Source organism: Netta rufina, assembly GCF_964035555.1.
Source record: "Netta rufina genome assembly, chromosome: 27".
Taxonomy (NCBI): Eukaryota; Metazoa; Chordata; class Aves; order Anseriformes; family Anatidae; genus Netta; species Netta rufina.
Genome location: NC_140151.1, coordinates 4,672,986 through 4,809,992, shown reverse-complemented (window position 1 = coordinate 4,809,992; position 137,007 = coordinate 4,672,986). Strand labels below are relative to the sequence as shown.

The following is a 137,007-nucleotide window of genomic DNA, read 5'->3' as shown; positions in this document are numbered from 1 at the left end:
GGAGCATCCTGCACCCCCAGCCTTTTGTCCCATGGAATTAGGATGGAGAGCTGGTGGCTCACCCCCTTCAGAAGGCTGCTTTTCCAGGGCTGTTCCCAGCTAGATGTTAGGGGAAGGTGCTGGAAAAAGGGCGTTTCTCCACCTTAGCTAACGAGATCATCACCCATTCAGCAGAGAAGGGGCTCTGGAGCTAAAGGAGCATCGCTGAAAGAGGAGAGAGGGAGCTGGCCGTGGTTGCCATGGCTCCTGGGCTCCACATGATGATAACGAGCAGGGATCGAGCAGGCAGCGTGCCTCTGCAGATGCCATGCAGATCACCAGCTGGAGACCTGCTGTTCGTGGCCAGTTTCCCAGATCCCTTTTTTCATCCCTTTCCCCTAAACCAGCTCCGTCTTGCCCTGCGAAGGCAACTGAGAGCCTCTCTGCTGGTTTTCTTCCCTTGTGTTTTAATGAGCAGGATCTGGAGGGGGATGCTTGGACTCACCCCAATAAAGGAAATGGGAAGGATAAGTTATTAGGACAGGTGACCAAAGGGCACGCATATGCGTTCATAAATTAAAGGTGCTGCCAGAAGGAAAGGCACGCTCGGGGAATGAAGTCATATCGAAAACAAGACAGGAATGAATGGTTGCAAAACCCGGAAAACATTTCTCTTGCTTCTTAATCTTGAAGTAAACTCAGCTTTGTGACCCCCTTTGCACACCCTTGCATTGGGACGACTCTATTTGCCTGCCCTCCTCCGCAGTGCAATCGCTGCGGTGTTTAATGTTCTGCATTTTCCATTATTGCTAATCTCCTGAAATGAGAGGCAGGAGCCCCGGCTGCCTCTGTGCCAGAGCTGGCCGTGGCAGCGGAGCCTCTCCCTGCCCTTTCCCTGTGCTGAACGCAGTGAAAAGCCCTGCAGGGAGGATGGACAGTAACGTGTGACAGTTTTCTGCTCTGCAAAACCCTTTTTTCCCTTCCTGAGCTCCAGAGACATCAGCAGTCCCCCAGGAGAAGCCCTGGAAGGTGACTTAGGTGGGACCTTAACGCCTCAAAACTAAAGGGCTGCTGCAGACTTGGCAGAGGTCTTTGTGCCTTGCAAATCCACAAAGCTCAGAGTTCCTCTGGGAGGAATGACACTGGGAAGATGTGAGATGAGAATATTAACACCCCAGGGTTACCAAATAAAAAAAAAAATTGATTTTTAATAACTCTAACCATCTCTTCAGTTTTCATTAGTCTCCTCTTTGGCTTTATAGTGCTGGGCATGAAGAATATGAGGATTTGAAGAATTAACTGAGTTAATGAGGGCTGATTATTAATGTTCAGAGCTCAATAAAAAAGGGAGAGAGAGAAATAAAACACAAAAAAAATGAGCTGAAAATAAGGGTAATCTTTCATTCCCCCCAAATGAGAAACATTGAATTATTGCTATACTTAAAGCTGAAGCACCCAAGGAATGGAAATAAATACCTCCTATTAGCTATCGAAGGACCTGTGAAATTTGCTGCAAACAAATGGCCAAGTCGGGGGAAGAAGATGATCATCAGGAAAGGGAGCTGAAGACCGAGGAGGTTGCCCAAAGTGGCTTCTGCTGGGCCAGGACAAAAAGCCCAAGTGGGGAGGTCCCAAAATCACCAGGAGCCCAGCATCCTGCCCTGCCTGAGGTTTGTAGGGGATCCTGGGCTTGGGAGAGCCTGGGCCATCATCAGAAACTGTCAGGGGCTCAGTTCCTCTGAAGGTTTTAGCATTTGGTGCTGTAAAAGACCCGTTTGGCACCTGTGTGTGTGTGCCCATTAAGTCCTCATCTCTAACGAGAACGGTGCAGGCAGGACCATCAATTCCCCTGTGTGTTTAGGTTGCAAAATCTTCCGGGTAGGCATTGTTTGTGGGAATATGAACTCATTCCAGGCCTAACATCGCACCCGAGCACAGAGATTAGTGATGGTAACCCCTTCCTTGCCTTCGTCCCTGGGTCCTAACCATCTCCACCCTTCCGAGAAAGCAAAGCCCTCAATTATCTGCATAGAAGGAAAGAAATACAGAATTGACTGTCATTGCTCCTTCTCCATGGGTGGGATCGTCCAGCATTGTCAGGGCTAATGGTAATTGATGTTTCCTTTCACACCTGCTCTCTTTCCTGCTTTATTAAGCCTCTGCAAACACTGCTGTCCCTGGGGGAACAGTGGGAGTGGAGGAGGAAGCCTGTGGAAGAGAACAATTCCGGTTGTTCAGCACGGCGCTTTGCTAAATTGCATTCGGCCTCTTTTGCAGAGTAATAAAGTGTTGTCTGAAAGGCGGCATGGAGTTTTAATTTTCTCATTGTCAGTGGATGCTGTAATCACGTAATTAACAAAGTGCGGGAGATAGTCATTTAAGGCGAGCCGAGAAAGCCGGCGCATGAAGCAGATGCTTGGGAACAACTTCTATTTGTGCTCTTCCAGCACTGGAGACCTTTTTATGACTTAAAAGATGGAGGAATCACGTTTGGATGGCAGGAGGAGTTAGGAGGAGGAGCGTGCTGTGTTCTGCTGTTTGCTTGGCTCTGCGGATGCTGAGCGTGGACCAAGCCTTGGTGCTGGGACAAGCTCCTGGGTCTGGGATCAGAGAGGATCAGCCCCCGGTGTGCCCAGCAGATCCCATACAGCATCCTCCTCTTACCTCTCCTCTTTCTGTTCCTGTGCAGGTATTTCAGGGTGAGGAAATGTCATCTATCTGCAGGGAAAACTTTCTTCCCCGGTGGGGATTGACCAAAAAAAGAGACAGTTTTGTGAAAGAAGAGAAAGCATATTTTTAATGTGGAAATGCCTCCCTAAGCCCGGGAACCCAGTAAACAATTACAGCCATGGAAGGACTGCGGAGATTTAGTAATGCAAGAGTGCTGACAAAGGCCGAGCTTGCCCCATTTATCTCTCAGCCCCTCTCAGCATATTTAGCGGGAGCTAAGAAGCACCTTGCAGAATCGGAACAGGTGGATTTAAATGATGGCCTCTTCTCTTCTGGTTTTTTAATTTCACATCCCGTGGATACTCCCCTCCCTCCTCAGAAATGCGGAGTCCTCTTCATCTCCAGAGATATATTACCTGCCTGTCCCCACCTCCACGCTGCTGAACTTGAGGTTTTGTACTTAATGGGCATGATGGCTTTGCTAACTTTAATTAGGAAGAGCTACAACCCAACAGGTTGCAGGCAGGGAGTGCAGACACTGGGAGGAGCTGGGGCCTGGGGAGCTGGTTTGTGGACCAAAGCGAGCTCAAGGCAACATTGCAGGTCGGTGTTCTTCCTCCAGATGTTTGCTGCTGTGAAGCTCCTTTGACTATCAGGCCCCTTTTAAACATACTTGTTTGCTTTATACCTCATTAACCGAGAAAGAAATTGCCCAGCAGAGGCCATAATTTTCTGCTCCTGACCTCTGGATGCTCTGTACTTCTGTGGCTTTGAAGAAACCCTCAAGGTTTGTAGTAGTATTTATGGTATGACAGCATTTACAGCCCCCAGCTGAGAATAAGACCTACAGTACCAGGTCGTATCCATCCATTGTGAGCAACTGTGAGGCACGAGATTTGGGGCTTAAAAGAGGAGGGAGCAAACAGGCTGCGGGGCTGCACAGGAGGGCAGAGGAGATGTGTGACCCCCTGCTGCGGGCACCCTGGTGCCTGGCCACAGGAGAAGTGAATGGAGCAGTGCTTGAAATCAGCCCCTTATCCAGGCTTTGATGTTTACTGGGATTTAATGGGAACAGCATTTGGATTATGTAAAGGTTTGAGACAGATCGTCAGTGGGACTGCCCCTACAGTCGGTGAAGGGAAGCAGTTGCAATTCTGCATAAATCATCCCTAGCAGGCAATGCTGATGCTCGATGTTACGCCCCTGAATCGTATGTGATGTGTGTCCCCCACCGAGCTGGTAGTTTGGCTGTGCCTCTCAGTGCCTCATTTAGTGTTTCTGGTGCAGGGCCAGGAACTAAAGACCTCCAGCATCTTGTTTTTACCCCTAAGATCACATCTGTGCAAAAGTGATGCCAGATTTACTTCCTAGCACAAATGCACAAGCTCACTGGAGCGAATCCCAGTTCGCATGGGTGTAAATGAAAGGAATGTTATTTCTGTGTGCTGCACATTGTCCTTGTTAAGATTTTTTCCAGGACTGTCCCTGTCCACAGTTGCCATTCCAGATGGGGGAAGAGGAAACCTCACTGGCAGCTACAGCACTAGCAGCAGCGCAGAGCTTGTTTCATCTGCAAGTCACTGCTCGCACAGCCCGCAGCCACCCACAACAGTAATTATTCACAGCTCTTTACATTCCTTTTGTACTTCTCCACTGCAATTTTAAATCACTCCATCAGTTGTGACAGTTTATGAGGGCTGATGTGGCTCATCCTCTGGAACAGACAAGTGTGGATTGGAGTGATTTTTCCATAAATTCCATTTTATTTTTCACCCTGACCCTCAAGCCATTATATATCAACTGCTTTCTCTCTTTCTCTCTTTCTTTCTCTTTCTCTCTTTCTTTCTTTCTTTCTCTCTCTCTCTCTCTCTCTTTCTTTCTTTCTTTCTCTTTCTCTCTCTCTCTTTCTCCCTTTCTCTGTCTTTCTGTCTTTCTTAACCTTGAGGAACTTTTGTCAGCAGGGCTGGAGCCCAAGTTATTTTCTCATATCACCCAGTGTGTTCACAGCTCCACTACTCCCCCACAAATGACAGGCTCCATATTGTGCCAGGGAAAGGTAAATTGTTAAGTGCACAGACTTCTGTTAACACAATAGCTGACAGAGCGCAGTCTCTTTGAGCTGCCAGGCATCCATATGATTTTTAAACAGCTGTCACTTAGGTGCCTTGGAAGGATGAACAGCACTCTGAAAGCGCTTAAGATGCAGGGTAAGATATTTGCTTATGTAGCTCCTGTAAAATGATGAGCCCTATTAATTAATCACTCCCCTCCCTAGGTAGATGTCAGAATCAGACAAAAGCCAGTCAGTAGAAACAGGAGCATGAGTGTTGTGCAAGAGAGGAGCTGGCGGCAGCAGCAAGGAACAGGAGGAGGTGAAGGAGCAGTGCTGGGGATGGAGGCAGCACCCATGGACTAAGCTCTGCCAGAGCTGACCGAGCTCCTACAGTTAACCTGTGACAACCTCCTTAGCTTACCCACGGCAATGCAGAACAAGAAAAGCCCTACTGAAAGTTAACAGGCTATGCCAGTGTAAAAATAACCGAGGCTCAGAATTTTAAAATTTGTTGAGGTGTTGAGGAATTAATGGCAACTGGATACCTGAAATCCCTTAAAAACAGCAGATCTCACTGAAAGCCAGTGGAGTCAGTGGATTGCAACAGAAATTCATCTCGGATGGAAGCGTAGGACAGGATCAGGGAACAGTTGGCTGTGTCTCTGTTGATTTCTTGTGCTGTTACCCTACAGGTGGTCCTGCTCTCACTGCACGTCTGCATAAGCAAATGCAGGACAGGGTTCCTCTTCAGACAAAGGGTTATGTTCAGATGTAAAACTCAAGTAATAAATCGTTTCCAGATGCACAGCTAGGTCAAGGGAAGGAGTCAGCAATCCCTGGGCAGTTTTATGATCTAATTTAATTTCTCAAGTGTGTCAGTCTGTGGTTCGTATAGTCCCTGACATATGTGCTTGGCCAAAACCTAGAAATAGGAGTATGTGGGTGGCAGAATAACTCTAGCTGATACAGGAATATAGACTTTATCAGCAGAATGAAATCATTGGCCTCTTATTGGTTTGAATTACTTAACCTGTCCTCTCCTACTGAGTCGGATCTCAGGCTGATATATATCAGGTGAGGATCTTCCTCATGGCAGCATGATCAGCAGAGAAGGGACTCCTGACAAATGTGCATTAATTATCTAGGAGGAAGTGTTTGCAGCTACACGCACAGTTGAATTTTGCCTTCAGGTGTGTCTGCTTGGTCTCCATTTAAAATGGGAGCTGCATCAGCAGAGCTGAAGGCAGAATTTGTGCTAGTGTGGTTTGGAGCAGCAAACCAGATCAAGGTGTAAATATGGCCAGGGCCTTCTCTTATCAAATTCATTTACAAAAATGTCTAAGCTGAGCCTGCATTTTGTTCAATATCCTCCCTATATTTAGGTGCATAGAGAAGTATTTCCAGCTTTGCGTTGAGGGTTTCTGTCCTCTTTTATCCTAGAAAACATGTTGTATGAGGCCACACGAGTGCCTGAGGAGGGGAATTATGCTGTACGATGGCTGGTGAGGTCACATAACACCACAAAAGCTGTCATTTTTCTGCAATTGATTTCCTAAAGATAACTTGTGGTCTGTGTGCAGTGAAAGCTAATTTAAAATAGAAAGATGAGTCTTTCCAACACACCTTGATTGGCAATTGTGATAAATTCCTATAATTACTATTGACTCTACAGAGGGTTTTCATTTGTTAAAGATGTTGCTGAAATGACAGCCCAGAAATGGAATAAAACAAGCGAAGGAGAAAGTTGCAGAAAATGCCTGTCTTTGCAGAGTTCCCTGAGTAAATCTACAGCGAGCCACCAGTCTTCCTTCTCTCTCCCACCAGCATCTCACTTGTCATAGTCAGATAATGCACAGTGAGGTTTTTTTGTTGTTTTCTAGCCAGGTAGTTTCTAACATGGCCGTTTATTATTCAGTCCTTGTACGAGAACATGGAGCAATGTACACTTAAATCACATGAGTTTTAGTCACAGGAATGAAATATTTACAAATGTGAACTATTTCGCAAGTTCCTATGGTCTCTATCAAGCATTGAGAAATTATGAGTGTCACCCAGAAATATTTTAATCTTAAAAAAAAAAAAAGCCAGAGGTTTAGCAATGCTATAATACATCATCTTCTGATTTTTGATTTTTCTAGTTGCTCTTGCTTCATGTTTTCAAGCTTTTGTCGTTCCCTCTCTCCCTTTTTAAGAAAAATCGAAATTAAGATGTTATGGTCCTGGCTCTGATGCATTGACTTCAGCGAGACTTGGAAGAAACCCAGGAGGGAGAGATCTCCAGAGCTGTTTTTCTCCCATTAAGGGACCAAAATATGAGGCCAGGTCACTCAAAGAGCTCACGCTGGATACCAAGTTCTTTTAACAAGCAGACCACACGTCTGTTAACTTGATTATTCCCTTCCCTGCTCTTTGGAGGCACCCTCAGAGCCTGTGCTGCTTTTTAACCCCTTGCTGGTTAAGCTACACAGGCCTGGAGCTGCAAAGAATGCCACTAAGCACGAGCAAACCAACGGGGCTGGATAATTTCCCTCTGAAAAGAAAACTATGTGTTTACGTCTGCTATTTGTTTCCGAAAGAACAACAGTTTGTAAGTGACTGACAGAGGCCATATCTTCTGTGTGAAATGCTCAAAAGCAAGCGGGGATTGTATTGGCCACACACAAAACAGCACCTCTGCGTTATAAATTTCCCTTCCCTAAATTGGGCCAATTGTGTGGGTGTGGAAAACTCAGCCAGAAGCCGTGTTTCTTGGAGTCGAGAAGGGAGTGAACACAAAGCAACAGAAAGGGAAAAGAACAGCAGGTGAAATGAGCGCCTTGTAGGAGTCCTCCTCTCATTACCGCAACAATGATTTGGCTTGTGCACTTCTGCTGTTGGGCCTTTCCCCTCCTTGGAGACAGAACACTTAATGATAAAATACCCCCTTTGTTAAAGCAGAAGTAATATTTAACAGCTGCAAAGCAACCCGTTCGCACTGGAGTGAGCTTCCTCAGCCGCGAAGGAAGGGGGAAAATGTCAAGGGCACAGCAGGTGCCGTGGGTGCCTCCCAGCCTGCGCCTGATTGCGGCTGAGGGGAGGTTTATCGATCGCTCGTGCCCAGGTCCGTGGGCAGACTGCACATCCAGCTCTACACACGTGCTCATGGCTCTGTGGCATGTACAAATCATGGTACATGGCACGTGCAAGTCATGGGACATGGTACGTACAAGTCATGGCCAGGAGCACACGGGCTCCCGAGAGGTAGGGCCTAAGCTCTCCCCTCACTGAGCAGTCCTGGAGCTGGGCAGGTGTGTCCCCATGGCCCAGTGTACATAAGTGGTACATATACTAATACAGACACTCATTATTACCCACTTTAATATGCCATTACATGAATTCACAAGTGGCTGCAGTCACCCCAGGAGCACACGGCCCTGCTCACAGCCACAGAAGGCTCCGAGCTTTGCTTCCCACCCTGAAGAAGTGGTCAGTGGTTAAAACTGTGCCAGCTGCAGCCTGTCCTGCCTCCTGATGCCTCTGTGGAGAGGACATTCATGGGTGAATCTCTATCCCCAGAGTGAACAGCGAGGTCCCAGCTCAGCCCCGTGTGGGAGTTGCAGGCCTTGGGATGTGCGCCCTGCAGGGGGGCAGAGCGAGCAGCATAGAGCACAGATTGATGAGCCAGCAGAGGAAGGAAAATTCAAGCACTTCCTACAGAAATATGACAAACACAGAAAAAAAAAAATCAAGCAGAAAAGCCACTGTACTTCTGCGTTCTGTAAGAGTCTTGTGGGCAGAGAAAGTGAACTTCTGGCACTGACTGTCATTTCCAAATCGACTCTGGTGGGCCTCTGCTGGAGCGCTCAGCACAGGGATTTCACAGACTGAGGCTTTTTGGAGGCTGGGTTACTGTTCCCAGTCAGTGTCTGCATTCAACGCTAAAACCTCTGTGCTGAAGAGGAGAGGAAAACTTCCTTTACCTCCCCAGATCTGTGCTTGCAGACCCAACTGTCTCCTTCAGATTCTCGCTGGTTTTGGTGGTTCCAGGTACCTGCACCATTGAGACCAGCCCCTTTCCACTTCTTTCTTAACCAGCTCCCAGCCAGCACAGCCCCACGAGTCCCAGCAGAGTTACTGTGCTGTCTGCTGGTGTAGGGAACGGCAGAATTTGGGCTGTCTGGTTGCTGATGATGCTTCCCTATCGTTCCCAGTTCCTAAGTAATTACAATAGCTCTGCATTGCTGTCAGACATAATATTGGCCCTGTTTTCCTCCTCCTCTGGGATTCCAGGAGCATATCCACGGGTTCCAGATCCATTCTGCATTCTGGCCAAAGCCTGGCGAGCGCAGTGTGTGTATCACACCGGTTACCGCTACAGCATGAGTAATTTGGGGAGGAGGGAGGTGAGGGAGCAGAAAAAGAAAGCTTCTCCAAATCCTTCAGCTCTTCACTTGGACACCGTGAATGAGATATTTAAATACGTTGCCGTGGAAACAATCAAAGAAGGGGGTCTTTGTGTGTGTGTGTGTTTTAGTAATCCCAAAGGGGGTGTTTAATTGGAATCAACCACAGCTTTTTAACTGTGTTTTAAATTGGAGAGAAATAAAAAGAAGAAGCTGCCAGAAAAGGAACATTAAATAAAGGGGGGGAAAAAAGCCCACATGAAACAAGATGGGGGGAGAAAGGGAAATCAAAAGAATAAATTTACTGTAACTGGCAAAGGATTCATTAGGGTTACAACAAAGCTCAGTTCAATTTCCCTCCTATTGACATTAACGAGTTTGATGTAGGTCTAGCCTGAAAGGCAGCAAGAACATCTTTCTCTCTCTCCCCCTCTGCCTGGTCCCAGGGGACCGAGCAGCTGTCTGAAAATTGCTCCACACAAGGGAATAAGGTTTCTTTTCTTCCCTCCTCGCATTTTTCTTCGTCCAACCGCACCCGCTCGGAGCGGCGCCCTAGGAGCCTGCCTCACCACTTGCGCTCGTTGCAGCATCTCCTCCCTCCTGGACTCTGACATGGACGTGCCATTTTACTGCTGATGGATCCGAGAGGTTATTTATTGCTATCCCCCGGCTTGAATGCATTGGGCTATTACCATGGTTATTTTTGGTTCCAGCAACAGCCCCTCTGGGCTTGTAATTAACTATTATTATTGTTAGTACTGGGGTTACTATTTCATCTAAAGGACGTTGTTCGTACAAGAGAAACCTCACTGTGAGTAAGCTTATGCTCAAAATTTGGGAGATTTTAGCACATTGAAAAGGCTGATCCTGAACTAAGGGCAGTGGCAGAGGAAGCCTAACAGTTTCAAGAGAAAATGTGATAGGGTATGAATGAGATCTTATCTCAGAGAGCTGAACTTCATGGTCCAGAAGGTCTTTTCCAATCTCTGGCTCCTATGTTTTATGCTTTTTGTATTAAAATGAGGTGTCAGAGGGTCAGAATTACAATGCACTGTGTATTCACTCATTCAGACACAGAATAGGAGCCGGTTCCTGACCCTTGTGTAAAAAGACAAGATTACATTTGGGATGAATTCTGTGTGGCTGGAGGTGCCGGTACTTGCACACCGAGGAAGGGGCACTGATTCCAGGTGCCAGGATCAGGCTCTTCTGCCCTGCTTCAGGGAGCCAGCACAAAATTAGCCTAGGAGACAGTCACCAGGAGAAGTCCAGAGGCACAGCATGAGGAAGGGACTTATTCAAGGTCCAGTTTTACTGTTATTTTTAGATTGAGCATATTTTACCACCCTCTAGAGAGGAAATGGGAGACTGCTGCTTGGTCCTGCTGTATTTTGGAAGGACTTGGAACTGACGTGACAGAAGTTACACGTTTTTGTCATTATTAATAATCACCTACTGTGCTCATCAGCGCAGTTGTTGGAAACTGGGAATGCCCAGGGAGGTGAGGAAATCAGCCCAGGACCAAACTCAGCCTCAGCCTTGTGTAACCTCGCTGTTACTCCGAGAGGTCTGTGTGAAGAGGCCGTGGCTGAGATGGAGCACCTGGTGCTTGGTGCCATCCCAAAAAAAGCCATCCACTTGGAGACCCTGGCACACTGTCAGGAGCAGCTTTACCTTACAGACTAGAAATCAGGGCGTGCTGAGCTGCCATCAGCTGAAATAATTCTGTTTTGGCAATATTCTCCCTTCCAGCTTGGCCATTCCTTGGCTAGAGCTTCCAATTTTCAACCACGGCAGTCCCAAGTCCTAGCTTAGGTGCAGAAACCTCTGCTTGCTTCTTCATTTTCACCATAAACCAAACTCCTTCTGCCAGCTTTCGCTCTCGCTCCCCGACTCTTTGCAACTGGCACCTTCCTTGAAGAAGAATAGCAAGAATGAGAATGTATAGCCGTAATAGATTTTCCCCACTGGAGTGTACGCTAAATTTAAGGCTTTGCTCTGGACACTGAATGGTTGGTCATTAACACACTTCGAATCAGCAGCATAAAACAATCCTCATAAGTGCTCCCGTGAAAAATGGTGGCAGAGATCAGAAGTGATCAGAATGCAGACGGGAGCTGCAGCTCTGGGCGTAAAAATGATTAATGAAAAATCCCCAGCATCCTTTCTTCTCTTTGCAAGGGAGGAAGCGAGCGAGCTTGACAAGAACAACGGCTCCTCGTGTGAGGAGGATAATAGCAGGAATGATATGTCTCCAGGAGATTCCCAAGGCCTTGCGCGCACGTAATAAATTGCCCTTGTCACTTTTGGGAAACTTATGAAGAAAGATCGCCAAAGCCAGCGGAGGCAATGAGGGAAAAGAACAAAAGACTCAACCCCAAAGAGCCCAGCCTTGCCTAGGAGGCGCACCGGCTCCGCTCACCCCTTGCCTCCGTTTGCTCAGCAAAGTGTTTCTGAAGTGAACAGAAGGAGTTGGGTCCCCGGGCTCATAAAGTATCTGTCAGCGTGTGACAGCAGTAAAGCCAAGGCAGGGGCTGCGGGATGCAAAGCTGTGCATCTCAAACCCTGTTGGAGAGAGCAGGGGAGCTGCTGGCAAGCCCCCGGTGCTGCCGGGTGGGCGCTTGCAGCCAGGGACCCAGGAGACTGCCCGGGATGTCCTGGTAGGTGAGGGCTCTGGCTTCACAGAGCTTCCTTTCTTCCCAATTTCTGTCATATTCCTTACATGAACGGTGTAAATCACTTATTCTCTTCATGCCTCAGTTCTCCTGAGTTCATATGAGTTTGCATAAACCCGCCGGTGAGGCACGGAGGGATTCAGAGGCGGGGGTCACTCCGGGAAAGCTGCTTTAATTTCCTGCTCTGCCTCCAGCTTCCATGTGCCGTCGTAAATCACTGAAAGCAAGAAACATGAAGATAGATGGACTTTGCAATGCTCGACTGGTGCTGCCCAAAGCACACGGGGACTATCTAAGAGAGTGCAATCAACATATCTCCAGGCTGCTATTTGGGCATATGCAGGAAAGGCAATTTAGCAGAGCAGGGGTCCTTTAGGCAGTGGCTCAGAAGTGAGATAGTTTCCCTTTGTGAGTCATTCTGGTAAGACTTAGGACCCTGCAAGTGATCTTTGTGGATTTTTCCCTTAGTGGCTCAGTGTCACGATCTCTGTATTTTAATAACGGGGATGGCAGCACTTGCTGTTAGCCCTCTTTCCCCTGGGCATTCATTTGAACACCTGCTGCAGGTGGCTCGTCCTCCCTTGCTCCAGCACCACCGGCCTCAGCTGTGAGGATATTGCCGTCAGTGCCTGCCAGGTGCATGGAGAAGATAAAGGCAGGTCCTGCATTAATGGCTGCTTTTGGGATTTCTGCTGTAGCTTCAGGACTGGCTGTGAACGGAGGGCTGGATGGCAGCAGGTAAAAGCACCCCTTGGCAGAGCAGCATGGCCGCGGTCAAGCAGATGCCCCCAATTCTGCTTTGTTGTCCCACTGAGAAAAATGAAGGGGAGTGTTTTTTGCTCAAGCACCGGGTCTGTGTGGGGAGATAACAGCCTGCTGAGGCCAGGTTAGCGCTGTTGTGAGTGAAAAGCTTGTTGTGGAGGTGGAGGAAGAGCTTTGTTGCACCTGGGCAGCATAAACCAGGCAGGAGGCACTGCACAGTGCTGACTGCCCTCGCCAGGATGGCTTCACCTGGCCACGCTTGTTTACCTGCTGTCATATCCCATTCATCCCAGCACTTTATGGGGGGCAGGCTCTGCCCTCTGCTCCCAGCCTCAGCCAAGTTCTTTCAAGGTATTTGCCTTCCTGTGAGCATGCAGGAATAATAGCGGCCGGGAGCAGGGTCATTTATTTGGCCTTTCATGCTTCAGCGTGATGGATGAGGATGCTGATAAATAGCTGCCTCCACGAGAAGGACTATTTTTGGTCCTTAGTTCTCATATGTGGCCGTGTAAATTGTCTTCCTGCTCACCTGCCTCATGAACAACTGTTAAAGATCTCTGAATGCCAAGCCCAGGGTTAAAGCTGTGCCTTAGGATGGGAGCTGGGGGTTTTCTGCTCCCTTACTGTAAATAAAAGTGAATTTCTTCCCTGCTTGCAGTCAGCTCCTTCCCGTGGGGCAGGGACTCCAGGGGAGCACCACGAATGCCCTTGGGGGAGTTTCAGGGCTTCATATTCTGGCTGCAGCAAATCCTCGGGGATTTCACAGCCCGTTAAGTGCCTGATCCCTTGGCACCTCCCAGCTCCCGAGGCACCCTGTTCCTGAGGGACCCAGAGCTGCTGGAAGCACCAGGCCCGGGGATCACAGCCACGTATCCCCAGGAGAAGGGCAGAGGGGAAAAATAAACAGGGAAAAATCAGTTAGAGAAAAAATTGGAAAAGGAAAGCTCTGGCATAGGAGCGGTGTGCAGGAGGCTTAGTTTCAGGGCTGATTTTCCTTCAGCTCCCTGCATGACTTTGCAGCAGTCAGTGTGCAGAAATATGTGCTTTAATTTTCTCTCCTGTTTCTAAGCATATTTTCCATTATTTTCTGTCTTGTCTAAGCCAGACAGAACTCAGGATAGATTTAGATACCTGCATTCTGTGACTGTACGTTTCCTAGTGCCATGGGACACTGATTTCATTTGGATTTCTAATTTGTTTCACAATACTGTGGAATAATTAGAATTATTAAAGCTAAAATGTTCTTTGCTGCCTGTTTCCACTAGGCGAAGCAGCTCAGACTGTCACGTCTTTGGGGAGGGGAGAGGAGGAGGTTTGTTTTTTTTTTTTTATTGCCTCACAATCTTTTGTCCTTCACGACCTTTACTTCTTTTGCTAAAATTAACATTTCTGCTAAAAACAGAGGTGGGAAATTGGTCCCTCTTCCCACTGCACCAAACATTCCTGCCGAGGAAATGTTACTCCTTTCATAGCCGTGCTACGTGGCATATCGGTTGAGGTGATCTGCCCTTTCTCAGGCTAAATCATCGTCTCTAATGTTTTTCTTCTTTCATTATTACTCTCCTCTCCTTGAAACACGAGTACCTTCTGTGTTGACTGGAGCATTACTGTCTCTGCTGGTAGCAGATGGAAAGCCAAGCTGGAGGTACAAGTCGTGTTACCATAAGAGCCAGCAGCAAAATGTAATGGTTTCTAATGTAACCCTTCAAGTCATTGACAGAGCAGTTTCTCATTTTTTGTTAAGAAAAAAAAAAAAAACAACAACAACCCTGAGGCAGAACTAAGTGTGCTGGTAAAATCCTGCCTTCAGATGTTGGGAGTTTTACAACTGGCATTGATGGATCTGGGAATTTTTAGCCCTTTTATTGGAGTAAATCAATCACACGAGAGCTTTCCTGGGGATAGGTAGGAAAGGATTTCCATACTACAAAATCAAGCAGCAACATTTTCAAAAGGAAGACTACTTCTGATAGTCTAATTAGAAACATCAGTTTGGGGTCTAATCGGCTGAAGCAAATCAGGCCCAAGTCATCTTGAGCACATGCAAGGAAAATCAGTTTGTGTTTATTGGGGAGACCCATTGTGCCTGTGTTTGCTGCAAGAAAACAATTAAGAAATGACAAAACATTTTTTTTGCTGTTTATTAATTTTAAATGTTTGGTTTGGGTTGACCCAGTGTGTTTTTTTCCTTTCCGCTGATGTTTTCCATTTGACAATGAGCTGAATTTCCTGGGTGGGTGTGAAGCTCTCATGGGCAGCAGTGGCATCCCGCATGGTAACCTGTGTAAGGTTTCTACAGATTTTTGGGAGCACACCTGCTGGGGCTGTTCTCCCCCAGCTCAGATCTTCCATCCCTCGCTTCCCCATCCTGTACCACCAGCTGCTCTTAGAGCAAACCCAAACTCAGGAGGCAAGAGAGGAGCTGATTCGAAGTCCTTTCATTTGCAAATTCAGTGCCGTGTCATTGGTACATCTTTCGGAGCCCTGTAGCCAGCGTGGGATTTGGGAAGCTCTCTGTATTAGCTCGTCCCACACCCTGAGCCTCCTCATTCTCTATTCAGAGCTGCGGCGAGCCTTTGTGCTCCCAACGCCCAGCAGCTGCCGTTGCATCTCCGTTCATCGACAAAGAGAAACCTTATCTTCTGATGGACACATACAGCACGAGCTGTGTGACATTTAAATCTCCCTTTGTCGCCAGCTCGGATATTTGTGCTGTTAAAAGAAGACCGTACAGCTGGGTGATTTCATTACTGCAAATGTTATTACAGTGAAAGCCTGCTTGAGACGTAATGTCACTGAAGGGAAAATATGATCTAGCAGCGAGTGTGGCCTGCTAAAGGGTGCTGGGATTCATCACAGGCTGAAAGAAACCTCTCCAACATCAGACCTGTTAATGGAACAGCTTTTTTCTTCATCAAATCAAACCAGCCACTTCCTCAAAGCCCTAAGGCTAGGAATTAAAAAGAAGATTGAAAGGAATTAGGCACCCAACTCTCGCTGGCTTTCTATTTGAGCTCCTAAGCTCTTCTCCCTGCTTTAGAAATCGTGGCTGGGCTGTTGGGGCGCTTAGTGCCACAGACACAGTGAATAGAAACTCATTGTGTTAAGAGTAGCTGCAGACCTCAAAAAGACACCGCTGCTGCATGTCGTGCTCACAGCGATTAGTTCTTGCTCCAAGAACACGAAGGAGAGAAATAATCACGGATGGGTCCTGGCCTCTCTGAAGTCAGCATGAATTTACCAGGGACCTGCCCCCAGCTCCCACCCCGATGCAGATATAATTCCTTTTTTTTCCTCCAGAGCAGATTTCCCAAAGGTTTTTGGATTTGCAAGAGCAAGAGTGGAGCTCCTGGAGGCAGAGGTGGTGCAGTGAGGGCTGCAGCTCTGGGAGCGCACAGCTCGAGGCACACGGTGCAGAGGTGATGCTGGTTACAGAGCGTGGCCGTCCCAGCACACTGGGCTCTGCTCCCAGCCCAGCGCCTTCGAGGTGCAGGTTTCCAGTGCTGATTGGCTCTATTTTGAAGATCTCTTTGCTATGCAAGATAGATGTGACCTTCATCTTGAAAGATTAGCCTTTAGAAAGCGCGAGTAGCTCAGGCTCTTTGCTAATGGGGATCGTGGCTGGCTCAGCCCTGGGTAGTTCTCTCCCTTCTGACATCTTTCCGAGCATTTAAACACAATGAGGAGCAGGTCAACAGCAAACCTCCCACCAGCTTTAAGAAGGTTTGGACTGTGCCCCAGCCTGCTCTCCTAACAAGATGTGACAAGCTGAAGTGAGCAGTTAGACAGAAAGCATCACGATTTCACAGCAGACTTTGCCAGCAACTTGCTGGGCTTTTCGGCTGTTTTTTTTTTTTTTCTTAGTGATTTTTTTTCCTCTATACACTATAGCAACTCAGATCCATCCCAGGCTGCTTCTGACATTAACAAGACAGGGGATGACAGGCAGGATGCGTCCACGAGCAATTTAAAGTCTCCCCGCTAAGTAATCATAAACACTGCAAGTTTGCAACAAAGCCAGCAGCTGTCTCTCTCCCTCTGGACAAGCGCTGCTTCCTCGCAAATTGAGGCTCTGCAGGTTTTACAGCTGTCGGACAATGAGTCTGGTGCTGTTATTTCCTCTTCCTTTATTTTTTTTTTTCCTTCTTCCTTTTTCTTTCTTTTAATGGAAAATATCTCAGCGTTGCCAGAACTCAAGTGGCCCCCTCCAGCAGTGAATCGATAGAGCCGAGTGATGAGGCTTTAACTCCTGGCTGGCGCTGCCGCAATGGGCACCGAGGAGTTGTGTTACCTGCACATCCTCCCTTGCAAGGGTTTATTGCCTTCGATCACATTTCTTGCAGGGAAGCAGGCGTCTGTTCTGGGGCTGGGAGAGGATTTTACAGTGCTCGAATGCCGTCCAAAAGGTGCTGAGACTGGAGAGGCTTGGGAGAGCCCCAGGAAGGCTGTAACCTCGAGCTTTGCAGTTTGCTTCCAGATTGCTGGAGCCCCAAAAGAAACCTTTATCCCTGCCCTAAACGCAGGCAAGAAGAGAGTGAAGATTACTTTATTGCTTTGATCAAGAGTTGGTGCTACCTTGGATTGACTGGCCACATGACCTTAGAAGCCCTCTGTGGATAAATTTTCAATGATTTTTTTTTGAGGCAGCCTGCAGCAGTCCCCATGGATGCAATGCTGCATCCATGCAGCTAGGGAAGAGCGTGGTGGATTTACCTTCAGTGCCAGGAGAATCATGCTTGTCCAAATCCTATCCAGTATGCTGCTGTAATGCAGCTCTGCCATCCTGCACGACCCCTTTCAACAACGCCACCTTCCCACCCTGACCACTAATGTAAAGAGGCTTAATTTTCTGTGGTTACTCTGCAGCTCTCTCTGCCCTCCGTGCTCCCTCCGTCTGCCACCCTCCTCTGCGGCGGGCCTATCAAATGGCACACGTTGGATGAAATACATATTCTTTCTGTTTGTTATTGAGTGTAATAAACTCTGGCGCCTCTGCCTTCCAGGTGGCTTTTGGACTTGCAGCATTTAGTGCGTGAAGTGATTGATCTCTGATCTTTAAAATAGAGCTGTGAAGACCGCGGCGAATTTGCATGCGTGTGGAGTGTAAAGCCAGGAAATAGCAGCTCTGAAACTCTCTAACCCCTGCCCTTTATTTCCTTGGGCTGAGTTTTCCATGTTTGACAGTGCGCGCGGTGGTGATTTATGTATAACCAGAGCAGCCTCCAGTGGTTGGAGCTGTGAACTTTTCCGAGCTGCCCTTTATTGCAGCTCGCTTGCGGGTTTTGCAGAGCCCCAACCCCGATTCCTCCCTGCTCCGAGCTCTGGCTCTGTGAAAAGGGACAGCTGGGAGCAGCGGGTGCCCTGCTTATTCTGCTGGGAGCCGATTCCCCTCCTAATGGAGCTGAAAGCAGCTGCTCTGTCCTCGCTGCTGCACGCAGCAGTTTCTGACACTAGATGAGACGTGGGGATGTGGTGGCTGCCTGTGCCAGCATCCTGCCCCTGCTGGAACAGCAGCACCCCGCTGCAAGCAAGTCTGCCAGCTAGGGGATGTAGGAAATCCATGCTGATGCTGTCCAACCCTAGAGCAGCCTGTGGTGGTGCCCGTGGCTGGGGAGAGCTGGCCTTTACCTCTCCTGGGTGCCCACAGCTGTGCTTTAGCTGCCCAGCACCAATGGCCCTGCTCAGGGGGCTCAGCATCATGAGGTGATGAAGCCCAGAGGAAAGTGGGGTTGCAGGATTTTTTTGGGGCTGGTTCTGCATCTGGGTACATCCCTGGGGAGCAGCTTTGAGAGTCACCGCTGGTAGGAGAGAAGGTTTCAACCCCCCAGCAGTGTTTGTGCCCCCTCCGAGCCTGCAGACCCGTTGCAGTGCTTTGGGTCACCTCCTGCCTTCGAGGAGAGATGCTTCAGAAGGGAGAAGGGACACGCCAAGCCGATAAAGGCTATCAGGGAGCAAGGAGTGAGTCAGCCTCTGCTACAACACCGATGTTTATGGAAAACAAGGAGAGGAGGCGAGTCAGGGAGGTCAGCTGCGTGTCTGAGAAACTTCCCTTATAAAAAGCCAGATTGCTGACACTTCTTGCTGCAGCTGCCCAGGCATTCCGAAGCGTCTGAGACTTCATTATCTAAGAAGCAGTCACTGGCTTTGCTGGGGACTTCTGGCTGCTTTACAAAGCAATTCCAGTATTATTATTGGAGTAAAAACATACCAACTACTAATCCTCTGTTTAAACGGCCAGTAAGTTCCCTGCGGGCAACTCTCTGCCAAAACGTTTATCCAGCTAATTTTATTCCATGTTGTTTTCTTCTTACTCAGATTTAACCTTTTGTGACGAGGGTTGTAGGCACTTCTGTGTAGAAGCATGTTTTTCAGACTACTGGGACCGTAATTCCTTGGTGTGTGACTGAGGGATGTGGAGGCATCCATACCCAGTGTACGGGACAGGGCAGGTTGCTGGTGATGCTGGGTTCGTGCCCAGAGCTTCTGAGGTTGCATCTGAGACCATTACAGATTCAGCCGAAAACAAGACAGAAAATGTTCCCGTTTAATTGAACAGGAGGGAGGCAGGGAACGCCACAAACCTTGGGATGTGTTGTTTGGCCTGGAACAGCGTGTTTCGACTCTTCCTCACATTGTTTTTCCCACCACACTCCTACTTTCTGATTTGAGTCAAACTTTTAAATCGAACGCCAGCACTTCTAAGGGGATGGAGAATATTCTGCCTGGAAAATGCTTAAGTGAAATATTGCAGCGCTTCTGAAATGGATGGTGTCATTTAGAGAATGTCAAAACAAAAAGCTTCAATTTTTTGAACTTTTTATTTTTTCTAGGGGGGAAAAAAAGGTATTCCCTGACTTTGACGTGAATTTGTAAATAGATACCACATATCTCCACACACACACACACACACACACACACACACACACACAGGCTTATTTTCTTAGCAAATGAAGAAAATGTCACCAAGCCCTGGCTCTGCCAAACCGACCCTAAGCGAGGGGGTTGGACGGGGTCAGTTATAAAAAAGAAATGAGAGAGCATCCTCTGGAGACAGCCACAGAGCTCCGATGTAGGTAACCATGTCATCGGCACCACTTTGTCGGCTTTTTCTCCTTCTCTGCATGCCTGTGGCTTTTGGTTTGTGGGAGGAGGAGTGAAAGCAAAGCTGGCAGCAGCGTTTCGGTGTGTTGTTGCTGCTGCTGCTGTTTTCGTCCGCATAGTGATGGGCACCTCCGTGTGTGCCTGTGCATGCCTGCATGCGGTCTCCGACTCCGTGCCCGTCTCCCTCGTTCCTCCCGTAGCCACCCATGCACGGCGTGCTATAAACAAACCTGCCTCTGGACATGCCATGGCTTAAAATAGATGTTCATACATCAGCCGTTCTCCAGCGGCGGCGGCAGCAGCAGGAAGACATGGCCGACTGGATCTGCCTGCCACCCTCGCTCTGAGCAGGGGAAGCCTCAGCCCTCGCTAAGGTAGAGTACGGGGGGGGGCGTCTCCTTCCTCCCTGTGTCTGTCTGTCTGTCTCTGTGAGCCTGTGCTCGCTCGGCGATGCCTCTTGCTCTGCGCCCAGGCAGCCTCTGGCTGCTTCCCCCCCTCCCTCCGAGCCCTGCACGGCTGCCAGAGGGGCTCGGGGACAGCCAGGAGCCTGCTTGGGAGAGCTGGGAGCGAGTCCCCCCCCCCGGGCTTGGCACCCACAGGGGGGATGCAAGTGGGGTTTGGGAGGGATTTGGGTGCCGGGAGTGCTGGGGGGGCTGTTTGGAGGACATGGATGGGGGCAATTTCTCTTCCCTGCAGCACCTTGTGGGGCTGGCATGATGGTGTGCTGGGGGGGGGATGCTGGAGGCCAGCTCTGGGCCTGAGGTTTTGTGAGCTACATCCCTCCATAGGTACAGGCTGCTGTTTTACCAGCCAGCTGTAGCAATCCGAGGGGCTGTCTGGCTCTTTACAGCCTCGTGCTGGGGACGTGGTGGTTTTTCAGACCCCTCTGCTGCCTGTTCCCTAACGCTGCCCGGGGCTGGTGGCGCGCGGCTGTGCTGCAGCCAAGGTCACCCAAGGTTTAAGGGCCCGGCACGCGGCCGTGCCAAATGCCATTTCCAGGTGGGTTTTGGCAAGTTGGGATGCCCAGCGAGAAGGAGTCCAAAATTCATCAGGGCAGAGGGGGTGGCCCGTGCTCTGTGCTAGGGGCGAGCAGCATGGGCAGCACCCCAGGGTGCCAGGCAGGGTCTGAGCTGCTCCCCTTGCAGAACAGGGAGCGGGGAGGGAGACTGGAGACGCTGCACGTCTCCCCCTGAGCTGCCTCATGCCCTTGCAATGTTTTCCTCCTCCATGCCTTGCCAAGAAATGGCCGGAGGCTGCTTCCTTCTGCACTGTTGGCTGCTGGCCGGCGCCTTGGGCGAGATGTCCGAGCAGGCAGGCTGAGGGCAGCCAGCCCGGCCCAAGGGTGCCAGCGCTGGGTGGCTGAGGTGGGATGCATTTTGGACACCTCCCAGCCCCTCCAGGGCAGGAAGGGAAATGATCTGCTCGATCTGCTCATGTAGGGGGGCTCTGCGAGCTGGTGAGGCAGCAGCCAGCGAGCAAAACCAGGGGGCTCTGCCTGGCCGCGGGGACTGTCACTGCTCCGAGGCTGGCCAGGGAGGTTTCCTGACAAATATCGGCATCATCTAAAGGGCTGAAGGCAGAGCCGTGTCCCAGAGGATGGGCTCTGTTAAATGAGCTTTCACATCCCCTGAAATTAACTCTTACCCACCCCAAACCTGTCCTGGGTGTTCAAATGCAGCAGCAGGACGGCTGTGCTCGGAGGGGTTAACGCTGCCTCTCCCTCCCCGCAGGCTTTTGTGCCTGGTCCGCAGGAGTCTGGGCCCCAGCCAGACTCCGCGTGGTGCCATATGGAATCCTCCACCTGTTTGGGGCTTTTCCTCCCCGATCCTGGTGGCTTGCCCAGAGCTGGCCGCCTTCCGCTGCTTCTGATCACAGGTTGGCAGCGTCAGTTCTCGAGCTGGCATTGTCCCGCTGGCAGGCAAAACCCCCGAGCCAGCTCAGGAGGAAGGTGGTCCTGTACAGAGCATCTCCTGCCAATGTGGCCTCAACCCAACTCGTGGGGCTGGAGCAAAACCTCAGCCCGTGGAGACTCAGCAATCTGGCTGCTTCTCCAGCTTCCCTGGCACCGCAAGCTGCTCCCCAGCAGCATCCCTTCTTGGAAGGGAGCGCAGGTGAGCGTGTCTCACAGTGGGAGCCGCTGGGAAGCTGGCTCGACACAGCCCTCTTGCCAGGAAGGTCAGGCTTTTGGCTGCTTCGGGCCAGCATTTCTACAAAAGGGCTGGAGCGAGAGGTCCCCGGCTCTTCTAACAGCATCTCCTCCGCTTCTGTGCCAGGACCGTGGGTGGCAGCAGCAGCAGAAGAGACCTCCAGGCCCCCCGCCGGCCTTCACGACCCCACAGGTATGCCTTGTGGGTCTCGGCAGCTCCCATGGCTTTCCTGTCCAGGTTCTCCAGGAACGGCACCAGGTCGCCGAGCCGGGGCTCGCGGGAGGAGCGCAGCAACCACCCCATCCTCAGCGTCTTCGAGCTGGAAAGGCTGCTGTACACGGGGAAGACAGCCTGCAACCACGCCGACGAGGTCTGGCCAGGCCTCTACCTGGGCGATCAGTATGTATTGGAGGGGGACAAGAACGGGGGGCTGAGGGGTATTTGAAACGCAGAGGGCCGGGAGAGGAAAGCTGGAAGTGTGAGGGAGAGGAGGACACGATGGGTTGGAGGAGGAAGGACGTGAGCATAGCTGTGCTGAGAGAGCTGCTGTGGGAGGAGGTGGTGTGCCCATGGAGTTCATGAGATCAACTTAAAATTCTGGCACCTGAGCCCGGCATCTTTCCTTTGCCTCTGATGAAAATGGACAGCCCTTACACCGTCCTTGGGATTATTTTTTTTAGCGTTTGACGTTTCTAAACTCGCACACCTCTGCTCTGTTCCTCCCTGCAGAGATATAGCAGCCAACCGCCGCGAGCTGGCCCACCTGCGCATCACCCACATCCTCAACGCCTCGCACAGCAAGTGGAGGGGGGGCGCCGAGTACTACGAGGGCACGGGCATCCGCTACCTGGGCATCGAGGCCCACGACTCGCCTTCCTTCGACATGAGCCCCTACTTCTACCCTGCCGCTGACTTCATCCACCAGGCGCTGAATGAAGGTCAGTGGTAAAGATTGGCGGGGCGAACTGGGGAGGGGAGAAGCTCCTTTTGGTGGGTGGAAAGCTGGATCAACATCCTATTGCTAAGCATCGTAGAAAATGGGGGTATTTTTAGACTGGTGTGGTGTCTTCTGTTCTGGATTGCCTGCTCCAAAGAGGAGATGGGCAAAATTAGAGCACTAGCCCCATAGATCACAGCCTCAGCCTGTGTCCAGTTCCTATTCAGGCTGTTTTGGGATATCCTGATGCACTGACACCCTTTCCCAAGAGGAGGACCTCAGTGCATCACGTCCCTATTAAATTTGGGGCCCTGGAGGCTGCACACCTGCAGTGCCAGGCTGCACCATGACAAACGGTTGGGTCCTCTTTTATTTATTTATTTTTTAATTGGGATGTTTGGTCTGCTGTGACACAGCCCCTGTGTTTTGCCCCCTCCCCAGGAAGGATCCTTGTGCACTGTGCTGTCGGGGTGAGCAGGTCGGCCACCTTGGTCCTCGCCTACCTCATGATCCGCCACCACATGCCCCTTGTAGAAGCCATAAAGACGGTGAAGGACCACCGCGGTATCATCCCCAACCGGGGCTTCTTGCGCCAGCTGGTCGCCCTGGACAATGCCCTGAGGCTGAAGAGGAGTTCGTGAAGGAGGATGAGAAGGGATGTGCGGTGCTCCCCTTTCCCCCGTGCCCGCTGAGTGATAGGGGTAGGCCTTTCCTCCCAGTGCAGATGCTTGGCAGCTAAATAGGGTCCCGTGCAACTGGCCCCCCCCCTCTCAGCTGAGGGGGTCCCCAGACATGCGAGCTATTCCTAGTGGTAAAGTCTAGGCCCTCAACCTGCAATCTCAGCACTTCGGTAGGCCTGATGTATCGCCTCCTTCCCAGCCTGCTCGCTCAGAGATGCCTCTGGAGGGACTCAGCCCCACGTTTCAGGTTTTTCCCTACCCCGTTTGGCTCCAGGAAGCCTTCAAGGGTTGGCTCTCCCACGTGGCAGACGCATTTGCCAAGCCGGTCCCGTCCCTCCCTCCCGGGAGACTGAAGCTGTGTGTGTTCCTCGTCTCGTTTCCCATTTGTTTTCGGTCTGTGTAGCAATGTGAAGTCGGTCTGGTGTGTGGGCTCTGGCAAACAGGCCTTTTGTCATCGTGTTTGGATGTCCTCCACGCCTAGTGTTAACCTGTGAAAATAAAGACAGCGCTAAGGAAGAAGTCTGGCCGTCCCTCGAGTGCTTTAGGACAGACTTTTTATTTGGGCCAGGATCTGGGTTGGTGGAAGAGCCTTGCCCTGGGTGGCACCCTATGGCACCCACCCTATGGCCCCCTTGGGGTCTCCTGCAGGCTCCCCGGCATGGCTGGGGGTGCTGACGGTGTCCAAAACCTCCTGCACGAGGCTGAGAGACGCTGGGAGCTTCAGCAAGGCTCCCAAAAGGGCTGGTGAACAGGACCACAGGCTGCTTTGGGGTGGAAGAGCCCTTCAAGATCATCTCATCCCAACCCCCTGCCTGAGCCCAGCTCGCCCAAAGCCCACCCAGCCTGACCTTGGGCACTGCCCGGCATGGGGGGCACCCCCAGCTCTTTGGGACACCCTGTGGAGCACCTCACTGCCCTCAGAGTGAAAAATTTCTTCCGTAAATCCAACCCAAATCCCTGCTATTTTAGTTCAAAGCCTTTACCCGGGTCCCAACCCTGCGCCCCAAAACAGAGACCCCCCCCCAGCTTCCCTGGAGCTTTCCCTTTTGGGGGCCACACACCCCCAGGGGAAGCTGTTTGGGACCAAGGGGGGTTCTATAGGGCCGGGGGGGCTCTATGGGACCAGGGGGAGCTCTATAGGGCCGGGGGGGCTCTATAGGGCTGGGCTCCCCACGCCTTGGGGGCCCCACGCTGCGTGCGAGCCCCAACCCGGTGCTACATCCAGCTGCCTCCCCATGCCCTGGGGGGGTCCCGGAGCCCTTCACCGGTCCCCCCTTTAACTCGGGGGCGGCCCCGGGACTTGGGGGCCCGGCTTGGGGCGGAGTTTGCGGCCCGGCCCCGTTCCCCGGCTCCCGGCCCGGCCCCGCTCCCGGCCATGGCCCCGAGCCGCGCACGGCGGAGCCGGCCCGGCCCCGCGGAGCCGCTCCCGGATGCCCCCGTTCCAGTGGTGCCACGGTGAGAAAAGGTTTTTTTTGGGGGGACAGGAGGGGGTTTTGGGGATCCTGGGGGGGCTGCGAGGGTTTTAGGGGCGCCAGGAGGGGGTTGGGATAGGGTAGGAGGAGTTTGGGGGGGTACAAGGGGGCTGGAGGGGAAGGAGGGGGTTTGGGGTCAGGAGGGGTTTGGGGGGATTAAAGGGGGAGGCAGGAGGAGTTTGGGGGGTACAAGGGGTTTGGAGGGGGAAGGAGGGGTTTGGGGGTCAGGAGGGGTTTTGGGGAGGCTTGGAGGGAGTTTAGGGGCACCAGGAGCAGTCTGGGGGGGCACAAGGGGTTTGGAGGGGGCAGGAGGGGGTTGTGGGGTCAGGAGGGGTTTGAGGGGTCAGGGGGCTGCTGCTCCTTCTGGGAGTTTTGGGGGAAGCAATGCTGGGGAGCAGGCAGCCCCCCACATCCACCCCAATAAGTTTTGCCCCCCAGGCAAGGGGTGCCGTGCTCTTTGGGGTCACCCCCGTGGTGTCACCCCCCCGGGGGCAGGGGGAAGCGCTGCTGAGGACCCTGGCAAGAACGGGGGGCGGTGGTTTAAGTCCGAATCTCAGTAAAGAAATGAAGTTTTCGCCGTTCACAGACACGTCCCAAAGGTCTGAGCAGCAGGCAGGCGCTGTGCTGGCTTGGAGTTGCAGCTCCTCTTTCACATCACGGCTCCTCCTGTTGCTCAGCCGTAGTTTGGGGCATTTTGCAGGTAATTTGGTCCGGCGGGGACTTGGCTACCCCCGCTGCGAGCTGCCTGGCACAGGGGAGCCTTTTGGAGGAAGCCCGTTCCCGCATCACAGCAGACGTGACCTGGAAGCTGCATTCAATTTTGTGATGCGAAGCCCACGGCTTTTGTGTGGGAGGGGAAAGAATGGGTTTTATTTCATGACCTGCTGAGTTTTCCATTCCTGGTGTTGAAGAAGAATTGGGGTGAGGGAGAAGCTCGGCTCAGCAAAAACCCAAAAACCCTGTGCCCGTGCAGAGCTCGTGTCTGTCCCGGTTTAAAATAATGCCTGGAGCTGGGGGGTCGCAGTGGTTGAAGGTGTGCTGTTCGACCCCAAATGCTGCGGGGCCCCCTGACTTCAGCCTGGCACTTTGCAGGGCACAGACCTGGATGTGGGGGGCATTTTTTGGACCGTGCATCCATTTTTTGGTCGTTTGGTGGCAGAAATTATCCCCGGGGCTCTCAGAGGCATGTTGCAGCATCAGGGCTGGAATCGGATGGGGACACAGTTAGGTGTCTGCTTTTCCTCTGTAGTTTTTCTCCAGGCCAGTGAGAAGGATGGCTGGGACCTTGAGAAGCGTCGCTGCTCCTGGCTGCGTGTCCCGGAGGAATTAATCCTGGCCGGGGGAGCAGGACGGGGTCACCCTCGTGCTGCGTGCGTTGTTATTTGGGCCAGCTCAGCACCAAAATCCACCAGGCAGCCTGAACCTGCTGGGGTTGGAGGTGGCGCAACCCCAGTGCCCCGACAGGTCGGGCTGCACCTTTCCTGCTTACACAGGGGAGTTTTGGGGGTTGGCATGAGAAAACGCTCTGCTGGCAGGGCACGCCGCCTTCCCGAGCAGCCCTCGGGTAGCGAGAAGGGTGAGAAAGACACCGTGTGTCTGCAGCCCTTCTGCAGATGTCCTCTTTTCTCCTTTTTTCACCTAAATAATTGTTGGAGCAGCTTTCAAGGCTCCTGGCTTCAGGTGCAAAACCGTCCCCGGGTGGACTGAGGCTGGTGACGGGGTTGTTTCGGTTTGGGTTTGGTGCCCCTCAGGCCCTCATTGTATTAAAACCAGCTGCCTTCTGTGCCTCCCGAGCTAAAAATATTGAAAGCCTTTGTCAGGAGAAGGGGGTTGTGCTAATTAAAACCACAGCCGAGCCAGCGCCCAGCCTGCTGCTGGGGGAAGCTGGAAGGGGCCGGCCAGGGTAGGGGAGGCCCCGGATTTGGGGAGGGGGTCGCATCTCCCCCCTGGGACCCGCTGCTCGAGGGCTTCCCCCAGCAGCAGCTTCGCCTCCCAGCCCGTGGCTCTGCCTGGAGCTCGTGGGGGCTGGAAAGCTTCTTTAGCAGGAATGAGCCCGGCTGAGCTGGCGAGCCTAAAATTAGCCTTGCCAGCTGTGCTGCGGCTGGCGGGGACGTGTTGGACCGGCTCCTCTTCGGTACAGGGCCGGGACTTGGGGCTTCTCCTCTTCCACCTCGCCTTTTCCCTCTTCTGCTGCCCCTCGGGTGCCCGTGCAAGTGATTTTTAATGTCCCATCGACAGCTGCTGCCAGCCCGTGTCCCCCCACCACACACCAGCATTACCTCATTGACTTGTTTGTTTTTTTTGTTTTGTTTTGTTTTGTTTTTTTCTCATTCTATTTTCCGAGCATTTCTCAATCATTTCCAGTAGGGAAATGGAAAAAAAAAAAAAAAGAAAAAAAGAGAAAAAAACAGCTTTCTTATTGTCCTTCCCTGCACCTGGTGGTCTCGAGAGCAGGAGGCAGGGAGAGCAGGACCCGGCAAACAAAACCTCCCTTTCCCTGCTGTGTGGGTGAGGAGGCAGAGGTGGCGTGGCCAGCAAAAAAAACCCGTTTCCTACAGCCCAGACGCCTCTCTCCAGCCACGCAGGGTTTGGCCAGCACACCACGTGTAAACTCTGAGTAAATTCAGCGTGCACGAGGACACAGACACCCGGCAGAAGCCCAGCTGGGAGCACCACGAGGCCAGGGGCATCGGTGTGCGTCCTGCTGCTCCCCAGGGACCTCGCTGCTCGTGCAGAGCTTTCTAACGCCGTGCCCTGCATGTCTCTGCTGTCCTGGTGGAAAGCAGTTTTCCTCCTCTCCTGAGAAGCAGGCGGAGGATTTTAGCGGGCTGTAATTAAACCCAGAAGTGTTTCTGGAGGAGCTTTTTGATGAGCTGGCCCGGCACCCTCTGTTCCTGCGCTGCGCATCGCGGGCAGATGCTCCGCAGAGCACAGCCGGGGCCTCCGCTCTGCTTTGAAGTCCCGTGTGAGCCCGATCTGCTGGGAAATCAAAGCCCTTGTGGGGTCAGCACCGTTTCGAGACAAGCAGCAGCACTCACCCGCTGCCAGACCCTGATTTTGCATCAGCCAGCAGTGGGTTTGGTGTTCCCTCGCTGGGTGGGCACCCTGCTGCCCTCCCCGTGCTGCCACCACCCCGTGCGGTGCCCTCCTGCCCCGTTTGGTCTCTGTGCCATCCAGCACAGCCCCGGGGCTGCTCCTGGCTCCCTCCAAGCACTGACAGGCACCAGCTGCTCCGGCTTTCCGAGCTCCATCCCTCCCTAAATCCCCTCCTGGCTCCCCTGGGGCCTCCTTTCCTTCCAGACATCGGGACTCTGCCTCACGTTTGTGCTGCTGGAGAAGGGTTTTTGGGACCGTGGAAGCACAGAAGTGGCTGCAGCCACTTCAGGGGCTCTTTTCCTCTTCCATTCTAACCGCTGACTTCTCTTTCCTCCCCCAAGGGTGCTCCTGCAGTCTGGGCCTGATTTATACCCCTAAACCCTGCACGATGCCCCCCATCACGTTCCAGGACCTGCCGCTCAACATCTACATGGTCATTTTCGGCACCGGCATCTTCGTCTTCGTGCTCAGCCTCATTTTCTGCTGCTACTTCATCAGGTGAGCCGGGCACCCCCCTCGGGGCCATCCCAGCCCCGTAGCTGCCCCCGCCTTGCCCTTCCCCGTGCCCCATTGTTCTGCCCCACACCCCAGGAGCCTTTTGCCACGGGGATCTGACCCCGGAGTGGGGCCAGGCACGCCTGCAGCCCCCGTGGTCCCCGCGGTGGAGCAGGGCAGGAAGCGCAGGAAGGGGCTCCTGTTTTCCAGGGGACGTTTCGGAGGGCTGCATTGTGTCGGGCAGGGGGAGGAGCGGCGCTGCACGGCAGAGGATGTCTTTACATTGCCCTCCCTGCTCAGCCAGGGCTATTTTTAAACTCGGAGGCAGCAGCTGGCCTTTCTGCGGGCCTCCAGCCCTTCTCTGCAGGATGCCCCAGCTCTCTGCTGCCAGCCCCAGCATCTCTCAGCCGCTCCGGGGGGCTGCAGAAGGACGTTTCGGGGCTTGGTGTGGAGGAGAAGCGAAGGCAGTGAGGTCCCCTGCCCCCTGTGCCTTGCTGGGGCTCTCTCCGAGGCAGTTTTCCCCGGCACCCTCGCCTCGGCCAAGGTTGCGGTGGGGCTGGGAGCTGCCGGCGGGCGAGTGCTGGAAATCGAGCGCTTCCTGCGCCACCAACGACTTCCTAAGGCAAACAATCGGGGCCGCCGGCTCTTATCGCACCCTGCTGCCGATTCCTGACGGCTCCCCAGTGCTACGGGACCGGGTCCTGCCCCAGCACGGCTCAGCCCTAAATCCCATCCCCAGGCCGGGTAGGGCCATGCTGCCCTGGTGCCTCCTGAAATTTCGGGGTTGTGCTGCTCCCAGGTGGCTCTTGAGGGTGTTGTAAAGCTCACGGTGCCTTTTTCTCCCCCCTTCTCCAGCAAACTGCGGCACCAGGCTCAGAGCGAGAGGTTCGGGTACAAGGAGGTAAAGTCACGGCTGTTTCCTACACGCACACATCGATTTGGGGCCAAGCGGGAGGTGGGGATGCAGCAGGGACTGATGCTTCTTGTCCCCAGCTGACCTGAAATATTCAAAGGCAGCATGATGGGACACTGCTGCTGTGCCTGAGCTCGACCTGCCCTTTCCTGGCTCATTTTGGATCCCATTGGCAAAATCCCGATGGGATCCAGGCCTGGACACGCGGTCGCTGCCCGTCCAGCCTGGATTTTTGCCAGCTCAGTGCTTGTTTGCAGTGAATCCCACTGCCCAGCTCGGTCCCGGCTGCTCCTGCTCCTGATCCTGTCTCCTTTTCTCCCGCAGGTGGTTTTGAAAGGCGATGCCCGGAGGCTGAACGTGCATGGGGTGAGCGCAGAAACCCCTCTGGGGCTGACAGGGATGGTGCTTTGGGTCCCCATTGCTCCGCGAGGCAGGACAGGGACATGCCAGCACCGCATGAAACTGGTTGGAAATTGGGGAGGGAAACTCCCTGCCAGAAATTCCTGGGATGCAGCCCCACCACCCAGGGCTTTCCCTGGCCACAGCGTCATAGCAGGAGCATAGCAGGCTGTGCATGGGCATTTTATAGGGTCCTGTGCGTTCACACCACCCCTAACCCCCATCTTATCTCCTGCAGCAGACCTGTGCTGTCTGCCTGGAGGATTTCAAGGCGAAGGAGGAGCTGGGGGTGCTGCCGTGCCAGCACGCCTTCCACCGAAAGTGAGTACAGTGCAGCGGGGAGCGGGGATTTCCTCCCCACAGGGGTTTTTCAGCCTCACATTCCCCCCCCACACCCTGCAGGTGCCTGGTGAAGTGGCTGGAGGTGCGCTGCGTGTGCCCCATGTGCAACAAGCCCATGGCGGGGCCGGCACAGCCCCGCGCCGGCATCGGGACGCTGCTGGACGAGCTGGTGTGAGCGGCCCTGTGTCCCTGGGGGGGACGAACGCTTCGTCTCGGAGGATTCGGGATTTCGGAGCTGGGGTTTTTAACTCGTGGGGGCGCTGCGTTGGTTTTGGGGGTGATTTTTAATGCCACCCCTGGATGCGCTCTGCCAGGACCGCATGGGCTTGCTGACGGAAGGCAGAGCCCACGGCACGGGCAGGGCTGCACCCCCCCTGCTCCCCGTGTGGGGTTGTTTCTGTAGCTGCCCCCTCCGGACTCTGAGGCTCCCCGTTTTGGGGAGAGATTGCGCAGTTTTGTGTAACACCACGATTAAAAGGACAGTTTCTCAGCCGGCTGTGGGCACTCGGGGGGGTTCCGGGTCATTTTGGGGCGGCCGAGAGAAATCCATCCGCAGCTCACGATCCGTGACAACCCCAAAAACTACTGATTTTGAACAAGTACGCCGTGAAATGACGGCGTCGGTGACGATAGCGACCCCCCGGCGCTCAGAAGGGACTGTGCTACGTCGTAACGCAGGGCGCACACGTCACGCAGCCGCGTGCCGCTCCCATTCATCATGCGCTATGAACCGGAAGGATCGGGCCCTCTTCTGCAGCGCCCCACCCCAAGTCCGCGCCACTGATCCCGAGATCAGGGCGAGCTGCGGCATCCCAAATTTTCCACCCTTTTTTAATTCATTCCAGTGTTCATCACAGCTTTGCGCTCGCTGCTTCTCGTTTTGAGCCTTTTTGGGGCCAAAAACACCCCCGTTTTTGCCTTATTACCCATGCTAATTTATTCACGCAGCGCCACGCCCACTCGCCCCGCCTTTACGACAGTTGTGGTTTTGCGACGGCGGCGAGCTCGGCGGCGGCGGCGCGCTTTACGGCGGCGGGTTGTGTGTGAGGGGAGCGCTGAGGAGCGTCGCGGCTTCTCCCTCCCGGGGGCGCCTTAATGATTTAGGGGAACCTTAAAGGGTTTTGGGGGGGGGTCTTAAAGGATTTGGGGAGCGCTTAAAAGACTCGAGGAGCCAGGGAAGGGGTCATGGAACTCGCCGGCTTCGTGCAGCCCCCTCAGGTACCCGGGGAGCGGCCGCCCCCAGCCCCGCCGCCGGCCGAGCGGGCGCTGCCTCAGCCCCGGCCGCTCACCCCCGAGGGTCCCGGGGCGCTCAGCGAGCTGGGGGCGCTCCTGGAGGCCGCGGGCAGCCGCCGGCTCTTCGGGGACGTGAGCCCCGGCACGCTGGGCGAGCTGGTGGTCTCGCTGAGCCGCTTCGCGGCGCCTCCCGAGCAGCAGCAGGAGGCTGCGGAGCTGCCCGCCAAGGACAGCGCCTACGAGGCCGTCGCTGAGCGAGCGGTGGAGGTGGGCGCCGTGCTCCTGCGCCTCCTCGCCAAGCTGGAGGCTGCCAGGACTGAAGAGACTCCGGGTGAGCCCGTGGTGGGTCCGATCCTGCGCCGTGTGGCAGCGCCCATCTATATCTTCGCTGTGACACACGTCGTGGACCAGCCCTGGACAAACGCGAGGTCTCGGGCGGTAGCCAGGGAGCTGCTGGAGTCGCTGGTTCGGGCTGCAGACTGCGAGTCGGTGGCGGAATTCCTGCGGGGGAAGAAGGAGGACGAGGAGGGGAGATTCGCGGCCGTGATGGGGCTGCTGAAGCAGGAGCTGACCAAGTGAGTAAGGAGGGGAGGGCTGCAGCGGAGAGGGTGGCGTGTTTGGCTGGTCTCCACGGAGGAAATACTGGGAGAATCGGGGAATTGTGCTGGTGCAGCTGTGAGTGCACGTGGTACGAGCACTAGGTGATAAACATGGGACCAAGAACTTTGCAAACACTCCCATAATGGGGTGGGAGGAAGGGAAATCCTGTACAGAGAGGGACAAATTACAAGAAATGAGAGCTCTGCAGTTCCAGCATTCACTGAGTTTGTGCTCCTAGAGACACGTGGAAGCGTAACCCTGCCACGAAGCACATCTTCTCCTGGACGCTGCCTCACGTCACACGGCCCTGGCTCAGCCACTACCTGGAGAGCGTCCTCCCCCCGTCGCTGCTCATCTCGGACGATTACCGTGAGGAGAACAAGATCCTGGGCGTGCGCTGCCTGCATCACCTTGTCCTCAATGTGGTAAGGGGCTGGGGAGCCACATCCCTCTGTGGGCGTTGTTTGAAGGAAGGGGGTTGGGTGCCTGTAGGATTTCCGAACTTTTCTTCATGGCTCTTGTATTAACCTTGGGATTTTGCCCCCTGCTCAATAGCGTGAGGCACAGGAATGATGTTTCTCTCCCTCTTGTTGCAGCCAGGTGCTGATCTGTGCCAGTACAACAGGGCTCAGGTCGTGTACCACGCCCTCTACAACCACCTCTACTCACGAGAGGCCCCTCTCCTCCAGGTAGGGCGGCAGAACTGAATTTTTAGCAGCCTCACAGTGCTGTGGATCAATCCTACATGGGACAGGGAGCTGAGGGCACGAGGAGGAGCACTCACGGGCGCTCCAGGCCTAGCTTCAGGCTGTTAACAGCCGATCCTTGCAGCCAGGAGTAACTCAGAGGATTTTAGGAACAACTCAAAGGAGGTGGCAGCCCTGCTGGACAGGGCTGGCCTTGGTGGCCGCAGGCAGTAGCAGGCTGCCAAGTGAACTGGGGGGGCTGTGAGGGGGCTTTTGGGGGATCACCCAGGCGTCCTGTCCCCCCCCAGGCAGTGCTGCTGTGCCTGCTGGACTTGCTGCCCGTCCTGGAGCGAGCTCAGCACCGGCAGCAGCAGCAGCCCAGAGCTCCCAGCCGCTCCGACGAGGTGCTGCAGCTGCTGCTGACCCACATGGAGGCCGAGCATCGCCTGGCGCTGCGGCGCCTGTATGCCAGGAGCCTGCCTGCCTTCGTGCAGAGGTGAGAGCGGCCCCCAAAACCCGCAGGGATGTGCTTTAGCCCTGGGGTGTGTCCCCTCCCTCAGTTTGTGCTTCGTGGCGGCAGGCTGGGCGTCCTGGTGGTGCGGCACCTGAAGAGGCTGCAGCGAGTCATCGTGGGCTACCTGGAAGTCTGCGACGGCCCCGAGGAGGAAGCCAGGCTGGGAATCCTGCAGACGCTGAGGTGCACCATAGAGCACGCCTGGCCCAGGTGCTGCTCTGGGGGTGAAAGATCCTTTAGGAAGCTTATCCTAAATGTTACGTCCCTTCCAGAGCCAAAGTTAGTGTTGTTTGAGGGAAAGGCCCCAAAACCTTGAGGGGAAGCTCTCAGGGAACAATCGTTAGCATTGCTGCTTTCCTGGGAAAACCTAGCCCAAAAGTTAATCTGGGCCCTCGTGCTTCTAGAGCAGGAAAAAGTCAGGTGAAAATAACTTTGGCTAAGAGCTGAATCTACATTCTGTGCACAGCAGAGCTGCATAATAAGCCCTGTGCTGCTAATTAGGGCCCTGTGCTGGCAGTTCTTGTTACTCTACCTCTGTTTCCCTCCCAGCCCAACTGCAGTTTAGCTTCACACATCACTGGCTGGTACTGCTGAGCAGGGCTGTGCTTTACCTGGCTCAAAAAGAGCATTTACAAAAAGCTGCACGTGCTTGATTCCCTTCTCAGGATGCCGTGCAGGCTCCCCGAGCTCCTCCAGGCCCTACTGAGGATGATGTGGGATGTCCACACCGACCAAGGCCCGACGCCGGAGCCGGTGAAAGCTGCCCTGCTCCAGGGGGCCACTGAGTGCCTCATCCTGCTGGATCGCTGCTCTGCGGGACAGGTGAAGGTGAGCTGGGGACCTCCTGCTTCATTTCTGCTCTCTGCCCCCTTAAAGGAAGCAGCAGGACACTACATGCAGGAGCCTGCTTCAGTAAAACAAGATTTGCAAATATTTCCACCCACCCCGGGGTTAGTATCTGACCTAACTGATGGGTGACTTTATGTACAACCAGAGATAAGGTGCTTGGTATCATTCCCTTCCAACAGACCGCTGGGCAGGGCTGGTAATGCCGTTAGTCTCCGTGTGCCAGGACTCTGGAAAATGCTGCTTTCTGTTCCAGATCCTGCTGGAGGGCGTCTACAGCAGCTGCGAGGAGAGCTGCGTGCGGGACTGCCTCAGGAAAGTGCGAGAGAACACGTGAGGAGGCACGGCTGATCCGCTGCTCGCCGGCTTTGTACAGTAAAATATTTATTTTTAAGTTGCCTTTCACATCTCTGCCCCGTTAGCCTCATACCTGCCCCGAACGAGGTTTGGTTGTGCCTCTCTGAGCTGCCTGCGGGTCGCTGCAGCGGCGTTCTGAGGCCAGGTTCTTTCCTGGAGCACGCTGAGCTGAGCCTCGCGTGGTTTTGGGGAGCCTTCTTCCTAAAAACTGCACTTTGTGCAGAGCTGTCCAAAGTTATTGCAACTGCCTGGGGTCAGGACAGAAACCCGGACATCCTGAAACCCTCCTTTCCTTTAAAAAAAAGAAAGTTTTTGCTCTAAAATATTGGAGAAGTAACTTCTGATGGTGCTCAGAGGGGCGAAGCTGGAGCAGATCCAGAGGACAGATGTGGTCATTCAGAAAAAAACACAAGTCCAGGAGGGAGTCAGGAGGCTTTACTCTTGGCGGCTGGCTCTGTTTCCTTTTCATACTCGATTTCCAGGTGGGGACGTTTTCTTCTGGTTGGCCCTTTCAGGGGAGTTTTCCCCTTGGATTTGGAGTGTGCTTTCTTCTCTGTTTCTTCCTCGTCTTCCTGCTCCTCTTCGCTGCTCGTCTCCAACTTATCCATGTCCTGAGAAAGGAAGAGGTGTGTGTGTAGTACCAAAACCACCACTTTCTGCAGCATTATCCAATCCCACTTCCTAATTCCTGATCCCAGCCAGAGAGCCAGGGGTGCAGCAGAGCAGCCTGACTCTGCCTTGTGCTCCTCAAACCCACTTCCACCAGCTCTGATCCATCACCAGGGACACCAGGCTGGTGGAGGTCACTTCCAAACAGCTCACGCCTGGTGTTTTATTTACCTCAAAGTCACTGATGTCGCTGTCATCTGCTTCCACGAACTCTCTTTCATCTGTTTCCTGTAAGAAACAAAGCCGGGAGCTCATCACAGCCCTCACCAGCAGGGAAAGATCGAGCGTGGTGCTGTGGGGGGAGCGTTACCCTTACCTCCTTGTCTTCGTCTTCTTCCTCTTCCTTTTCCACGTCAGACTCGCTCTCGCTTCCTTCGTCTTGCTGCTGCAGAGCTTTGTCGAAGGCATGGATGGGGAAGTTGTAAATGTCCCCGTACTGAAAAGGAAAATGTTTTGTGAGGTGCTGAGGGGAAACAGCCAGCGGTGCTGGGGTCGTCTGAGGCCTGCATCAAGCCAGGCTCAACTGGAGGTTCCCCCCTTCCTAATTCTAAAGCATGAGCTTCATAGAAAAGCCAATTTTCTATCCAAAAAAACAAATTCACATTTCAGGGGCTCTGCCTTTTGGGGAACAAGTTCTCCAGGCTGCTCCAAACCCACTCGGCAGTCACCCCCTGCCCTCCCTTCGTACCAACCCGCGCCCCCTCCCCGCAGGAGCAGCGGGACAGAGGGCAGTGGGAGCACTTTTCCTCTGATGGGGGTGATCCTTACCGTGTCCTGCTTCAGCCTCTCCAGCAATTCCTTCTCGATGGCGTTGTCCAGCTGAGCGGCGATCAGGGCTTTCTCCTGCCAGAGCAAAGAGGCCTCGTGTCAGCGCGCTCAGAGACGCGAGAACAGAAGCACCAAGAGGAGATCGCAGGGAACAGCCACGTTACCTCTCTTCTTTTCTCTCGCCTTTCAATCTTCCTGCTTAAGGGAACGATTTTCCTCCTGCGGGGAACAAGAACAATTAGGGAATCCTTCAGCCTCCTCTGTAGCAGGTGAGAAAATGCTCGCTCAGGGCAAAAACCAGCGGCTGCATCCTCAGAAATGGGGCTGTTCTAGTTCAGATGCACCTATAAAGTCACCTCACATCACAATTACATCGCTTTTAACTGGGTTTCTTTACAAGCCTGCCAAAACCTGCACCCTGCAGGAAAACAGCGAGTGCCTGGAGGGGCACTAGAGCCAGGGAAGGGCTCTGCAGGCAGCAAACCAGCACGGCAGCTCGCTCGTAGCAGCGCTTACTGTCGCTTCAGCGTCAGCTTGCGGATGCGGATGAGGTACTGCGTTATCTTGGTGAAGCGCTGCTTGCATTTGTGCCGGATGAAGCGGGGCCAGTAGATGAGATTCTCGTCTATCTCCTCCAGGGCTTTCTCGTAGTTCTTGCTCAGCAGAACCTGGGGAGGGGGGGGAAAAAAAGGATTAGGGTTGAAATCCGGAGCAGCAACACCCCAGGAACACCTCTGTGCTTGGGAGGAGGTCAGAGCAGCCGCGGGCAGCAGCCTGCTCGCAGCTCACCCGCTCCCACAGTCGGCTGGGAAAAGGTGCCCGCTCGATTGTCTTCATGTAGAGGTAACAGCGTCCTGGAGGGAAGAGGAGAGGAGCAAGGTGACCCCACAGAGGCACCGAACCCCCATTTACATGGGGGGGGACAGAGCCGGGCGCTCACCTTTCTCCTCCCTGACGGTGGCGTACTGGCTGTTGGCCAGCGGGCAGGAGGAGCGGTTGCAGAGCCCGGTCAGGTTGTACTCATTGCGGCAGAAGCCCTGCGTCTTCGTCCTGAAAGTGACGAGGGAAACACAGCTCGCAGGGAGCGCGCTGCCAGCTGGGGGCATCCAAATTCCCAAATTTGCCCTCCCCCCCCCCTCCCAGAGCACATCAGCCCCAGAGGCCACATCCCATAGACTCACCTGATCTTGTAGGAGCAGAACTGCTTGTTCCCCAGCGTGTCCCAGACAACCTGCGGGGACAAAACCCCAATCAGGGACCCCCTCCCAGCACCCTGCGCCCCCCGACCCCATTACCAACCCTATTACCGGCCCCCCCCCAAATCCCTCTGCCCCCCAGCCAGGCTGTAACACAGCACCCCCAACCTAATGGGGCAGGGAGAGGACACCCAGGGCCACCCCCTGGCTGCCCCCAAACTCCCCTTCTCCCCCCAGCCCCAGCCCCATTCCCATTATTCCTGGTCCCCCCCCCCCAAAATCTGCCCCCAGCTGCCCCCACGTGTCTGGAATGGGGCAGGGATGGGGGGGCGCTGTCCCGGCGGACGCAGCCGACCCAACGGCGGGGCGGGCGCTGATTGGCTGCGACGCGGCTGCCTGGAGGCGGTGGACGGAACCGAAGCAACCGGCGGACGGGACCGAAGCAAGCGGCGGACTCACATCGTCCGAGTGCATGCTGCCGGCTCGTCGGCCGCGCGGCCATTACCGGAAGGGGCGGGGCCAGCAGCGTCTCGCGAGAGCGGCGGGGCGGTTGCCATGGCAACGAGGGGGGTGTCATGGCGGCGGGTTGCCATGGCGACGGGGCCGGGGCGATACAAAATGGCGGCTGGTGCTGCTGAGGGGGAGCGCTTTCCTTTGGGTCTTGGCGAGGCAGGGAAGCAGGTGGAAGATAAAAATAGCCACGTTGATTTAGGGCAGGCTTAGCCTTAGTCATTTCCAGTCAGCCTAAGAAATACAACTTCATCCCGTACGTGCAGGGCGAGGGTTTCATGCTCTGTACGTGAGGTTCTCTGATGATAGCCTTATGACCTTTGGTAATGAGTCATGAGGTACCAAATGATGATTAATTTTAGTTATTATTATCCTGTTTCCTCCTGGCAAAAGCATTGTGCTGCTGGGGCTCTAGAGCAGAGATAACTGTTGTTTTTTGGCAAGTGGAGTCACCTTCCATAAACACCTGCTCCTTCAACGCAGAAATGAGTTCATAAACTGCCAGCTGTGGAGCTGGAGAAGTTACAAGTTTTGAGATTTCACTGACAAAAATAAATAAATAAATAAATAAAAATCATGTGAATTCCTTTGACAGGTTTATAATTATTTGGTGACTTTTATAACCTAACTCTCCCTCTTTACATCACTTCCGTATTAAAGATAATTTATTACACTTCATTAGTATTGTAAACAGTGCAGCTGCTCTCTTTCTAAACTCAGGGCCAGGAAATTGAAAAATGGCAATTAAATCAACCTACTCTACTGCTTATTGTGATGGCTTGGGGTCACAAACAGCCTGTTACTCCATCTCCACTAAAAGCTGAGATTTAAAAGTGCTCTGTTAGTCACTCGTGCAAGTGAGCTAAGTAGCTTCGTTAATTCTTTGTCTGATTTTAAAACTGCTTTCGACCTTATTTCTACCTGAATTTCTTAAAGGGTTCTTAAAGTTCATGAATGGTAGAAGGGACGCACAAGAAGCCATAAACAGCACATAAATGGGAAAACACATAGAGCTATACTGAGACAACAATGAGCTTCTTTAGCTGTCTTCAGACGAGCACGGAGCACATAAACAGTACAAAGATATCTTTATTGGCAGACTGGCAGTGACACAGGTGAAAGAAATGTTGCTAATTATTTCATTTCAGTTTTCTCTGGTGCTTTTCTTTCAAGAGCAGTAAGGACTTTAAAGACATTAGCAAATGCCACTGGACTCATCTGGGAGAGGTGTTGGTCTTATCCCTTACTACGTGGGCAGACTGTGCCCAGGACAGTGTTGTTTTACAGGACAGGATGATGCAGTTCTTTTCATCCTCCTAAACTTCTTTACAGATGAGATGTGATTTGGGTGACTTGCCTGGAAATCACACAGCAAAGGAGCAGCACAGCTAAACAGACAGAGCCTCCAAATCCTGGGTCCCCAGTCCCTGATGGCCTGGAGAACAACACAGCCCACATTCATCCTGTGCCACAAGTCAGGGAGTCGGGGTTATTCTTGGGTGCAATCACATCCACGGCTCTGTAAACTTAAGCTTCAAACAGGACACGCATCCTTGCTGCTGCTATTCCTCATTTTCTGCCTCCACGTCACTGTCATCTGTGAGAGGGAAGTCTCGCAGGGGCTTCTGAGTGGTATAGCTTTTGGTTTGCATGGGGCATTCCTGGTTTAGGATGGCCTGGATGAAGGGGAGAAGTCATGCTTCAGTGAGAATGGTGATTAATAATAAATGGGAGCATTACCACTTTTAAAAAAAGCCAAAGCAGCCAACTTTTGCCCAGGGAACACAATCTGTGAGTTAGAAGGACCATAGCTCCAAACGTTTCTGATTTTGTTGTCTGATTGTTCTGTCCCTTCGCTGAGGGCACAGTAGAGCCCAAAAGGGAAGACACAGTCCCTGCCAAATTCATTCTGATCTGCCACGAGCCTCTGGATTATCCAGCCTCTATGCTTTAAGGGAATAAACCAAACTTAAACTCACGATCTTCTCCTCCCTAGCAGGAGGGCTGCGCAAGTACCAGCAGAGAGGGGCATAGGCAATGTTGAGAACTCCGATGACGACCATCAGCGAGGGAAACCCCACAGCTCTCACAATCGCACCGCCTGTGGATGGACCTGGATGTTTAAAAAGTTAAAAAAAAAAAAAAAAAAGCTCAGATGACAGAAAAAGAGCAAAATTTGCCTCTCTGGTTTGGAGGGGATCTGTTACTGTGGCAGACTCAGTTGCTGCCAGCGAACAGGGGGTGGAGAGAGGGTGGTAAACGGGGTGAAGGTGCACGAATTGGGCCATACCAATCGCAAAGCCCATGCAGAAGGCGACGTCGGCTATGGCATAGACATTGCCGTAGACCGAGGTGTGGCGAAGGTCCACGAGGTAGCCCATGAGAGGCATCATGGAGGAATCCACCATTCCTGCCCAAAGCAAGGACAGCCTCGGCAGTCATCACCTCCTCCAGGCTGCCTTTGAAACCCGAACACTGGCAGCTTACCTATGGCAAAGCCCAGCCCGCCGTTGGGGCCGATCAGCCCGTAAATGCTTTTGGCCAGAGGCACCTTGGAGAAGAAAGAGAGAAGGCGTGAATGGGGCCAGAAGGGCTCTGAGGGGAGGGAAACGCACCCAGGGGTGCATGCTCTGAACGTCTGGTTGCAGATTTGGGGCTTTGCTGTCCCCTCCCTGCGGAGGGGATCGTCTATACTCTCATCCACACACCCCTGCTGATTATTCCACAGAATATTCCCAGAATTGTCTCTACTCACACACAGGAGACTGATTCCCACCACGGCCATGCCGATCAGGGAGCACAGCCACCTGCAAGGAGGCCACAGTTAGCACAAGGTGATGCTCTCGGTGTCGCAGCACCATGAACAGAGTCGGTGCCAACACAGGGCCAGGTCGAAATCTCCACCTTCCACTTACCGGCCCATTTTGTTAGCCAGGACCCCAAAGAGGTTGGTGCCGATGAGGTAGGATATGCTGGCAGGAAGGAACGCCATCCCTGGGAGAGAGAAGGAATAAAAAAGAGCATGTAATCCTCCAGGAAATACGGGGAATTGGCGACAATTTGCAAAACCGTTCCCTTTGCTGACTGCCTCTCTCATTTGGGGAACCAGCAGCGAAATCGGAACTGTTCAGCCCCACTGCTTTCAACCTCCTCTCCTGTCAGATCTTCTTCCTCTTCCACCTCTCTCTCCCTGCTTTTGGCTCACCAAATACAGCGGAATAAAACTGCTTTAAGCGTAAAGCTCAGCGCTCGTCATGTAGCCAAATGTAAATATTTGAACGGCGTGCTGATTTACCCGTTGTTTATTTTTAATATACTCTCCCGCCGAGTGGAAATAAAACCAACCAGCTGTATTTCACTAAGACAACTTCCTTATGGAAACACCCAGATTTAGGTTTAATTTTCTGTCCCCTCTGTAACAGGACACAGTGAAACCTCTCACCCCAAAGATTCCCCTCGAGCTCAGCTCAGCCCTGGGATGCAGCTCTGCCCTCGCCCACCCTTGCCCCCTCACTTGCTCAGGCGAAGCATCCCGAGCTCTTATTGGGATGGATGCTCCTGCCTGAGCGGAGAATAACTCGATTAGGGGCTTTCTCAGCCCTGCTGCTCCCAGGCTGCAATTCAATTTGGGATCTAAGTGTAGCCTGGGGCATCCCCCAGGTCGTTCCCCAGCCAGTTGGGTTTTATAACAATCAGTTTTTATTTTTGCAGCAAAGACAGACAATGCTATCTCCAGATCACATTTTCGAGGCAGCTGGTAATTCGCATGTACCATCCTGCCCTCTGTGGGACTCTCAAAATGGCCTTGTTTTACTCAGAGCTGCCTCTGCAAAACCCATCTGGCTGCCATGACTCCAGCCCAGCACGCCACGATTCTCTGCCCTGCAGAACAGAGGATTCAACAGGCTTCATGTGCACGAAACTGCCTTTCTTCTGCTGTTATTGCTGTTGTGGGGAGCCCGATTCTATACAATTTTTTCAATAATAGGGAAAAACACATTGTGTAGCTACCACTAAGGACACTTCCAGCTGAAATTGGAGCAGCCTACCGAGCTGCCATTTCGGGGAGCACATGGTTTGCATCATCCAGATGGGCAGGGTGGGTTCCAGCATGGCCACCCCCATGTTGGAGAAGCAGAGGGCTCCTGGTGGGGAGAAAAAGGAGAAAAGCTCTGCTTCGGGCTGCTCCTGCTGCTGAATGGGGCAGGCAGGAGCCGATGGGGAGATTTGGGTGTGGAGAGACCTTACCTGCAGCCACCAGGATGTAGGGATCCCGCAGCAGGGTGAGCACCGGCGTGCCCTGGGTGCTCTGGTGGAGATGGAGGGGTCACGGGTGCCGTGGGCAGGGGGGACACGAGCTGCCCTCCCACCTATGTTGCTCACAGCGCCTTTCCCCTCTCCTCTTAGGAGTGAGGAAAGCGTACTCACCTCGGGGGAGATCTTGGAGGGCTGCAGGATGCAAAGCTGCAAAGCTGGGAAGAAAATGCTGCTGTTAGGCTACTTTTGGGGGTGGCAGCACTTCAGGCCACGTCTCCCACTGGCTTTTCAGCAGCAGAGCCCCCAGGGATGAGGGAGCTGTGCCCGTAGGACCCCATGAGGGGAGCTGGGTGGCAGCGCTGCCCCTGTGGGAGCACAGCAGAGCTCCCGTCGGCTGAAATAGGAGCTGGAGCCAGCCAGCGTGCTCCAAGTGGTTTATCCGGGCACAAAACAGATCTGGAAATGCTCGCTGTCGGGCTCGGAGCTGCTCACCATCGAGCCACAAATGGAGCATGGCAGAAATTAGACGTGGAAAAGAATAGGATGAAAGAAAAAAAATAAAAAAAATAAAAGGTTTCAAGTGTGGGGAACCGATATTTCATTTTCCTAAGGCTCTTACACGCTTCATTAAAGATGTCTTACATTACATCTAGGCAGAGATGGTAACTGTGACTGTAATTTAATTAGCGTAATGCTTTCCACTAAAAATGCACATTTCTGCTATCTCTAACTTTGCTGTTGCACTCTGAACACCGTCGTGGCCTGGATTTATAGTACCTCTCTCTGAGAAAACACAGATCCCCGTTCACACCGGCAAAGTCTGATCCCTGTGTGGCACGGTGGAGAGGCTGCAGGCAGCACCACGTGTGCCTTGCACAGAGAGCACTCTGCTCGCAGAGCTTTACTGAGCGTGCTATTCAAGCCATTAAAGCAATCAAAGGGTTTATTAAGTAATGAGGGACTAATTCTTCCTGTACTGCTATGTCATGCATCTGGCGGTAGGAAACATATGATTTAGCAATAACAGAATAACCCGTGCTGATGCTAGCACCCATGCTGCATTCATCTGCCTCTGCCTTCACACAAGCCCTGTGAGATCCTTCCCAAGACAGCAGTGTTTGTGTCTGCCACGGGCTTTGTTTTTTTGGTTGGATTGAACCACCCGGCTTCTCACCTCCATCCAGCAGGGCTAAGAAGGCCAGGACCAGGAAGGGAGAGGCTTTCCCCATGAATTCGTACATCACGCTTCCGAAGGGGGCCCCGACTGCAAGGGAAAGGCTTCGTCACACAGCAGCAGGGGCCAGGCATGGCCGTGGGGCTGAAGGATGCTCAGCCCACCGAAAGCAGCGTGTGATGGAGATGCTGCGGGCGCAAAACCCCTCGGGAGCAAAATATCCTTACTCAGCACACCCAAGGCCAAGCCTCCGAGAGCGATGCCCATGGCGTTGCCCCTCTCGAAGTCGTCCGTGTAGATGCTGGCCAGCATGCCCAAGCCTGGGGGCAGAGGGAACCCAAGATGCTCACTGAGCTAACGCAGACCCTGTGGCATAGGGCAGGAGCCGAGGCTGGGTGTAGCAGCATGCAGGGAGTTCAAACATTCACCTGCCACGGATGAGAACGAGGAGCCGACGCCTTGGAGAGCTCGGGCAATGAACAGCAAGGTGTAGGTGCCAGAGAAGGCAAACACTGCGGAGGAAGGAGAAGCAGAGTGTCAGGCAGAGCTGCAGATCTAAAACCCTGCCAAGGGTGACAGCAGCCTCTGTTTGCCCCCAGCCTGGGTGCTGCTGGGTGCAGGGCACTGCTCGTCCATTCCTGCCTCCAGTTTCTGAGGCAGCTGCTCTGCTGTCTCTTGTTTCTCATGCCTGGGCACACAGCAGGGGAATTTTCTCTCGTTCTGCTTTTATTTCAGATCGGTGGCTGGGGAAAAGGCCCAGCATCCTGCTTTGTGTGAAGGGCAGACCGCAGGGCAATACTCACTGACTGTGGAGAGGAACATGATGATGAAGCCGATGAACATGGGGATGTGGTATCCTATCCTGGAACGGGAGAAAAGAGGCAGGATCTCACCGGGGGTTGCTCATTTCCCGGCGGAGACCTGGCCTTGCTGCCCAGCCTTACCACGCACATCTCTGAGGGGCTGTAAGCACCTCCTGAACGCGTGGATGGGGAAATATGCCACCCTAAAGGGCTGTGCTGAGGGGGTCTTGGACGTACCTGTTGGTCAGGAGGCCCACAAAGGGGTTGACCATGAGCTGGACGAGAGCCTTGGAGGCAAAGAGCAGCCCCACGCGGACGTTTTCGTTGGCGAGGAACTCCTCGCCCTCCAGGCAGCCCCTCGGTGGTGGTGAGGGGCTCGTGGGGGGCGGCAGCGTGTGCCCGCTCGTGGTCCCGTTCAGCGGCTCTGCGGTGCTGCTGGAGCCCGAGACGGTCACGGTGCTGTTGTCAAAATAGGAGAACACGGAGGAGAAAGGAGAAGCCTCCACGGCTGGAGGAGCCGACTCAGGCTGGCGAGGGGCAGCAGAGCTGTTAGCACCTTTGTACTCTGTTGTGTAAAGGAAGGTGGGGATGATCGGTACTGGGAAAAAAAAAAAAGGGGGGGGGGGGTTGTTAGTGATTTTAGTTGGTTTTGTGGCAGCTGAACTGGATGCTGGCTCAACGATGATGCCCTGGCAGCCCCCTCACCCATCCCTCCCTGTGGCTGTCCCCTTCCAGCACAACTGCAGCCATCCCTGCATGCAGGATCCCCCCCGAGGTGGCCCGCAGCCCTACCCACGACCGTCAGCAGCATGTTGTCCAGCAGCAGGGCCACGAACACCACCGCCAGCGCCAGCCTCCGTGATGCCCTGCCCTCCACCAGCCAGCGCCGGGGCGCGGGGACGGCACCCGGGGGCATCGCTGGGGGGCTCGGTCCTCTGGCTCCCTCCCGGTGCTCAGGGCTGGGGGCGTCCTGACACCTTTGTAGGAGATGCAGGAGGTTAGCACCTCCCGAGGGTTCAAGGCTTCTCCCTCCTGCCTAAGATCGCTCAGCATCTGTGCCCTGTGAGCACCGGTTTTGCTATGAAAAACCGTATTTTCATCAATCTCACATTTAAAGTCATCACGGCCAAGAGATGCAGCGCTCTCTAGCCCCTTTCCACTCTCCGGAGACATCTCGTCTCTGCTTCAAGGCATCACTTAAGTCGTCTTTCAAAGACTCAAAGCACAAATCAGGCCAGTAGCTTATCTGTGGTAATCTCTACATCTTTCCTTCCCTGTTTGTTCTTTGGAGATTAAATTAGGTCTCAAAGAAAATTCATTTACCTTGCGTGTCTTTTCATTTGACCTAATTGAAATGTCATGGCAAGATTCAGGACTTGAAAGCCTAACATATGTGATTAAGATCAGGGCTTCAGAGGGGCTGAGAGAAGATCACTCGCTCGGTCACACTGAAAACATCAGAGAGAAATTTGTGCTAAGCCACCCAACCAATTAGCCCTTTACGTTTTTATAGCTGGTAGCAACTTGAGCGACTAAGCGGCAAAATGAACAGAGCTGAGCCTCAGCTATCATTCTTGCCAGTACTCCTGTGGTTTCCTGAAATCCCAGGCAATGGTATTTATCAATTTTCAATAAAAAAACAAAACAGAGAAAAATCTCCAGACCCTCCATCATATGATCTGAGTGCCACACGAGTCACTAAGCTGGTAAGAGCAAAGACAAAATAATAGAATGAATGCAGGAGAATAGAAATATATATGTATAAAACAACAGGGACAGAGGAGGAGTAAGGAAAGTAGGGAAAATAAAGACAAGCAGAGTAAAGAAGCCCCCAAATCGCAAGGCACAGTCCTGTTGCATGGAGCAGGGCGAAATAACCCCTTACCCCTGGGTGCATCCCGGAGCGAGGAGCTGGTGGCAGCGGGCAGCGGTGTGCTCTGGAGCTGCTGCTCCTGGAGGATTTATCACTGCCTTTTATCAGAAGAGGATATGAGTGTCCCTCTTCCATGGAGATGTAATTAGGAGCTCAAACAAGTTTCCTTCAGCCCTGCAGCTCCCCCTGCGTCAGAGCAGGACCGGAGGGACAGGGGGAGAGGCGGCAGCGTTTATCTCAGAAGCATTTAGCCAGGCTCTCCGTGATGCTCATCTCCCTGCCAGCCTGTTTCTGAGCACACCGAGCCTACTGCCTGGGGACCCTCTGTTCTGTGGGGCAAGCCTGATCTGCCCCTGTGGAATAACAGCGTGTGGATTCATGGCTGGGAGGAAAGAATAACGTCATTAAATGGCCCTGGGAAATGCAATCTTAAAACAGGTCACAGTCTAGGTCTTGGACTACCCTCCAGTGACTGCTGGCCATTTTCTCACTGCCCAAAGCTGCTCGTCCCTGGTGCATCTGTCCTCTCCCCAGCTTTGGCTCCGTATAGCACATCCTGGAATAAACACAGGCAGGTGTTAACAGCGAGACCTGCTGCGCCCTGGGGATTTTGGGTTAACTCATCCATCACTTGGGGAGCCCGATGTGAAGAAAGACGGGGGTTGTATCCCCTCTCCCCCAGCAGGCATGTGGTGAAGGAGCTGCACCAGCGATTGGGTCTGGAGGGACTCCCTGTGAGGGTAGGAGATGCTTCTGCAGGATACCCAGCTGGAAATGCAGCAGCTGTGGGTTTTGAGGAGGCTTTGCAGTGAGCTCTGCTTTGCTTTACAACCTACAAAGGGAGGGGAAAGAGCCGTGTGTCGAACAATCCCCGCAGCTGCTTGTACAAGAGCTTCTCCCGTGGGAGGTGGTACAAGCAGCTCCCTCCAAGGGATCGCTTCTCAGCTTGTTTTTCCCCTTTTTGTGCTGAATGTTTTTTAACATCAGAAGGAGAATAAACTGAGAGAAAGCTCTTCCTCTGAAGGAATATAGAAATATCTGGTTCCTTGGCCCCCAGGCTCTGGCTGGTCCACAGGGCACTGGCAAGCTGCCTTTACCCAGTCCACAATGCAAATCATCACTTCAGGATTTCCAAAACTAAAAGTGTAACAATAAGCGTTCATAGTGGAGAGAAGAATTTTTAAGGCCAAAATCCACTGATCCAGGCCATGATCCCTGTGCAGCTGTGGTCCAAGCAGTTGTGGTCCCTTTGCATCCGATATTCTGCTGTTGCCTGCATCCAGAAGGATGCTGGCAGTGGTGAGCTTCAAGTACAGCCTTCCCCTGCACTTTTACCCTGCCTGCTTCATCTCCAGGGACAGGAGCCAGCTATTTCTCAGACTAACAAGGCTGGTTTCCCGTAAGCAAAGCCGGATGGAAAATTATATCCGCGCATGATTGAGGTACTGCAAATATTATTTAAAATGTGATCTCTTTTCTTCCATCATTTCTATCTTCTTAAACTTTTGACATAAAGCTCCTTCATTTCTTTTTTAAACCCAAACTGATACCATCATTCATTCAGGATACAGAGATTTACTGCAGTAAAAGAAAATAAATCCCAAACATATTCACCTTCTCTCTGTTGACATGTAAATCTGCCACTGAAGCTATTTGTCTGGCTTCTGCATGGCCCAAAACTATTGCCAATAACATGAGAATAGTGCATCCCACCAAGGAATTCCCTGGCTGTGCATTACAGCAGAAGCTGAAGCCTTTAAATACATTTTGTGAGCTGAGAATTGAACGTCTAGGCCTGGAAATTACTTTCAAAGTATCTGCAGAGTAGACAGCGGATGAGCAGTGCACCACTACCATCTACTGAGGGAGCTCAGAATTGCTCAGCTCTACTTGGGCTTTGTGCAGAAAATACTTCAGACTCTCCTTCAGGCGAAGAGGGACTTGTGGAGACATTATTGTTGTTATCTCATTCTCCTGTGGGCCCCAAGGTCAGGCACCATCTCGTTTGGCTGAAGGAGACTGCAATGTCATGTCACTTGCTCTGCAGAGCTGGTGGGAAAGCTTGCTCAGATGTGCTTTGGAAGCATTTCCACATGCCCGTCAGCTTTTTCCAGGCAGTTCTCTTTGAGTATTTCTGTTATTTTAACAATGATAATTGTTTTCCATGATTTTTTTCTTTCAAAAACTGTACGGAAACAAAATGAGTGTGGCCTGAGGTAGTCAGGGCCGGCTCAAACTACGGCCACTAACTTTTTTATTAAAGCAAAGGTCTGGGAGAAAGGCTTTTTCCCCTAATTCTTCTTTCTCTACTTCTTTTTCTCTAATTCTCATTTTCCTTCTTTCTCTATTTCTTCTTTCTCTAGTACTTCTTTCTTTCATTCTTCTTCTTTTTCTTTTTTCTTTTTCTTTATTCTTTCCCTAATTTTTATTTTCCTTTTCTTTTTTCCCTTTATTTCATTTTCCTCTTCCCTTTTTCCTTTCCCTTTTTTCCTTTCCCTTTCCCATTTTCTTTTTTCCTCTTCCTTTTCCTCTCCCTTTACCCTTTTTCCCTTCCTTTTCCTTTTCCTTTTCCTTTTCCTTTTCCTTTTCCTTTTCCTTTTCCTTTTCCTTTTCCTTTTTTCCTTTTCCTCTTTTTATTTCATTTTCCCCTTTATTTCCTTTTCCTTTTTCCTCTTGTTTTTTACTTCCTTTTATTTTTCCTTCTTCCTTTATTTCCTTTTCCTTTTATTTTTCCTTTTTCCTTTTTTCCTTTTCCTATTTTTTATTTCCTTTTATTTTTCTCTTTATTTCCTTTGTCCTTTTTCCTTTTTCCTTTATTTCCTTTTCCTCTATTTTATTTCCTTTTATTTCTTCCTTTATTTCCCTTTCCTCTTTTTCCTCTTTTTATTTCCTTTTATTTCCCCTTTTTCCCTCATTTCCTTTCCTTTTCCCCTTCCCCCCCCCCCCCCCCCGCAGCACCCTGGCCAGCTCCCTCCCCCTCGCGGCCGGCCCCTCCCCTCCCCTATATGTGCGCATGCGCAGCAGCCGAGCCCGGGCGGCGCAGGGCGCACAAGATGGCGGCGGTGCGGGCGGCGGCGGCGGGCCGGGGGCTGCCCAACGGCGCCGGGCTCGGCGGGGCCCGCGAGCAGGCGGCGGTCCTGGTGCGGGACTTCGTGAGCCAGCCTCGCCTCAGTGAGTGCCGCACGGCCTCTTAAAGGGAGCCGGGGAGCTGGGGGGAGAAGGAAGGAGGGGAGCCGCGGGGTTTGGGAGCGTCGCGGGGTGCTGCGGGAGGCGGCTGGGTGCGGGGCCAGCCGAGCCCTGAGGCGCTGCGAGCGCTCCCTAGGCCGTGCTGTTTGTTTCCTGAACGCTTCTATCTGGTATAAAATCCAAATCTATCCGTAAAAGGCCTCCCACCACAGCCCAGCTGCTCTGCTTGTGCCTGTAGTGAAGGTTTCAGGGCTGGAGCCGCTACGGCTTCCTGCACAATTCGCGTTTTGTCTGGCTTTTGCCCCAAACTGCCTCTGCTTTCGTCTGCATGTGGGAAATGCGGTGTTTCGGTTCCTTTTGGGTTGTCATGGTGCGGCTCAATCTGCCTGGGGATGGGGATTAAAGTCAGCGGTGAGCTGCACTGGTGGGATTGGGGCTGTTTGTGCCAGGGATGTTTTCTGGTGGTCAGAGCAAGGGAAATGAGGAAGAAACGCTCACAAGACTGTCATGGGATGAGGTGTGTTGCTCAAGAGGATGTTCCCCACTTCTTGCTGTGCTGCCAGCCCTCGCAGGCCGTGCAGAGGCCTCTCCTCAGGCCGAGGCCTGTGTCATTCTCCTTGCCCAGGTGACAGCAGCGGCCCATTGTGCTTTGGATTAAAGCCAATTTTATAACACGAAAATCCTGCCAAACAACGTGAGACAAGTGCTAAAACTGAGACAGGAGGAATTCCAGCGTTAGGCCTCCTTGTGTGCCCCGTCACCCACTGACCTTATCAGATGCAGCTTTGATTGTTGCAGTTAAGAGATTACATTGCAACAGTTCAAATGCTTTGTTTAGGTGTAAACAGTGCTCTGTTGATGGTCAATACAGCACCAGGTGTGTGTGCCAGGCCTGGGCAGAGCTGCAGGGTGCCTAAGGTAGGCAATTCCCTGCAGCTTGGCCTCGCTGGGATTTGGGACCTTTTTTGTGGCACCTGTTTCCCCTGCCTTGTAGCGGTGCTGCTGTCTGTGTGCTGTGAATGGCTCCACTTGCTCATTTTTTCCCCCAGGGACAAGTGATTAACGCTGGCTCTGGGTCACTGCTCCCTTGTGACCCTGATAACGCTCTGACTCGGCGTTACTTCTGCCTGGATCAAGTGATGGTGGGGTGCTCGCGTGTCCTTGGAGCAGGGCAGGGTTTTTCACTGTTTCCACAGCTTTTTGGTAGTGCTGATATCAGAGTAATGAATTCTAACTTCTGGGCACTCTGGTGCCTTGGAAAGCTGCATTTAGTGCTTACACCTGAGCTGCTGATGTTTAAGGCATGAGCCTAGTGGGGCACCAGTGAGCCGTGGCCTTGTATCTGGTGTCAATCCTTAAGTCAACACAGAATAGCTCAAGAAGTGTTTTATTTTAAAGAACTGTTTCGTTTTAAAATGGCAGCTTTACATTGTAGTGGTGTTTCTGGTGGTAGGGTGAACTTCACCAGCATTCTGGTTATCCCCAGATACAATACTTGCATCGATGAATTTGTGACAGACGAGAAAATGGCAGAATTGTGTATCTTAAATTACCTCCACTGCTTTGTGAGTACTGGCAAAATGCTGGCAATGAAGCTCAGCACCAAATCCTTCTTGTGGAGCTCGTAATAAACAGAGAAGCAATGCAGAGCTGGGCCCAAAATCTGCAAAACTGTGGCTGGTGATAAGAACGAGACTTTGAGAACTTGATGTGGGATATTCCAATGTTTTGAGGAAGTACCTGACTTGTGGCTCTTTCTTCCAGCTTATAAAACAGTTTCGGGTGTGAATGGTCCCCTGGTTATCTTGGATCAAGTTAAGGTAAAGACAAAGACTCTTAATGAAGTTGTTGAGGGATATTTTCCAGGATAAGCTGTGAGAGTTTAAATGCAGACTGTTGTGAAATCTGTGGGTCGTCTGAGCAATTTAAACGCTAGATATGCTTTTGACTGCTGAAATAAAAGAAAATAAGCCCATTGGTATTAAAGCCAAAGAGTTGTCCCAGTGCCAGCAGAAAGGGATGAGTAGCTGAAGCTGTTGAGAAGGAAAGGAAACGTTCCAGTTCTACCAAACTCTCCCAATGTTGTCAAACTTAAATGAAGAAACATATATAATCACTCTGTTCTTGATCTTTTAGTTATTATAATAGTGCCATTTCAAAGGGAACCACAAACAGATTTAATGGATCTTTCTTGCTCATTTTCAGTTTCCTAGATATGCAGAGATTGTCCACTTGACTCTTCCTGATGGCACAAGAAGAAGCGGACAGGTTCTGGAAGTCAGTGGCTCCAAAGCTGTTGTTCAGGTAAGACTGGCGACTGTATTGTCTCTGGATGCAACAGAGAAATATTTTATTAATCAGTATGCGTTTGAACTTTGTCAGATGTCTTGCAATGCATTTTTTTGTACTGTAAGTAAAAAATAAATAAAAATCCACTTACTCCAAGTACAAATGGTATGAATAATTTTAAAAGATTGAAAATTTGAGTGGAGAATGACTTTTTTTTATTTGCACTCCCTCAACACCCTGATTCCCTTGCAGCTAGATTAAGGGAATCATACTATGTTTGTACAGTGTTAGGTTCAGGATCAGCTCCTCTGATATGCAGATGCAGGTCTGTCTTCTAGGCAGCTGTTTCTTGTTAATAACAATTCTTCTTATCTGAAGAACTTTACCCTGTTGGCAAAGGAAAATACTTGAGATCAAAAGAATGGCACTGGGTTTGTTGGTTGCTGCTGATACACCTCATGAATTTTGTTTAAAGTAGGTTTTTATGTCATGTTTTGTACGAGTGAACTGCTTCTGAAATCCTCTGCTAGCAGGGGACTGCCTGGCTTTCCTTCCCTCCGGCTGATCAAATTCTCAAGCTGTGAAGCAGCATTCCAGTGCATTATTTTGTAAAGCACAATACTACTTTTTCTTGTGCTTTCTTTTTTCCCTGGTATTTTGACAGGTATTTGAGGGAACTTCAGGTATTGATGCGAAGAAAACATCTTGTGAATTTACTGGGGATATTCTTCGAACCCCTGTCTCTGAAGATATGCTTGGTAAGTACTTGAGTCTTGCTTTGAAGAGTGAACAAACTTACTACCCACTAACTTATTTTTGCAGTAACTTACACTTCTATTTTTATTGCTGTTTCTTGCAGGCAGAGTATTTAATGGATCAGGAAAACCTATAGACAGAGGCCCTATTGTTTTGGCTGAAGATTTCCTTGACATTATGGGTATGTTAGTCCATTTCTGGTATTTATTTGCATCTGTTGTTCCTGTTTTCTGAGTGTTAAAATAGATTTGTTTTTGAACGTAGGTTCTAAATGTTAGAAGGAGTTTAATCTTTATTTTTCTGTGTGGCATCAAACTCAAATCAAATTCATATAAGTACAGGTGGTTAGGGTAGAAGAAGTGCTTGAAACCTGTTCAGAGAAGTGTATGTAGACTCTTAACTATATAGCCTTAGAGATAAAAAGGTAATAACCTGACAGACTTTTCTTGAAAGCACTCTTACCATTCGCATGAATGTAGAATACCAGAGTCTTGAGATCAGCAAAAGGCTCAGATTTGACCAGGTGCATCTTAAAATTTATGGGCCTAAAGGTGGGGTTTCTAGCTTCTGACATGAGCCTTGGATCAATGATAGTTTGATCAAACTTCAAACATGTATATGGAATAATGTGTGTTCTCTAAACACATAACAGGTCAGCCAATTAATCCCCAGTGTCGAATCTATCCAGAAGAAATGATCCAGACTGGCATTTCTGCTATAGATGGTATGAACAGTATTGCCAGGGGGCAGAAAATCCCAATATTCTCAGCTGCTGGCTTGCCCCACAACGAGGTGGGTATTCAGTGCTGTTCTTAAAAGTGCTAAAGCAAATTGCATTTCACTGGGGTTAACAAGTAAGCAGGTTAAATTCTGAATCAAATATGCAGAGGGACTAATAAGCTTTCTCCTTTAGATTGCAGCTCAGATATGTCGCCAAGCTGGCTTGGTGAAGAAATCCAAAGATGTGATGGACTACAGTGAAGAAAACTTTGCCATCGTGTTTGCTGCTATGGGTGTAAGTCAATATTGTTGGAGGGAAGTGATGTTCAAGTAATGAGACAGTGCTGCGAGTAGCTGGACATTACTTTTTTCTGAAAGTTCTCTGGGTAGGTCATGTGTGTAACTAAATAGTAAATTGGCTGAATGTTAAAGTACTACCATCTATTTGGGATTTTCAGCCAAAGTGATTCTGTGGTCAGAGTAAAATATTAAACTTTGTCCCTTGGGTGGAATTCTGTAGAAATAACTCATTCAGTTGGGATTGCAGGGGAGTCTGTGGTGTGAAGAGCTTTGCTTATGGATTAGTAATAATGTGTTTAGACCTGAAGGATGCTAAAATCTGGTCTGGAACTGATGCTTTAATATTACAATTCAGGTGAACATGGAAACTGCTCGGTTCTTCAAATCGGACTTTGAGGAAAATGGGTCCATGGACAACGTGTGCCTGTTCTTGAATTTGGCCAATGATCCAACGTAAGTTACCTGTGTTGGCTGGGAAAAGGCTGAGAAGAGCAAATAAACTGGAAGCCAAAGCATCACTGTTGCCCTGCCAGGTGTCACTTCAGTTGACATTTTGCAGCTCAGTGGAATTGGCAATGCTGGTGCTCCAGTCAGTGCATGTAGCAGAATTTTCAGAGGATTTTAATGCATATAACTTCAAACTGTTACTTTGCTGCCTTAAAGTACCTGTCATAAATAGGCCGTGCTGTTCTGTTTCAGCATTGAACGCATTATCACACCTCGTCTAGCTCTAACAACAGCAGAGTTCTTGGCATATCAGTGTGAGAAGCATGTGCTGGTCATTCTGACAGATATGAGCTCCTATGCTGAAGCCCTGCGAGAGGTACGCATTTATTAACTTGTATGCTGGGTGTTGGCACAAAGGGTTCATAGTATAAAGTGAATATAAATCTGTGCTCAAGCTGTTACAATTAGTATTCCTTACAATGTTCTTAAATTAGCCAGTGAGGCTTTTAGTTACTCATTTATTGCCTAGAATTATATTCAGCAGTCAAAAAGCTATTGCCTTTTTCCCAGCTAAACTTATTTGACTAGCGGCATTCAGCAGCTTAATACTTTCTGATTTGCCTTGGCATCTTGTCTCGTCATACACAGTTGGGGTGACATATTTCCCTTTATAGGGCCTTATGTGGCTGTATTTCAGTATCAGCCGTGGGAATAGGTCCTTTAAGTGACTGCTATGGATTAATTAGGGGAGATGGCAGGTCTGTGCGAGTGAGCTGGCTTCCTCAAATGCTTCTCTTGACTCTCAGGTTTCAGCAGCTAGAGAGGAGGTCCCTGGCCGTCGTGGCTTCCCAGGTTACATGTACACTGACTTGGCTACCATCTACGAGCGTGCTGGGCGTGTGGAAGGCAGAAATGGTTCCATCACTCAGATTCCTATTCTTACCATGCCCAATGACGGTGAGTAATTTTCAAATGATTTTCATAACTAGCACTTTAAAGGACTCCTTTAGAGCAGACTGCCCTATTGCTGATGCACAACGAGGTAGGTCCTGTGGCCTTTAGGTTTTCATTTGGGTAGGGCACTTGTTGGCTGTCTCCTCTGTGTGGTTAAGAGAAATACTTTGCCCATTTAAGACTTCAGGACTGTTCTCCAGCTCTGTCAGGAGTACTTGCAGCTCTTGCATAAGAGCACTTAGTGATTTATGGGGGTACTAACTGATGGCATTTTACTTTAGAAGTTATTTAAGTGTTTGAAAAAGCTGGCACATCACTGGTAGAATAAATATAAAAGGTCTGAAAACTGACAAACCGTTTTTTCCCCAAAGATATTACTCATCCTATCCCTGACTTGACTGGATACATCACTGAAGGACAAATCTACGTGGACAGGCAGCTGCACAACAGGCAGGTGTGTACCACAGTGGTTGGAACCTGTTTAAGATCATTTCTATGCTTTTTTTGAAGTACTATTACTGATTTTTTGGGGGATGTCTTTTTCTTTTTTCAGATTTACCCACCTATTAATGTCTTGCCCTCCTTGTCTCGACTGATGAAATCAGCTATTGGAGAGGGCATGACAAGGAAGGATCACGCAGATGTATCCAACCAACTGGTATGTAAAAACCCCTTCAGAGATGCAGAGGCATATTTCAAATGCACCTCTCTCACTACTCAGCCAAACACTTGGGGCCCAGAATGCTCCTGAGGCTGCTTTAAAGCATGGAGTGATTAGTGGGACCCTTGTTTTGGGTTTGGAACAGAAATGTTTGCATGGGTGCTGTGGAGCCTTGTGAGTCACCTTCACGAGATTCTCTGCAGCACGAAATGCGTGTGCTGTAGGGTATGCAGTAACTGCTGAGGATGTTTGGTGTTGTATAAATTGTTCTTTTCTGTATTAAATATAGGCAGATTCAGTCTTAGTGTGTTGGTCACTGTGTGATATGATAACGATGCAGTGTTGGTAGGAGACTGAGCTAACTGAAGGACCCCAAATGTCATCCTTCCAAATGAGCACCTCTTTTGCTGTTAAACTAAGGATGTAATTTAGTTACCAAAGTAAAAGCACTAATGTTTCTTTCGTTTTCAGTACGCCTGCTATGCTATTGGGAAGGATGTACAGGCTATGAAGGCTGTAGTTGGCGAGGAAGCTCTTACCTCAGATGATCTTCTTTATCTGGAGTTTCTGCAGAAGTTTGAGAAGAACTTCATTGCTCAGGGTAAGAATCTGTTTCAAGAACATCGTGGTCTGCATTAACACCTAGAAGGTCTTGGTTGCAGACCTCCCTGTTAGCGAGATACTTTCCTGCCACGTGTTTCAGTCTGTGTTTAATTTCTGTAGGTCCTTACGAAAATCGCACTGTTTACGAGACCTTGGACATTGGATGGCAGCTTTTGCGAATCTTCCCCAAGGAGATGTTGAAGAGAATTCCTCAGACAACACTGGCTGAATTCTATCCTCGAGATTCAACTGCAAAACACTAGCCACAGCTTCATCTCTAGCTCCTTGCTCTGTGAAATGCTGTTTGTTTTCTTTTTTCATGTGTTGGTGTTTACTTGTTGCCCTTATAATTAAAACCAAGAGTAGGTGACATTTGTGCCAGTGTTCCAACGTACACTGATACCAGTTTTTAAAATATCCCTTCTTCCAAAGCCTGGGTCTTCAGGAAAACCTTTAGGCCAGCTCTTACAAATGTGCAATAGCTATCACGAAGCATTTATTTTTTTTTGAACTGGACCTTTTCTAGACATTTCAAGGGAATGTCTTGAAGATTACCAGAAACTGCAGATCTTTGCTTTCAAACCAGGAGCACGTGGTTTAGAAAGCATCAAAGAGCAAATGCAACTTCCTTTGTCCAAAGCATCTGCTCTATCTGATCATGTGCAGTTGCCTTGCTGCTGATCGAGCAGATGGTACTCTGCTGTCCTGCTGTTGTGCCTGAAGACCAGGGTAGTATGTGGAAAGTGTGGTGCACAACAGTATGCCTCTCTGAAACATGCAAGTCGCTGTTTTTTAGCTGTGGCTTAAGATTTGTAGAGGTATGCACGAACTGAGGACACTAGTGGGCACACCAGGCGCTTTTCTACTAATAAAGGGTCTTTTTCAGAGGTCACAGGCCAGTGGGTTGCTACCTGAAGGCAGCATGCTAAGGCTCAGTTGCCGAATTAAAGGTTTTAAATCGATGTTTGCAGAGCAAATTTCCTAGTTAATTTTTTTTTTTTTTGAATTCTGGAAATGCCAGAGATGTGGAAGAGCAGCTAAAAGCATTCTGAAATCAGTAGTGTCCCCCAGCGGGCAGGTCTGTAGGTAATTCAAGGCTTCATGCTGCTATTGAAGGCTATTATGTGATGTGAAAGCTCTTACACCTGACGCAGTTGTACTGGGGGGAGGTCAGCTTTTAAAACGTTCATACCAAACAGTGCAGCAGGAGAAAGCAACCTGCCATACGAATGGATATTTTGAATTCTGCTATAAAGCATGCTCTAGGTGGCACTGGGTCCTGAGTCGTGTTTGAAACTGTTGTGGTTTGCACTCCAGGCACAGATTTGGCTAGTCAGGAGAGCTCAGCATTCCCAAACACAGCAAGCTTGGCTAGCCACTTCAGTGTGATATTTTTATTTTATTTTAAACTGGTTCAGATGAGGCTCAGAGCCCAGTGCTGGCAGGCTTTCGTGCTTTTTTCCAGGCATAATGTAGTCTAAGCGCTGGTCTAGCTAACCAAAGCATGTTACACCTCTCTAAATGCCTTCAGTGCTTGTCTGGGAAGGTGCTAACATGACTTGAATGATAGTGTGCTAATTCCAGCTTTCCCTGATGTTTCCTATGTGCAGTTCTTCCTATGATTTGTTCAGTGTTCTCTGTAACTTGGACGCATTAGCAACTTTATTCCAGTGCATTCCACTCTAAAGCTGTGTCGAGTCTATTTTTCTTGAGGTAGGGATGGGAGGTTGGAAGTGTTGGCATGAGAATACTTTAATGTAGAGAATATCTAAATAAATTAAATATGAAAGGTGTTGAACAAACCAGAAGTTCTTGTGGTTCTGTGGTTAAAAACAACTTGGGGTCTTTCTGCAGTGGCTAAGGTGTCCTTTGTTGCCTGTTTATACAAATGAAAATATTTAATCTGCTGAAACCCAACATTTTTCAGGTCTGTCTGTCTGCAGTGAGGGCTGCTTGAGCCGCATGCCGCGTTATTACTGGAGCTGGTGGCTTCTGGTGAGCAGGATTTGGCCTCCAGCTCCAGGACTGAACGCTTTGCGCTGGCTGAGTGGGTGGCTGCTGCAATCACAGCGTGATCCCAGAGTTTCCGCATGAATCTCAATTGGCAGTTTGTGCTGCAGGAGGCTAGGAAACCTTAAAAGAAACCTTAAAAGGCTTCTTGGAAGTGGCCTTAGGGAGTATGTTGACTTTACTAGGGGTGAGGGGGAGCTGTGGCCTGGGTTGTATTCTGGTGTTGGACACAGCTACGTAAATCCCTGGTGCCAGTCCCTTTACATGAATTAACTGCCCAAGGTGTTTCCCTGCTGGAGGCTGGTGAAGGTGAGAGGTGTAAGAGCAGCATGAAACGGGGAGATGTGGGATTCTTCCTGATGTAACCCAGAGAGCTGGGGCTAACCCACGCATCCCTTCCTTTGCTGAACACACACACATCAAAAACACTGCATCTGCTTGCCTGAGAGATGAGGCAGGAGTGCCTCTCTGCTGATGTTGCCATTCATCTTTCAAGAATTGTGCCCCGACTTCCTGAGCAGCTCTGACACCGGCTCTGTAAACAAGAGTTTGTTCTGAGTGATAAAAGCCTGAGGCTGTCTTGGGTCTTCTCTTATTAACTCTTCTGCTATGCTACAGCTCAAGCTGTTGCTTAGGTGGCAGTACAAGAAGTCCTTGGGGGTAGATGAAGACATTACCTCTTTTTTTAAAAATTCATTTAAACGTCCAGGCTGGTTCTGGCAGTAGCTTTTTCACCGAGAGCGATGCTACGTTACAAATCCCGTGGCCTTGGCATTAATAATGGCCTTGTGATCATCCCGCAGCTTGAAAGATGGTGGTTGTTTAAAGTCATAGAGGAAGAGGAAGGAGGACGTAGTATCCTACAAACATGTGATGGCTTCAAAACAAAATAAATCAGGGCACAGTTGATGTTTTCTACCCACTCACCAGCTCAGCTTGTGGCTCTCTCTTAAGGGAGACCTGTGGTTAAGCATGTGCCTGCCTTCATTAGCAGGGGGCAGCACGCTGAGTGCTTAGCCCAGGTTTTCAGAACAGGAGGAAGAGGAGAAATTCCAAAGTCCAGCGGATTCCTGAAATCCTTCTGGGTGGCGTGTGCTGGGGACAAAGGTTGTGCGGGCATTCCTGCGGGTGGGTGAGCGCAGCAGGCAGCTGCCTCTCACAAGATACCTGCAAATATGCGTGGCCCTCGCAAACACTCGGAGCGAAATGAAAAGCATTTTGCCTTTATCTTAATATCCCCTGCGAGGTCTGCAGCGTGCGGGAGCGCTCTGCTCACCAGGAGAGGCTGCGGTGGAGCGCGGCAGCCACGCAGCGGCACTGCCTGCCCTGCCTGGGAGAGGGGACGGAGCCAGCTGCTGCCTGCAGCTCCTGCACCAGGGCAGGGCTGCTTCGGGTCCTGCATCACCTGGAAATGGGGCTAAAGGGGGCTTTTTTTTTTTAAAAAAAAAAAATATTTTGTGGTGCAGAAATTACAAGACCTGCTGGAAGCAGCGCTGCACACAGGGATGCTTCTTGGCCACTGACTGTAAATGCAGTTTCTGAGCAGGGCTGCTTCTGTTTTGTTTCACGTGGCTTTGTAAGGTCAAGGATTGCGCTTTCAGCCCCAAAACCAGCCTGCTGGGGCTCTCCAGCTCCTACCTGGGGGACCTAATTCAGCTTTGCTTGTTGTTCTCTGTGCCAGGAGGGCTGAGCACACCTGGGCCTGCTCCCTGCTGGCTCCAGAGGCACAAAACTGGGCAGAGAGCTCCGTTTTCCTCCCAGCTCCAGCTGCTGGAGGAGATGGGGCTGCCAGCACAGGCACGGCATTGCTGCGACCTCACCAGTGGGTCCCCCAGCTCACCACAGCCTGTCCTGCAGGTAGCGAACATCCTAAGCCTGGCACGAGGCCCTACGAGAGGGGAAGGACGAAAATAGCTCCAGCTAGCATCAGCCAGAGGCCCCGGGAGCAGGCTGGGGCTTGCAGCTCAGCTATTTTAGCACGGCGCTGGGAACGTGGCCCTTCCCACAGCTCAAAGGGAAGGGAAGGGAAAGCAAAGGGGCTTTTTGGGGTGTCCCTCTCTGAGCCACCAGCGGGCTGATGGCTCACAGTGGGCAAAGCCTCTCTGGGCACCCTGATCCTGAGATAAATGGGGGCGAGGGGCTGCAGTTGGTGGCACCAGCCGCAGAAATGTGCATAGAAATGGGTGAGCCTGGATGAGTTTCCCTCGTCCCCAAAGCGATGCCTTCCACCAGCTCTCCTCCTGCTCGCCCCACCAGGGAGCAAAGGAGACCCGGGCACGTGGTAATGGTCCAGGATCAACAAATCCCTGGGGGGTGAGAGCTTTAGAAACCCCGCAGAGGGAACAAGGGTTTGGACTGTCTGCAGGTGAGGGACGCCCTGCCATGGGGCCACGTCCCCGGGTGCTGAGCAAACAGCAATATTTCACCGCACGCTGACAGCAGGTACCGTGCTAAATGGGACGTGCAGATCTCACAGCTGCCGCCTTGGTGCATTTACACAGCGTTTCCCCCCCCCCCCCCCCCCCCTTTTATTTTTTTTTGCTTTTTGTTTTCTGAGTAATGACTAACGAGGACTGCCTGCGGGTCTTATCCCCCCCCCTTCGCCGCCCGATTTCAGCCGCTTGGGTCCCTCGGAGCAGCACGCGACAGCTGGCGTCTGCTTGGGGAAGGGAGGCGAGCAAATATGGGCCCCGTTCCCCCCCACCCTGCCCCTTGGGTTTTCAGCCCGCCTGGCAGATGCAAGGCAGGGGCTGGTGGGGAGAGCTCGCTGCGGGTTATTTGCACATCAAAAGCAGCTTTGCCTCCCACCCTCCGTCGCCCTGCGTGCGCAAGGTGGCTCGCTTTAATTGCTCTTTCAAAGGCAGCTCTGGTCCTGGCCCTGCTGAGATTTTTGGGACCGACTCAGCCCCCCCCCCCCCTTCCACTCCTCCCTATGGCCAGAAACTGGTGTTGTGGCACCGGGGTGTTAAGAGAAGATGCAAATCAGCTTTCCTCTGTCTCCGAGCTGTTTTGCATCCGCTGATTAGTTCAACAGCTAATTCAGCCTCCTTCTGTTGAGGGTTGGGCTGGGGCAGCTGGGGCAGCCCTAACGTGGAGCAGGGAACCCCAGTGCCTGTGGGGTGATGCAGGAGTTATTGGGGCTTTTCTCTGTGCCCCCATCTCCCGAGCCAGCTGCACCCCGTGTGCTCGGTGCTCAACACCCCGGTGCTGCCCTGCTCACGTCCAGAACGGGATGGGAAATGGCTTTACCCATCTCACCGGGGCTTTGTGCTCCTTCCTGCACTCCTCCTGGGCGTCCTGGGTATTTGAGATCTCGGCTCCCTCCAGCTCTTTCCCATTCCCCTCTCCCTGCCCTGGCTGCTGGGCTGTCACGGCAGCGGGGCCACAGCACCACATTGAGACAAAGGTGGCCCCGTTAAGTCCCTGTTGTGTCCTCCGTGGGCTGGGGACGTTCCCTGGGATAATTTAGGATGAGCTGGGACAGCAGCGGGCCCGGGGGCTCCTCCCTGCCGCTGCCCTAAACCCAAACACGGGGATAAGCCCGGCTGAGCCGGCGGCACCCGGAGGTGTTTTGCAACAGAAGGTGCCACTCAGGGAAGATTGGGCTCGCACGCACGGCTTTCTCGCTGCTTTCTCCTCGGCAGTTTTCAAAGGCTCTAAAAATAAACCTGCCTCATGCCCCAGGCAGCGCCAGCGATGCCAAGGTTTCCCTGGAAAGCGGGGCTGGGGCTGGTAACAGCCGTGGTTTTGGGGCACGGAGCAGCCTGGTGAGTTGGGATGAGTGGTTTTGTCTGCAGCTGGAGTGCTCCCCTTGTTTTGTGTTCCCAGTTTTGGGTAAAAACAGTGTTAAAAAGTCAAAACATGCGCTGGCTTTTGCTAAGGTGTTTTCCCTGTATCTCTGGAATTGTTTTCTCTGGCTCCATCGCTAGGAAGGGACAAAAATCGACCCGTCTGCAGGGCTGGGAAGACGAGGGGGGATTATCTCCTCCTTTCCAGCACCCCCACACTCGCTCGCTGCTTTGCCTTGCATGGGTTATCCCAGCTGCAAAGCAGAGATAACGCCGCTTGTCCATGCAGGAAAGCACTGGCAGGGCTGGAAACGAGCAGGGCCAGGTGGAAAGATGCCCCAAAGGGGATCGTGGTGCCTGCCGTGATAGATGGTGCATTGATTGGGGGGGTGATGTGTCCTGGAGAGGGGCACGGAGAAATTCGGGTGCTCACTGGTGGCAGAAGCACTCTGACTGCTGCCAAAGCAGGCACTTGGAGAGCCCGAGGTAAGTTTTAAAAAAATTTATTTATAAATAAAACCATAAAATTACCAGTAGTTTACATCAGTCACCAGAAATAACATCCAAAAAAAAAAAAAAAAAAGGAAAACAACAAAAAAAAAAACTGCAGAAAAAAATAATTATCTGTACAGGCTGCGGCCGCCGTGGGGCAGGGCAGCCGCTACTCACACCGGGGAGCGACACATCTGCGATGCATACGGTCACACACAGCGTTGTGCAAAGGCAGCACGCGACGCCTCCGGGCGATCACATCGTACAGCGCTGGCTGCTGAGGACACGGGGATGGGGGCACGGGGACGGGGACGGGCAGGAACGGGGCTGGGTGGACGGGCAGGGCTCTCTGCGCCCGCCTGCGCGTGTTTGGCACGGGAAAAGCTCGTGGGAGAGGGGCTCTGGCTCGGCTGGGGGGTGTGCTGGGGGGGGACAGAGCCGCTTGGGGCAAGGATATGGCTTGGGTGATGCAGAAAATCCCAGCTGGAGAGGAGCCGGGTGTGGAGCCGGTGCTTTAGGCACTGGGAGCCATCCCTCGTCCCCTGCTCTTTTGGCTCTCCAAAACTGGGCACTGGGTGGCCGTCCCAATGTGGTGGCCATCCCGACGTTGTGGCCATCCCTGCCCTGCATCTCGAGGGCCAGATTTGGAGTCTGGGGTTTGCTCTTCTCCAGCGGGCCGTGGCTTGGGCTCAGCAGGGATGTGCCGGGGCGGTACAGAAGGCACGGACTGGTTTCTGTGTGTTGTGTGTGCCGGCTGGCTGGAGCGGGGCAAGGGGCACTGAGCTGTGTTGTGGGCACGCCGGAGGGTCCCTGAGCTCCGCAGCAGGGACTGGGGGGCTTTGGGTGAGGATATGGGGACGAGGGACGTGCGGGTGCACGGTGGTTGTGGGTGGGAGGTGATGCCGATGTGGGTGGTGGGTGTAAGGGGCTTGGTGCTGGGTGCTGGCTCAGCCTGGGGCAGGAGTGACTGCTGTGGCGGGAGAATAGGGGGGAAAAAAATCTGCATTTTTGGTTGCTGCAACTCTAAAAAGATACAGAGAAGGCAGGAAGCATTTCACTCCGGGTTTTCTTTAAAAATAGAAAGCCCTGCTGATTTCTGGCTACTTCCACCTTCTGCTCCCTGAAGCTGGAAGGCGATTTGCTTCCCGAGAGGCACCTCTGGGAACCGGGCACCTCCAGGCAGGTGCCTCGGGCGAGCTGATGGCCGTGAGTCCCTCCGGGAGCTGCTGCTTCCCCCTGTGCACAGGGCTTGCTGAGGGTTGCTCCCGTCCATGGGTGCAAATCAGTGTGTGCGTGCGTGTGTGTGTGTGTGCAGGGTCCTTCCCGAGGCACTGCAGGAGCTGGAGGACAGGAGGAAGGGGTCAGGGCTTCCAGCCTCAGCTGGGGCACACGGGCTGGCTCCGTGGCTCCTGGTGTGCCCAACCTCAGCTGGTGAAAGATCAGTAACTCGAGAGCAGCTCCTTGCTTTCCCCATGCTGCGGTGGCGATGTGCTGGGGGCTTTTCCTCTCGAAGCTGGTGATGTCCCCAGAGCCGTGCCACCACGGGGGTCCTGCTTCATTTTGTTACCCGAGCTTTTGCTGCCCTGCCCGCCCCCGTCACCAGCTTCTCGGTCCTACTGAGGGGCAGGGGGGATGAGGGGGGCTGCTGGCACGTCACCATTGGCACGAGTGGCTTCTTCACCTCTGCAACACGACAGGCAGCGGCGGGCACGCCGCGGGGCGACGCGGGGAGGGAGAGGAGCTGGCCAGGCCGCCAGCTCCGCTAATAAATACATGGCTCATCTCGACTGTACAAGGAGGAGAAGGGGTCAGATCTCGGTGGCGATGATGTCCTCGTAGGGGACGTCGGCGCCGGGTATGTCCAGCTCGATGGGCTCCTTGCCGTCTTCCCCCGCGGCGAGCTGCTGGAGCATCTTCTCCAGGTTCTGGTTCCTCTTGTACATGTGCAGGTAGCTCTGCTGCAGCTGCTTCTGGTAGTGAATCACCTTCTCCTTCTCCTCCTTCCACGTCTGCCGCTCGTGCTGGAAGCCGGAGGTCATCTGCTCGTTGTTGTCCCGCTCGGCCTTCAGCTCGGCCCGCAGCCTCTCCACCTCTCCCTGCAGGGCCTGAGCATCGTCCGCCATGGCCGGGCAGGGCCTGGCCCCATCCCGGGCCTCACTCAGCTGCTCCTTGAGGACGGCCAGCTCCGTCCGCAGGTCCACGATCTCCTGCTCCAGCAGGTTCACCTTCTCCCTCAGCAGCTCGGACTCGTTCTTCTTGCGCTGGAGCTCGTTCTCGCACACCTCCAGCTCCATGGCTTTGGTGCGCAGGGAGCCCTCCAGGTCCTGGGTCTTCATCTCCAGCCCGTCCATCTTGGCCCTCACCTCCTTCAGCTGAGCCTTCAGGCTGAGGATCTCGGAGGTCTTGGTGTTGAGCTCGGTCTGGGACTCCTTCAGCTGCTGTTTCAGCAGGGAGATCTCCCCCGACTTCTGGCACACCTGAGGGCAGGGAGGCAGCACCCAGGTTAGGGTGCTCAGGGAGCACCCACGGTGGTGTTGAACCCCATGGGATGGGGCACCCATGGGTGCAGGGCAGCAAAATCCCACTGAGCTCCACCCTCTGCCCCATTAGGGTTGGGACTGATGATCCCAGGGATGGCTTTTGGGTGTCAGCATTAGCTACTCTTGGTGGGACCCCGTGGCAGGGCTTACGGGGAGGGATTGGGATCACATCCTATAACTTTGGGTGTCTTTGACACCCAATTGGCACCCAATCAGTAAGAAAATCAAGCTTTGGCGTGGGGTGGGAGGTTTTACTGCTTTTTAATAAATGACCACAGCAAGGTCTGTGGGACGGCAGCCCCTTGCTGCTCCCTTGGGGCAGGCAGCCTGGAAGTCCCTGTGCTGGAGGTTGGAAGCACTAAGTTATTTTAATGACTGAGTTTTTTATTATTATTATTTAATGTAGTAGTTTTTTCTTCGTACGATGTGAAGTGCTGAGGGGTTAAAGGGGCAGCGAGCCACAGCTTAGAGCCACCAGGTGACAGACTGGGGCTCTCCTTGGCTTAAATATCCACCTCGTGGGTATGGAAGGGGCATGGGCTGTTTGCACACCCCCCCTGCACTGCTCAGCCCCCCATGCTGCTAAAGGTGTGGGTATAAAACGGGGAAAAGCTGCTGGTTTGCTGCTGGTGCTGGAGCCATCTCCTCCCCCGTGCACCCTTTGCTTTTGGCCCCATCCCGGTGCCGCTTACCTCCCATTGAGTCTCCTCCAGCGCCGGGGCGAAGCTGGTCTTCTCCTTCTCGTAGGACCTCAGCTTGGTCTCCAGCAGATTTTGCTCCTTCATCAGGTTCTCCAGCTCCTCCCGGAGCTGCTTCTTCTCCTGCTGCAGCTGGAAGACCTGGAGGTGGAGGACCTGCTGCGTCCGCTGGGTTTTCTGCGAGGTTTGCTTGAGCTTGCTGTTGCACTTCTGCTTGAGGCCCTCCAGCTCCTCCTTGCAACGCCGCTGCTTCTCCTCGTAGGCCTGGCAGGAGCTGATTTCCTTCTCCTCGAAGCTCAGCTGCAGCTCCTGCAGCTCTCCCTCCCTCTCCAGCAGCTTCTGCTCCAGCTCCTGGATAGTGGACTCGTCCGTGGAGATGGGCGAGCGGATGCAAGTGGTCTTCTCGGCGGCGTGGTGATTGGGGGCTTTGCCGGGGTTGAGGATCTTGTTGCCCCCGTCAGAGAAGGACATGGCCTTGAGGCTCATCATGTTGCTGTCCTGGATGACGGCGCACTGCATGATGTTGTGCGCCGAGCCCCCGAAGCGGCTGATGGGCCCCAGGGGGGCGACGAGGGGGTCGAGCTGGTAGCTGCTGCTGGTGCTGTGCGTCGGCAGGCTGGACATGGAGTTCCTGCCTGAGTCGGACAGCCCCCCCGAGCATGGCATCGGCTTCAGCTCCTGCTCCTTGCCTTTGTCCGGGGGGTGAAGCTGCTGGGGAAGGTGCCCCCCGTTCTCTGGGGAGGAGTGGAGGATGGCGCCGGAGCGGGGCAGCACCGGCTTGAAGGCAGTGGGTCGTGCAGTGGGCTTCTCCGCGCCCTGTGGGAAGAGCAGAGCCCATCAGCACAAACCCACACCACGTCAGCACCTTTCCTTCATCCCTTCTGCCTCCCCCAAAAGCACAGAGACCCCTCCAGCTGCAGCCTTGTGATAAAACCCATCAGAGACCGGCCCCATGCACTTCCCCACCACATAACTGCTGCCACCACGGGGCAGGGACCCCCATATCTGGGACGATTTCTCCCCTACTGACCACGTCCAGCTGACCGGGGAAGGGCATCAGCTTCTGAGGCGTGGGCGTCCCGAAATCCACGCCGCTGGTGCCGGCTTGGCCGCCCAGCTCCCCGCCGGCGAGCGAGGTGTAGTCCGGGCGGTGGGAGCCGTGCGCCTTCTGGCTGACCTTGATGTAAAAGAAGTCCTCATTCTTGCTGCTTTTGGAGCCGGATTTGTGGCTGGAGTCCTGCGAGAAGCCGAAGCGCAGCAGCCCGTCCGAGTACCTGTTGAGCTTCTTCAGGTGGGACGACTTGCGGAGCTTGTACTGGGAGGCTCGGCAGTGCTTGCTGTGGAAGCTGTGGCCGGAGATGAGGCTACTGACGCTGCCCATGCTGCTCCCAGGAAGGGGGCACACGGTGTGGGGATCGGGGCCCGGCGGGGCAGCGCGCTTGGGGGGCGTCCGGGCAGCGGGCAGAGCCGGCCGCTGCTGCAATCATAGCAAAGATCTTGCTGCAGCCCGGAGCTGAGGTCCTGCAGGGGTAAAAAGAGGGGTGAGCAAGGCAGGGGAGGGGGGACGGGTGGGATTCTGCACCCCCGGGACTATCCTGCACCCACGGGCTGAGCACACCAGGAGCCTCATGGGGCTGCACGGCAAGCTCTGAAAGTAAGGAGAGGGATTCGTAGTGATCTGTGGTGCCTGTCAAGGGCTGGTTTCAACACTGGCTTGTGCCCTGCTGGATGGATGTGGTCTCCCGACAGCCACGCTCAGCGCAGTCACAGCTGCTCCTGCAGCAGCCTCTGGCTCCCGGATTTCTCTCCAATTTCCAGTGCTCCTCTTAACCTGCCTGAAAAGGGATGCTGTGAGGCTTAATTACGCTTAATGCCGGTGCAGCACTTAAGACGACGAGAGGAGAGGCGTTGTGTGTGTGTGCGCTGAGCGCTGTGATTACGGTTCGGAGGTATGCAGGGCTCTGCATTAATTCTCTTTGTTAGCAGGGGGGGGAGAGAGAAAAAAATCCCAGCTCCTGGTGGCCTGTGCAGTGCTCGGCTCCCGGTGTCAGGAAGATAATGGAGATGCACCTTCCAGCTGGGTAATTAAAGGGTGAGGTGGGGAGAAGGGGGCTGAGCTGCTGGTAGGCAGAAATTAGAGCACAATCAAAGTGAGCTAAATCCAGGTTGCATAGGAAGCCGGGAGAGAAAAGGGGAATTGTTTGGTGGCTGAGTCACTTGGGGAGCGTGAACAATCGGAAACCTCCCCGCTGCCTGCTCACTGCTCCATGCTGCCGGGCTCTGCACCGGGGTGCTCAGCACCCAAAGGATGGATGGGGTCAATGCTTGGGTTGGGTGCTGCCTGCTTGCACCCTACAGCCCTGGGGAGCTGCTCCCACGTTTCCTCCTCTCTTGACTTTCTGTCGGGATCCTCTGCTGGCTCCTCTGCACCCTGAGCAGGACAACTGCAGCCCGTGCTCATCCCTCACCTTTATTTGTTTCCCTTACCTCCGTGCCCTGAGGACCCAGATTGATTAAGTGTCAGACAAAAGCCCCAGAAAGACAGAATATCCACTTTAATCCCTAAATCCATTTTCGAGAGATTAAGAGAAGCAAGCAAGGAGCGGGGCCTGAGCTGCTGCTATGTTAAAAGTGATCGATGACTTCGGATTCATTCATTTCTACAGGGTAAGAGGCATCATGTGCGCGGAGGGGGAGGAAGCGCTGCAGGGAACAGGATAATTGGCACAGAAGGCTGCTCCGCCGGCGTGTTCCCGACACCGTGCCTGTGTGTATCTGCCTGCCGAAGAAAAAAGGCAGTGTCACAGCACAAAAGCTGCCAGCTCTCGCTGTGGCATCTCGGAGACAGCGTTCAACATGTGTGAGCCGGCGAGGGGAAGGCAGCGGTCTGTTCACGCAAGCCGATGGCTGAGGTTTTGGGGAGCTTTGGTGCCCTACGGTGCAGGTCCGCAGCTCCTGAGCACCCCGTGGGTGTCCCTCGGGCTGCTGCCTCCTTGATTTTTTTTTATTATTATTAATTTTATTTTATTTTGAGTGCCTGCAGAAGATGGGAGAAACACCGGGGAGAGAGAGCTGGGACTTTCCAGTCTCTTGGCAGGAGGCGTTTCAATCAATCCCAGCCCTCCTACGCATGCCTGGGAGGGCCGGGCACATCTTTTTCTTCTCCTTCCCTCTTTCGATTTAAAAATGAGCACTTTGAAAGCCGTGGAGGAGTTGGCATTCAACCGTACAGCTTTAGCAGAAAGCAAAAGGTGCTGGAGGCAGCGGGGCTGGGAGCTCAGCAGCACACCGGGCGAGCAGAGGGCACGGGTTGGGGCTCCCAAAGGGGCCTGGATTTGTCCCCTGCCCTGCTCAGCCTCCGTGTGTGCTCGTGGCTTCCCCTGCGTCAGATCTAGTGACCTTGTGACGCTACAGGGAGCCAGATTGGTTTGCTGAACCGACCAAAAACTACTCATTATATACATATAGGCATATATATATATATGCATGTGTGTGTGCATATGCATAGAGAGAGATATCAAGGGGTTTTGCATGCTTGGCAGCAGCCCCAGGGTTCAGCTGGGTTAGGCATACTGCAAAGCGTAAAATGGGGGTGGAAAAACAAAAATAGGAGTGATGCAAGCGCCCCGGCTGCAGTGGGTGCCCTGCCTTGTGCGCCCCTGTGGGTGCAGCCCAGCACCACGCAGCCCCCTGGGCACAGGCTGCTGACAAAAGCAGCTCCAGGCTGTCTGGGCAGGGGGAATCGGGGCTGGCCCCACGCTTGCTTTTGCAGCAAGAGGGGAAAAAGTGAGCGGCGTCCCACATTCCTTCCCAAATCCGATCATGCCTGGCCCGCAATCACGCGCAGAACAACTCTCCCGTCGCTGCCCTTGCTGCAGGAATTTAATCTTATCTCCTCGCGGCACAGCTCCCTTGAAGCCTTTCCCTTTTCCTCGCAAAGTTTTCCCAGGCAGTTCCCTTCTCTCTGCTCTCCCCAGCCAGGTCACCGCAGTGGGAGCCTTCGTTCCTTTCCGGGCTTTGCAGCAAAACTCCCTCCCTGCTGATCCTGTTCTTCTCCCCCCGGTATGTGAGAGCTTCCTTCTCCCCTGCACCCTCTCGCCTACTCCTTTTCCCTCTTGCATTATTATTCATCGTTTCTGTGCAGATGCACCCACACATTTGGGTGTTTGTTGGGAGATGCACAGATAACACAGAGGCAGCAGCAGCTGCCAAGAGCTGGATCCAGGAGCAGTCTCCTTCCTCTTTCCCTCGATCGCTGCCAGGTGATGTGCCCTTGTTTTGCTCAAGGATTTGGGGCTTTGAGACGCTAAGAACGTGGCCCCGGGGGAAAAATGTGGGCATTTCCACGGTGGAAAGCCATGCACGTGCTACCTGGAACATCTGACTAAACGATTTTATGAAGAGGCGGCTTAATCCAAAACTTGGAGAGCAGCAGGCCCACTGAGCAGGGTTTGGGATCTGGAATCAAAACTGGGATTTGCTGGATTAACCGGGACCCCACGTCCTCGCTGCTGGTGAACACCAGGCTGTGCGAGCATCCCCGTGCCCCTGCTCGGCCTCTCCTGCTCAGCCCTTGCTCCTCGTGCCCTCCTCCAGCCCTGCTCGGTTCAGTCTCCGAAGAAATGGCATCGACGAGGTTTGGAGAGCCCCATCGGAGGCACCGACCTTGCCCCAACCCCGTAATCTTCGCCCTAATGGCGCTAATGGGAATGAATTCAAACGCCGCCCAGGCAGCCGCCGTCCTCGAGGTGCTCAATTGTGGCTCGGTGCGGGCGCAGGGCCCCATTACAAGGCTTTCATTCACTCCCTTTCATTGTCCCCACGCTCATTCACTGACATTCATTGGGATCATTTTGATCGGAGGCAGCGGGTGAATTGAATCGGGGGCTCACAAAGCGCGCGCCATGTGTTCTGCCCTGATTTGCCATTAGCGGAGGGGGGACACTCCAGATGAAGAATAACCAGCCTCAATTACATGTTACATCCACTCTAATAGCCCGGGAGTCCATCACACTTAATGTTATTTCAATGAACACTGAGAGAATTCACACCCCCTGGCTGGGGCTTGTTAGAGGAGCCGGCAGTGGGTTTGGCAGAGGTTGGGGTGGGCTCGCTGCCAGTGCGGCAGTCGGAGGCTGGGCCGTGCCTGCCACTGTCCCCTGGCAGCTGGGCTCTTACCGGGATCCCGTTTGGGCCCTGGAGGTGAAGGTTCAATTGCTCAACGGGGAGAAAAGCAACAAAAGGGGATCTGTACCCGTTTGGAAACCCAGCAGCAGCAGTGCCAAGCGGTGCCTCCTCGCACCCAGCCCCTGCGGGAGAATGGCTCGGCTGTCCCTTATCCCACACCCCTAACTCCTGCCAGCCTTGCTGGGAAAGCCGAAATATCATTGCTAAACTCCACATCAGCTTTGGAAAGAGCTCGAAGGAGCTTCATGCACCCGTGTCCCATCCGGGCAAGGCATCTGGAGAGGGAGAGCCCGGCCCTGAGCTGGACAAGTGGCCTTTGTGGGTGAGCAGGGCAAAGCGGCGCTGTGAGGTTGTAGGCACCTGGCTTAAGCTACGTTTGGGGAAACCAGTGCTAGAATGAGAGGAATTTCTCAAATCGACAGTGAATCATATTGGCAGAGCGAGCTTTGGAGGATATTGACTCAACGCCCGCTGTGCAGAGAGCTTCCTCTCACGCTGCGCGGGGAAACCGCCGCGTTTCCCTCAGCGGGAGCAGGGAGGCTCCTGGCCCTGCCCGGGAACGGTTGCACAAGCTGCAGAAATTCGGGGCGAGTCAGCAAAGCCCCGCGACTTCAGGTGTCTGCGTCCCTGCAGAGCCTCGTGCTGGTTGAGGTTGAACCCAGAGCCCTCCAGCTCAGGGCTGCGCTGCCTTTTTGCACAGGAATATGGCAGGGAACCAGTTCCAACCTTCTCCTGCCTCCGTGTGAAGGAAAAGCACCTGTGGCCCCCGAGCTTCCCCGAGCTCCTGGCGGCTCCATCCCGCTCCTGCCAGCAGCCTCGCACCGATTCGGCACCCGTCAGTGATTCAGCAGCGCCCACGCAAGTCAGAGCAGTCGTGCTCCCGGTACAAAGGGAACACTTGTACGAGACGCGGTTAAATATTCCCGGGCTGGGGAGAAAGAGCTTTGCAGCTTACTTCAGAGCATCTGGCTTTTGCCATTAACGAGCGACTAATACTGCAATTAAAGCCCTGCTAATTGGGAACTCGGGCAAGCTCGGGGGGTTGTCTCCTGCAGGTTTTGCACACCTGGGCACGGCCACCTCCTGCAGCACCGGGATCAGCACCTCGACAGGACCCGCTCCGCACCGAGGCTCCTGGCAGCACCCTTCTGCTATCGGGGCAACTTTTTGGGAAGGGTTTTAGCATCCCTGGGAGCTCGCAGTCCCAAAAAGACCGTGCAGGCGATCGCATCCCTCACTGCCCATCCCCATGAGGCTGGCAGGTGGGAAGCGGCCGCTCCGTGCCTTCGGGGGGGGGGGCCCTCGCCTCCCCGCCACGGTGCTGCTTATTTTGGGAACCGTCTGGGGCTGGCAGCTGGTGCCGGGGTGGGTGACAGCTGAGCCCGGCTTTCACTTGGGATCCGCGAGGCCCCTTCTCGTGCGTCTATTTCCGACCCTGTAAAACACAATCTGCCAGGGTGTGAGGATTTGGAAGGGGGCGGGGGGGGGGGCAGCCAAAAAGGATGGTTGCGAGGGGCTGGTGTGCCCGAGGCAGCTTCAGCGGCTCCGTGCGTCCTGCAGGTGCCTCCGAGCGGGGCTGGGGAGCTGCAGGCACCGTCCCCAAAGCCTGCGGGGTGCCCACGTTCATCGAGGGGCTGCAGCCCCCGGCGTCCTACACGTCTCCCACGCGCTTTCATCGGGGTCTAGTTGATGCAAAGGGTCCAGCCAGAAATAGCAAGAACTTCACGTAACTCGAGACGTGCCCTAGATACTTCTCCTCCCAGCTTTCTGCTTCCACGGGCTTGGCACGTCCCTTCCCCTGTCCCCTAATTATGGGCAGGGCAGGAACGAGGGATGGAGAGCCTGTTCCCCCCAGGTGACACCAAGCTGCTAATGCCACAGGTTTCTTCCACGAGCCAGTCCCTCCCCGGCTGCCACAAAACACCCCAAGTGGGGCTCTTTCTGCCGCAGCCCCCCCGGAGCACACGGAGGAGAAGCATCCTCTCCGTGCACAGGGGAAAATTTAGAAGTGGAGCTGCGGGGCTGCCATGGAGACGGGGCTCCGCTGGCAATCTTCTCGCCTCTTATTGCCTCCCCCCCGCTCCCAGGCGGTTGAGAAGCAGCCAGGAGCACGGCCCTCCTTGCTCCTGCCCTCGAGGTAAGACCTCGACCGAGATCTGCCACCCAGCTGAACCTCTCCAGGCCAGGTTCATGCCTGGATTCACAGCTCCCGAGCCCCAGAAGGGAGCCAGGCAATATTTCGGCGCTGTCCTTCCCTGTCTGAGACACCAGTTGTGCCGTGATGTGCCTAAATGCCGGGTATTTTTGTACCCTGCGCGATGTTCCGCCAAGAGGGAGCTGAGAAAAGGCAACTTCTGCCTGCTGATGAAAAACCAGGCTCGGTCCCTGCCGTGGAGAGCATCTGCTGCGCTGCCGCTGCCTCCTCATCCTCCCTCACCTCCTTCTCTTGCTCTCCAGAGTGTTAAAAGTCCTCAGCCCTTCAGCGCAGCAGCCACAGAAGGGGAAAAAAAAAAGAAAACAAAAAACAAAAAGGCAAATTCAGTTCTCGCTTCCTATTTCCCTCCTCCTCTTTTTTTTTTCAGCCTTGGCCCATGGTGAACACCACCCCTTTAATGCCTGGCTGCCAAACGGAGCGAGTGTCTCCGAAGAGAAACGTGCATCAAAGCTGCGAGGAATATCCAATTAACCTTTAAACGAGATCGTCCGTAACTGGCTTATGGAGATGCCGTGTAATTCTTTAAAAAAATAAACACGGGCGCTTGGATTTTGGGGCAGTTTGTCTGTTGGTGTGGTTCTGGTTTTGCTGCTGTTAGCACTGGAGTCTCGCTAAAAGGCAATGAAATAACGACATGCTCCTTCCAACTTCTGAGCTCCAACCTCTGACATCCTTTCCTTTGCTTGTGCAATATGGCCAGTGGCCACGTTTATCCCTTCTGCATGCAGGAAAACTCAATAAATGCCTTAAAAAACACCGGTGGAGGAGAGGAACTCCACTTGTCCAGGGCGAGAGGTTTGTCAGAGGGGGATAAATAATTTCGGAGCCCCTTTGGCCAGGAGGGGAGCAGGCACACGCTGTGCTACCCTCTGCTGGAAGGAGCTGGCTTGCTCGGAGGCCTGAGGAGGTGAACAAGATCCCTGTCCAGCCCACGAGAACTCGGTGTGTGAGGAAGAGGAAGGTCTGGAAGGTCTGGACCATGGCACCGCTGCTGCCCTGAGGCTCCAGCTGCACAGCGGGGCAGGGACGGGGCTCTCTGACAGCTCTGTTGTAATCCCAGCCCTGTTTGTGCCACGGGGTGCCCCCTGCCCTGGATTTTGCTCTCCAAAACCAGGCAGTGGCCACGCGTGTGCACACATCCAGCACTCCCCAGCACCAGCCCACTGAGCCTTCATACCCAAGGGGGGCTTCTCTGAACATCAACGTGCACAAAAACCCACCGCCAGCAAACAACCCGTGCAGGAAAGCCTCGGTGACCCACGTGCCAAATCTTTGTGCATTCCCTGCTATTTTTAACTAATCCCCAATGGCAACCATCCACGCAGGTCCTGCCCACTCCTGCCGCACCGCCGCTCCCCGTGCCCTGCTCCGTGCGCCCTGCTGCAGCTGCAGCCAGCCCACCACGCACCCAGGGCAGCCCCGTGAGCAGGCAACGGGAGGGAAATCAGGCGAGGGGGGGGGCTCGGCCACCTCCAGGAAAAATATTTATAAGCGCAGGAGGTTGGGAAGCGGCGGTAGCAGCAGCTTGGAGCGGTGCTACTATCATTTCACACTTGGCCACGCAGCTCCTCGCACCGTGGGGTGTCTGGGGGTGACCGAGCGTCCCGCCGAGCGTGCCTGGAGCTGGGATCTTGCTGCTGCAGGCGGGGACGGGTTTCTGAATGGTCTCGAGGGAGGCTCGATATCATCAGAGGGAGGCACGGGACAGGAGAGCAGCAGCAGCTGGCTGGGGCAGCATCCCTGCACCTGTGTGGGCTGGGTTCCCCCTTTTTTTCCTTCCTCGTGTGCCCGATGTGCTGCCCCCTGCACCCTCAGCACGGGATGCCTGCCCTGGGGGTCCCCAAACCCGCAGGGCTTTGCTCGAAACCCTTGAAACCTCCTTTCCCTGCCCGAGTCTCGCATTCGTTTGCCTCCCACCGCTCCGCAGCGCTGCCTGCCAGGGAGGAGTGACTAAGGGGTGGGTGGCAGGGAACGACTCGGGACCAATTTAGCAGCCTGCGGGGCCAGGAGGAGGGGGTCACTGGGGAGCAGGAGGGGCACGGGCACAGCTGGGGGCACGGCAGGGGCTGCCAACCCCCCCCAAGCACGCGATTTGCCCCCGAGTGTGCTTTTGCAGCTGCCATTAATTGCCCCCACTCTGACGATTTCGCGCTTACAAGCCGTTGTCCCACTGATTAACGGCCCTGGTGATTAATTGCAAGGGGGATACCACAAAACGGGTACCGGGGGGGGCTCCGCAGACCCTCGGAGGTGCCCGACCCTCGTGTAGGTGTGAGCCGGGCAGGCCGGTGTGGGAGGCTGGGTCCAGGCGGGGAGCAGCTGGGCAGGCTCTCCCCTGGCAATTATTTCAAAGGGAGGTTAATCAGCGTCTGCAGCGATGCTATCGGGAGGGCTGATAGCGGAGACTCGCGAGGACTCTTTTTTTTCCTGCTTGCACTGCACTCGCCGCAGCCTTCGGAGAGGAAAACAAGCTCTCCGGGCTCTCTGGAGGAATGTGGTCGGGTGCGGGAGCTGCTCGGGGAGATGGGCTGGGTGCTGCTCCCGTCGCTGTGAGCACCCTGAGCCACGCATGCGAGGGGTGCAGAGGCCTCAGCTCACTCGTGAGCACTGCAAGAAGATCTCCTGGCACCGGGGTGCTCCCACAGACTCTTGTGAAGAGGTTTCTTGGGGCACGGCACAGCTGGAAGGGGCTGACACCAGCACCGGGGGTGTTAGCAGAAGGGGGTGATGAAAAAACAACTGCAAAGACCCAGGGGAAAAGGGGCTCGTAGCAGTGACGCAGCTGGGACTGGGGTGTGTGGGCACGGCCGTGCTTGATGGGGCCGGGTGGGAGCTTCTGGGGGCTCCTCCACCAGCCTGGGCCAAGCTGCGTGTGTTGGACCCCGCTGGGAAGCTGCTCCCATGGCCAAAAACTCCTGAACCATGAGGAAAAGCGAGGTGTTCCCTGCAGTTTCCCTTTGGAGACGGCCAGGTGCAAACTCCCCAGCCAGAGGAGTGAAGAGGGGAGCCCTGCCGTGCCATGCTGTGCTGCGCCGTGCCGTGCCAAGCTGTGCCAGGGCAGGAGACAGCCGCAGCCGTGCGGAGCAGTGAGCAGTGACAGCCCGGAGCTGAGCCCTGCCACAGCCCCAGCCCCACTGGAGCACTGCTTTCACAGGCTGAGGTTAATCCTCGGCTTTCCAGGACTCAAAGGCTGCGTGTCCTGCGGGCAGCCCTGACCTCCCCCCGTGTTTCCGTGCACCCTGCACACACACACGCACCGAGCAAGGCGCTGACACAAGCACCAGCCTGGCCACGCATCCGTGCGCCCAAGGAACGGCTGAAACACAGCCAGAGGAGCAATTCCCAGCTACACACTCACATGCAGCCACGCCAGCACCCCGAAACCCTCGGGGCTTGCACCCAGAGGTGCCCCCCACCCCCAGACCCCAGCCTTGCCAACCCTCTCCCACCCACCCGCTTGCTGCCCGTCCTGCCCCACGCACCCGGGCACCACCGGTGGATAATTCCTGACACGGGCACGCAGTCCCCTTTCTCGGAGAAGGCTGGGTGCCAGCAGCACCCCAAAAACCCCTCGCTCCTTTCTTTCCCTCCCCGGGGACTTGGGGCTCTGTGCAAGCAGCAGCAGCCCCAAGCCGGGCGCTGAAGGCGCGGAATTTCCCCGCCGCCTCCAGAAGAAGTTTCCCAGACTTGGCGGGGAGCGAAGGGGCAGAGCCGAGCCCCTGCGGGCCCCGCTCCCCACGGGGCCGCGCAACCGGGGCCGCGCTCGCTTTGGGATGCTCCGGGGGCACCTCCGAGCCTGGGGGCTCCCGTCCTCACCCCCCCAAACCATGGGCAGCACCCCCCGCTCCGCGTACCCGAGCTCCGAGCGGTGCCACCGGCGGCTCCAGGCGGTGCCCAGCGCTGTGCTGAGCACCCCGGCACCGGCTGCGCCCCGGGTACCCCCTCCCGGTGCGCGGCACCCCCTCGGCGAGGCTCTGCGCTCCGTTCCTCGCCCCCGGCCGCCTCGGAGCAGCGCGGGAGGCCACCCCCGGAGCTGTCCCCTTCCTCCCCTGTCCCCCCTTTTCCCCCTCCCCAAGCCGCGGGGTTCGCCCACCTCGGGTGCCCGCTGGGTGCCGGGCGCTGCGCTGCGCTCCGCGGGGCTCCCGGTGCGCTCCCGGCCGCAGCATCCCCGGCGCGGCGGCGGCAGCGGCGGCGGCGGCAGAGGAGGAGCCTGGAGCCGGGAGCCCCGCGCATCGGCCCGCCCCGGAGCAGCCCCCGGCCTTTGTGTCCCGGCCGTGCCCCCCCCCAGCCCCGCCCGCAGCTCCCTTTTCCCTCCCCGGCTGCCGCAAGCAGCGCCCCGCAGCGCGGTGCTGGCAAGGGGGGGCGCGGAGGCAGCCCCCCAGCACCACCGGGTGCCGGCTGTGGTTTGGGGAAGGGGATTTGCTGAGCCCCCCCGGGTCTGGTTCTGGCCGTAGATGGGGCTGAAAGAGAGCAAGGGGTGCTGCGGGGGACGCTTGGCACCATGGAAATGGAGCCTCAGGTACCCCAAATTGGGGCAGCCACTGGGCTGGGCCACGGCTTGTCCACACAGCAGAAATAAAGCCGCGTTCCCCGAGCCTCTGACCACGGGGAGCTGATCTGCAGGGCTGTGGTGAGAGATATCCAAAGGGCAGTGGGGAAACTGAGGCACGGTGCCTGCAGAGCTGGGCCTGCTGTGGAGCCAGCCGAGCTGCCAGCAGTGGGGCAGCCTCACCGTGCTCAGGCTGATGGTGAAGTGGCTTTGGCTCTGCAAACAACCCCCCCCACACACCCCGAGTGCATGGTTTTATCAGCTGGAAAGGCAAATAAACGCAGGGCGCAGGGGAGCTGAGCTTCTGCAGCCTGTGCACGGGCCCGGCAGGAGTTTGTGCACAGCCAGTAGCAAAAATGTCCCAAATGCAGCGGGCTGAGGTCTGCAGACTGCCTGTGGGACTGCAGAATGATGGGGCAAACGTGGTGGGGTGTGCTTTTGCCAGCACCAGGAGGAAGCTGAGGGGGAACCAAAAGCAGTGCTCCCATGTCCCGCTGCTCCCAGCTTGGCTGGAGGCGCAGTTACGTTCCCACATCCCTCCCCTGCCCGTACGTCTGCCCCTGGGGTGATCCGCTCGCCTCCTCCTTCCTCGCCTGGTCGTTAATCTCTTCCTACACGGGGGCAGATTTCCTGCCCGTGCCGAGCAGGCCTGTTTGCCATCGCCGGCTGACGCAGCGCTCAGGAATTCGCAGGGTGGCTGGCAGCACATCGGGACTTGTCCCGCGTGCGGTGCCGCGCGGCCACGTCCCCGCCAGGTATGTGGCCGGGGAGGCTGCTCCGGCTCCGGCACACACCTGCACCCGGCGAGGGGGTAAGGCGGGGGCTCCCCAGCCCTGTTCCAGCTCCTGCACCTCCCAGCATCAACCTGGGGAAGGGTTTGGGGGATTTGGCAGCTGCAGAGCGAGCCGGCACATCGCTGCTGCTTTGGGAACAGGGACCGAACTGGTCTCAAACTGGTTTTGCGCACGGTGGCTCCCATCTGCAGGTCCCCAGAGGATTGGGTTTGTGTCTCTCCATGGCTGCCTTTGGCACAAACTCGAGGAGAGCAGCACAGGCTGGGCACCGGCTCACACGCAGGAGGCCAAGCGGCGCCGTGTGAACGCGCGGGGCTGCAAACCGGAGCGGCCAGGTCCATGCCCTGCCCCACACCACACCGAGCACAAAGAGCTGCGCCGGGGTGGAGCAGGGCAGAAGCGAGGTTTCGGCTCTGCTCCGACCGCAGCGCTTTGATTTATGGAGCTGGCGCTCGGCGGACGAGATCCACCTCCCCCCCTCTCTCCGTCTTTTTTTAATATTGTTTCCTGGCAGCTTAGTTAGCTTCTCTGCTGATTTGAGCAACGCTCCCACAATCCTGCGGGTGCCTCGTTGCCTTGAAAGCAGTCAGCTGGAATTTGCTATTTTAGGACCTAAAAAATTGAAGAGAGGAAGAAGAAGGAGGAGAAGGAAGGGAAGGAGGAGGAGAAAGAAAAGGAGAAAGAAAAGGAGGAGGAAGAAAAGGAGAAGGAGAAAGAGGAAAAGGAGAAAGAGAAGGAGAAGAAGAAAAGTATTCCAGTGAGTGTAGAGGAATGGTTTAACAGGATTTCACTCAAGGGGAAAAGGCATACAGAAAATTATGATTCATTTTCATTCAAATGGAGCTTCGTGTTTCTATAGTAAGTCATAACAAAACACGGCAGCAAAGCCAAGAAGTTATTTATACCAGATGGGCCAGCGGTTGTATCTGCAGCTTTTCAGGAACTGTCCCGACGCGGGCAGATTTTGCAGGGATGCAGCTCAGGACCTCAAGCACCCTCCTGGCTTTGGGGACAGGATGGTGACGAGTGCCCCAGCCCCGCCGTGTCCCCGTGCTGTCCCCTCCGGCGTGGCCGCCCCAGGGGCCCTGCAGCTCCTCCTCGGCTGAAACTCATCCTCCCCGGCTCATGCATCCCATGCAAGCCAGCACTCGCCCCGGTTGCCGTGTCCTCGCCCCCTCAAACGAGTCTGACTCGTGGTGTTACCTCGCTCCCCAGCCACCTGGAAGCTTTCCCAGGCCAGGGTAGCCCCAGAGAAGAACAGCAAAGGGCACTGCGGCTCGTGGAAGAGCTCTGGGTGCACGCCCAGCCCATCCACAGGGTGCTGAGCCCTGGTGAAAGGCCTCCTGCGTAGGCACCCTGGCCCAGCCCTAAGTGGATTTGCATGGGTAGGTTGGATAAATTGAATAAGAGTACCATTTTCCTTGTGTTTCAAGTGAAACTATAAGCAGAAACGACAAAAGTGGGATATTTTCCCCTTTTCTTTGCCAACAAATTATTTACAAACGCGCTGAAATTGGATATAGCTTAAACTAAGTTCATACCAATTGAGGGGAATTACGGGAGAATCAGACCAGTGCTAAAAGCAAGGAGTGGGTGTATCTAATGGCTTCTCTCCCTACGGGCCTAGGAAGCAACACTGGAAGTGAGGCAAGCCTGGGAAAAGGAAACGAACTCGTGGGATGCTCCGGAGGCTTGGAGGGCTCCAGTGGCACCGGGGGGACGGGGTGAGGATGCTGCCCATAAACCACCTTTGTTCACTGAACAGACAGCACCTTAATTTTGTCAATTTTAAGTAGCAATGCAGGCACCAGCTGGGAAACCGGGCTGGGCAGTGCTGGAGGTGCAGGGAAGGGGCAGTCCCGGTGCCAGCAGCCGGGCAGGGGACCAGGTTCTGCCCGCGCACGCCCTGCTCTGCTTCCCCAAACCACACGGCCGGGTGTTTCCCATCCAAGGCAGGAGAAAGAGGCAGCAGGTAAAGCCAGCTGCCCTTCAGCTCTCAAGGGGAAAAAAATCGATGTTTTTGCAAGTGGTGGTGCTGGAAATCTGCCCTGACTGTCATCAGGGGGCTGCTGGAAGTCTGAGCCTTGCTCTAGGGACTCGGGGCTTCATGGGCTTGCCCTTGTGCTTGGGAACATCCACCCTTGTTACTGCCCCAAATTGAGGCCGTAGCAAGAGGTGAGCTGAAAATATGGCCCTGCAGGCATCACAGGGCCACCTGGGCAGCGTGCAGGGGAGCTCCGTGCGTGGCCATGCCCGGGATTTGGAGCTGAAAGAGCAGCAAAAAGTGAGTGCTTGGTGCTTGATCACTTCTGCTGGGCAGGCGGATTACAAATGCCAATTAACCTGTGGACCTGCTCGGCATAATTATGGTGGAACTGCAGGGACATGTGCATGCAGGAGAGGAGAGCAGCCTGCTTCAGCGTCCTGGGGTGAATAAATAAACACCACGGCAGCGAGGTGCAAGGTAGCAAGAGGAGCTTCTGTTTGCAGCCAGGGAGGATCCCGGCCGATGCTCGTGGTGGCTGCTTCTGTGTCAAGGGGGCTGTGCTGCCAGATTTGCCAGCTGGCTGTGTCAGGGGAGATGAAAAAAGCCTTTTGCAGCCCGTGCTGTGGGCATTTCTTGTGTGGGTTGGGGTTGGGGTGAGATCCCACTGATCTGACCCCTCCAGCCCTTCCTGGCAGGGCTTGGTGGCAAACCCAAGGGACACTTACCTTACTAAATATTTGCTCTCTGCTCTGCTTTTACCTAAAATTTACCCTAATTTTAGGTAAAACACAGCCAGTCAAAGCTGGAATGAACAGGGAACTCCACGTGGCTTTCCCAAACTAGCAGCAATGTGGGGAGTTCAAGTGCATAAGCCAGGCGCTGCTCTTGGCTCGGTTTTGGGGATCCCCAAGGATCAGCCAGAACCCCCCCCCCTCGTCTCCAGCTAGGAGTTTGGACCCCACCAGCCCGCTCTCACAGCACTGTGCTGGAGGGTTTCAGTCCCAGCCAGTTTGGCAGCAAATAAAAGACAAAAGGTCATGAGAAAAGCACATCGCACCCGAGCTTCTGAAGGCAGGCTGAAATTTCCTCTTCCACTTCTGGGATTCATCTGCTCCTTTCCCATTAAAATTAATGACAAGAGCACGTCCATTTCTCAACTCCGTGGTAGCTCTTCAGCCTCTTCCTTTGCTGGATGCTAAAATAGAGACAAGCCCAGACTATGTCCCCAGAGCCTCAAAGCAAAGTTTGCTTTTGCAGCTAAACAAAGCAGCTTCCTCCCTGCCCAGCGGAGTTGCAAAACAGCGATAAGTTTCTGAGCGGTTCTGGGTATTGATCTGTGATGCTAATCTGCGTGTCTGTTAGCTGGACACCCCAGTCACACCACAAAGGCTTGCTTTTCCAGCCCAGATCATTGCATGCAACCAGGAATTCTCCTCAAGCATCACCCTGGCGTCATTTTGCTGCAGGAGCTCCGATAGCAAACAAAGTTTCTAGTCCTCAGGGTCAGAGAGAAAAGCTGGAAAATGTGACTCCTTGGGGCATTCGAGACAAGAGGTAAATGCACACAGACCCTCAGATATATTATCTTTCACAGCACCCAGTTCTTCAAACCATGCTAATAATTTGTGGAAGGAGCTGACCGATGGCACCTGGGGGGCACTGGTGGGGAATCCCAGGCTGCAGCCATGAGTTGGAGCCAGGTATTTTATTTGGGGTCAGAAACAGAAATCTGCTGCAAACCTGAAGCCCCCCATACCCCTGTGCTGCCCCAAACCTACAGCTCAGGTGGGGTTTGCAGGGGTTGGAGAGGAGCAGAGGTTTTCCCACCAGCAGCCTCCCCCTCCTGCTCCTCCCCTCCTGGGTGCTGCGCGCAGGGTTGTGCAATGCTTATCTCCTGGCCCTGCACACGCCAGCAACCAGTCGGGCAGCAAAAATATTCTGCTGGAGAAAGCTGTGAGGGCAGTTTGTCTTACTCACTCCCAGGACTCACCCTGAAGATTGTGCAGGCTGCTTTTGTAACGCTTATCAAGGGAAAAAAAGAAGAAGAAAAAGGACCCGGCTTTCTCCTGGGACTATTCACTACGCTGCTCAGCACCGCTCGCTTCTGCTTCATTGGCCTACAAATCCAAATCCCCCTAAATAATTCAGCAGAGCTGCTGCGTTACAGGCCTAAATAATTCATCCTGGATCTTTGCAGATGGAAACGCGGTTACATCTCCCATCAGAGCAAAGCTCTGGGGGCTCCCCCCAAAAAAATTTATGGGGGCAGTTTTCCTCTGCTCAGCCTAAGACGCTCCGCTTTGCGCAGCCAAGACAAGAATTGGCACTGAGGGCTTGGAGGGGAGAGGGTCCCATGCCCCTACCTACAGGGCTGGGGGCTCCTGGGTCTCCTTTTGCCCTTTTTTCCCTGGCCCCCAGCAGCTGGAGAAGCTCGGGGCAAAGCCTGACCTCAGGCAGGGCTTCCCAGGAGCGGGGAGCGAAGGCGCACCTCGGCTGCTCCACGCTCCCTTGCTCCTTCCCAAAGGCCCCAAGAGCTGCCCATCCCCGGGAGGCCGAGGGAAAGGAAACGAGAAAGGAAATTATTTTGGTTTATTTCGGTTTGTTTCCTGTGCTCTGGGGGGAGTGTTGGAGATAAGGGCGGCCGTGGTCGGAGCTGTGGGTTGGATTCTCAGAGCCCGCCGGCTGGAGACGACTTCTCCCACGGGGGATCCTCGAGCAAACCACGGCAGCAGCCGGCCGAGCAGACATATGTGCCTGCTTTCCAAAGGCCTGGTTAAATTAAAAATTCCCAGGGCAAAGCCGCGATGATTAACCCAGAGCGGCTGCAAAGGGCGTCTGTGGAGGTGGTGCCCGCACCGAGCCATCCCCCTGCGCCTCGGTGCCGTAGCACACGCCGTACGCGTATCATGCTGAAAGCATTTTGCTTAAATATTTACCAAATCCTTCCAGGCCAGGACTGGGATTCACACCGGGCTGAAGGTGACAGCATTTAGTGGGGAGGAAGAGGTGGTGAAAGAGCTCGAGCAAGGAAAAAACCTGATTATTCCCAGGTCCTCTTAATTTCCCCAACCAGCAATATCCCGCTCTGCAGGCGGCAAAAATCACCTAACCCCCAGCTGCTCCCCTTGTATTTTCCATCCCTTTCTCCCCTGCATCCCTGTGATAACCAGCTGCCACGCGGCCCCCGGCGTGGGGCTCCCTTATCTCTGCACCGAGTAATTTGATTTTCACGGCAGTGGGAGCATTGGCAATTACCACAAGAAAAGGAGGAGATTTGCAGCCGGGGTGAGGGGGGCTGACACCACCGGCACCCTCCTCCATAGCTGGGGGGTTCCCCAGCCTCCTGGGCACCTGGGCTCTGCCCTGGGGAATATTCATCTCCCCAAAAAGACAGGGAGGCCATGCTCTTTCCCTTCCTCCTGCACTTTTGTTCCGCACATGAGTCAGGATGGGACATGCTGCTCCTCTGGGGGTGCTGCCCAGGGCTCCTTCACCCCATACCCTGGCACAGTGCTTGCTCAGGCAGCCCTTTGGCAAAGGGGCTCGGGCACAATCCCCATTTTGGTGTTTTCCTGGCACCACTTGCCCCGTGATGGGTATGAGAAGCCCTCGTGTTGCTGCCAGGCCTGCTCGCTCCCTCCCAGCCACTCGGGTTTATGGCGCCCATAAAACCGAACGCACTCTGCAGTTTAGCTTCGTATATTACAAACTATAATCCAAACCCCATAAAGGAGCGAGTCCTTTGCATAATGATCACATACGGCTCTCCGTTTGCTTTTATAGCGTGCCAGGGCTGTGGTTACAGCAGCTCTCCACCTCGCAGATATGCAATTAGAGCAGCGGGAGCAGCCGAGCAGGGCTCGGTCCTGCAGAGATGTCAGTCCTTCAGCAGGAGGGCGAGCAGGGTCGGGGGCACCCAAAAACAAGGGGGGGTCTGCACAGGAGGGATCCGGAGATGGGAGCTGCATTGGCATGGGCAGGGGCCTTCCTGTGCCCTCTATATCTGCCCTGCCACGAAATGGAGCTCCAAAGCACTTGGGCTGAGATTTGGGTCGGGACCGGAGGGCTCAGGGTTACTTTGCCACGTGCTGGAGGGAGTCGCTGCCAGGAAGTATTTTTAGGCAAGTTTTTATTTTAAATCATGACTCAGACCTTGTCTCTGCTCCAGAACAGTCCCGGTTCAGGAGTGCTCAGACCTTAGCAGAGATGAGGCAATAGCAGCGATCCTCCAAGAGGAATGGAGATCTGCTCGTTTGGTGCCCAAATATTTCCCCTCGCCTGCTCCCACGGCTGCACCCTGCGTCCTGCCTTGTGCTGGGCTCCTGGGGGGCTTCACGGCACTTTCTAGGCATCGGTTAACCCCAGCTCTCTGTGCAAGCTCCAATGCAGGATGTTTGAACTGGGTTAAAAGGCCCCCCGGGGATGGTTTGGGGGATTCAGCACGGCTGTGCATGAGAAATGGGGAGGAGCAGGAGGCAGTGCACAGGAAATCAGTGTCAGCCTGGTCTAAGAGCCCTTCTCTGCCATTTGCTTATTTATTTTGCCCTGGTGTGAATTACCAATTTGGCTACGCTATCACAAGCTAGAATCCTTTAAACCACCTTAAATCACTTATAAACGCAGGCAGTAATCCAGGGATTTATTGAGGCAAGCCCTGCATAAACACAAATATAAAGTGGTTTCACTAAATCAGAACAAGACCCGAAGCAGCTATTCTTCTCTCTCTTTCCTCCAGAGTAGTTTAAACCAGTTTTACTTTGATTTAAGCTAAGCCTGGCTGGGGAGGCAGGCTTTGCACAGCCACTGAAGATAACTTTGCCCAAATATCAGTCTTGAGGCCCAACAGGTTGTAAGGAAGGGTCATTTTTCCCCCACGAGCCCACCCCAGCAGTCACAGCAACTTTGGCCTCTGTGTGCAAGCTGCTTTTTGGGAGGGATGCCTACAAAAGCAGAGCCATGAGTATGTGGGTACCCTGCTACCTGAAGGCTTAGAAAAGGGGAAAGAATGAAGCAGGAGTGATGAAAACCCTCTTTCTGGCTGCTCCCCAAAGCATGGGGATGGGAGATGTGGGACAACTGTGCTGCAAGTGGTGGTCTGCAGCCCAGCCTGGAAATTGGTGGCTGTCTTTTTTGTGAGATGTGGGAGAAATGGTTGTGCCAAGTGCCCTCGGAAAAAAAGTCTGCTGCTCTTGCAGCTCATGGGAGTGTTAGTTTCTGGAAAGCAAGGAGGGGATGTGAGGTTGCTGGAGCACGAGGGGTGCTTGGCCTGCTTGCTTGGGCTTGGCAGCTGTGTGCCTCCAGCTGCTAAATGGTGGGGAAGACCTGGCAGAGAGCAGAGCTGAGGCTTTTGCTAGAAATTGGGCTCAGAGTGGGCATGGCCCCAAGCTGGGCTTGTCTCTGGGTTGTGGTGGCACAGCTGGGGCTCCTGCAGCTCCAGGTCTGGGCTTCCTCCCTGACCTGATCCTTCTCCTTAAAACCTCCAGCGACGGCTCGCTGTGCAGCAATCTGTGTCCTCTTGGAGTGTCTGTCTTTCTTAAAGAGCTGAATTAGGAAGCCAAAGCTGAGAAGATCATGATGTGGGGCTGTGGAGGTGGGAACAGGCAGGATTTGGCTGGAGAGGGAGCGGGATTTAGCAATTCTGTGCCCGCTGTGAAATGAGGGGATTATGCTGCTGGCTTTGGCCCAGTTCTTGGGTTTGGATGGTTTTGGCAACCCCCCTTCTCATCTACATAGTCCTTAATGTGCTTCTGGGCCATCTCTTGCTGTGTCTATGCTGTGCTTAATAAGAGGAGGCAAATGAAAGGCAGTGCTCTGAGTAAGTCCTCAGCTAGCCCGGAGCAGGCTGCGGTGGTTTCAGTGGTCCGTGCTGGGAGATAACATCACGGCTGTGCCTGAGCAGCAGACACCAGGGGGAAAAATGGGATTCCTGACGAGATCACCTGCCTTATCTGTGTGCAGTGACTTAAATCAGTGCTCAGCCAAGGCAGTGCAATGGGGAGGGTGGGATCTTGTCAGAAAGCTGCTGTAATTGCTTAGTCACCAGGTGATTTTGTCAGGTGAAGCCCTTTTAATGCAAGGTCTCTCACGTGTAATTCCCGGTTAATTGCATCACATCTGCGAGCTGAGCGTGATGTAGTCATCCTGCGGATGGTTCATGATGTAGTCATTCTGTGAACGGTTGGCTATGTAGCTTTATGCTTATTAGTTTTATTTTTACACCTGGAGCTGAGGGCACTGCCTTTCCCTGCCCAAACCTTCCCTGTCTGATCCGGGCTGGTTCCCTGCAGGCAGCCCCAGCTCCTGCTGCAGGACTCGCCGTGCCCACAAGAGGATGCTGGTGCTGTTTGGAAGCATCCCTACTGCCAGTTTTTTCATTTTTTTTTTTCAATAATCTCACTCTCAAAAATTAACAATTAAAAAAAAAGGCAAGGAAGAAGTTGTTTGTCCCCAGCTGCAGGAGGGGCTGTGCCCTTTCCAGGTGGGGGATAACTGGGGGGTGGGACAGGGGAGCCCTGCAGGGGTCTTCAAGGACACAGCCCCCAGAGGGGAAATACTTCAGGACCCTGGAGGAAAAGTCAAAATACTCCTGTGCAGAGAGGGAATTGGCTTTGGGGTGAGCGAGCAGGAGCAGGTATGTGCTGAGGTCTGAATGTTGGTGCTGGCCATCCCATTTTGCCCTTTTTTTGTAGAGTTTTGGGGATCTGGGACCTGTGTACCTATAGCAAACGCTGTGAGAAAGGGAAGAAAAATCCCTTTTGAAACCCTGAGCAGCTGGGAAAGGCTCTATTTTAGCCAGGGGAAAGGGAGGCCCTTGGTGGGCACAGAGGGGCTCTGAGGGCAGCCTGGTCAACTCCCCTCTTTCCATCCTGACCCTGTCCTTGAGAGCTTGTGGTCCTGCTTCTCGTGCATGCTAAAATGTGTTTACCGTGTGTATTATTGCACATCAACAAACCTCCTTCTGTGCCAGGGGGCCTGCTGAGAGCCACCTGAGAGCAGTGCTGCTAATAGCCGGAGCTCATGCATTTTGCATGTGCGCGGTTTGGGCCTGGTGTTTGTAAAGCAGCACTTTCCTTGTTTCAACCCATGGCAAGCAGCTCCTTGGAGCTTGTCCTTCGTATTAGTTCAGAGATGGTGGCACGTAAAAGGGCATCATCCAGCCTTAAACCCCAGTGGTGTCTCTTTTCTCCTACAATCTGCTCGGGATGTTTTCTGTGCTCTCCCAGTGCTGGGCCAGGGCCTGCTGGTCCTAAGGCCCGTGTCCTCCTGTAATCAGCAGGCAGCCTGCCCCTCAGTGCTGTTGCTGCCCTGCTCATCTCATTTCATCCATGAAACTCGGCGTGCCCGGCCTGTGAAATCCCCGTGGACATTTCTTTTAAGTCGCCGTGGATGTGCCTGCGCATTGGAGCAGAGAGGGAACGGAGACAAAACGAAATGAGCATCCGAGGCTCGGCGTCCCCTTTGTGTGGCTGTGCACAAACACAAAGGCGGCGCCGCGTGCGATAATCCTTCGGTGCCTTCAGAAAAGGCTCGCTGCTATCGAGAGGCTTTCTTCAAAAAGCTTGGATGGCCCTTCAGCGGCACGTGGCTGGTCCTGCACTGAGCAGGGGGCTCCCTGGTGCTCGTGTGTGGCTCGGCACCACCAGCCCTGTGGTCAGCAGCACCCTTAGCCAGCATTTGGGTGCTGGGTGCCCACAGCAGGTCCCCTCTGTGAGCCCCCCAAGAGGAGAAGCTCTCCTGGTTTCCCAGGAGATTCTAGCACGCAACAGGTGATTTAATTAATTTAATAAGAACAGTCGAAGGAATTGATTCAGAGCTCGACTTGCATTTCGCAAACTTCAAATGTCATTTTCTTTTTTTAATGCTGCTGCATATTAAAGTAATTAGGTTATTAGCAAAAAGCCTTGCTATTCCTGGGAACTCGAGCCTGCCTCTGATGAAACACCTCTGATACTGGGGCAGGTTTTACTCCTGACTTTGGCCAAGCCTGTGGGCTGGCATTCAGTAGCGACAGGCTGTGCTGCCTGCTGCTCCCGATTCCTCGTGGGACATTGGCCATGTCACTTAGTCCCTGTTTCTCCATTTTCCAGCCTCAGGTTGCAGGATGGAGGCTGCTCCTTGCTCCCTTTTAGGGGACACCCCTTGTCTTTCCATGGCGGTGCTTTGGCTCTGCCACCCTCATCCTCTCCTAGGGACCCTCTTCAATGCCCGGAGCTGGAGGGTGGCTTTGTTCAGAACAAAAAGTTGGCTTCTTGCTGCTGTGTCACTTTGGTCACCGAGGAGAAGCCAGGAGCAGAGCTCAGACCATCTGCCCTAGCACCGAGCTTCCAACCCCTGGCATGGTGTTGGGGGGGAGGCTGTGGCCAGACAGGTCCCCCCAGCAGTGGTGCCTGAAAGCCCCTCTAATTTCTTTGCATCTCATTGTGTATTGATGGCCGTGGATGTCGGGTAACCATGGCAACTCATTGATTAGCATCCAGCCCCTGTGAAACGAAGAACATGCAGCCATAAGAATTACAAATGATGCTGTATTGTCTGCTGCCAATAGGCTGATTACTGCCATTTTCTGCCAGGTAGACCAGCTTTTACAGGCAACCCGGTGGTGTGTAATTACCATGCTGTGAGTGATGCATTGCTATAGTTACTATCTGCTATGTTCCCTGACTAATAGTTTTTAAATTCCTCTTCAGATGGAAATGCATTGCCTGTAAATGGGAGAGGCAGAGGTCTGCAGAGCCAGGAGCTTCACCCTGTGAGGAGCCCGGCTGGGTGTGAAAAAGGGTCTCAGTGCAAGCTGAGGTAGGCAAATGTGCGAATCACTCCATCAAACCACTGGTGGGTGGGGGATAAATCTGGCTGTGAGCTGAGGTAGCACAGGCAGCAGGAGCGTCTCTGCAGGCCTAAAACATCAGTCACCTGTTGATAGCACGAGGTTGTCTTAAAAATGACTGGAGCTTACCCTGGGGGTCAGATCCCATCCTTGTTCCTGTGTGCGCAGAGGTCTGAGTGCGATCTGGCATCCTGCAACCCAGGGAGAGCAGGGATTTATTTTTTTTAACCATCAGAGATGCTGCTCATGTAGTGGGCTTTAAAAAGAGACTCAAAATATTGGTGGTGCTTACACTGCAGTGGCCAGGAGGAATGTGCAAAGGGAGGAATGTGGGTGGCCTGCAGAAGCCAGTCTTTTCCTCCTGGAGAGTGAAAATGAATCCATCCCAGCTGTGCTGGCAGCAGGGCTGCTGGTGAGTGATGTTCAGACCTCAGTGCTCCCAGTCTGTCCTGGGAAGGGGTCTGGTAAACCCTGGCTCAGACCTGGAGGACTCGCAGACGGCCTTTGCCTCTCCTGGGGTGAGGATGCCAAGCGGTGCTGCAGACCTTTCCCGTCCTCTTCTCTCCCCTGTGCATTGCCTCTGGTGTTTAGATGTTCACATAACCTACACAAAGTTAAAAAGGGGGTTTTCTCTTCAGACTGAGTGCAGCCAGGGTAATTTAGTAGAAAAATGTCATGCTAATGCAATTCAAAGTTCAAATGATCTTTCATTTTGAGGGAGAGGAGAATGCGTGTGCAGTCAGAATGTTAAAACCCACTACTTGCCCTGCAATTCAAATAGAAATATGAGCTTCAGGGGATACATAAGTCACATGAAGTAATGTGAGTGAAACACACAAAATGAATAAAAATGATCCGGAAGCCATTATTAGCATCGCTGGGGGGTAGATCCAGCTCAGAACAAGTGTAGAGGCAGGCAGGAGCAGTGTTGGTGAGGAGAAGTTTACGTGAAATTACGATAACGTGGAAATAATGAGAAAGTTATCACTACGACATCTCTTGTATTATTATCTCGATGATGTATTCCGGGTGCTCCTACCCCTCTCCTTTCCAGCTCCATCAATCTGTCAGCATTTGGATGAGTGCTCGGTTGAAGCAGCACGTGGTGGTGGAGCTCTGGTTTTATCGGGCTGTTCTTGGGAGCCTGGTGGTAGCTGCTGGGACGGGGATGAGCTCTGCTCGGTGCCTGAAGGATGCTTTGGGCTCGAGTCCCTGGGATGGCTTTCTGCACGGTGCTGGCTGCCCCCTCACATTTGTGTGCCACACTGAAATCCTGGGGCAAAGGTTTGAAATCTTGGGGCTGCTTCAGTTTGAGTGTTATCCTCCCAGAAAGCATGAAAGGGTTTGGGAAGTGTAACTGAAACCAGGCAGAATGGTTTCTGTAGGAAAAAGGCCGGGCTCCAGCAGGAGCTACCAGTGGGCAGCCGTCCTCCGAAAGGGAGGCAGAGTCCCTGCTCGGTGAACATCAGCATCCTGCCCTCTCCCTCCCTTTTGAAGCAGAGGAAGGGGGAAGATGTGTGGCAGAGGGAGGCTGTTCCTAAGCACAGTTGTTCAGGCACCTCCAGGAGGCAATAGCAGCCCTTTTAATCCAGAAGAAACCAGCAGAGCCTCCCCTCCTGCCTGGGAGGCTGACAAAGGGAGCTCCCGGAGGCAGAAGTCCTCTTCTGAAAAGCTCAGGGAAGTTCCCTGCCAGTCACCAGAGACAGTCGGAGTTTCCATCATCTTTATCTTCAGTGTGCTGTCGTCTGGGTCTGCCCGGCTCTCCTTCCTCTGTACTTACCCCCCAGCGGCAAATAGCTCCGACTCCCTGGTTTTATGAACAGTGACGGAGGTTTAACACCCACAAAGGCTTTCATTTCCCCTATTGGCATTTAATCACAGGTCTCGTTCACTGGCCTGCTTAGGAAAAAAAAAGGGAAAACAGCAGGAAAATGCATCTCCCAAGCAAAGTGGCTGCTGTTGTGTGCCAGGGATGCTTGGTCAGCGCGTTTGCAGCTGTGCTCGGGGCAGGGTTACGGTGCCCAGCTGGGTCCTGCCACCGAGGCAGGCAGGAGGGGGATGCATGGGAACTGCAGAATGTTTTACAGCAGCGAGGGACTCAAATAGGCTCGATGTTAGTTAAAATAATGCTCAGTAAAACCCTCCTACCTGGCAATGCAAGCAAACTCCATCTGGTGAGAAAACATTTAAGACTTGTACTTAAAATGCACGTCGCTACCAAAGTCCCGAAATAGAATTGCCTTTACCTAATCGCAGCACTGTACGACTTGAAGGCTTCAGAAACAGTTAAATGTGTGTCCAGAGAAAAGGTATTACCAGGGTAATTGGGCTATAAACCAGAACATAGGCACGGAGAGACTCTGTCTGGCAATACCACGGTAATCTGGAGAGCAGGATTTGATTCTCTGTAATCCTGGACCGCGTGTGTTGCTGCATTAAAAAATTTCTCAGTGGCATTGTACATGCCTGAAAAGCAATGTAATATTTTAACAAGAAATTTCTCCTATTACAACCCTGTGTTTAGCATAGCTCTTTCCTGAGTCCTCTGGATGATTGTTTGCAAGTATCTGATTGTCAGGAAGAAAAGGTAATTGTGGAAAGAAAATGAGAGACGCGAGAAAACTATTTTGGAAGTTGAGCAGAATTGTGGCAGCACGGCTGATTGCCTATAGTTGATGACAATTATTTGCATATTGCAGTTTTTATCGCTGCATTTGGCATTCGCCTGCCTCTCACCAGCGTGTGAAAGGCCTGGGAGCTCTCTGCCTGTCTCCATGTGCAGACCAGGGTTTTTGCAAATCCAAGGTGTTTTTTTTTTCAGAAGCATTAAGCCGTGGGGATTGCTGCCCCATGTCAGAGCAGTGGCTGATGTCTTGGACCGTCTCCATCAGTGGTCAGAGCTGGGGACAGGACCCGGTCCTTCCCCTGTGCACTGTAACACACCTGACACCAGCACAGTTGGGCAGGGAGCTATTAATTCCCATTCCAGATAGGCTTTTATGGCCTGGAACATGAAAATCAATACCCTAGTGATTTTTAATCCACTGTGTTTTGTGTCTGCGTATGTATAACTGACGTGTTTGAGCTGGGTGCTCCGTGTAAAACAGCGCCGTGCCATTAAAATAGATCCCTGTTTCCAACAGCTGACAAAGTCTCCCTTAATGTAATCCATAGCTCCGGTGCATCTGCCATGGTCGTTCCCTTCCTGTGACCTCCAAAAAGTGCCTGCACAAGCGAGGGGATGACCACCTGCAGCTTGCACACTGCCGTGTGTCCACACACCGTGCTGCGGAGCCTTGCACCATTTTGAGTCCTCCTTTATAATAATCCACCAGGGCAAGATTGCACATAAACACAAGGCAATTCTTGATCCTGAGCTCAGGGTCAGCTTTTAGTTCAGGTATTTAAGCATGCCAGTTCTTGATCTTGAGCTCAGGATCGGCTTTAATTAAGGTAGTTAAGCATCCTGCCCCTCCTGGAAGCAGTGGGGGAAGGCTCCTCCCGTTGCACAATCTGGTCCCTGCAGATGGGCCAGGCAAGGACTTTCTTAACGTGCAGCTGGGGAGCAGATAAATGAGGAAAAAAAAGCACGACACTTCTTGACAGCAGCAGCGTAGGTGGCTGTTGCAGCCCCCTGCTCGAGCCTCTCTTTCCCTGCTGTAAAACTGAGCCATGTGGTGGGGGGAGTGTGGAGGAGCTGGATGCAGCGGTGTGCTCTGGGAAGCTCTTCTTGCTAATCCTGCATCAGGTTTTTCTCTTTTGGGGCTTGGTAAACTGCTTAAATGCTTCTGGGACTCGCGCTCCCTTTCTGCAGGAGGAAGATAATATTTACTGATCTCTGCTATCGTTCATCTTATTGTGGCTGCTATGATAGGGCTGTCATACACATAAGTGATATTAACTGAGCTAAGACAGGATGTTTCTCACCTGGTAGCACATATATTACTGCTTTTTCCGCTTTTCATCATCACAGAGCTTATTATACCGTGGGGTTTAAGCACAGTACGGTCTTTTGTTTTTGCTCTGTCTCCAAAAAGACAGAACGAGGGAATCTTCTCATCCACGGGACGCGGGGAGCCGCAGCTCTTGGGGAGATCACAGTGCACAGCGGGGCTGGCGGTCCTGCTGCGTCCTGCAGCTTGCTAGGACATCCTTTGTAGTGCTGTGACAGTGCTTCTCGCAGGTGAAGGCAAAGGAAGACACCCAGCTGGGATCTGTAAAGGGCCTGCTGAGCCTCAGCTCACCTCTGGAAAGCTCTGCGAGCACCCAGCTGTGCACACAGGCATGCGAGGAGGGCTGTGCTCAGATTGCTGCTGAGACACTCGCTGGCTGGGAAAAGATCCCAGTGAAATGATGGTGTTGGCACCCTCAGGGACCCAAATCCAGGGGTGTCTGAGGAAAACGGTGCTTGTTCCTTGATAAGCATCAGTCTGGGAAAGAAGTGTTTCTGTAGGGAAAAAACAAACAAACAAAAAAACAACTCCTTCAGCCACTGGGTGCATCTGTGCTGGTGGTGGAGCAGTGATTTTTGTCATATAATTATGGGTGTGTTGGGGATATGCAGCCTGCAACTGCCCTGGATGGAGAAAAAGAGAAGAAAAATGCTGATTTTGGTTGAAATGGGGTGCAGGACAGGGCTGTGCTTTGGGATGTGCTCCTGTGCTCGTCCATGTGCAGGGAGGTGGGGGCAGATTTATGGTCTGCTCAGCGGCACCCATCGCAGAGGATGTTTGCTGGGTGTGAAATGTTTGGCTGGGTAGCACAGGCTGCTCAGCAGCAGCTGACTTAACACCGGCAGCGCTGCCGATGCCGTTAGTGCCCCCGGAGGATTAATTACAGCAATGTATACCCCTGATTCAGATGTCTCGAGAGTGTGGCGTTTGTAAACCGAGTGGTTGCTGAGGGCAACTTCCCTCCAAGGCTTTTTGCCAAAGAAAGAAGGAGAAAACACAGCGCCAGAACGCAGGGGCTGGTCCCTGCTCTGAAAGTGGGCACAGGGCAGGGACCCTGCTGGCATGGGAGAGCGGGGCTGTGTCACCGATGGTAGATTCAGGCCCAAAAGGGCTTGAAGAAGTAGCAACTTTTGCTAAATCTCGCTGAAAAATAAAGAAACTTAATGGCTTAGCTCTGCTGGTAACAGATCCTAAAGCACTTTGTAGCGAGCGCTGTAGGTTCTGCTCTGATATCAGCATAAATCCTGACTAACTCCTCGGAATTGATGATTAGATCACCTACGGAGGCATGGCCTGAATTTCTTTTTTTTTTTAACCGGAGTGGAAAGAGTAGTTTTGCTGGGATCAAAGGCTCTGTGAAAATGCCTCAGTATTGATGACTTTTCAGTAAGTGATTGCTTAGAGAAAAAGATCTTTAACAACTTTCTCTTTTTTTACTTTGACCTTTTTTTTTTTTTTTTTTGGCCACAAGTCTGCGATATTTGGAATTAGATAACTTCCCCTGGCAAAATTATCTCAAGTACAAGACAAAATTTCCGAGATAAGGTGTCACGCCGACTTCAAACGGGCTGCAGCTCTGGGTAATCCCTGGTGACACCTGAGGCAGTTTGTCACTGCTGTGCAAGGTCATCGCTCTGCTCCCTCTCCCAGCCCAGACCTGGATCCCCCAAAGGCTCTCCAGCAGCACTGGAAACAACTCCTGCCTTTGATATGCGTTCATTTCTTTGTGGAGGGAGGAAGGATTCCTGCTAATGACCCCATGTCCCCCCCTTTCCTTCCTTTCTCCATCCAGGTATGGTGCACGTTGCTGTCTTGCTTTAACTTAATGACTCTCATCCACGGAGGAAGTTCCCAGGCAGAATTCACAAGCGGTGATGATATGAATTCCTCCTGCCTGACGATAACTTTTTATGGGCTTTTTATTCTTTAGATAATATATTAAAACCATATTTTTTGCCAGGTTTGCTCTCACTTGTTCCTTGCCCTTGAATTCCCCCCCGTTCCCCTCCCCTTTTTCACCTGAGTGGCATTTTCACTGGAGATGTTTAATACAGCTCTAATCCCCTGATTCCCCGAGGTACACGAAAGCAGCTTTACGAACCCATAAATCCAGAAAGTGCATTTTTATTAGTGGTGTTGCCATGAAGGTATGAAAAAAGTAGTCTAATATGAACCAGTCAATAACAAATTTGCCTAATAGTTCTGCTTATCGCGGCGACAGCACTCGGAGAAACGCTCTGCCAAGGTGGCAGTGATGGGGAGCGACGAGGGAAGGAGCTGAGCAGCCCAGAGCACGGGTTGGGAGCTTCATGGGGGAATTAATGGGGTGCAGGGGTGCAGCCCCCTGTCCCGGTGAGCACAGTTCCCCAGTGCATCTCCGGGTGATGCATTGCTGCTGAGGGACTGATGGATTTATGTGGTTATGGGGTAGGGGTGTCTGGGTGGGTTTGGGGTGGATGGGGAGAGGTGAGGGGATCTGTAGGGCTTGAGGACAGGAGGCGGATGGGGGATGCAGCCAACAAACCCCCAAAACTGGATCTGTGCCCATGAAAAGGGGGCATTAAAGAGGGGCAGGAGTGTGCAGGGTCCTCCCCACTCCGGGTCTGTGACCTCCCTGGTCCCAGCCCCATGTAAGGGCTCTTGTGGGGTGAGCAGAAATTGGGGTCCTGCTTCGGGGGCTGCTGTCTGGCTTTCCTCCAGGCGCATTTTGCCCCCACATCAAACGAGCTGCCCAGGAGGGCACCCGGGTCAGGACAGCCCCTGCCTTGGGGTCGCATCCTGCAGCATCCAGAGACAGAGCCCCTGTTCTCCATCCCCACATCGCTTCACATCGGCACAAAGACCCTCTAACTCCGACCTCTGCCCCCCTGCCTGACCTCCCTGGCCTCCTCGGAGGCTTTTTCCTCAAGCCGAGGCGTTTCTCCCAACTTTTCTCCCTTCTCCTCCGGGGCTGCAGCAGCGCTAGGGGGCAGGAGTCGGTCGTGCAGGAGCCTCCCTCTGCCCGGGGAATCCTTCAGTGGGGAAACTGGCTCCTCCATCCTTATTTTGGGACTGTTCCCACCCTTCCCGAAGTCCAGGGGTGCCCAGCTCGAGGATGGAGGGGTTTGGCAAGGCTTGGCGAGGGATGGATTTATTTGTCTGGCAAATCTGGGCTCGGGTTTTGGATGTGCTCAGGGCGCTGGTGTGGATGTGGCATCGTCATATGGTTCGGGTGTCTGTGATTGCTTTGGGGGACGCTTTTGGTGGAAGATGGGGGTCAGACACCTCACTTGGGGTCAGTGGGGTGGTCCTGAGCCGAAACAATGCTGGGTTTCGCTGCAGCTTTTGGCAGGGGCTACCACTGCATGCTTCTCATTAATACAATTAAATCTGATGTAGGTACAGATGTGCACATCCCCATTCTGCATTTAAATAAAATCCCGAGCCACCCACTGAACTTGCCCTTGCTTAGCCTTTTGCCATTCTGCCCAAGGAGAGGAGCAGGAGGAGCTGCAGTCTGCCTGGGCAGCTCTGCGGATCAGCAACGCCAGCTGTTGGAGCGAGGAGCTCGGCGATGCTGCCTTGCTCTGAGCCTTGTAACTTTTATCTCGCCGTGGCTCCGCTGCTGGAGCTGCTCCGGGTGGCAGGCGGCAGCTGCAGGCAGCAGGAAGGCAGCAGCTGTCACATCCCGCTCCCTAATGGGGTTTCCTATCGAGCGCTGCTGTAACCTGTCTGTAGCTGGTGCTGCGGCACTGTCGGGCCAGAAAGCCGAGCGAGAGACGGCTGATGCAGAAATCAATCTCTGGAGCACCTGAAAGAGGAGATAGGTGCCAAATGTAGCTACGACAAAAGAAACGCTTTCTCCCTCAAATTCCTTGCCTTTGAGGCTTCCTCCTGGGATGGAGATGAAGAGCTGCTCTGCCTTTTTAGGTAGAAGTAAATAAGGAGAGGGATAACACCAGGCTGTGGCTCGGCATGCAGGGATCTGGGGGCAGAGAGGCTGCTTGGGGCTGCTCTGTGCTGCGGGCACGGAGCTAACAGAGCACCCTGTCCCCTGCTCCTGGTGCTCAGGAGGTGTCAGGCACTGATTACTTTCATCACGGCACAATTAGAGAGCACTGCTAATGATCCAATTGTTCCTCTCATCCCAGCCTGAAGAACGGAGAGGAGATAACCCACTGGTACTAATCCAGGCTTCAAAGGCTCGCTCTGCCAAGTGATCCCCTCTAATGCTGCCTGATCTTTGTCAGCCAGCGGTGGTGGAACAAGATGTTCCCAGCACCCGTGTCAGAAGCACAGCACCGAGCATCCAGATACCGAGGCTGATCTTCCCCTCACCCCACATCCTGCCAAACAGCCCAGGTTTAGACCAGCCATCACCTCCTGCCTGACCCAGCCCCTTGCTCACAGCTTGCAGCCTCCCCAAAAGCCTTCTCTGTGCGGATGGACCCACCGAAAAGCAAAGCCAGAGCCGCGCAGGAGTTTGCAGACATCCTTTGCTGGGAAGGAGGCACATGTGAGCTGCGTGGTGCCTGAGGAATGAGATTAGACCCGATAGGAATCACAGTGCAGGATACAGGCTTCTATCTGCCGCTGATGCGATGTTTATTTCAGCGAGGCACATGTTTCCTCCGGGAAGGAATTAGATGCAGACTAATCTCTAAACCTGATGCTTCCCTGGGAGGCTGGGAGCTCTGCAAACTGCTCCGGGGCCAGGAGAGGTGGTTGTGCACAGGGCACAGACAGATCTCTTGCATTTTATTTTTTTTACTCAGCCTTTCCTCTTGCAATATCCTGCAGTTATAAGGGTCCTCACTGCCTAGAGGTTGCCAGGTTTGAGGCTGTCCCACGTGCATCACCCATGGGGATGGGGACACTGGTGTAGGGGTGCACAGAGCGTGGTTGCATCCTGGTTAGGGGCTGGAGGGGATTGGCAAACCCCTGGGCAGAGGTAACCTGTGTGGATGGCTGCTTTCTGCCAGAACACCTCTCCCTAGCAGGCATCCCCTTGGATCCAGAGATGTCCAGGCAAAAAAAAAACAAAACACTTTTAGACAACATTCTGATGTTTTTCCCCCTTCTGACCACATCTTGAGCCCCTTAAATCAGGACGCATTGTTGGCAGGTTGTTATCCAGCTGCGTTTTTCCACTTCTGGTTAGAAAATGAGGTGGCAAAACACCTCCTCTTTGTGCCAGCCAGCCAGCCTTGTGCCCCCCACACCACCTCCTGTCACAAGCTGGGTTCAGCAGTCTCCGGGAAGCCTCGTGCCGTTTCGGCAGTGCTGGCGCTGACCTTTCCATAAAGAGGGAAGGAGCGAGTGGGGAAGCAGCTGTCTCAGGCTCTGTTCCCCAAAGCAGGGGGAAAGCAGCCGCCTCCACAGAGCATCTCAGCCTGAATGGGAGAGACAAAGCCTGGGGTTAATCATCCAGGCTGGGCATTGACGGAGCATCTCGATGCACGTAAGAGCTCTTCAGGAGCAGCGTAATTTCTCTGCATGTGCACCACTCACAAGAAAACAGCTCCCCGGAGCTGGTTGCAATAACAGGATTGTCTTCTGAAGAGAAATCAGACAGCCAGAGGGCTTTGGAAAGGGCAGTGCAGAGGCTTTTAATGTTTGTCTTCCTTCTAAAATAAAGATGATGTTTACCACTTGCCTCCTTTTCCCTCGCCCATGCAAAACAGATGTTGCCGAGCAAAAGGCGACCGCACCGAACTAATTGAACTTCTGCATCCAGTGAAGGCTCGGGGAGGGGGCACTGGGGAGGGCAGCGTCCCAGCATGGCACTGAGCTTCTGCAGGGTGAGCTCTGGGACACCCGAATAGTGTGGAAATAGGGCTGTGGGCACCCTTCCCGTCTGTATCTGCATCTTTGGCTCGCCTAGAGGACTGGGGAGGCACCGTGGGAGTGGAAAAAGTGGAAATTAACACTGAGAAATAGCAAGGGGAAGGCAAGAAGCAGCGGGCAGGGATGAAGGCAAGTGTTGCTAATGTTTGGCAAGGTCTCCGGGGTTATCCCGGGATTGGGGATGATTAATGTGCCCGAGGACTCCTCTCTCTGTGGTCGGCTGGCCGGGCGATCCGTCACTGCCTTGTGATGGACTGCCTGGCTCCCACGCGTCACCGTTTTAAGGTGGGTTATTGATGGCCCGCCTTTACAAACCATTCCTCCTAATTACTTTTGGCCTGGGGAACAGCCGCCGGAGCTGGCTGGAGAGAGGGGAAAGGGCTGTGGCTGAAGCAGAGGCTGTCAGGAGAAGGCTGAAAGCCCTGGCCCCGGGAGCCTGTGCCTCCCCCCACCCCAGGGACGGCAGCTCCAGCCCTCCTGGGACGAGTTTCTGAAGGTGTTTAATCCCTGAAGGCTGGTGCTGTGCACTCGCTGTGTACTCAGATGCTCCCCATCAGACTGAGTGCAGGGGTGTATTTGAATTTGTCCTCGTAAACCTGGTCTCGGTGTACGCTGTAATCAGCTGGTGAGCGGGGGGATGCCGTGTTGTCCTGCCTTCCCCGTCTGCTGAGAGATTTGTTACCCGTGCCAGACCTTTCATTGAGATGTGCAGAGCTGCTGGAGGATCCCACCCTGCCCTTTTGCCCTTTATTTGCTTGCTTTGCGCTGAGTTCAGCTGAGCTGAGTAAGAGCTTCAGCGGGTTTGATTGACTCCCGGATCAATTAAAGCAGCATGCAGACAGATGGAGGGCTCGGATCCTGAGTTTTACCCCCTTCTCCTTCTTCCTCGGTTCCCTGGGGACCCTTCAGGTTAATTGCCCTGATCTCTCACTGCCTTTTCCTGCCGGCCCCGAAGGTCTCTGCCTAATGTTGTCCTACGTGGCTGATACTGCAAAGAACCCAGGCTGGGAGGGAGGCAGAGAATTGATTTGCTCCACCAGGCAGCAGCTGCAGTTGCTGCCACTGTTTAATTCTCAGTTCAAGCCCCGTGGAGAATGCAAACAGCTCCGCTCCTCGGCCAATTTACAGCTGCTGACAAGCTGCTAAACAACATCTCTGTTACGTGCACGTGCGAGTCTGTGGGCTCCTGTCCGGGTGGCAGCATGATGCGCAGGTAAGGAGTGCGGATGCCGCCTCTCTTCCCAATGAGCCTGCTTGCTGTGGGCCACCCCGAGCTCTGGTTGTGCTCCCTCTGAATGCAGACAGGGCCTTGCACTGCCTTCTGTGGGTTTTTGGAAGCAGCCTGATGGATGAAAGCCGCCTGGAGCTGAAGCTGGGACCTTCGGCGTGGGCTGCCTTGGAGCGGTGGTGATGGATGAGGGCGCTGACGGCTGCGTGCGTGGAGCTGGTGCTGCACCCCCAGCACAGGGCTGCGGGCACGGTCTGCCTGCACGGCATGAACCTGCAGAATCGGAGTCAAGCAAAGCTGAATAAAGCCTGAAGGATTCATTTTCCTCTGATTTGGGGTTGCAAGGACTGTCCCAGATAGATGCTCAGCAGGAGGATGCCTCCACACAGTGACCCAGGGGGTGAGGATGGATGGATGCATTAAACCAGTCTTGGGGCTGAATCCCCTGCACGTCGGGCTCTAGGATCATCACTTTTCCCCTCCAACCCTGTTGGTCTGAGCCTGGCACCTTCCTCGATCTGCTCCCAGTGCTCAGTCCCCGCCGGTCCCCACTGATGCTGCTTATCAGGGTGTGCTAACCTGAGCTGGGACTGACAGCCCCATAGTGCAGGGGGCCTGCCTGCATCTGAGTAAATTACCCCATTAATAATGACAAATCAATTCAGGGCTGCTTCCAAGGAGAATGCTCTGGTCTACCTTCTTCAGAAAGCAACAAACCTGTACACTCTTGCTGCCAAAAATTAGCTGCAGCCAAAATAATAAGGAATAATCCAACCATACAGACATCAAGTTAATGAATTATCCCCTTTCAATTGGAGGTACTCAAAGGCAGCGCAGAAATATACCCAGAAACCTTGTTGGTTTTATTAAGATATTTTAGCTTTTTTTTTTTTTTTTTTTTTTTTTTTTTTTTCCTTTCTAAGTGAGGAAAAAAATAGCTAAGGGTATTCCTTTAGGATTAAAGAAGTTAAATGGGAATCTGTCTGCTGTGGGAAGTATTGGGAGGGAGGGGAGAATTTTGGTGTTTTTACTTCAAAAGCTGGAGTTTACCCAGGGAAAGGTGATTTTGCTGCACTCGTGCAGTGCCCCCGGGGCAGGTGGGGGTCTCCTCTCCCCTCTGCTCTCCCCCAGCACCCTGCACCGTGCTGGCAGCCCCTTAGGAGCACCCCTGCCACGTGGGTGGCTCGTGGGCATCCACTCTTGAGTGGTGTTATTCGTGTCGACAGGATTGATGGGATGTTTCATCAAGCAATTAGGGGAAAAAAAAAAGTCCAACTTGTTCCAAAATACAAAGGCAGCAGCCGGCATAAATTAATGTGTGTACTTTTTAAGTGTTTACTACACTGCTGTTTTCTTCCATCTTCCCACAGGAGATAATTAGGAACGAGGCTGCTCCTCCGCTACCGGTAGGTACCGGGATGCGTTGCCATATCCCCTTAACTCCAAAGAACCTCCTCAGAAGTGACAGATGATCAATTTAGCATATCGAGAAGAAGAGGTTTCTTTCTCTTCCACTTTAAGTCTAGGCATTATTGTTTCCCTGAGTGGACTGATTCATATTTGCTTGGCTTCATTAGCTGAAATGTGCTATAGACCAAATTAGCAGTGAGCCTTCGGAGATCAAGAAGGATGGAGCGGTTTGTTCTTATCAGTAATTGATCACGGAACTATTAATGGATGCAAATGTATTTGTTCGCTCAGCTTTGATAAATAATGGCTCGCTGCTCCCCTGTGACATGATGTGAGCTCACGTTTCCTCTTTGCTGTGCAGTCCCCAGGCCACGGGCAGAAGCAGCTGGCTAAGAGGAGATGGATCTCCTGGCTCAATTTTCTCCTGCTCTCCGTTATTGATGGGCAAACTTCCCCAGCTGATTCATCCTGGTGGTTTGCTCCAACTTTCAGCAAGCTGCTACGGCTTCTGCGGTCAGAAAGCTGCTTCCTGTTGGCGATGTGGGTAGGTTTCAGTTCTGGTATTAACCTTCAGGAGCTGCGCCCACGAGCCGAGAGCTGCCGAGCCGTAGGCGCTCCTGCAGCCTGGGTTGCGCATCCCCGAGGTGTGGGCACCCGACAGACCCCGGCTCTGTGTTTGGCTCTGGTGCTGAACGCTGATTTCTCAGTGAAATCCTTGGCTGTGAGTCCCTAGCTGCTTCTCAGGGGGTTTCTGAACGCCCCCCCGGGGCAGACACCGAGGACGTTTCAAGGATCAGCGGCGTGGGTGGTGCTCGGGGCTGGGAGCAATCCTGCTCAGCAGTCTTGGGCATGGCTGGAAAGCAAGGTGCTGCTGAACTGCACGATGTGCAGCCCTGTAACTGCCTTTTATCAGCTCTTTGAAGCAGCTTGCCCCTCACAAACGCCTGCGCAGCACTCAGCCCACCGGGGCTCTGGTCTCCAGCAGGGCTTCCTGGCACCACTCCGGTGTGCAAATCACAAGGGACGAGGAAGAGGTAGTTTGTGAGGACACCTTGCTACCTTTTGCTACATATAAATCTTGATAATGTTGTTTTTTTTTTCCCCTCTTCATTATGGTAATGGCATCATTTTTGTGCATGGCAATTCTCAGACACAAATAGCACTAAATCACCTTCCTCTTCTACGGTAACTACACTAATATTATTAATACCCTGCATTCATAAAACAATTTTCAGCATCTCAACACACTCTGCACACATTAATTTAGCCTTACAACCTTCCGCTGGGAGAATTGCCAGTATGAGTCACATTTTATAGCAGGGTAGAGGGTAGGACTGAAGAGGAGAACCAAGTTCTCTTCATATTTACACCAGCGCGGGCGCAGGATAAGTGCACTCATGCTGATGGCAGATGCACTTGTGAGTGCGCACAGGATTTGACTCACACTGGGGGGAAGGACTCTCCTCGAGGTCACTCACTGAATCATTTGCAGAGCCATAAATAGAGCCTAAAGACTTCTCAGCATCCCCAGCTCCACGCGCAAGGCGAGGGACTGTTTGCTGCCCGGGTGAAAAATGAGAGCAGGGAGGATTTTAGGGAGCCAGGGGTTGCAGGACACGAGGGCTGGGGGTGCATGCACCTGAACTCCCCTGGGGAGCCTTAACGTAACAGAACATGCAAATGGATTCTGTGCCTTCGCTCTTCCCAAACAATCCTAAACGTAACTCTGCCTGTAACCATAACTGTAAGTGTAACCCTAACCCTAACCCTGACCCTAACCCTAACCCTAACTGGAACATTTTGCCGAACCCCAAGTGGGACCCTAAAACACACATACTGCGACATGGGGTGGCTGCGCGGTGCTGGAGGGGTGCAGGTGCTTGCTCACGGTGCTTCCCTGTCTCCCACATCCTGCAGGGACAGTGGCGGTAGAGGAACAAGATGTGCAGGTGAAGCTCTCCAAGCATTGACATGGATCATCTTTATTGCTTTCATGGTGCTTGTAACATCCATCACTCCCTCAATGCCGGGGTGAAATTAGCCGAGTGCTCATTGGAGCCGCGTGCCTAAGTGCCAATCTCCCCCAAAAGTGCTAAGCTGTCCTCTGCTAAAAGTCTCTTCAGTTTCCTTCCCTCAATTTCCTCCCTCCCCCCATTTTTTTTTTTTTACCACTTCATTAATGATCTTTAATTTTCGGAGTGGAGCAATGGAGTCCTTTGGCCAATTCTGCTGCATTTCAGGTGTGAGAGCATCGCGTCCCGACACGGGGTGGGCAGTGGTTGAGCTTCAGTGCTCGCTCACCTCCTGCAACAGTAAACGGGCAAGTTCTACTTTTGTCAAAGTGCCGAGGACAATTTTGGCAATAAACCAGATTGCATCTTAAGTAGATGGGTCCATAAAGCTCGCTCCTGCAGCTGTTGACTACAAGGAGGTGTTTTGGAGAGGAAAGGAAGTATTTGAGTTCCTCTGGGACATAGTGCTTAAAACATACCTGGGATGTTTGTGCTGGCAGAGGACGTCGTTTCTTCTTTTAGGCTGTTGTTTCTGTCCCAGCAGAGCTCCTTGTGTGCAGGGCTGCTGTGCGTGTACCTTGGTTTGTTCGGAGGAATGAAGCTGTGGTGGCGGTAATGGTTTTGTGTCTCGGTAAATGCATGCTAAGAGTCACTTTCTGGGGTCTAACCAGGTGAGCAAAAGGTCTGACCACCAGAAAAAGCTTATACAGAACATCTGCACTTTTTCAGCATTAAATTCATATCCAAGCGAGGTCAGTTCCTTGCTTGTAAAGCCAATACACTGGCTTCTTTCTATAGAGTAAATCTTCTGAAGGCAATCGCTGCAGGACCCGCTCGGCAGAGCCTGTTTCCTGCTCCTGCTTGCAGTGGATGTTATTGCTTGATGTTCACAAGGGCTGGGTGTGAACAGAATGCTGAAAACCTGAGCTCGTGTCTGCGTGTGTCCGCTTGGAGAGCTGGCCCAGCTCCCAGACAGGGCTTTGGCCATTGCTTGATGAAGTGCTGTGGCTCCAAGGCAGTGCCTCGTCCTTGTTTTTTTCCATATTTCCGCCTGTTTCTCCTGAAAACCTTGGCCAGGCTTGCATTTAGATGGATGCAAATTCACGCTTCGGCTCCTACCTGTCTGTCCTTCTGGTGAGGCTTCATTCACCCTTGTTCTTCTGCCTTTACCCGGGGCTTTCTGCTCTTGCAGAAGCGTCCCCGTGTTCGACAAGCAGTTGGCGTCTTTTCGGGGACTGGCGCGTGCCGAGCAGCCTCGTGTCACGGTGCCTGCGAGTTATTACAGATGCTAAATGCAGAGCGTCTCCTGACAGCTCGACACCTCAGATCTCCCAGCCATCAAACTCACAATGTTGCTTCTGACTGAACTTAATCATCTCGTAAGGAATGATGGAGAGGACGAGGGGGGGAAATAAAGCACGGAAATCACTCATGTACCGCCACACCTCTGCTTTGCCCTTTCTTCTTTCATGTCTTGACTGATTTGTTTTGATCACTCCGAGCCTTCACCGCTGAGTTTGTTTGAATCCCAGTCACTGGGGTTTCATTTCAATGAGGACCCCACTAATGAGCCTTAAACTGCTGTGGGGAGGAGTAGGGTGGGATGCAGGGCTCTGCAGCCCCAAAGCCATGCAAATAGGGCCTTCCTCCTGTCCCCCAGGCAGGGACAAGGCTCAGCAGATGTGGAAAATTCCTTATACTGTGAACAATTCATGGAAACATCAGATTTTTCTAGGAAAAAAAGGCATTTGGTGTATTGGTGTACGACTGTGTGGATGTTTAATATCACAATTCTGATGAAAAACAAGTGGGAACGGCATTTGTGTAACTACTGAGCTAGTCCAGAACGAGCACTTCAGCAGGGAACAAGCAATTATTTTAATTCATTTTGTTATAATAAAGCTTGGGCTAATTTAGCTCAGGCACCGCTACCTCAGGCCTTATGTCTGTGTATGGCACCACCAGGAGCTCGAAAGCTTCCAGGCAAGAAAAAGGTGGGAAAAAAAATAAAACTGCCTTACAGAAAGATAAATCAGCACCAAACTTGTTGAAGTGCGACTTATTTTTTCTTTCCTGAGGGCACTGTCCAAAGTCAAATAGGTGAGGGGGAATTAAATTCCTATTTTTATGCATTAGTCCATTATTTCTAATGCAGAAGCGTCTTCACTCTCTTTTGGGCTTTTTCTCCTTCCTGCTCTGAATAATTGGCCGGCTGCATGACTGTCGGTATACCGAAACGTAAGGGAAAGCTCAGCCTTCCACAAGCTCAGAAGATCTGCTTCTGAACTACTTTTTCCAATGCTTAATATAGAAAAAACAACAGGGCACCTACCTCTGCCGAAAAGCATGGTTTTGGACGTGTCCAGAGTGGTGTCCTTCTGTTCCAAAGTTTCGTTGCAGACGTTTTCAATTTCTCACCAATTCATTGTAATTGTTTTGATTAGCATCTCTGCCAAAACGATAGTAAAAACTCAATTTTCCCGAGGAAAATTAACAGAACGCACTCATGGCTGATGCAACCTGCTTGTTTAGCCGTGGCAGGAATTGACTGCAGCTGTGAAATGGGATGTGATTAAAGTCTGGGGTCTGCTCCCAGATACCAGGTTTCCAAACCTTGCTGTGCTGGAAGTACAGGAGTTTTTGTGGGCGACCAGCCCGATCTGTTGGCCGGGATCAGGTCCGTATGGACCTGCAGAGAGGTGAGGGCTGGTTTGTGTTTCTGTGCCTCATCCTCTACCAGGTCATCTCCAGAAACTGGAAAGGAAATGGGGTATTTTTTCCCCTCCCTGGGACATCAGCAACAATCCTTTCTCCTTTTTCTTGTGATTTTAGAGCAAAGCCGTGAGGCTTTTCTTTTTCAAAGCATTCCTTTCTGTGTTGGGGCAGGAGGCAACGTGTCCTGGTGGGTTTGCAGCTGACAGCAGCAGCTTGGGCACACCAGCCCCGAGGAGGTCCCTTGGCTCTGACCCTTCCCATTCGCACCCGTGGGGACCCTGCAGCCGAAAGCCTGGGGAGGAGGCGGGGGCACGCGGGCTGACCCCGCATCTAATCATCGCTCCTCTCTGAAGTGTCTGCAATTCATTCTCGGCTCTGTCGCTGCCTCCGGACCTCAGGGGTCACGGCTTGTTCTTTGCAATAAGCAAAACAGGCTGGCACTGTATCCTTGACACTCGGATTTAATAAAGAGATATTTAACTCTGCCCTGCCGCAGCCCTTTCACAAAGGCAGGGGGATCTCCATGGCAGCTGGAAAGTCTCAGGCTGGTCAAGAGGCAATTTTCTGATTAAACAGTTTTGCATGATGTCTGGCAAGTCTTTTGTGCCGTCATTTAATCCGCTGATCCTGTGCTGGAGCAGCAAGAGAGGCCGGGAGGCGCACTCAGCCCCATCCCTCCCTCCCTTTCACCTCTGCTGCAGCTTCAGAGGTGAAGCCAAACCATCAGCAGGAGGATTATGAAGAATTACCACGGTCACCTCGGCTCTGGGCTCTTTCCTCCCTCCTCTTCTGTGCATATCTTCCAGGGCTCAACGTGCCTCGTGCTGCTTCTGCTGGTGGTGCTGGCCCATCGACAGGACATCATTGCCCAGCAGCTCGAGGCTTCGACTTCAGGGCCAGGCTGCTTCTTGCCTGTGTGAGTGTTTTCCCTCTGCAAATCACCGCAGGAGCTGCTGACCTCTTGGGTTTGGGGTTTCCAGCTGCACCTTCAGGGCTCCTATGCACGGGGAGTGTGAGAAGCGCATTACAGGGTCTTGATGTAACTTGATGTAACAGGGTCTTGATATGGCTGCTATAAAAATATAGTGGGAAAACTGTGGGCAAGTCAAAAAATCATCTGGAGAGGGCTCAGAGATCCCTGACTGAAGCAGCAGATCTAAATCATCCTGACTGCACCAGCTGTCCTTCTAGATGGACGCTGTCCCCAATTTTGCTCGGGGACGAAAGGGGTCAGGGTGGAGGCACTGCACCAGAGCTGGCAACTTGCTCAGGTTTTAGGTGCCACATCCACGCAGGGACAGCCTGAGAGCTATCAGCTTATGGGAAATAACTCACATTTTAGCTTTTTTTTATTCCTTTCTATTTAACTACAAACTGTCGCGTGGCTTCCCGAGCGAGGCAGGGTCCCTGCAAATCACACACCGCTAATTTTCTCCCGTTGTTGTTGCCCAAAAGCATGGAACAGCCAGAAATGAGACCAAGAGGCAATGTGGTGTGAGCAAGCTGATGTTGGCCAGCACCCAAAAAGAGCTTTGCTGCTCCCAGCCGTGAGATGGACACGAGCCACGTGTGGCCATCGGGAAGGGCTCTGGGGGGACCCACGGGGTTTTGCTTTCCCCTGCCAGCATCCAACCCTGCATTTCTGCTGTGCTGTGATGGGGGGGGGTCACACAGGCCAGAGTGGGGGCTGAAACACAACTGCTATTTTCCATTAAGGTCTCCAAACAGTCAATTAATTTGGATTTTACCAGACAGCTATTTGTTTGTTAAATTAAAACCAGCTGGTTATTGAAAGAAACATATTTATTGGGAATTAGCAGCCATGTGCTGGATGGATATTTACTACCTAGTTGTCAAAGCTCAAATTCTGTGTTTAATAATCATTTTTTTTCCTTTCAATTAACTTAGAGGGGAAAAAAATCATCCCATTAATTCTGAATTAAGCGTGTGTTTGGAAAACTTCACTTCTGAGTGCTGCTGACATCGCTGTCGGGTTAAAGCCTGGCTGTGGTGGAGCAGTGGGAGCTGTGCACGGGGATGTGCGGCCCCTCGCCCAGCTCCAAACCCAACCCCAGGGGGTCTGAACCCTGCAGAGCATCACTTTTGACCTTTGTCGGCATCTACAGCATCTCAGTAATTTTGGTGCTCGGCATCTCAGTGATCTCAGTGTGCTCGGCATCTTGGGTAGCTGCTTCCCAAAACTTGGGGGGCATCAGCAGGGGGTGTCGGGGGTGAGGGGAGCTGCTGCGACGTGGTACATCTCTTCCAGAGCCTGCAGGAGGCTGCCCTCAGTGATGGTAGCTGGAAGGAGGCAGAGCACGGAGATATTGAAGTAGAAAGCAGTTTGTGAAGGCCGTAGGGATGGAGAGAACCGAAACTGTCTGAGGAATTGCTCCCAACTCTTCCAGCTGGGGAGAGAGACCGTGTTGCACCCTTATTCTACCCAATCTGTGCTTCCCTCGCTCTGCGTGTGGCTGCTGTCCCCATCAGTCCCCTCTGGAGACCAGAGTCTCCTCTCCTCAGAGGAAACCTGCTCCTGCTGCCACCTTTATTCTCTGGCAGGCCAGCAGATGCACCAAATCCTCTTTTTTTTCCCTCCCAGCCACATTTGTCACTAACTGTTTTCATGCCTTTGGCTGTTCCTTTACACTCTGCAAGCGGCTCGGACTGTCAGTGTCACTGAAAAACTTCAAACAGGTTCCTGTACCTTGTTGCCATTTTGCCTGACATATTTTTTTTTCCCCTTTTAATTGCTTTCCTCCTTTCCCAAGGCCTGCGCCTGCCCTTTCTGGTGCTGACACAGCGCCTGTGCTGAGATGAAGGGCTCGAAATCCGCTTGCTGTGCTGGGAGTCAGAGCTGTGGGGTCGATCCCTGGGCTGGGGAACAAAGCGGGATCATTTTGGGGTTTGCTTTTCCCAACTTCTGCCCTGCTGGGAAATCCTGCCTGGCCCCTTCCCTGTGCCCGCAGAGCTCCCTGTCCCCAGCAGGGATTATCGCTCATCCCCTCCATGCCCGTGGTTCCCACATCTGTGTGTAGCAGCGGGTCACTGAGGGTTACCTGCATGGGAAGGAATTTTTGGGATCAGGCTCGTGTTTAGCACATCAGGCACCAAAATATTACCCCCTCCCTCTGCCCACCCTCCTGCGGGTGCGCTCTTATCTCTGATGCCCAAGTAGCCAGAGGTAAATACCAGGGCTGAGCTAATCCGGCTCTGTCCTCTCACTGTCCTCCCCCTAAGGACATTTTCTCCCCCCTGCTGCCAGCCCGGAGCCCCCCCATTTCCCGGGGGGTGGGCAGACTGGGCAGCATTGGGGATTTTAGCAGGATTTTAGCAGGGCGCTGCTCTGCATGCCGGTCGCGTTCCTCTCCTGGCACACTCGGGCACGAAATGCCTTAATCAAGGGGAGCAATTAGATCTGAGAAGAACACCAAACAGAGATCAATACGCGCGCTGCGATATCTGCTGGCGGCGTTTATGATCTCTCGGCTGGAGGAGGCTGCCTGAGGGAAAGAGGTTGGGTACAGCCCCGTCCCCCTGCCCTCATTTCGGGCTGGTGCCAGCTCCGGCTGCCTTGGCGTTAGATAAAGGAGAAGAGTGAAGGAGTATAAAGTTTAGAGCCTGTGGCAGGGGCTTTTTTTTTTTTTCTTCTCATTTCAGGCAAGGGGAAAGGATATAAAATGAAAAGCAAGCAATCAATAAAAGAAGAAAGCTGTATATCCAAAAAAATAAAAATACACGGCTGCCTGTGCTTCTGTCTGAGGCCTCAGCATGAGAATAATGAATGCAAAGCTTGTTTTAGCAGCTGGAAAGTCCTGAGATGGTGCTACAGCCCCTTGTCTCTCCCAGTCTACAAAAAAATCCCCAGTGGGACAGGTTCTTCCCTCCCCTGGAGCTGCACAAACCTGGGATCCTGCAAGGAGATTTTGTGGGGGCTGCAGCAAGGGCAAGGATCAGCCCCGCTGCTGTAAATCAGCGTGGTCCTGATGGGATGGACTCTGCCTTTCTGTGACCCCGCTCCTGTCCCAAATGTGGGACGTCACCTCTCATCTCTGGTGGGTTTCAGGAACACGAATAAATCACCTGCACAGACATCGGATAAAACCCCAGGAGCCGCCGACCGCTTTGTGCCTCTGCCCTTCCTCTCCCCCCCTACCCCTCCCAGCAGCACTTTACAACCAAAATAGGCATAAAACTGGAAAAAGTAAACCTGTGCTTCTGCGAGCACCGGGGGTGTGCAACAGACCGCTCTGATTTAATGGCCATCCAGTCATTCGGTTGTTAACAAATCGATATTTTCCTAAGAAATGCTACGGCCTGCCATAAATATCTTCATAGTTCTATGAACCTTGGCCGTGTAATTCATGCACTGCAGGGGCCATAATGAGCTACATGATGGCTGTGTCGGGGGGGATATTTATTAGGAGATAATGGTGTCTGGATGGCCTGTAACAGGTTAAAAAGAGAAAAAAGAAGGAGAAAAAGGAAAGCCGCAGACCTGTTCATAATTCTTGTTTCTCGCAGTGCATATTGCTTTGAAGTATACCTGCTCGTTGTTGACTAAATCAAAGAGTATTGGGTAATACATGGAATTTATTTGCACTTGCAGCGTATAATCTAAAACATATAAATTTACAACTAAATGGAAGCTCTCTTGAGCTCTGGAGTAGAATTGATGCGGCGGTGATGGAGCGGGGTGGTCGGTGTCTGCCACCTCCAGAAATCCCTCGTGGTTTCTGCCTGAATTTGGCTGCCCTCGCTGCAGGGAAGGGGTCAGGTAGGGGCTGGGGATGGATCCTGGCTCAAACTGGGTAAGATATTGTAACCTCAAGGGCTACCAGGGCTCAAACCCCATTGCCCAGCCTGGCCCGATACCCTGCGCAGGCTGCTGCCTCCTGTGTGGGAAACACAGAAGAAGAGAGGAGGAAGAAAAGTGAGCAATCAGGGAGTCATTCTCGGCTTCAATTGCCCTCGGGAAACGAATGTGTCAGGGAGGATTGAGGGATGGTGTTATCCTGGGAGACAAACAAACCCAGACAGCGAGGCTGACTGCCACAACACCAAGAGGATGGGGGCGAGCCGGGGGCAGTGGGGGGCTCTGAGCAGCCCTGGTCACACTCGGTGGAGAACAGGTTTATAAATAGCAGGCGGAGGGCGTGTAGAAGCTGAGCAGTTGTTTTAATGGGGAATTAATTGCCAGATAAGCCAACAGCTCAATAAACTGATGCTTTGCAGTCTCCAGGGCTTTTTTTTTCTGTCACCTTTCAACAGCTTTTGTCCCCTTAGCTGCCTGCACCCGCCCTGCTCATGCCTCCAGCGTGCTTGGCACATCCGTGCAGGGGTGGTTTTGCCTTTGTAGCTCTTTTTTTCAGTGACCTGTCATCAAAACGGGCAATTAAACTTTTGACCCAGGGTTGGGCCTGCCTGCAGCCCGCCCCAAAGCCCTTCCCCAGGACTTTTCCCCCAAGCCCCCATGATATCCACTTGGCAACAGGAAGATCCTTGGGGTTTCCAATTTTCTCGTGAATTACCTGCTTCCTGTGTCTGTAATTACACGGAGCCACAGCAGCTGTGCCTCTGCCTTTGATTAGCACATAAAATCCACTTCAGAAAAAAGTGGTCCTGGATTACCCCCGTTTTCTGGTGGCTTTGCTCAATTGGCTCTTTCCAGGCTGCTTAGCACTCCAAACAGCTTCCAATTTAGCAGTCTCCAGCGTCCCACCACCCCTTTCTGTGGGCTTTATGCAATTAGCAGCATCTCCACTCCACCTTCGCTCCTCTCTCTTAATGAGCACCAGGCTTGAATCGCTGCCACGTAGCTGGCAAGTGGCACTCAAGGGAGAAGTGCTTGGGGACACGGGTACTGACCCCGTACAGAGCCATGTCCCCGGAGCCTGCCAGGCCCTCGTTTTGTGCCTCTTTTTGGGACCTGAGAAACTGCAGCTCAGCGACTTTAGGCACCTCTTTTCGCTGCAGCTTCTCTTTTTCCCTCTGCGTCTTTGCCTGTCTTCTCTATTTATGCAATATTTCTTGTGGGACGAGAGGTTTTATTTATTTATTCATTCATATATATATTTTTCTGCACAGCTATAAAAACAAAACGCCATCTCACGCCAAAAAGGTTCTGAGCAGCCACCTCAGGGGGAAGGTGGCTCTCTTCTTTCAGCAGTCCTCACATCACTTTTCTCACCGCGATGACAAGGCAGAAGGTCCCTGCTGTCCCCCTTGTCCCTGCATGGCCATGGAGCATCGCAGGGATGCTCATGCTTGGGCAAAGCCTCTGGCAGGAGGTGCTCAGCGCTGTGCTGGGTGCACGCAGGGGGCAGCAGGGATTCAGATCCAGCCCTTGGTGCTGCTCTGGCACCGTGGTGGGGATGGTTTAGGTCAGAATAATCTCACCCAAGCGCCGCTTTCGTAAAATGCATGGTGCAAAATATTGGAAAGGCGGTGGATCAGATTTGCCTGTCAGCTGTGAGCATCAGCGGTATCACTTGTGACTTCAGAAATATTACACAGGCCGTTATTTGGAGGAAAAGGAAAGCAAAAAACTTGGGCCATTGATCTCAATTGAGTTACCCTTCAATGGATTTACCCCCGTGTAATTCAGAGCAGAGATTTACCCATAACGATTTCACCCATGACTGAATAACTTTCCCTTCGCCGGGCCAGTAACACACGGGAGAAACCCGGCAATCAAATCACTCATGTGCACTGAAACAGCGCGGCCGGCTGCGCTGCGAGCATCGCTCCTGCTCTGCCAGCGTGTGCCGAGGAGACAAGATGATTTAAGATGTGTGCTCGAGTCCTGCGCCGACTTACATCTGTTTTATCTCCCGTCAGCCGAGATGAATAATCAAGGGGAGAGCGTGCTGGGGCGAGGGAAAAGGTGGAGGCTCCTGTTAGCACCACGGAAAGCAAGGCGTGTGGCAGCTGCTGCAGGCAGAACACAGCTCTCTGCTCTTTTCTCTCCTTCTGATCCTTAGCTGGTGAGAGGAGAGGAGATGCATGGGGCTGATGCGGTTTGATGAATGATATATGGGGGGATAAAATCCCCTCCTGTGCCCTCCCTCGAGCATCAGGCTCTGGATGGCTCCTGCTCCTTGCAAAGCAGGGTCCCAACCCTTAAAAGCAGTGAGGATGTTCTGCTGGAGCTGGAAACTCTCCCTGGGAATTGCACCCCTGAGTTTAAAGCTGGTGTTGTCGGAGAGGGACCGGAGCGGTGTAAATCAGCACCGGCTCCCACCCACACAGCTCTTGGATCACGACCAAGGTTGTATTTCCAGGAAAAGCTGGGCTGTGCTGAGGCAGACCTGTGCGAGCAGTGCCTGTGCTGAAATGCCACGATGCAGCCCCAAATCCATCCCAGACCCCAAAGCTGTGAGCCCAGGAGCTGGCCACGAGGCTGCTCGGGGAGCTCGCCGCGAGCCGAGGCGGAGCGTTGGGTCTGCCCTCCGAGGCTGCCGACCAAGGATATTGATGGTTTCCCCGAGGGCAATGTTCAGCCAAACAGGTTTGTCATTTATTTTGCAGGTTTACTGGAGTGTTATTAATTTACCGGGACAAACTCCATCAGGAGAACGCATTCGTTTCTAAAATATAACTTATTCGCAGTGCTCGGCCCCGCTCCTCAGACAGGGATTCCACTGGTTAAGAATTATTCAAATATTGATCTGGACATTTCTAATTAACTTTGCCCATACATTATTATGCATATGCACCAAAAATGGATTTTTGCCGTCCCGGTAATTAAATTTAATACCTGAGGTAACTTATATTTATGTGTTTAATTATTAGATTCATTAGCAATTTTAATAAATGCTATCGGCCTGGGAATTAACCACCACACTTGACACTTGTTGACTTTTCCACTTGCTGGTGAAATAACTGTGTAATCAGAGCAGGAGGGAGAAAAGATTTCCTTCAGACTGCCTTGGAAGCAATTATCATGCGCTCTGTAATTATTAATACATTCTTTCCGACTGCAGCACGTTATTTTCTGAAAGCAAGGCCAGTTGTGATAAAGTGAAATAAATCACAGGATCCCAGCACCGGCTGAAGGGAGCATCCTGCAGAGGGTGTGGGGGGGAAAAACCAGGCTGATTTGATGGGAGAGGGACAGGGATGAGTGATGTTAGGGCAATCAAGTGGACCCAAGCAGGGCTGCCCATGGCAGTATCACGACAGATACCACAAAATCGGTGTTTAGGGGAGCCTGAATGCCAGGATAAAGCAGCCTGGAAGCCATAGCACTGAGCCCAGTAAGCGTCCCAGTTTAAACTGGGATCCTGGTTTATTTTGGCACCGCAAAAAGCCGCCTTTACCCACCATCCGGGGAGACTTGCTGTATCCAAAGTGCACCTGGGGGCTCGACACGGGGATGGGATGGGATGGGATGGGATGGGATGGGATGGGATGGGATGGGATGGGATGGGATGGGATGGGTGGCAGGGGGACAGTGCCACTGCCCAGGACCCACAGCATCTCCGGCTCCCACCCTGGCCTCATGCTCACCTTGCAATTTGGTGCCGCGGGGAAATTGCCGGCAATTTGGGCTGAAAGCAGTTGGCAAATTGCAGTGTTTAGGCCCGCTTGGCGGGGCCGTGTGTGTGCAGAAATTGCAGGGGAGGCGGCTGGAAAGGCATGCGGGTGTTTGGTGGGCGAGGGGTGCCCCCCCAGGCAGCAGGTCTTGGTAAACACATGGGTAAATTGAGCGAAAGGAGACATCCCTGCAGGAATCAGGGGAAGGCATGGGGAGAAGGGGAAGGCTGCTGGGAGCCCAGCATGGACCTGTCTCTGCTGTAAAAGTCAAAAATTTACCCCTGAGATAAAGAGTTTGTGGCACGGAGCTGCTCAGGGGGTTGTGGCAATGCGCATCTCTTTTGGGAGAGCCTGCTGGCGTGTTTGCTTGCTGGTGGTTTATACATCTCCACAAATTTGCCCCATAAACTTCCCAGCCTGCTGTGGTTATTTATGTCCCGGTGCAGCTCAGGGTGAGCAAGAAAACCTTTTTTTTTATTTTTTCTTTATTTTTTTCTCATTCAGTTTAAGTAAAAGGCCCCTCGCAGGCCTGTGTGGGAGGTAGGATGCTTCCTTAGAAAGGGCTCGGGGTGCCCGGGGCCAGCCGCTGACCCCTTGCAGGCACAGCACCGACGGGGCAGCAGCACGATAAACCAGCCCCCAGCAGCATTTATTGATCAGTAAAAGCCTCCTGGAACAGATTGACATTTCTGCCCATCCTCTGAGGACTGATGCTCCTCCCGCTGTGACAACAGGGAGGACTTTTTATCGGAGAGGGATGGGATTTGTGCTCGGGGATCACCCCGCTGCTGCTGGTGGGTGCACATTGACCTGAAACACGGGCACGAGGCCACCTCCACCTTTGCTCTTCATTTTCTGGGCTGCAAAACCCCAAAATGTGTCCCAGCCTGGCTCCACAAGGCTTTTTGGGGTGACTTACCTACAGCACTGCTGCATCTGCATGAAATTGGGAAGGAAACCAGACACACAGAGGTGCTGTGCACGCACCATGCTGCAGCTCACCTCTTCTTTAAATTATTCTTATTTTTTTTGCCTATTTCCCTCTTTTTCTTCCTTCCTCCCAAGCTCAGGAGCCCCACGAGGTCCGTGTTAGGCGAGGTGCTTCACCTTCAACCTAAAAACCTTGTTAAAGACCTGTGTGTGTGCGTGGAGGGGGGGGAGGAAATCAAACCATTGATCAAATCCGACAAATTCCCCAAGCCTGGTTTACACGGCCAGAATGAGATGCTAATTAATAAACAGCAAAAAGCAGCCGGGCTCCAATTTGCATAAATATGCTTTGTCAACCTGCTAGGTAAACAAAAACCCAGGAAAGGCAGCCCAGGACGGATTCATCTCGCGGCGATCCCAGCGAGGCTGTTCGGTGGGGATTACAGCCCCTGTAATTTTATTTTTTTTGTGCTTAATTTCTCTCTCTGTCTCCCGTTAGGATTCAATTCGACGCCTATAATCAGCTGCAGACAGAAAGCCCTGATGTAAAGGCTTGACACAAATAATGGCGAAAAAAAAAAAAGAAGCCTTTTCCTTTTGTGTCCCTTCCTCGTGCGCACACACGTGTGCGTGGGGACTGTAAATAAAAAATCGGGGGTTTTGATAGGCGTGGGTGAAAAGGCATGTGGTAAATTCATTATAATCCTGCTTAATTACAGCTGCCTGGGGCATTTGGTGGTTCTAAGCAGCGGGAGCTGGGGCCAGGAGGTCAGCCCACATGGCTGCTGGGGGGAATTGCATACATGGGGGTAGGGGGATGCTTCGAGATCAGAGCTGAGAGTGAGATTTGGGGTAGAAACCCACTTTTTTTTTTTTCCAGAGAGCCCACCAGCAGGGCCTTCCATTTCTCTCCTGCCCCTTGTTAGGATTTCAGCTTTCCTTGGCCAGGTCTCCCTCTGGCTGCTTAGCTGGTATGGAAGAGTTGTGAGAGCTTTGGGGCAGGGAAAACACCCACAAAAACCCTCCCAACAGCTAATTGAGATTCCTCCTGGCTAGCAGATAGTTATTAGATGGATGGACAGATAGAATTGAGAAATTATGATAGTTTATTATTCGCTCTTCGTACATTTTCTTTGATGCTCTCTGGGCCATTTATTCTACCACATTAGCTGATTTTTATTTTGATATTGTAATTTTCATTTTGGTGAAAGCACCCACAGGAACTGAATGGGAACTCATCAGCATAAACTGAAAGGCAGAAATAACTTGTATTAAACACAATAATATTTTTTCTTAAACAAGGGGAGAAACCAAAACGATGTACAGATATGGACACACAACCGGATGCAATCAAGTTGTTGCAGCTTGGGCCACAAAACCCCATCATTTCGGTGCTGTTAACCCAAAAGTGTGATGCTCTGTTGGGCGAGGGCTGGCCTTAGCAAAATCTCAGCGTGGTGTGATGCGGGTTCACCCTAAAAAAGTGTAGCAAAAAGAAAGGGATTTTTCCTTTTCCTATTTGCCACACCACAGAGGGAGCCAAATCCCCGTTTAAGAGCTCCCCGTGCCCGTGGTGGCTCTGCAGGGTGATGCCCAGGCTGGGAAGTGCTCACTCCAACATTTCCCCAAACCCGATTTCAGCACATCCCAGCTGGAAGCAGGGAGCTTTCTGCTCAGGAAATCGTGTCTGCTCTCCATCTGAGAATCAGGAGAGCCGTATATCAGCACGAGCACCGCGGCCGATGCTTTATGGCACCAATTACTGCAGCACGGCTCCGAGCGGCTGCGGATCCTCCAGTTCTGGACAGAGCCAGGCAGGTCAGGCCTGTAAGTGTTTGTGTTTTGGGGGGCAGCAAGGAGCTGTAAACCTTGTTTCGAGCCTCTCCTGATTTGCCAACCTTGTTCTGCCTTTGCTGGAGGTTTTTTGGGTGCAAAGTGTAAAATTAAAAAAACAACAACAACAACAACAAACGTTTGGCTGAATTGGAGAGAAAATGGGTAACAGTTCTCTGGATGGCTTCCTGAAGCCAAGGAAATAGCTTGGAAGATTGCATTGCATCCTCAGGTGCGCTGCTTTCATCCTGGGTTGGCAGCTGGCTGGCACTACAGAGGAGCTTGCAGCACACAAAGCGTCCGGATGGCTTCGGCTGACCACTTGAGGGCTTAAGGGCTTTGCTGAGTTAGGGCTTTCCAGCGGCTTTTTTCAAGTCGCATGGTTATTATTTAGATTTTCCGCTGATGTTTATTCTGTACAGATCTCCAGGCCTTTTTTTTTTTTTTTTTTTTTTCTTTTTTTCTTTCCACAAAGAGCTGTTGCTATTTATCTATCTATTTATTTATTTATTTCCACTGCAAGGATTAAGCATAAATCATTCTCCTTCAGTGCAACCTATCCCAGACACAGACCTCTCCGGGCATGGTGCTGAGCTCCAAGCTCTGCTCCTTTAGGACCACCCTGCAGGTGACCTTAGCCAGGGCCCCCGGTGGCTCCTTTCCAGACCCCCCAGTGTTCACCAGGCTTTGCAATGGGAGATTTGTAAGAGATTTAATTTCTTCCTGCTCCCCAGGGCTCCGTGCCAGCTCAGGGTTAAGCAGCCCCAAACTGTGGGATTCGGGGGGGATGCTTCCTGCAAGGAAACCCTGCAAAAAGGGATCGAGGGCAGCTCCATCAGGCTCAGGTTATAAAGAGTTAATAGGACAAGAGAGATTAAAAAGCATGAATCACATCTTCATAGCATTCCTTGAAGGACTTCCAAACGAACGTGAGAAAGGAGGTAAGAGCTGGATGGGCTCCTCGTGTGCTCTAATCCCCCCTCCTTCCCTCGGCAGAGATTTGTGAGATGCAGATGAGAGATTTCCTGCTTGGCGAGGAGGGGGGGAGCTGCAGATTAAATCAACCTGCTCATTGCCACGCTGCCAACGCAGTTTGAAAGATGCTTAAATATTTATTTAAAAAGAAGTTGGGGCGGGGGGAGAGAGAGAAAGAGAGGGATACATAAAATTAAAATGTTCATTATCTCACAATTCATATTTAATAAGAGTCGTCGTTACAGCTGGGTAATGGATTTCCTGCCATAAATTCTCTCATATTTTGAGGGCCCAGCCAATGCTGAGATATGGGAGAGGAGCAGCACCGAGGTCTGAAACACCCCAAAATCCACCAAAAATCTCACTGTATATTGAGACTGTTTCACCTTTCACTCAGGAGCCAAGGGGGCATTCTGCCTGAGCACAATCCCTGAGCTGCTGCTCTGCATTTAGGGCCAGCCCAGATGTTTGTGAGGTGTTTATGTGAAGCAGGGGAAGCCCAGGGAGGTTTTTTGAGGCTGCTGCTCGAGGCCATGAGCTGCTTTTCCCAGGGTCTGCCCCTGGGACTCCTCAGATTTGCCCTGAAACAAAAACCAAATCCCAGATCCATTGGCTCTTGTAAGGCCGAGGCCAAGAGCTATTAAATATTAACGTGCCAACAACATTAGGAAAATCCAATGGAACTGAAGTGACTCTGAATGTGAAGTGCTGATTAACTGCTGGAGGGGATTATTGAGGAGGTAAACGGAAAGAAAGGCAGGGAATTGCCTAATGTGGATTGATCAGAGGCTCCCTTTGGGCCAGGAAGGGCTCGTTAGACACTACCTGATGCTGCTATTTAGAAGCTGAGCTACTCGGGCTCTTTCTTTCTATCAGCTTATTAGAAACCCCTGGGTAGTGCAATATCTCCAAATAGGATGAGGCTGTATTTACTAATTCGGGAGGATTAGTGGGACTAGAATTATTAAGATCCCTATCGGAGGCTGTTGAGGTCTGTGGCTGCTTTTGTCCTGTCTCATCTCAGGGAAAGCTTCAGCAATGGCCTCGGATCCCCCAGCGAGCCCAGCCTGGGAAAGGGACGCCAAATTGCTGTCTGATTTCCCCTGAAATTTTAGTCAAAGCCTCAAGAAGCAAGAAAAAGCTCCCTGAAAAGAAAACACGAGAGGCCAATGCCCCTCTCTGCTCTTGCTCCAAGGGTTTCTGCATCTCTGGGGCAGCCTGTGGGTGCAAAGGGCCAGGAGGATGCTTGGGGTGAGATGCTCCAGCCACCTCCTGGGAGCTTTTCCTTGGCCCAAGCTGATGCCAGGGCAGGGGTGGAAAGGGGAAGGATTGCACCAGCGTTATAATAAATGTCTCTGGCAGGGACGGGTGGCTTTATTAACTCCATTTGTCTTCCATGGCCACACGAATGATGGCGATAAATCACCCAATCACCGGCACAATCACGGGGATGGCACAGCCCCTGTCCCTGTCCCTGCTTATCCACGCTCCCGTCTGGGCTCTGCAAAGTGGGAGAAATGGTTTTGTCGCTGGGAGTGAGGTGGTGAAGAGCTGGGAAACGTCCATGCGGGAGGATGCTGTGCCTGGTGACCCCATGGCAGGCAGCAAAATCCCCCCTCCCTGCTGGGTTAGCACGAAGACCATCCCTCCCTCTCCTCTGTCAACCTGATTTTTGTTTTATTTTACTTTATTTCATTCCGTGTCTCTTTCCTCCTTCCTGACAAATTACACTTCCTCAGCTACCATAGTTCAAAGTGCCTCTTCGTGGTTTGTTTGGGATCGGTGAAGAATAGCTTTTCCCAAGGAGCAAAAAAACCACCCCCTGCCTCCAAAATACATTTTTTGTGTGTTTGCTTTAATAGAAGATTCTTGTCTTATTGATTTCGATCCCCATGCCGACACAGATGTGTGCAGCATCAAAAGATGGGCCAGAGAAATCGATGGGGTTCCCAGGGTGCTGCTGCCAATGTGGGTGGGTTATGGGGTTTCTCGCTGGTGCCATCCCACACCTGACCCCACTGCTGCCCTCCTCCAGCCCACAGCAGAGACAAGGCGTCATCCATCCTGCCCAGCGAGGTTCAGTGGCTTAAAAGCCTGGGGACAGAAGTAACAGAAAACTAAAAATATATTTTTTTCAACTTTCTGGCTTCGATTCATTCTCTTTCAATTCCTGTCTGATAGAGGGATATAGATTCAGTGTCAGGTTGCCTGTTCATATTTAATGTTGTTACATCAGCAGAAGGGACGTGGTTTTTTGGCTTCTCAAAAAAAAACCCTGGAAGCGGAGTGAGGTTTCCAAAAGCTGCCGTAGAAAATCTGAGTTGTTTTGAATGGGGACAGAGGTGTAAACGCCAACATTGCCCATCACGATTTTCCACCACCCCACCTTCCAGAGCATCCATTTCCTGGAGAACTTTACAGATCTCCCTCGTTTCAATGTGAAGCCAGAGAATAAGCTGGAATATCAACTTTTCTTCTAGAATAGGGATCTGTTTGCATCCCAGGCTGCTGGGGCTCCTTGCACACAGCCCAGCACGAAGCTGCCCCCCTGGATTTGCCCCTTGGACCACCCCATTACCCCCACCCCCAGACCCTCGGTTAGAGCATGATGCTCATGAAGTGATGTCTCATGTCACAAATCCTCCCAAACCCTGCTGGTCCTAGATCCCTGGCTGTTCTTTAGTACTGCTTTTGGGGTGATGGATAACGGGAAACGTGAGAGGAGCTGGCACAGCGCCTGTGTGATAAACCTCAGCGTGACCCAGGGAAGGCAGGGAGGCAGAGCAGGCGCCTTATCTATCTATTTATCTATCCGCTCTTCTGGCCAAGGAAGCCCTGATTTAGGTGGCAAGGATCCACCTTTTTTAGATCTGGATGAATGAGGCTTCAAGGGAGGATTTTATTCCATCTGTATTTCTTTTATTACTTCGCCAAATCATACCCCTGCCCCTTCTGCGGCATTAATCATCCTCCTTCCTCCTCCGAGATCTCTTTCTAATTCCCTGATGTCTTCTTCAGGCTGCAGAGCCACGAACACGGGCACAATGCAGATCGAGGGACCGCAGGCAGCTTTCCACTGCTCAGCCCTGCCAAATTCTGCTTTCAGTTGCTGCTGACGGTGGTCCCCAGCTCCCGGCGCTGAGCAGAGGAGCCGCAGGGGGATTTCAGGAGCTGCCCCTTTCTTTGCAGACGTGTCTGTGCAGTGCTCTGGGGATGCTGTGGCATCCCGGTGGGTGTTGGTGGGTTCCTGCCCCTGGAAAATGCAATCTGCCATGGCCACATCCCATAAGAACAAGGACCCTCCCGCGAGGTTTAGCTGACGTGGGAAGGGGACGCTGCCAGCTCCGCGGGGACGGCTCTTCTGAAAGGATTACACAGCTGAATTGCCTCGCAAGCTGTGAGCACCAACAAAGGATTTCGTTTTTACACTTGTTTTCAGTAGTACCCATTCAGCTCCGGAGCTGAAGATCCCCCGGATCAAAGTGCAGGCGGCAGATTCATCTCTGCCCCCCCTAATTAAAGTTGGAGGCAGCGATCCGTACGGCTCAGCCTTCCGAGGGCTCCTGCCGGAGAAGCAGCCTTGCCATCCCTGCTATTTCTAAGCTTAAAAATAAAACCTGTCAGCACCGAGAACTGCAACTTTTCCCCGAAACACAAACAAGTGAGATGAGACGATGCTCTCAGCCCTTGCCATATATCACAGAGCTCCTTACACATCAGGCTCTTAAAAGAGCTTTTCCACCAGGGTTGACATGAACACACACGGCCTCCTGCTGCTTTGCTCTCCTTGTCCCATCACTTCCCAGCGTTGGCTTGTTCTGTATTCTTTTTTTTTTTCCCTCCAGCCAGGGCTTTTTAAACTTGGAGTTGTTTCTTTAGGAGAAGATGCTTTTCCTTGCAAGCACCTTGGGATCCTGGTGCCGTGGCCCTGGGGTGCTCCCGGGCTCTGTGTGCTCCTTTCCTGGGGCGTTCCTCTCTGAGCAATCGTGCTTGAAAAATGTCTTACATGCAGAGCTCTGCTGAATGGGAAAATGGTGAGTGGGTGGATTCAGGGGGAAATAAAGGGGTTTATTCTCGGTGCCAGTTAATGAAATTAGAAAATGGAGAAGAGCTTGCCTAATACACAGGGAAAGATAAAATATGTTTGAAAAAAAAAAAAAAAAAAGAAATCACAATGCTGCAGTTCTCTCTAAATGTCAAAATATTACATTTTGGGGATGATAAAGATGGAAGAAATAGCTGGGTTTCAATTTCAGGTGCCACATCATATCTCTTCCCCTCTATAATTTTTATTAAAATGTGAATGTTCCAGGAAGTCATTATGCCGTCTTTATTATGTTTGCATTGGAAATAATGAGTTTATTTGAGGAAAGTGCGTAGAAAGGAGGCACGCGTGTGTCATCCTGGGGGGAGAGCAGGGTGGGCACTGCCCCTTCTGTCTGCTGCCCTCCTGGATTGCTGGATGTCACCGCGGGGAGGTGACAAACCCAGGACCCCGAGCAAGGCGCAGGGTGCGGAGCATCCTCTGCTGCAACCCCTGCCCCACGGGCCGGATCCTGAGCTTCTCTTTCTCCTCCAGCCCAGGCATGGAGCTTGATTTGCTCCCACTGAGGCTGCCTGGAGCCACTCGCTGGTTGCTGTAAGGTGGGGATTGAAACCCAGCACGGCAGGAAGGGTTTTTTCCCTGCTCAAGGAGAGGTCTCGGTGCCGCCAGCTTGCCCTGTGCCTGCCCGAGCACCCAGGGAGCGGTGCCTTGGCAATCCTCCTCCACCAGCCTTTATCTCCCTGCCTTAACACCAGTCCTTCTGCTCCCCCGTGCAATTGCACTCTGGTTTTTCTTCTCCCACTGTCTCTCTCTAAGGGGAAGCGACGGAGCAGCGAGCTCCACCTGCTCCCCTTCCCAGCCATCTGCTCCCACACTCGGGCTGGGGCAGGAGATGCTGTTGCACACCAGGGCTGAAGGCTTGCCCTGGGCTCCCATGCGTTTTCTCCTTTATTTTTCATTTCCCATGCATTTTTGCCTTTAACGTGCAAATTTTGTGCTGCAGGAGTATCAGCAGCAAGGGAGAGTGAGCGAGCTCAGACCCCTCCTGACACCCCAACGAGAAGTAAAGACACGGAGGTTTTCCTTTTTTATTTTTTCTTAGTTTACCTCTTTGGATGAGTGATGTTTGTTGTTTTTTGCTGTGCTTTTTATTTTTTTTTGTCCACGTTTGTAGGAAATAAACTCGTTCAGCAGGACTGCTTGGCTTTTTCAAACTTGCTTAAGGCGAGGCGAGGGGAAGCACGGTGAGCTCCTGATGCCAGTGCTCTGCCACGGGTGAACCAAACACCACGGCTTCTTCACTGCTTGCTTCGTCTTCCCCCTTTCCAGCAGAAAAAATGAAGTGTTGAGACCCCAAGGTTGCGGACAAGAAATAAAAAATTGAGCAGCTCTGGCTCCCCCTGAGAATTTGGGTCTGTTTGAGGTTTTTATTGCAGGGAGGGTGATGGATTGGCTCAACCCCTCCAGCAGGTGGGAGGTTTCCTCCACATCAAGGCAAGGACCATGGAAAGGTCGCCTTTGCCAAGGACTCCCTGCTAAACTTAGATGAAATCCGTGGCCCAAAGAGCCAGAGAAACTCAGCCTGTGGGTGCTGCCCTTCCCGTCTGGCTTAACAGGGGAGTCCATGGATGCCACTAATGGGCAGTAATGTTCTGCAGATTCCCAACGCCTGAGAGTTGGCAGGTTTGGAGAGGAGGTGGATGGATTTCAAACCACACGGTCTCCAATCCTGCTTCTTTCAACCCCCTTTTGGCAGCTGCAGCTTGGAGGGCAAACAGCAGACAAGCTTGGAGCACCCACGACGCCCACTTGCAGCCACTTGTGAGCAATTAAAAGAGGCCTGGAGACTCTAATTATTGCAGCTGCCAGCTCAAATAGCGGGGTGAGAGCTCCCTGCTGCCAGCTGGGGATGGGGACAGGGATGCTCAGCCACAGCCACCGACCTCCCTGCAAAGCAAGGCTGAGAATAAAAGGCTGGCTGCACAATGGGGCATGATGGTGAGTGTTTGGAGGGGAAGCTGAGTGGTGTAAAGACCTGATAAATTCCTATATATTGTGTCGTGTGCTTCCTAGCACCTGGCCTAATGCTGTGTGCAGGGCAGGGGCTGATCCCTGCTGGTTTTGCACAGTGAGCAGGGAATTGGTGCCTCTAACTGGGATGGGAAGCACCCTGCAGGTGGGAGCACGGAGTGGGGACACCCCATGGCAGGCACAGATCCCTAATTACCTCTCCTGCTAATTGGAAAACCCTTCAATGGAAGTATCTGTGGGTGAGGGCCGTGATAACACGAGTGGACAGTTGGCTGCTGCCAACCCACTGTGTAAATCCTTGAGTCTGCTAGCTGCAATATGGGCTTTTATGTTTAATAGCATTTGGAAATAAGTCGTGTGCTTCTATGAGATTCACTCGCACAATTAGAAGCCTGGAGGGATATAATTTTGTTTTAAAAGTCAAAGTGTTGTCATAAAAGCCTTTGGAAGAAGAGGAAGAAATAGCAATGTTTTAACTCTTTTTTTTTTTTTTTTTTTAGTTCTGAAATAAAAGTCTTTACACGGGATCATTTTGGAGCAAACTTTCCCATATAAAGGATCCCGGGTGCAGCTGGAGAGGTGACGGTGAGTCCTGTATACCCAGCTTTAATAATTCCTGGCTTTATCCGCTGCAAAGTGAATAATGCTCTCTCTGCCCCCAACACAGACACAACCTGTGCCCTGGCATCCTGCAGCCAGCTCTGGAGCTGTTCCCAGCCCCCGTCTCAGAAAATTAGCCATAATTAGCTTTTCTGTGGCATTGCACCTCCGGGGAGCGGGAATAATTCTGTGAAGGGAGAGGGAACAGCCTGGTTTCATGGAATAAGCTGAGGCAGCGTGCGGGGTAAGGGCTGGATAGTCCTGAATTCAGGGCAGGCTTCCAGAAATCAGGAACGTCCTGGGGGTTTGCTGCCCCCTCCTCAAATACAGGCTGAGGACCATGAGCTGTTATCCCCCTTGGAAATCCTGGCGATCCGCTGGGCTGCCGTTAAAGTGAGGAATCGCCAGCAGCCTGGGTTATTTTACATCTCTAATAGACGTATTGCCTTCCATTAGGGCTTCATCACTGGCCTCCCCGTGTAAGCACCACGAGAGCATCCATCACAATTAGCAGAACATCGCAGGAGGCATAAAGGAGACGGATGCGGGTGCTGGAGGGAGGCACGGAGCATTATTTGCCCCAGGGACTTGGACTCTCGGGGGTTTTCGGTGAAGTCCCAGGGCCTGGAGGCATGCTGCAGCACGAGACTCTCAGCTTTCATTAAATAATAATAACAACAATAACTAAGAATGAGTTTCCAGCTCTCGTGCTTGCTGTTAAAAGCTAGAAATACGAACCCTGTCTCCGAAATGCAAATCCCTGTTTATAATTGGTATAAAAGCAATGTGGAGGCAGAAGCTGCAGCCATCCAGGGCAGCTGCCCGGAGCTGCAGGAACGTGGACGTGAGCCCCAAATCCCACTGATCCCCTGGGACCTGCCTGAGCAGGGACTGAGAGGGGCTGGAGGAGAGGCTCTGCTTCCCCTCGAACTACCAGGGATCTGATTGCTGAGGATAAGGAGGGCTGTAAAAGAGAGGGAGTGCACCCACAGCAGGAAATTAACCATGATTTGGGCCAAAATCTGACTAAATCAGCCCCACTGAGTCCCCTACAGGGGACAAGAGGGGGTTGAAGTCTTGCCTGCCCAAGGGGCGTGTAGGATGCTCAATATGATGAACACTTTAAAAGGAACAAAATCTTTCCTTGGAACATGGTTACAGCTGGAGAAATGCACTTCTTCCTGTGGCCTTATCCTTCCCCTTGCTTGCATTAAACAAATCAGGCTGGATTTGTGCTTCGCTTGCTGGGGTATGGAACAGGAGAGGCTGTAGAGTGGAGGTGCAAACAAGGCTGGGTGTCTGAGAGGGGGATGATTTCACCAAGGCCTGGCTTTTGAAGGGCTTCCTTAGCAGGCAAAGCCCCAAATCTCCCAACGATACCAGGTTTCTGTATTTTTATCCCAGGTTTACTCTAATGATGCTTCTCTCCTGATCCCGGGGTCTGAGGGAGGGCAGCGAGAGAAGCTTTTCAGAGGCGATGCTAAGCCCCAGATCCCAGGCAGGAATATGAAACATTAAGGAGCAGCTAACGAGAGGAGAATTGAAAGGAGGCTTTTCCCAGAAGAGATGAGCGGGTTTGCGAGAGAAGCCCAGAGGCGCTTAGGAAGGAACCAGCAGGCAGCAGATGTGCGCGGCGTGGGTCGCATCCTTCCTCCGCCTCGCCTGCTCCCAGCAAAGCCCAGGGGCTGGCCATGGGGTTGGGTTTGGGAAGGGCTTGCAGAGAGGAGGCTGGCAGGGCTGTGGTGCAGCCGGAGCAGGGAGATGTGTAGAAACATGAACTCCGTGAATGACTTTTGCCTTGATTTTTGCATCGTTTTGGTAACCCGGTAATAGACTTCATCTAATCAGGGCTGCAGAGCATGGCGCAGCATTCTCGAAGCATCAATGAATAAAAAGCAATTAAAGGTCCCAAACCTGCTGATCTGTACCCAGCCTGCTCCCCTCCCACCCTTTCTTTTGTACGCCTGGCCCATTAAAGGAATTAATTGCTTTCTTTTCACGTCTGGAGAACAGCCGAGGTCGGACCTGAGCGGAAAGCTCCGATCCGCTGACTCCTCTGCCTTTATATCAGTGCAGACCCAAATTAGTTTTCTCAATGAGGCTTCCCTTCTTGCCAGGCCAATGAAAAGAAGAGGAACCAGGCCCTGGAGGAGGAAAAAAAATGCCTCCCCCAGACAAACGGGGCAAGGAAGGGTAAGGGCAGAGCCCTGGCAGCAGGAGGGTGCTGAGCCCCTGCCTGTGCAGGAGCCGGGCAGGGCTCACAATGGTAAATTTTTAATCAAAGGTGGCATTGCTGATGTCCCGGGGCTTGCAGCATGCTTTTATCTCTGCTGAAATGCTTCGAGCTGGAAGGATGCCCTCCACCAGATCGGTATGATTTATACATCTGTAGGCAGGGAGCGGTCCAGGTGCAAGCATCGCTGGAGCCGGTTCCCCCCCACCTCCAAACGCTGCTGCCCACATCCACACCTCACCACTGGCCTCCCATCCCCTTTTTCTCATTTTTTCCCCATTCTTCTGCTCTGTCTCCATCACCGATTTCCTCACTTTCCCTCTCGTTTTGACTCCTCTTCCCTGGTAGGGTTTGCTTGGCTGGGAAGCCCGGCTGGTGTAAGGGAATGAAGCATGAGAAATCAAGGCTTTATCACCCATAAAAACATTTGCGTTAGCATTCCAGGCTTGAAGCGTTCTGAAGTCGCTAAAAGTTGAATATTTTATTTCCCCCTGTATTTCCATGTTAAAGCAAACACAGATGTTTCTTGCAGGAAGCGGTCCCACTTAATGAAGGGGAAAAAAAAAATAATCAGAGATGCTTAAACTTGCTAAAGGCATCCTGAGGTCTCTGGGGGCCTGAGCACCCCGGCTATCCCTGGTGCAATACCAGGAGCATCCCTCAGCCAGGACCCTGGTCCCCGTGCTTTTGGGGTCGTTTTTGTAATGATTAATTGCCATCTCTATAAAAATGTGGGCTTTATTTCCTGTTTAAATTTGTTTAGCTACTTGTTCTTGCTATGCCTTTCTCCCCTAGATTAAACGGTCCTTCAGCGCCCTTTAGCATGCTTGCTTCCCTTCCCAAAACAGCTTCTTTTCCACCCAAAACACCCCTGAGCCGAGACGGCTTATTTTGCTCTAAAATGCAGCCAAACACCCAGCCATCATTTGCTCCCTCCTTACAACCCCTTGAGCCAATAAAGACCAAGCAGCAGCTTTTATTTAATTTTTTGCCTCTTTAAAAGCAAGAATATTTTTTCCCGTGGAGGTGGCAGCACACGCGGGCCAGTGCTGTGCTGGGAATGTATAAATAGCCCGGGCTGAGAGCAGAGCACAATAGCTGTCACTCGACCGCAGCAGAATGGGGCCATGAGTGGTAGCAGATGAATTTCCTAAGCAACAAAGATCCTGTTTTCATGCAAATATCTCTTAGTAATAAAATCCAGGAGAAAAGAAAGACAGATAATGTGTTATATAAGCAGAATTATCTTGGCACAGAATGCTTCTTTCAAGGATTTTTTATTTTTTTGGGGGGAGACATCAGCAGCCTTTCAGCAACTTGATTTGGGCTGTGAGCGAGAGCAGTGGTGAATGATGTGCAGCGGAGAAAGTGCTTTAGTTGCCTACAAAGCGCTGTATGAATTTAACACGAGCAGCAGCTAATGCGAATAAAACTCAGAAAAAGATTCCTTGCCACGATAACACGGCCTTCCCTTCCCCGTAGGAGTTCGGAGCACTTTGCAAGCATCCATTAATTAAGCCTCAAAGGAGATCCCATCCCCGGTTTTACAGCCGGGGTGAGATGAAGTGCTTTGCTCTAGTGCAACGCGCGTGGCATGGGGATGCACCAGAGCCAGGAGCCGAGCTCTCCCCACCTTGTTCCCTCCGTCTGCTGCTAATTCAGCCTCAGGCCCGAGGAGTTTTCAACTTCGCATCTCCAGACCTTGTCAGGCTGCTCAGAAGCTGATGCCCCACATCTTTCTTGGGGTGTTTCTAGCCCTGGTGTCACCAGGGGGCTCACAGCGATGCCCCTCCATGCTGCATGGAGGCGATTCATTCCCAAGCACCTCTCTGCTATTTCTTCTTCTATTTTTTTTTTTTTTTTAAGCTTTTATACATTTTCAGGGGGATCTGCAACAAAACAGCTTCGTCTATAAATACGCGCTCAATGCCACAACTTTGTACAGGTGACCTGCTCCGCATTGTGCGCGGTGACTTCTGCAAATAGGTTTGCTGGGGGGAAGTAGAGAGAAAATCCACGGAAATCAGACATGTCAAGGTGCTGCTGAGCCTGGTGCTTAGCATCAGTGCCCCCCGCACCTGAAGCTCTTGGGTGTGCTTTGTTTTATGGTGGTGTCCATGAGGGCACCTGCTTGTGCATTACCTATTTTAACTTAAATGCGTGCAGAGGGAATAATAACGGCCCAAGGCCAAGCCAAGAGGCTGAGGAAGAGGCTAGCCACGGAAGCAAGAGATAATGCACAAGACGGGTGTTATCACTTGTAGCCCTGCTCAGAAACATGCCCCGTGCATTGGCACATCCGCACCCTGCGCCATCTGTCTGTATTTATCACACTGTGCTTGGATTGCTGTGCTCGCTCCCCTCATCCCGGCACACGTGTTGCAGGAACTCGCCTCGGTCTGTTAGGATAATTTAATGTGAAAACCGATTGAGATGGTGGCTTTCGAGTGGAGCGCTGCGTAAGTCCAGCGTTAGGGTCCAAAAAAAATGAAATTGCAAACCCTGGAGGGATGCTTGAAACACAAACCTGCCTCTAGATCCAAAGCCCAGGTCCGTTTGCTTTTGAAATCTGTCATTTGGAAGCTGGACCCTGATTTCTGAGTGTTGAGCATCCAAGTGAAATTCAGCTGCGAGCACAGCTCTTGCTTGAATTTAAACAACCCCCCAAGCCCCTCGGAGCTGGGCGGCCAAAAGCACCCGGCGGCAGCCATTCCTCCTGCTGCTTTCTGTAATTAAGCTCTAGAAATGTAGGCTCTGCAGATATTTATTTTGTTTCCCAGCCTTTTCCTGCTGAAATCACATCCTGAGTTCTTCCACCTTTCCCACCGGCGACTGAGCCGCTCGGGCTCTCTCCAGAGGAGTCAGCAGGGAGATGGTGAGCATCCGGCTCTCCTCCTTCAGCCGTCCCCCCGCTTATTAACACACTTGGCTCTGATGGTGAGTTTTCCTTCTTGGAGCCCTCAGGAGCTATTGCCGGGGCTGTTAATGGAGCTGAAAGGTCTCTGGGGTGTTCCCTGGAAACACGCGGCTCCTTCCTGCTGCACGGGGGCCTCCAAGCAGCCGCCAGCAGGCAGATGGAGTCGGTCTGTTCCCTGCAAGAAGAGGTTATTTCTCATTTCTAATAAGTGCAAGTTTGGGGTAGAATTGATAGATATATTTACATTTTGATTTATATCCATGTATATTTTCTTTCTCCTGGTGCTAGTGTCTTGTTTGGCTTGGCTGGTGGAGGCGCAGAGGCGATGCTCTGTCTGTCTGCAGATCAGGACTCGTCTCTGCGTCGCTTTTGGTGGGAATTACCCAGCTTCTTGACTCACAGACACACAGATACCCTGCTGCAATGAGAGTTGCTTCTTTAGGGACTAGTCTTAAGTGTCCATACGTGATCACGAGATAATCCAAAGGCACAACAACGGGGCAGAAGAGACCCCTTGGAAGCTTTGGCTGTAGCCTGTGGCCGGGTGAAGGAGGAAGGAAATTGATGGCAGAGGAGAGCAGGAGCCTCCAGTGGCAGGGAAGTGATGCTGCTGGTATCACAGTCATCACGGAGGAGGTTGTCATGGTGACTCGAGGTGTCAGGAGATGGCTCCGGAGCCCGCTGTGCCGGGAGCAGGGGAGCGAGACAGTCGTGGAGAGGGGCGAGGAGGGGAGAGCATCCGAAGGAGCGGAGAGAGGAAAAGGCAAGGGGATGGGGGAGGGATGGAGGAGAGTCGCATTCAGCTGGGAGGTTTGCACTTGATTCCCTTCCCGTTGTGCATCCCGGATGAGACATGGAGAGCAGTGGCCGTGGCTCCCCGTGGTTCTGCGCCCCAGTGCCCTTCGCCGTAGCCCCATGCCCACTGCAGCTCCCCCTGAGCATGCAATGGGGATGTTGGTTCCCACCCAAAGTGCTTCAGCTCTCCGCAGCCCCCCCTTGCAGGCAGATCTTTGTAGGGACGTGCCACCGAGCCCCCTCCGTGCCCCCTTCCACCAGCTCTAAATCTGCAAAGCAAACCCCAGCGAGAGCACTTTCCAAAGGCTGCCGGCGATGACAGATGTTATTTTATGGAACACGGCACCAGAGATGTGAAATACATAGTTCATAAATGTCAGGAGGAAGGAAGCAATATCCTGGATTGAGGTCGTTTGGCTTTTTTTCCTCTCTTGTGAAAGCATCCTTCCAAGTAAACAGCCATCCCCACCTGCAGGGAGAAGCGGGGTGCCTTGGAGAAGACGGCAGCACCCAGGGGATACGTGGCTGGAGGTGCAGCTCAGCCCAACGTGAGCGGGACCTTTTTGAACCCCACATCTGAGTTTTTGGCTGAGAAAGAGTCAGGGGATGGAGCTGAGACCTTCCTTCATCGAGTTCTCCAGGGAGGAGAGCATTGCACGTGTGCATCTGTAGGAAGAGGATATATATGTGTGTTTCTATATATATTTAATTTGTACGCACATAAGGAGCTGCAATTAATTATGATTAGTAACAAGCTAGCAGGGTTTCCACCATCCCCCAGATGTCTGACTCTCAATGCCAGCTTCCAGGCCTTCGGATGCTCTCATGGTCTGCGTGTGCCCGTGCTCAGCTTTGTTCATGCCCAGCCCTCCCGAGCGCCCCGAGGCAATGAGCTCCCTGAGCAAGCAGTGCCCCTGCCCCTGCCCCTGCCAGGCAGGCTATTTCCAGAACCAGAGTTGACAAATCCCCCCCTGAAGCCAGCAGTTTTTAATACAAGTGTCAGAAAGCGTTACCGAAACGCCGGAGCGGCTCGGGGAGGCGCTGGGGAGGGCATGGGGACAGCCTGATGTCAGTCACATCTGCCCGCTTGTCTTTGCCGAGCATCCCCTGCCTGGTGAGATGCGTTTCCAGCCCGGCACACTCTGAAGCGAGCAGATGTGGCATTTAAAGCTAATCCCCAGCGACCGGCTCCCTGCAGCTCCCCGCGCCGTCACGTCTGCTCTGGCCAGGGTTGCACTGGGTGCTAGCTGCTGCACCGTGGCCATTTCCCCTTTCTCGTGGTCAGGAAGGTGTGAGATGCCACGGGGAAGGGTGCTTGGGGCTGTCATTAGCAGGGGACAAAGCTGGGGTTGTGCTGGGGTTGTTCTAGGGTAATGCTCCAACCCAAACCATTCTCCTGCTCCGTGGGGGCTGAGCGAGCGCACCCTTGTCCTGTGGCACTGCAGCGAGCAAAAGCAGCGCCCTGGGAAAAGGATGGGGGATAAAATCCGGGCTTGTAGGTGAACAAAGGACCTGTGTGTTTTCCCCTGCTGCTGGGAGGTTGTGTGCTGCGGGGCAGTCAATGTTTAGGTCTTTGGTTGGGGCTGAACACGCAGTAAGCTTGCACAAACCCAGCAGGCAGCTCCCATCCCTTCTCCTTCCTCTTGGCTTCGGGAGACGTTGCACCCCTGTGATTTTGGGGTGCTGGTGGCGCTGCGCAAAACTGCGGGGAAAATTCAATTTTTTTATTTCGAAGGAGGGAGGAAAAATCTTAAATTTCCCTGTGTTCTCTCAGCAAAGCTACTTTTGTCTGGAAAATAGGCCAATTTCCACCTTATCTAATGCCTCCAGCTGTGATGTGAAAGGCTCGGAGGAAAAACCGCATCTCTCACGTTATCTCCTCACTGCAAAGTTTAATTATCCTCAGCTGTTCCGCCGAAATGTGCCCGTGTCCGGGCTCCAGGAGCTGTCTTTCCCCTACAAACCTCTGGGAGAAAAGCATTCATCCAGCACAGCCCCATTCCCATCTCCTATATGTGGGCCCTTTGTGGGTAAGCCAAATCTGGGCAGAAAAAGCTCAGTTTTGTTGCCTGGTGAAGGCTGGGGCAGGCAGGAATATTTTCCTTTCTCCTTCCCAAGTTCCTGTGATAGGGAGCATGATTTTCCTCTCTTGCTCCCCAGGCTCTGCGCGTTCTGTGCCCACATGCAGAGAAACCTGTGTGGGATCTGCGCGCGGCGGAGATGTCCATCAATTATTTATAGAAGGAATATTTTCATTTCGTTCTTAATTTATTCGCCAATAGCTTCGTGGTAAATAGAGGGAGATAAAAAAAGGGGAGATGTATAGATGTGGGTGGAGATACTGAATATCTCCACAGAAATAAATCCGCCGAGGAGGGGGAAAATGTTAGAGAATGTGGTAGGGAGGAGATGAGAGAGTTAGAAGAAATAAAAAGCTTTAATCTAAGCAGGGCTTAAATACACTTGCAAATGTCAGCTCCTTAATAGCTTGTCCTAAGTCTCAGCATGTTAGAAAATATAAATGATGGAGAGATCCTTCTCTCCTTCCCATTAGCTAACATCAGTAGCTTTATATGTCTACATCTGTTCTCCGTGATTACAGCTGGCCTCTTAGGTGGCTGGTTTTGATTATGTTTAATTCATTAATTTCTGTTTGGGTGAGGCTTCCTTCTTCTTCTCCATTCTTCTTGCTCCAAAGTCCTCTTATTTCCCCTTAAGAAATTGAATTCTTGTAGCTGATGCATTGGGAAGAGCAGGGGAGCAATAAGGTCTGATGTGATTTTTTTTTTTTTAGCAATCCACTCTGCTTTGGCACCACGCAATATTGCGTTAATGAAATATTTAATACGAACAATAACAGAGGAAATGGGAGGATTTTTTTTTTTTTTCCTAGGCTTCAGTTTAGCCCCTCTGCCTGACAAATGAGGACAGTGCTCCCAGAGCCTGGGGGACCTGCTCCAAGCCCACACGGGGAGACCTGGATGGGGATGAAAGGCAGGGAAAAGCTGTGGGGTTTAGTTGATCTGGTGCAGTGGTGTTAAATTGGCTTTTTTTTTTTTTTTTTTCTTTTCCCATTGCAGACTAATATTTTCTTCCTGGCTCTGTGTCATTTTCTGTGTATTTGTCAAGGACACCGGTGTTTAGGAAAAAAACACCCGCCAAACCCTAAATACACAACACTTGAAAGACTGAAAGATCAAGATCTCTGTCATCTAAAGGAGTAAACTAACAGTGTGATTGCAGAAAGCCCCCGTGAGGATCCTATCTGTCATATCGCTGTCAGCTTTGTACTAAACATCCATTAAAGAGCATTTACATGAAAAACAGGCAATCTCCTCTCCAATCAGAAAGGAACCTAATCCTGCCAACAAATTGAAGGTGACATCTCAGGCGAGTCTGTCCCTTGTCAGTGCGATGAGCCCTTTTCTTCCCCAAAGTGCCTGGGGTGGGAGCTGCAGGAACCCACGGGGTCTTATGTCCCCGTTCCTGCTGGGGTCCCCCTTCCTCAAATTGTCCCCCTCCTGTGGTCCCAGTTGGGTGAGGCTCTGCCAGTCCTTTACACCAGTCTGGCTTCTCATCCCCCAAAAGGTTCTTCTCTGGATCCCTGATCTCCTTTGGGTGCAACCAAGAGGCTGAGAGGGATGCTCTGCGGGATTTCTGAAATTAAAGGACGTCATTAAATTAATGGGGGTCCGGAAAAGCTCAGCAGAAACCCTTAAAGGAAGCAAATGTCCCAGGTAGGTGAGGGTCTATGCTCAGTGCCCAGCTGTGTGGGATTTTAAAGCCACGCAGACGGAGCAATGCCCAGTGTCTGCAAGCTGAAGTCAAGCACGGTGTAATTGAAATTAAATCCACGCTTTTGGCTGGCCGGGTAATTAATCGTGGGATCCATCACCAAAGGTCAGGCGCCTGTTTTGTTTTTAACAGCACGGACTGCAGGCTGTTGTAGCCGAGGTGGGAAATTCTGGGTGAATTTCTGTGGGCCTCATTAAGCAGGACGTCGGGTGCGGCGTGGGTAGCAGTGTCTTCTGGCCTTCAAAGAGATAAATGTGTGAAATCCACAGCAATTATCCAGGAGTTCAATCTGGGCTCTGTCCACTTTGGTCCAGGCGGTGCTGCTTGTTGTCCCTCCCAGTTTCCTGCAGGAAAGGAGCAGAAAAAAACAAAAATGAGCAATTTCTGACCCCGAGCACCACGCCTGCCTTGGTGTTTCTTGCAGCCAGTAATGCCAGAAAGGCTAAAAAAAAAATGAGGCAGGGCAGCACCGGGTGCCAGAGGATGCAATCCTGCACGGCACAGAGTTAGAAATAGCTCAGGAGAGGAGGTTTGGGTTTTCCACGTGGCTCCCACATGCGGAGAAAAGCAAAGCCACGCTCAGCACCGGCTCCTGCCTGCTGCTACCAGTTGTGGCCGAGAGCAGCTGGCTCGCAGACCTCCCGCGCCCAGCTCACGGAGAGATCGAGCTCCAAAGCTTGGAGTCATTAAAGGGAATAAATCAGCCGCTAACGAAAATAGTTACAGCCGCAAACGAGGTTAATGCGCGCGCTGCCGACAGCCGCTGGCACGGGGCTGAGCTATTTGCTGTGTAATATCGGAAGATCGCCGTCCACTTCTCCCTTCCCAACAGTCCGGGGAGAGGTTTCCATCTCGCCAACAAATACCAGGCCTTTATATAGCACGCAAATTATCCCGGATGGCTTTTGTGTAGTCACGATGACATACGTTGGAGCATATTTCCAGTGTGATGGGAGGCTGTGGGGGAAACGCGCAGGAAGCTCTTCCCCCGAGGAGATGCTCTTAAAAAACTCGCTGTGAAAAATCTGCCGTGAGGCAGGGCGAGGCCATGGCCAAATTCAGCCCAAATTCATTGCTGGGGGAGCTGCTCGGGGCAGCGCCAGCCTCGGAGACAAGGCCCGCTTTGCAGGGCAGTACCTCTGGGTTAGCAGGGAAAGGTGAATGAGCAAATAGAAAATGAGAGGAAAAAAAAAAAAATAGAAAAATAGCAAATTTTCTAAATAGAAATAGAATAAAAATAGAAAATTAGCAAATTTTCTAAATAGAATAAAATAGAAAAATAGCCGGTTTATTTATTTATTTATTTAGAAAATCAGCAAATAGAAAATTAGAGAAAAGGAGAATTAGCAAATTAGAAAGGGTAATGAGCAAATTAGGCCGGAACACCAAAGGACCTCTGCTTTTGTCATTGTAATGCCTGAGATTCATCAACCCCTCTGGGGAGAGGAGGCTGAGATAGAGTTTTTCCCACCAGAGTACCGGCCTTACATGCAATTTCTTTCCTTTTCCCTTCTTATTTTAAAGCTGCCCCTCTCCAAATAGCACCTTTTGAAACACAACAACCAATCCTGCCTCTTACTACTTAAAACTTTTAAAGATGTTTTCCTCTCCTTCAGGAGCTGGGGTGTTAAAGTTGCTTTCTTGGGCAAATCCAACATGAAAATCATCCAAACGAGTTTTCTTGACTCGCGCGCTGCGAGGAGGGCTCATAATTTCATCACATCTGGGACGTTTTCACGGCAGCTTTTCTCGGGGCTGGAAACCAGCTATTAAATCCCCAAAGCCTCGTGAGGGGAGGAAGCCGGGGGGGGTTGCTGGGTCCCTGCTGTGAGCTCCGGAGTCGGGAATTACGCAGCTGCGCCATGGAAAATGGGGGATTTCTTCCAGCACCTCGCTGCTCCAGGCAGTTTGCTGGGAAATGCTGAACGAGCACCATGAGCACTGACTGTGAGCATGCTTGGACCGCTTGTTCCCTTCCTTTGCCCCTCTCCCAGTTTCCTATGTCTTGAGCTCCCCCTCTGCCCAGCAGTGCCATAGACACGGAGCAAGTTCTGCCTGGTGCAGGCCTTGGTCCTGAACGTTTTTTACCATGAAAAAAAAGAGAGAGAAAAGGAAAAGGAGCAAATATTTTAATGGATGTGACAAAACTTACCCAAACAAGCGGCGTATAGCAATTTTTCCCCCTGTTTTTCTGTGTGCTGCAAGTGGGATGCTCGTGGTTCAGGTGCAGGTCCCTGGAGACATCCTGTGTTACCCTCCTGTTGCTTCTCCTCCCCTCAGGTCTTCCCCCAGCACGACACCAGGAGTTAGGAGGTCTCTCTCCAGCAGGGATGCTGGATGAGGGTGCCAGCAGCTGTCCCTGCTGCTCCCCTTCCCTCCCTGGGGAGAAATCATCCCCCAGACCCTCCAAGGCTTTGGCTTTATCTGTATAACATCGCTCTCATTTTATCTCCTTCCCCTGTGCTTGCAGTCTCGTGCTCGTTTTTCACCTGCTGGGCAGACTTTGCAGCGACTGAGGAAGGGACCAGACGTGGAAGCAAGCTGGTCAGGGCAGAGAGGCTGCTGTCTTTTTAGAACAG

At 52.6% G+C, this 137,007-nt stretch overlaps 7 protein-coding genes across 8 annotated transcripts; 4 read left to right on the top strand and 3 right to left on the bottom strand.

Moving 5' to 3' along the window:
* Positions 1-19,911: 19,911 nt before the first annotated feature.
* Positions 19,912-23,888, top strand: DUSP26 (dual specificity phosphatase 26). The gene is made up of 4 exons (XM_084302408.1): positions 19,912-19,996; positions 21,896-22,168; positions 22,499-22,707; positions 23,148-23,888. Exons 2-4 carry the CDS (start codon positions 21,990-21,992, stop codon positions 23,345-23,347), a joined length of 588 nt encoding a protein of 195 aa, XP_084158534.1. The 5' UTR covers positions 19,912-19,996; positions 21,896-21,989; the 3' UTR covers positions 23,348-23,888.
* Positions 23,889-24,762: 874 nt separating this feature from the next.
* On the top strand, positions 24,763-30,593 carry RNF122 (ring finger protein 122). Its single transcript, XM_084302204.1, has 6 exons — positions 24,763-24,841; positions 28,296-28,452; positions 29,305-29,350; positions 29,687-29,728; positions 30,000-30,082; positions 30,164-30,593. Exons 1-6 carry the CDS (start codon positions 24,817-24,819, stop codon positions 30,276-30,278), a joined length of 468 nt encoding a protein of 155 aa, XP_084158330.1. The 5' UTR covers positions 24,763-24,816; the 3' UTR covers positions 30,279-30,593.
* A 547-nt stretch (positions 30,594-31,140) lies between these two features.
* TTI2 (TELO2 interacting protein 2) lies at positions 31,141-34,375 on the top strand. 2 transcript variants are annotated; one of them, XM_084302414.1, is made up of 7 exons: positions 31,141-31,911; positions 32,175-32,361; positions 32,533-32,625; positions 32,931-33,118; positions 33,203-33,319; positions 33,802-33,964; positions 34,239-34,375. In XM_084302414.1, the coding sequence occupies exons 1-7, from the start codon at positions 31,289-31,291 to the stop codon at positions 34,317-34,319; spliced, it is 1,452 nt and encodes a 483-aa protein (XP_084158540.1). In that variant the 5' UTR covers positions 31,141-31,288; the 3' UTR covers positions 34,320-34,375. The 2 variants fall into 2 exon arrangements, with proteins under 2 accessions (XP_084158540.1, XP_084158539.1); XM_084302413.1 differs by having other exon boundaries at positions 33,203-33,346.
* On the bottom strand, positions 34,363-37,493 carry MAK16 (MAK16 homolog). The gene is made up of 10 exons (XM_084302415.1): positions 37,432-37,493; positions 36,958-37,007; positions 36,717-36,826; positions 36,566-36,630; positions 36,293-36,444; positions 35,941-35,995; positions 35,777-35,851; positions 35,325-35,444; positions 35,180-35,236; positions 34,363-34,950 (listed from the first exon to the last, which is right to left on the bottom strand). Exons 1-10 carry the CDS (start codon positions 37,444-37,446, stop codon positions 34,765-34,767), a joined length of 885 nt encoding a protein of 294 aa, XP_084158541.1. The 5' UTR covers positions 37,447-37,493; the 3' UTR covers positions 34,363-34,764.
* Positions 37,494-39,044: 1,551 nt separating this feature from the next.
* On the bottom strand, positions 39,045-44,632 carry SLC18A1 (solute carrier family 18 member A1; the record flags this gene model as incomplete). Its single annotated transcript, XM_084302358.1, has 15 exons — positions 39,045-39,158; positions 39,462-39,595; positions 39,773-39,892; positions 39,970-40,033; positions 40,238-40,289; positions 40,398-40,476; positions 41,532-41,627; positions 41,731-41,791; positions 41,911-41,954; positions 42,914-43,003; positions 43,141-43,233; positions 43,342-43,425; positions 43,717-43,775; positions 43,954-44,314; positions 44,509-44,632. 15 exons carry the CDS (start codon positions 44,630-44,632, stop codon positions 39,045-39,047), a joined length of 1,575 nt encoding a protein of 524 aa, XP_084158484.1.
* A 3,987-nt stretch (positions 44,633-48,619) lies between these two features.
* Positions 48,620-57,422, top strand: ATP6V1B2 (ATPase H+ transporting V1 subunit B2). Its single transcript, XM_084302175.1, has 14 exons — positions 48,620-48,760; positions 50,540-50,595; positions 50,981-51,079; positions 51,729-51,822; positions 51,924-52,001; positions 52,473-52,612; positions 52,734-52,835; positions 53,196-53,293; positions 53,540-53,663; positions 54,094-54,244; positions 54,613-54,695; positions 54,795-54,899; positions 55,374-55,503; positions 55,626-57,422. Exons 1-14 carry the CDS (start codon positions 48,643-48,645, stop codon positions 55,766-55,768), a joined length of 1,521 nt encoding a protein of 506 aa, XP_084158301.1. The 5' UTR covers positions 48,620-48,642; the 3' UTR covers positions 55,769-57,422.
* Positions 57,423-63,603: 6,181 nt separating this feature from the next.
* Positions 63,604-66,414, bottom strand: LZTS1 (leucine zipper tumor suppressor 1; the record flags this gene model as incomplete). The annotated part of the gene is made up of 3 exons (XM_084302280.1): positions 63,604-64,272; positions 65,028-65,849; positions 66,064-66,414. The coding sequence occupies 3 exons, from the start codon at positions 66,412-66,414 to the stop codon at positions 63,604-63,606; spliced, it is 1,842 nt and encodes a 613-aa protein (XP_084158406.1).
* Between the last annotated feature and the right edge of the window lie 70,593 nt (positions 66,415-137,007).

What these genes read in the sequence shown, in the direction of transcription:
- DUSP26 (XM_084302408.1), top strand. Translation starts at nt 21,990, where the DNA reads ATGGCTTTCCTGTCCAGGTTCTCCAGGAACGGCACCAGGTCGCCGAGC. An exon ending in GGCCTCTACCTGGGCGATCA is followed by an intron (nt 22,169 to 22,498) that starts GTATGTATTGGA and finishes TCCTCCCTGCAG; the next exon opens with AGATATAGCAGCCAACCGCC. An exon ending in CCACCAGGCGCTGAATGAAG is followed by an intron (nt 22,708 to 23,147) that starts GTCAGTGGTAAA and finishes CCCCCTCCCCAG; the next exon opens with GAAGGATCCTTGTGCACTGT.
- RNF122 (XM_084302204.1), top strand. Translation starts at nt 24,817, where the DNA reads ATGCCCCCGTTCCAGTGGTGCCACG. An exon ending in CCCGTTCCAGTGGTGCCACG is followed by an intron (nt 24,842 to 28,295) that starts GTGAGAAAAGGT and finishes TCCTCCCCCAAG; the next exon opens with GGTGCTCCTGCAGTCTGGGC. An exon ending in TTCTGCTGCTACTTCATCAG is followed by an intron (nt 28,453 to 29,304) that starts GTGAGCCGGGCA and finishes CCCCTTCTCCAG; the next exon opens with CAAACTGCGGCACCAGGCTC.
- TTI2 (XM_084302413.1), top strand. Translation starts at nt 31,289, where the DNA reads ATGGAACTCGCCGGCTTCGTGCAGCCCCCTCAGGTACCCGGGGAGCGG. An exon ending in CTGAAGCAGGAGCTGACCAA is followed by an intron (nt 31,912 to 32,174) that starts GTGAGTAAGGAG and finishes TTGTGCTCCTAG; the next exon opens with AGACACGTGGAAGCGTAACC. An exon ending in ATCACCTTGTCCTCAATGTG is followed by an intron (nt 32,362 to 32,532) that starts GTAAGGGGCTGG and finishes CTCTTGTTGCAG; the next exon opens with CCAGGTGCTGATCTGTGCCA.
- MAK16 (XM_084302415.1), bottom strand. An exon ending in CACCGTCAGGGAGGAGAAAG is followed by an intron (nt 36,631 to 36,716) that starts GTGAGCGCCCGG and finishes TCTTCCCTCCAG; the next exon opens with GACGCTGTTACCTCTACATG. An exon ending in AAGCTGACGCTGAAGCGACA is followed by an intron (nt 35,996 to 36,292) that starts GTAAGCGCTGCT and finishes TGTTCCCCGCAG; the next exon opens with GAGGAAAATCGTTCCCTTAA.
- ATP6V1B2 (XM_084302175.1), top strand. Translation starts at nt 48,643, where the DNA reads ATGGCGGCGGTGCGGGCGGCGGCGGCGGGCCGGGGGCTGCCCAACGGC. An exon ending in TTATCTTGGATCAAGTTAAG is followed by an intron (nt 50,596 to 50,980) that starts GTAAAGACAAAG and finishes GCTCATTTTCAG; the next exon opens with TTTCCTAGATATGCAGAGAT. An exon ending in TCGTGTTTGCTGCTATGGGT is followed by an intron (nt 52,836 to 53,195) that starts GTAAGTCAATAT and finishes ATTACAATTCAG; the next exon opens with GTGAACATGGAAACTGCTCG.